At 40.4% G+C, this 141,483-nt stretch overlaps 2 protein-coding genes across 9 annotated transcripts; one reads left to right on the forward strand and one right to left on the reverse strand.

The window, feature by feature from the left end:
• Nucleotides 1-24,866: 24,866 nt before the first annotated feature.
• Nucleotides 24,867-71,591, forward strand: HEATR1 (HEAT repeat containing 1). Of its 3 annotated transcripts, XM_027596763.1 has the most exons (45): nucleotides 24,867-24,964; nucleotides 25,268-25,441; nucleotides 26,002-26,218; nucleotides 28,172-28,313; nucleotides 29,192-29,293; nucleotides 29,725-29,865; nucleotides 30,638-30,849; nucleotides 31,002-31,135; nucleotides 32,531-32,633; nucleotides 33,551-33,661; nucleotides 34,113-34,230; nucleotides 35,304-35,411; nucleotides 37,825-37,920; nucleotides 38,361-38,449; nucleotides 39,312-39,523; nucleotides 40,175-40,296; nucleotides 40,879-41,070; nucleotides 42,949-43,132; nucleotides 43,277-43,413; nucleotides 44,119-44,311; nucleotides 48,287-48,456; nucleotides 48,879-49,037; nucleotides 50,508-50,750; nucleotides 51,021-51,152; nucleotides 51,946-52,049; nucleotides 52,201-52,344; nucleotides 52,963-53,081; nucleotides 53,178-53,299; nucleotides 54,869-54,997; nucleotides 56,780-57,010; nucleotides 57,743-57,869; nucleotides 59,332-59,492; nucleotides 62,391-62,437; nucleotides 62,537-62,660; nucleotides 63,270-63,410; nucleotides 63,914-64,203; nucleotides 64,895-65,045; nucleotides 65,984-66,142; nucleotides 66,307-66,441; nucleotides 66,589-66,693; nucleotides 66,783-66,951; nucleotides 67,454-67,608; nucleotides 68,157-68,315; nucleotides 70,200-70,308; nucleotides 71,284-71,591. In XM_027596763.1, the coding sequence occupies exons 2-45, from the start codon at nucleotides 25,300-25,302 to the stop codon at nucleotides 71,370-71,372; spliced, it is 6,429 nt and encodes a 2,142-aa protein (XP_027452564.1). In that variant the 5' UTR covers nucleotides 24,867-24,964; nucleotides 25,268-25,299; the 3' UTR covers nucleotides 71,373-71,591. The 3 variants fall into 3 exon arrangements, with proteins under 3 accessions (XP_027452564.1, XP_027452566.1, XP_027452565.1); XM_027596765.1 differs by lacking the exon at nucleotides 56,780-57,010; XM_027596764.1 differs by lacking the exon at nucleotides 40,879-41,070.
• Nucleotides 71,592-72,517: 926 nt separating this feature from the next.
• LGALS8 (galectin 8) lies at nucleotides 72,518-114,733 on the reverse strand. Of its 6 annotated transcripts, none has more exons than XM_027596771.2 (11): nucleotides 114,713-114,733; nucleotides 91,895-92,042; nucleotides 83,015-83,103; nucleotides 81,867-82,077; nucleotides 80,270-80,389; nucleotides 79,543-79,599; nucleotides 78,775-78,801; nucleotides 78,526-78,648; nucleotides 77,986-78,074; nucleotides 77,045-77,210; nucleotides 72,518-74,253 (listed from the first exon to the last, which is right to left on the reverse strand). In XM_027596771.2, exons 2-11 carry the CDS (start codon nucleotides 91,934-91,936, stop codon nucleotides 74,104-74,106), a joined length of 1,074 nt encoding a protein of 357 aa, XP_027452572.1. In that variant the 5' UTR covers nucleotides 91,937-92,042; nucleotides 114,713-114,733; the 3' UTR covers nucleotides 72,518-74,103. The 6 variants fall into 6 exon arrangements, with proteins under 6 accessions (XP_027452572.1, XP_027452571.1, XP_027452568.1 ...); XM_027596770.2 differs by lacking the exon at nucleotides 114,713-114,733 and adding an exon at nucleotides 109,245-109,384; XM_027596767.2 differs by lacking the exon at nucleotides 114,713-114,733 and adding an exon at nucleotides 108,804-108,999.
• Between the last annotated feature and the right edge of the window lie 26,750 nt (nucleotides 114,734-141,483).

A 141,483-nucleotide genomic window follows, 5' to 3' on the forward strand; every position in this document is an offset into this window, starting at 1 on the left:
TACTTTAAGAATCTTTTGGGTGTGACTGGGTGGCTCAGCCAGTTGAGCATCTGACTCTTGATTTCAATTCAAGTCATGATCTCAGGGTTGTGAGATCGGGCCCTTGTGTGGGGCTCTGCACTCAGCGGGGAGTCTGCTTGAGGATTCTCTCCCTCTCTCTCTCTTCCACTCCCCCTGCTTGTGCTCTCTCTCTAAATAAACAAATAATATTTTTAAAAAATTTTAAAAAAGAATCTTTTATTCGTCTGGACATGCTGGAAATAAGAAATATTTTCACCTCCTAACTCATCAATTCCTGTATCAGAAATATATCTCCTAACTTGTGCTTGAAACTGAACCATTCCTTCTTTAGCTCATCTCTCTCTTTCCTCTCTTTATCACCAACACTTAAAATAAGTCTTTGGCACTTTCCACATTCCACTGGAAAATCTCTTTGGCAAGCTTGACAAATACATTAGGTACATGTTTTAGCTTAGTACATTCTGCCCCTCTGCAGCACACACTGCCCTTTCTCCAGCTTCCAGGGTGGTTACATCATTGCTCTTCCAGCCTCTATTGTGGTCTCCTGACCAACCCTGTGGTCCCACCTGTCTGACCCCATAGCCAACAGCACGCATGTTAGGTTTTTTTGTTATAGTGGCACCCCATTTTCAGGTACCCATTTCTGTATCAGTTACCTGTTAATACATAACAAAACAGTCCCAAACCTAATGATTCAAAACAACTATTGTTTATTATTTCTCACAATTCGGTGGGTTGAATGAGCAATTCTGCTCTCCAAATTGTTGGCCAAATCTCATTTATGTGTCTGCATTCAGCTGGTGGTCTCACTTTCCTGGAGAGAAGACTTCTTTCATATGTCTGGGGCCTTGCACTGACCATTCTCCTTCACGTGGCCTCCCTCTCCATGTGACATTTCATCCCCCAGGGCCTTTCCACGTGGCCTCTCTTTCCAGCAGAATAGTCTGGATTGCCTTACCTGTATGGCTGCTGGGTTCCAAGAAAGTCAAGTGCAAACGACCAGGCACAACCTCACTGCACTTTGACTCTATTGGTCAAAGGAAGTCCCAGAACCAACACTGATTCAAGGAGAAGAAAAACAGATGGAGAAGCATGCACAGATGGAAGAAATTATTAGTAGCCATATTTATAGGAAAAACTCCCCCATCAGGTCCAACCTACCCCCTCTGCAGCCCTCCTATTCCCTCCCCCGAGGCCTTGTGGAATTCTGAGCATCTCTGGTAAGGACTCAGGAACTCCTCTGAGTTCCTTTTGATGCACATTTCAGCTCTGACTTTGACCCCTGGTTTGCATTCATGGGTTTCTACATTGTTCCTAATGCCCAAAGATTGAACTCTGTCACAGGTATGGTAACTAAATCTCTTTATTGCTCTTGTTGAGGTAAAAATGACTATTATTATGAGTAGCTAATATGTATGAAACCCGTTCTTTGTACCAAGCAAACGCTGAGAGCTTTACATTATTTCTGACTTGCAAATGAAGAAACTGAGATCCAGGAGGGTTAGTTAGGTGGCCCAAGGTGGTGAATGGCATGGCAAGGACTAGAGCCTAGGTTGTTTGGATTAAAAGCTGACACAGTCAGTTAAGTGTCTGACTCTTGATTTTGGCCCAAGATCATGATCTCAGGGTCTTTTATTTTTTAATTTTTATTGTTATGTTAATCACCATATATTACATCATTTGTTTTGGTGTAGTGTTCCATGATTCATTGTTTGTTCATAACACCCAGTGCTCCATGCAGAATGTGCCCTCTTTAATACCCATCACCAGGCTAAGCCATCCCCCTACCCTCCTCGCCTCTAGAAACCTCAGTTTGTTTTTCAGAGTCCATCATCTCTCCTGGTTCGTCCATGATCTCAGGGTCTTGAGATCGAGTCCTGAATTGGGCTCTGTGCTGAGTGCGGAGTCTGCTTGAGATTCTCTCTCTCCCTCTCCTTCTGCCCATAACCCCCACCACACACACTCTCTCTCTCTCAAATAAATAAATCTTAAAAAAAAAAAAAGCTGTCTGCGTAATTCCAAAGCTCTACTTCTCTCTTCCTGGGTTGTGGCACCGTAACTCTTGTCAATTCCCCTCATGCAAATTACGTTCTAATTCCTCACCCCCTGCCCAGAGTTGGGGCCCTGCTATGTGCCAAGATGTTTCCTAATGCTGACTCTGTGTTTTCTTTCTTTTAAAAAAATTAAATACGTATTCTATTGAAATCTATCATACATACAGAAAAGTATAGTGTATAGCCGGAAGGCTTTTTTTTTTTTTTACAAAACATACTTACTAACTAAACCGAAAAATAAAACATTACCACTACCCCAGAAACCCTCATGGCCCCTCCCAGTTACTAGGTCTGCTCCACAAAGATAACTATTACTATTATTTCCTTTATTATAGATTAGTTTGGGCTATTTTTTAACTTTACATAAATAGAATTATATGTATTCTTTTTATCTGGCTTCTTATTGCTTGACATACATAAGAGAATCAGTCATGTTACTGTGTGTAACAGTGATTTATTTTCATTTCTTTTTTTTCAAGATTTATTTGAGAGAGAGAGCATGAGCAGGAGGGGCAGGGGGAGAGGGAGAATCTTAAGCAGACTCCATGTTGAGCGTGGAGCCTGATGTGGGACTTGATCCCACGACCCTGAGATCATGACATGAGCCAACACCAAGAGTCGGGTGCATAACCCAAGCACCCCTTTATTTTTGTTTCTTAATGGTGTCCTATTGTATGACTATTCCACAATGTATGTGTCCCTTCTTCAGTTGATAAACTTCTGGATTGTTTCTAGTTTAAGCTATTACAAATAATGTTGCTGCAAACATTCTTGGACAAGCCTTTTGGGCATACACAGCTGTTGAGCTTATAACCTAGAGGTCTGCAATAATGAAACAACAATTTTACAAAGCATTTGTACCAATTTTCCCTTCCATCAGCAGTGGAAGAAAATTTCGATTGTTCCACATTGTTACCAACACCTGGTATAGCCAGTCCTTTTAGTGTTAGCCCTACTGGCAGTGTGTAGTAAAATCTCATTGCAGCCTTAATTTGACTGCATGTAATTGAGGCTGGGAACGTACTTATATGTTTATTAAACATTCAGATGTTGTCTTTTTTGAAGTGATTATTAAAGTCTTTTGCCCATTTTTCTATCGGGTTGTCTTTCTTTTCCATTTGAAACAGTTCCTTAAATATTCATTTCCTTAAATATTAAACACTTGTCAGATAGACATATTGCAAATGTTTTCTCTATTCTTTGGTTTACTTTTGCACGTACTTAATTGTGTCTTTCACTAAACTTGTTTTTTAAGTATCACAATATTTCCTCTGGGCCCTTTCTAATTCTACCTGAAGCCCATGCCCTTGCCTTCAGGACAATGTTTCCTGTTGGCTGCACTGAATACTCTCAGAGTTCAGTGCACCTGTTTCTGTCCTTCCAGAGCATGCTCCATCCCAGTAGGCAGATCTGTTTCCAAGTTCTGGCACTTTCCAGTCTTCTCAGACTCCCTGCAGTTAACTAGCTGTGCCCAAATCATGTTCTGAAGAAGAGTTCAGGATGTCCAAATAATTGACTTAAACATGAACTTTAGAACCCATGACTCTGTGTATTGGGGAAGTCTAGATATTCTATTTCCTTCTGTCTTAGTCACCAAGGATCAAGTACCATTTCTAGCCAAAGGGAATTAGAACATTAAAACCATGGTTGTTGGTCACCCTAGATACCTCTGCAATTTAGTGCCAGGCACCTAATCTGTGAGAGAAATTATACTTTGAGAAAATGAAATTCTTAAGCCAAATTGAGAAATTCGACAAATAATCATTGAGTGCCTGATATGTGTCAATCACTGTTCCAAACACTACAGAAATAACAAAAAAAAAAAACGACAACAAAAAACCAGACACCAATCCATGCACACATGGCACTTATGTTTTAGATGGAGAAATGGGTAGCAAACAAGCTAAGTAAGACATCTAGCGTGTTAAATAATTAATACTAAAGAAAGCAGGAAAGAGTGTCATGACAGTGGTAGTGGGTTGATAGTTTTAGACAGGATTTCTAGGTAAGGGCTCACCAAAAAGGTGACGTTTGAGCAAAGACCAGAAAAAGAAGGAGATCCAAGGTGATACCTGGGGGGAAGAACATTTATGACAGAGGAAACAGCAAGTGCAAAGATCCTGAGGTCGAAGTATATCTTTTGTGTAAGAAAAACAGTGAGTAGCAAAGAGGCAAGAATGGCTGGAGGTGAGAGAGAAAAGCAGAGAGAAGTAGGAGAAGAGATCAAATAGGTTTAAGATGGGTAGACTTTGTAGGTCATTGACCTACAATATGACATAGGGCTATACTAATTTGGGATAGTGATGCTCAGATGTCAAGCTCACTATGTGTTTAGATAGTGAAGATGGTTTTAATTTGAGAGTTGTGAAGGACAGCATAATGCAACCCTGAGGGAAAAGAAAGAACAGCCATGGGAAGCGAAGGGCTGAAGGCCATACCACAGGACCAGGGGCTTCGCTGGTAGGGATTGGAGAGCACTGAGATCCTGAGTCCACAGAGACAAGAAGATTCAGAGAAAGGCCAGTACGCGGGAGGCTGTTGACAAACCAAGACACAGAGGTTCAGCTGAGCCTGGCTGACTTCTAGCAGGGAATTTAAAAATGAGAAAAAAGACTGAGATCACACTGAGAGATCTTGCTGGTACACAGCTCATTACTCAGGAGTCAACTTCTCTCCAGTGTCTGCTTGCTTTGGGGTCATTCTCTAGTACTTTAAGTTATTGTTTTTCATAGTTTGTGAAGATTTTATTAATTTAATCTGTAAAAACTTATCTATCCTAACTACTAAGTACTAGAAGTGAGACATCTTTATTATTTTTCTTTTAATTCGTGATGTTATCTGTCATCTTCAGCAACTCCATTTTGCTAGACACGTTTTGTTAGTTCTGACTTATATTCCTCTTTTTGGCTAGTCTTTCTTTCTTTCTTTTTTTCTTTCTTTCTTTCTTTCTTTCTGTCTTTCTTTCTTTCTTTCTTTCTTTCTCTCTCTCTTTCTTTCTTTCTTTCTTTCTCTCTTTCTGAGAGAGTACACAAGTGGGGAGGAAGGGGCAGAGGGAGAGAGAATCTTAAACAGACTCCATGCTGAATGTGGAACCCAACCTGGTGCTCGATCCCAGAAGCCTGTGATTATGACCCGAGCCCAAACCAAGAGGCAGACACTTAACTGACTGAGCCACCCAGGTGCCCCTGGCTAGTAGTTCTTAAATAAGATGTATTTTTCTTTGTTTGCTCATTGGAACTCTGATTGGATGTTGAATTGCCAAAGTTGTTAGCTATCCTTCATGTAATAAAAGTTGAGCTGTCTCTACTCCTGTGGGTTGGCAATGTGAAGCGGGCAGGTGAACGGTGTTGCAGATCACAGTCTTTCTGTTCTCGCTTTCTTACTTTCACAGGCTCAGGATCATTGAAGACTCAGGGCATCATTGATACGTACCAAGATTACTGCAAACTTAGTGGTTCAAAACAAAATACGTTAAACACCTCACACTTCCCGTGGATCAGGACTCTAGGCAGAGCCAGCCTGGATCATCTACTTCAGCATCTTATTAACCTGCAATTAAGGTGTCAGCTGGGGCGGTGGGTGGGCACTCATCTAAAGTTCAACTGGGGAAGTATCTGCATCCAAGCTCATTGAGTTGTTGGCAACATTCAGTTCTTGGTGGGCTGTTGGACTGAGGGCCTCAGTTTCTTTCTAGCTGTCAGCTAGAGACTGCCCTCATTTCCTTGCCATCTGGATCTTCCCCAAAATCCCTTGTTTCCTCAAAGCCAGCAAGAAAGAGTGTCTTCTGTCAAGACTGATGTTACAATTGTATGCAATGTAATGACACACAGTTTTTCACCTTTGCCGTGTTGCGTGGGTAACACTCAAGTCCCAGCCCTCACCCACATCAAAAGGAAGAGATTTGGATAAAGGCACAAGTGCTAATACAGAGGCTGTGGGGCCACTTTACAGTCTGTCTGCCATAAGTTTCTTTGTGACATGTTGGCTCCAGGAACACTAAACCCACTCATGCATTCAAAGTCAACCTACCATAGGGGGGTGCATTCATTTTGGCAGGACATGTTCTATCCAGGAGCCTCTCCTTCATGCTTTACACAGGAGTTCCTGATGTTATTCACCTCCATGCTCTTCCCTGGCACCCAAAGACAGCTAAACCTCACATAGGGAAAAAGTTCCTCTTCTCCTCACTGTTGCTGCAACTCTCTGGTCCAGGTGAGGTATAGATAGTAAAGTCACAGATGAGCCTCTCTTTGGTGGCACGTACTCAGAATCCCTTCCTGCATGTTTTTTTTTAACACATGGAATGTTTCCCACAGCCTAAATGTTTGGAAAGTACTTAAATATATTGTGATACCCTTAAATTATGGTACCCTCAAATTATGTAGCTATTAACGGAGATTTTAGCATGGAAAAATATTCCAGGGGTTGGTGAAGACAGCTTAAAACACAGTAGATATTTCAAAAATGATTCCTTTTAAATATATGCATGTATGTGTGTATAAATGTTACAAGTGATTCTCTCTAGGCGGATAGGATAATGGGTGATTTTATATGTCTTCCTTTAACTTAGCTGTATAAAAAAATATAACAAAATGTATTGCTTTTGTAATAAAGGGCCAAGTTTAGAAGTTTTTTGCTTTTTGTATCTTAAGTATAATCTGTCTGAGATGAAGGACCTGGGTTCTTTATCTCTGTATTTCTAGCTCCTAGCATAACTCCCTTGGACATATAAGGATCTTAATGGATTTTTAAAAAGATTTTATTTATTTATTTGAGGGGGGAGGGGCAAAGAGAGAGGGAGCAGACTTCCCGCTGAGCAGGGAGCCCAATGTGGGGCTCCATCCTAGGACCCTGAGATCGTGACCTGAGCTGAAGTCAGCCGCTTAACTGACTGAGCCACCCAGGCGTCCCAGGCTCTTAATGTTTTCTAAACAAATACATGGATTTCAGAAGATTTAAAACTAACACCAAGATATTCTATGGGAATGTGAAACAATACTAATTTATGTGCATTGTTACAAATAAGACAAAAACAAAATCTCCCAAACCTGTGCTCTGTTTCTTCTAAGGAACCAACTCCACTCACCTTCCCCCAGTGAATCAACTATTCTAGGAGGTAAAGGTGGCAGACGGCATGGCTCTTGGTAAAGGATGGTTTAGACAAGTGAAATTCACAGATAATAAAATATTTCTTGTTTTATTCTATAGTTTGGACTGTCTTCCCTGTTATGACTTTGGAAAAGAATACTAATACGTAGAAAAATCGATGGAGTTGCTATTACGCTTCCTGCTTTGGACCACCACTAGTGTCCCTGGCAATGAGTACTCAACTGGTTTTGAACTTCGGGATGGAGGAGGAGGAAGAATAATGAACCGAATACATAGCACTTGAAATAGTGGGAATTTACTGTACGTAACCCCTTGGTATTTTGTTTGCTTCACCCAGAATAAACTGTTAGTAACCAGGAGTGATTGGGCAAGGGATTTTTTTCCTGAGAATACTAAATGGTAGCATATCACAATATGTTTATAAATGGTTATGTCTGCATTGCCTTTTAATGCTTACGTTGTTTTTAAGGCTAGGGAGGGAAATGTAATTTGAATCCTGTTTTCTGGAGGAGAATATCGGAGCACTGAAAGAGTCTGAAGGAATGGTACGAGGTGATTGGGAAAGTCAGGCCCATCAAATAATAGAAATTGATGTTTTTGATCAATCTATCTGTATTAAGTATGGCTGAGCTACTTTCGCCCCTCTTCACCGGTTTCCTGATTCCTAAAAAAAAATAAAACAACAAATAACAGGGTAGTTGGTCTTTTCATTTTCCCTCCATAATTCCAATATTTCATGATGGTTAGCTCAGTTTCCCCCTTTTAGCCTACTCTTTGCCCAGAAAATGCTTTCAGGTACACTCAGGTGAGCAACAAAGACATCCATCAACGCCACGACGCTAACAAGACTTCACTGGCATATTTCATCTTGTTGGGTTTTCCTTTATACTTGTAGGTTCAGCCTCAATCCTGTCTAGGTTCAGACAACTGCTGCATTTTCCTCCATGTGTCATTTTTTTTTAAAGATTTATTTATTCATTTGAGAGAGCGAGAATGAGAGAGAGAGAGAGTACATGAGAGGGGGAGAGGGTCAGAGGGAGAAGCAGGCTTCTCGCTGAGCAGGGAGCCCGATGCGGAACTCAATCCCGGGACTCCGGGATCATGACCCGAGCCGAAGGCAGTCGCTTAACCAACTGAGCCACCCAGGCGCTCTCCATGTGTCATTTTAACAACAACAAAAAACCTGGAGAGCCTGCCATGTGCTGGACACTATGCTAAATCCTTGCTGAAGGATGGGATCAAAAAAGAAAAGCAAACCAATTGCCCAGTTTCGGCTGCTCCTGTCCTGTGCCCAGATGAGTGTTTTCATTTCTCTCTCATTCTGCAGCATACCTTCTCCCATCAAGTCCCTGCTTGGAAGTCCCCTGCCCTTGTACCTGCTGTATCAAAATCTGAGATCTGCCCCGGCAAATCGGCGGCCAGCTTACTTCCCTCCTTTCTCTCTTTTCTTGCTCTTTGGTTTCCTTTCTCGCTTTATCAAAGTTCATTTTTTCTTCAACAAGGTCAAAATTCAATTTGACTTCTCCACCAGCAAGCGTACTCACAAATTAATCTGAGGTTCCATTGCTCTCTCCAAGGAGTGCCTAGAATTGGCTATTATTCCCAGGAAAAGATGTTCGGTAAGTACTGTTTCAGGTTATACTGGCTTCCAAGTCTTCTTTAAAAAATTTTTTTTCCTGTGGTCAAAAGTAAGCATTCTTTGGACGAAATGAGAGAACACAAGGAGGTATAGAGAAGACAAGGAAAATCAGAGGCTCATCATCCAGAGCAAATGTTAATGTCTGCATACATTTTTTAAAGATTTCATTCTATGCATACGTGACTGCATATAAAACATATATGTTTACTGAATGGGTATAATTTGAGATACACATTTGTTGTACCTCTTTTTATTTAGCATAGTGTTGTGACATTTTCTGACATAATTAAATATTCTTTTAAACATAATATTTTTAAAGCCTACCCTGAATTACTTTCAGATGTTTCCTTTTATTTATTACTTGAGAAAAAGATCAACCCAATAATTATGGGCATTCCCAGAGTGTGGGAATAGTTTAGAAAGCTATCCTAAGGAAACCTAATACATATATATGGGGATATATACACCAATGTGCTTGTTGCAAGATTTTTAGATGGTTAAAAATTGGAGTCAGTCTAAATGTCCATCATAATGGGAATTGTTAAATAATTTAGGTTATCTCAGTACCAGGAAATAATGAGGCTACAGTTGGAAAGAATGTCCATGATATACCGTATGGTGGAAAAAGGGAATTATAGAACAATATATAGAGTTTGATCCCAATTTTATTAAAATATGTACGTTTATTGGGGCATCTGGGTGGCGCAGTTGGTTGAGCCTCCGACTCTTGGTTTCGGCTCAGGTCATGATCTCAGGGTTGTGGGATCAAACTCTTACAGGGCTCTGCACTCAGTGGGGAGTCTGCTTAAGATTCTCTCTCCTTCTCCCTCTGCCCCTCCTACTTGTGCTCTCTCTCTAAAATAAGTAAATAAACCTTTAATATATATATATATATTTACTTACATGCTTATAGAGGAGTGTATTGAGATTTATTTAAATGCTTATAGGGAAATGTGTAGAGATGGTACACACCATCTATAGTTTAAATTTTTGAATCCCTAAAATTAAACTTAAGCATGTGGGAAAAGCAAATATTGCTGTTGATTTTAAGGTAAACAAAAATTTCATGTATTTTATTTGATGTAACAGAGACAGTGGTGTTATGCTTCACGGATATCAAAATGCCGCTAAATATAACAATGCATAAAATTTGAGTAAAACTGCTGAAGATATTCTAAGAACAGATGAGGAAACATGAGAGTAAATTCCTCTGTACTTTGGGAAGAGACTTGTGTGCTCTGTTGGAAAGTCTGTGTCTTCTGGGAAACTATGGAATAATATCCAAGTTAGTTTCAGACCTGTCTTTGTGGATTAGTGACTAGGGAAATGGTCAGGATTGGTCATGTAAGTGAAGCATAGTAACTATAAATAAATATTTCTATTATGATTACCATGGTCTATACAGAGAAAAAAAGTCTTGAGGAGGATATATTGTTGATCAAGAGGCTCAGAAACTTTTTTGCCTGATAGAAGCAGGAAATCATATGTTTTATTTACTTCCCTGAGAAATAGGAAATCTGACTCGATCTGCAGGAAGTCAGGCATCCTGGTAAAGGTCTCTCAAGGTCTTCCTTAGTAGAAAAAACACCCAACCGGGATTTAAAAACCTGGAATCTGATCCTATCTTTTTTGACTAGCCATTTGAGTGATTTGAAAAATGTTACTTCACTTCTCTGAGGCTCAGATTTTTCTTCCCTCACTAAAAGAATGGTAAAAATAATGCATGCACATTATAAAAATTTTAAGCAATATTTAAGTATATAAAGTAAAAATTATTTTGTCTCACTTTCCAAATCTACTCCATGGTGGAACAGCTGTTAAAAATTTGGTGTACATCACACTGCACATTCCTCTATAAGCGCTTTAAATAAATAAATATATTTTAATAAAAATAGGATCAAACTCTATATATTGTCCTAACTTGCTCTTCCCACTAAACAGTGTATCATGGACACTCTTTCCAACTGTAGCCTTATATTTCATGATACAGAGATATTCTTATTTATTTAAAGATTCCCAATATGACCGACCCCAATTTTTAACCATCTAAAAAATCCTACAACAAGCACATTGGTACATATATCTCCATGTATATGTATCAAGTTTCTTTAGGATAGCTTTCTAAAAATGGAACTGCTGAGGTACACATATTTCAAATTTGTGTAGGGAGTACCAAACTACCCTCCAAAAACATACCACTTGATCTTTCCCCCAATAGAGTATGAGAATACTCCTTCTGCACACTTTTATCAACACTGAATATCATAATCTTTTTATATTTTGCCAGTCCAATCAGTGAACATGGAATCTTACTGAAACTTTCACAATCTTTTTATATTTTGCCAGTCTGATCAGTGACATAGGATCTTATTGAAACTTTCTTAATCTACAATATAGAGTTGGATTGCATGATCTCTAAGGACACTTGGGTTCTAAAATGCTACATGTGGAAAACATAATTACTTTGCCTAAAGACATACATGTGAGGCATCATAATGGATTTTCCTGATCCATCAGCAAATCTATAATGCACAGTCCTGAGAGTTTCTGCTGAGAATTCCAGAAGAGGTAGGACACCCAGTAAGAGTTAGGGGACCCACCATCAATCTCATCTGAAGAGAAGGAAGACTAATGTTGTTATTTTCAACAATTTTAACTAAAAGGGAAGAACCATAGTACCAAAAACAAACAACAACAACGAAAAAAACAAAGCAAAGCAAAACAAAACAAAACAAAAACCAAACTCAGAACAAAAGGTTAAAAATATATAAACCTTCCTTCAGTATTGCATGTAACAAAGCAAGGACTAAAGCTCAGTATTTAAAATATAGCATTTGGTAGGGCACCTGGGTGGCTCAGTTGGTTAAGTGTCTGCCTTTGGCTCAGGTCATGATCTCCGGGTCCTGGGATCAAGCCCCCCACATTGGGCTTTCTGCTCAACGGGGAGTCTGCTTCTCCCTCTCCGTCTGACCCCCCGCTCATGATTTCTTTCTCTCTCTTTCTCTCAAAATAAATAAATAAATCTATAAAATATAGCATTTGGCAGGGACTCAGTAACTACTGATAATAACTCCACTGATGAAACAATCTCAGTTCATGTCTTCTTTCTGACTAAATCTATTTAAATATGTAGATTGTATGCTAACGCTAACACAACTTTCAGTTAGCCCTAGGGGAAAAAAAGACTATGACAGAGCACTGGAAAATCTACCAGGGGAAGGTTAGTTTGATTGATGTGACCTTCTGGCTTCAGCATCCAGTTGTTCCATTAAGAGCTACAGTGTCTTTTCTGTAGCAGTTTGGAAACAATCTCCTAGAGTTAGAGTGCTAGTGAGTTTCCCCCAAGCTCCTACTGTGAGTAAAGGTTAAGTGTCTTAATTACCATTAGTTTTTGTTTGTTTGTTTGATGATTTCCTTTCCGGGAGCTCTTTTTATTTCATAAACTCCTTGTGCAGTTTTAAATCTTTCAGCTTTTAAAATTCCAGTCAATTATACTCCAAGAATGGAGGAAATAATTTCTCAATGGCATCTGTAGGGACATTTATTAAAATGTCAACATAACCACAGGACTGAACTATGGCATGACCTCCTACTGGTCTCTGCAGCCAGCCTTCACCCCTTTGACCCAAACTTCAGTGGAGGCCAGAGTCACCACCTACAACTTCCCTGCCTTTTAGGGGATTTGGCTTAGAACGTCTCCCATATCTGACCTTGATCCTTGGACCCCACCTCCTTCCTTGCCTTTTTCCTTCTAGCACAGCCCACATTCCACGTAGACTGACGGTTGCCCGAACACTTGGCTTCATATCTGTGCTTTTTCATGGGTGGCCCCACTGCCCGGAATGACTTGTCCCCCAGCATGTCATCCCTTTGTTTGTCTCTATTCGACCTTTCAAGACACAGCTCAATTGTCACCTTCTCTGAGAAAAAGAACTCTCCAGGGAAAGCTGACCCCTTTGTGCCCTCAATCTCTGGTCTCCTGCCTGTTAAACGGAATGACAGAGGTTATTTTTAAAAGGCTGTCTTCTATATTAGGAGTCTGCCCATGCTTCTTTCTGGCTAAATCCAGGCCCTATGAATTGGTCATCTTTCCAGCATTGATCAAAGGGTGGGACATACTGTAGAGATATAGTAATGTTAATGGAATTGACTTGAACTGAATGACATAGTGGCAAATCTGATATTACTTGGAAACTCATTTTATTGGTGATCTTGGCATAAGTTCCAACAAAGCATTGTCAAAGAAGGGACACACATACTGTAGAGATATATCTATAGATATATTATATCTATAATCACAAATTAGGCAAACTATTAATGATTCCCACCTCTGTCACAGAGATCCCAAGGTCCTTATTATTGGAAGGTGGTATGAGAAAGATTTCATTCTGTTATTTTTTATAGTCTTCTTTGTACTTCCTGTGCAATAGCCATGGCTCCCTAAAGATTCTGAGACCTTCTAAAATGTTTGAAAGCACATTCAATGAAGAGACAAGACTAACAATATGTGTGAAGTATAATAGGACTCACTTTGCTAGTGTTCATTTAATTAATTTTTTAAAGGTATAACATCATCTTTCCAACCTTCAAAATGTTCAAATAATTTTGACCTGACCAATTTTGGAGCTTTTAATGAAATACATTTCCCCTTTACCTGTCTAACAATTCAAAGTAAGTGCCTTATCTATAAATATATCATCCTTTAATTCTAAGATTCTTTAATGTCTATAATTATATTTAAAGCCTAAAATTGTTATAATTACATTGACTTTTACAGAAAAATCCTCTGAGATACATAATGAAAAATTTCCCAATGTCTGCATAAGAATATTAAATAGAGTGAATTCATTTCATTACTCCTTCTGCTGTAGAAACCCAATTCCTTGAACTGAATGCCTTCTTTAAAGTATGTTCTGTGTTCCCAGGCTAAAGAAAAGACTTTAAAGCAGCATAACCCCAAATACTCACTGGTGTTTAAGTAGTTGTTAATATATTATCTCTAATAAGCTATACAAAGTTATTTATGGAGAAAAATGGTGACTATACTTATTAAGGTTTAAATATTAGAAGCTGATTTAAAATGGAAAATATCGTGTAAAAATGGTATGCATAGATAAATCAGAAAAATATCTTTGATTATTTTTGTTTAACTACCAAAGTATAGTTTTCAAAAGTTTATATTTAAAATACATACTTATATTAACTGAATTTACATTTTATTATATATAACTGTACTTTTAAAAATCCACCATCTCACACAATAAAGTGGTAACAGTCTGTTTATGGCTGTGGAATGTTGGATTGTTAACAGGCATCCAGAAATGGAATTACTCAGTTAATGAGTATGAACATATTTTGAGTTCCTGATGCATATTTCCAAATTACTTCTGAAAGGGTGACACCACTTTACAGTATCATTGGTAATGCATGAAAATATGAATTAAAATCTGCTTCTTCGAGAAATAAACAATGTTACTTTTATAAAAATTTGCCAGTTTAACAGGTATGAGGTGTATTATTCTAATCTACATTTGTTTACTTTCTCACAAAGTTGAATATTTTCCCATTTAACAGTTAGATTTTGTGTGTGTGAATTTTCCAAATTTAACGGTTAGATTTTGTGTGTGCGAATCATTTGGTTATGTTTTCCAGCTATCTATCTGTTGAAATCTTAGTGTTTTTCTCATTATTATTATGAGCTGTGTGTTATAATATAATATAATATTAACCTTTTATCTCCTATATTTGTTATAGAAGAATATCTTCTATATTCGTCTACATTTGTTTTTTCATTCTGTTGCTTGTCTTTTAAGTTTGTTTATGCATTATTTTAAAAAAGCATCAGGGGCACCTGGGTGGCTCACTCAGCTAAGCGCCTGACTCTTGATTCGGCTCAGGTCATGATCTCAGGGTCATGGGATGGAGCCCCGCATCGGGCTCTGCACTCAGCAGGGAGTCTGCTTCTCTCCCTCCCCCTCCCCCTCTAGTCCTCTGCGTACTCTCTCTCTCTCAAATAAAAAAAAAAATCTTTAAAATAATCTTTAAAAAAAGCATCAGATATTTGAATTTGTAGTATATCTGCTGATCTTTCCCTCAGTAACTGTTTTCTGAAGCATCTGGGAAGTTCTCTCTCACATGATCCCCCAAGTTGATAAATATAGAATTCCATTCCTTTCTGTTTCTTCTACTATTTAAGTTTTTATATAACATTTTCAGCATTTTGATTATGATAAGACTTGGTGTCATTTTCTTCCTGTTTCTTGTGTAGGATTCATCATTTGTCATTGAATTTAGAAAATGTCCGGCCATTATCTCTTCAAATATTTTTTGTGTCTGCCCCTGCCTTTGGGGATTCCAACTGCAAATACATCCATCCACTTAAGGTTGTCTCATAATTTACTGGTGCTTTGTTCATTTCAAAAACAATTCTCTGTGGATGTTTTGTTTTAGGTAGTTTCTATTGCAGTGCTTTTGAGTTCACTAATCTTTTCTTCTGTGACATCTACTTTGCCATTCCTCCCATTCAATGTATTTTTCATCTTACCCATCACAGTTTTCTTGTCTTGTAGCTTGATGAGGGTCTTTTTAAACATATCCTATGTCTCTATCAACGTTTTGAACATACAGAATATAGTTAAACAATTGATTATTGTCTTTGTCTGCTAATTCCAATGTCTGTGTTAGTTCTGGGTCTGTTTCAATTGATGTTTCTTCACTATTTTCTTCCTTTTTTGTGGGTCTCATTATTTTTTTATTCAATGCCAAATATTGTGAAAATTCCCTTGTTGGGTGCTGGATATTTTTGTATTCTTTTAGACTTTGTTGAGTTTTGCTCTGGAATGTAGCTAGGTTACTTGCCAATAGTTCTGTCTTTCACGTCTTGCTGTTGAGATGTGTTGGGTGGCACTGGGCAGTGCTTACATCCAACCAGTTTCTCCAATTACGCCACTTCTGAGGCAAGACTCTTCTGTGAACTCTCCCCAGTTGCAAAGTTTTCATCTCACTGGTAGGAACGGGCTGTATTCTCGATGCTGTGTGATTATGTCCACTCTTCCCTCTAATCCCTTCAGATGACTCTTTCTTCAGCTTTAGTAAGCTCTGACCAGTACTGAAGGGGGAATCCCTGCAGATCTCCACACCTCTCTCTCTCTCTTTGAGGGTTTCTCTTCTTCAGTATTCTGTCCTGCAAACTTTAGCCACCTTGCTCTCCCTGGACTCAGCTCCACATCTTCAACTCAGAGAGTCCCCTGTGCTCGCCCTGGGTTTCCTCTCCTCAGGTTATGACCAGGAGACTCTCCCATGGCTAGTACACTGGGGCAACCACAGGGCTCACCTCTTTTTTTTCATGTCTCTCTGGGATCACTGGTAACTTAGTTGCCCAATGCACAGTGTTTTGAAAACCATTGTTTCTTATATTTTGTCCATGTTTTGGTTGCTTCCAGTGAGAGTGTTAATATGGTCCCTGATTACTCCATTCTGTTCAGAACTATGATTTCTTTATGATTCTGGAATTCATTCTTGTGTATGGATTGAGGTGAATATCTGTTTTGATTTTTTTTACTCCACCCAAATTACCTACCCCAACATCAACTAGTGAATATTTTCTTCCCTGATTGTCTTTGATATTTACTTTGTACTATATATTGGGGTACATTTCTGAATTAGCTCTTTGGTACTGCAGATGTATTAGTCATTTTTGCCCCAGAACTATACTCTTTTACCTGGAGCTGCTTTGTCATATATTTTTAATACCTGATAATGCTAATCTACCTTATTATATTTTTCCATTAAATTTCCCTCTGAGAATTTTTAAAATGTATTCTGTTATACTTATTCTTTTATATCCATTTAGGAAACGTTTTGTCAAATTTTTAAAACCATTCTGGGATTTTTCTTAAGACTGAATTAAATATGTAAATTAACTTGGAGATGACACATAGACATTTTATATAATATTTGTCTTCCTATCTGGGAACATAATATAGCTATCAATCTTCGCTCCTCAGTCAAATCATTTTTTTAATTTTCCATAAGTTTTTATTGTTTCTTCACAAAGATCTTATATATTTTTCTCTCAGGTACTTTGTGTGTGTGTGTTGCTATTGGAAATTGGCCTTTATTTTGTTGGTTTGTCTTCTTACAATTACAGATGAAATGCTCTGGACATCACATGTATGTATATGTGTGTCTGTGTATTTATACTCTCAACTATTTAGTTTCCTATATTCCATACTATATCCAGTTCTTTCTAGAACTGAATCCTTGGATTTTCTAGGTATATGATCATGTTGTTGGGAAAGAATGCTATTTTCATCTCTTTATTTGCAATACTTAAATAACCCATGGTAAACTAAACTGGTTTACTGGGTCTTGAAACTAGTAACAGCATAGAGTTATAGCACAAAAAATATTAGTCTGGCTCCTAGACAGAACTGGAAATAAACTGAAATCTTCAGAGAAGTCTTTTAAGAATACCAAAGGGAGACTCTCTGCTTCTCCCCATTGGACAAATAGCTGCATATTCTGGTGCAGTGCCAGTCACTTCCTGAGACACAATGGTAAAGTTTGGAGGAAATGGATTTGGCCGTAGTGAGCACCATGTCGTCAGGGCTGCTTTTTATTCTGGCAAAGTGGATATTGTCACCATCAATGACCCCTTCAGTGATCTCAACTACATGGTCTGCATGTTCTAGTGTAATTCCACCCATGGCAAGTTCAATGGCACAGTCAAGGCTGAGAACGGGAAAATTGTCATTAGCGGAAAGCCCAACTCCACCTTCCAGGAGCGAGATCCTGCCAACATCAAATGGGGTGATGCTGGTGTTGAGCGTGTTGTGTAGTCCACTGTGGTTTTCAACACCATGGAGAAGGCTGGGGCTCACTTGAAGGGTGGGGCCAACAAGGTCATCATCTCTGCGCCTTCTGCTGATGCCCCCACGTTTGTGATGGGCATGAACCATGAGAAGTATGACAACTCCCTCAAGGTTGTCAGCTATGTCTCCTGCACCACCAACTGCTTGGCCCTATGTTCAAGGTCATCCATGACAATGTTGGCATCATGGATGGACTTGTGACCACAGTCCATGCCATCACTGCCACCCAGAAGACCATGGTGGCCCCTCTGGGAAGTTCGAGGGGTTGCCCAGAGCATTATCCCTGTTTCTACTGACACCAAGCCTGTAGGCGAGGTCATTCCGAAGCTGAATGGAGAGCTCACTGGCATGGCCTCTGTGTCTCCACCTCAACCTGTCAGTGGTGGATCTGACCTGCTTCCTGGAGAAAGCTGCCATGTACAGTGATATCAACCAGGCATCAGAGAGTCCCCTTGGGGGGCACACTGGGCTCCACTGAGGACCAGGTTGTCTCCTGTGACTTCAACATGTGACCCCTACTCTTCTACATTCAGTGCTGGGGCTGGCATTGTTCTCAACAACCACTAGGTCAAGCTCGTTTCCCAGTATGACAATTAATTTGGCTACAGCAACCGGGTGGTGGATCTTCTAGTCCACATGGCCTCCAAGGAGTAATAGCCCCCTGGACCACCAGCCCCAGTGAAAGCAAGAGGAGGAGAGAGGCCTTCTGCTGCTGGGGAGACCTCACCCCCACTCATCCCCTAACACGCTGAGAATCTCCCAACCTCTACTACACAGTTTCCATCCCAGACCCCCTGAAGAAGGGGAGAGACTCGGAGAGCCCTACCTTGTCATGTACCATCAATAGGGTATACTGTACCCAGACCAAAAAAACAAAACAAAACAAAACAAAAAACCAAAAGGAGAATACAAATGTAACACCAAGAAAACTTTAAAAAATTTCTCTCTTTACTTCCTATCTAATGCCATCTAACACATGGAGCTGCTCTTTTCTTCCATTTATCACCCCAGCTCTTCTCTACCCCAAGTTCTTCAAAGCCAGCTCACAGAGAGCTGAATCCTTCTCCTCCACACCAACCATCTAAACTTTCCTGGATTTTCTGATAACTCTTTGTCATTATGTTTCTGTTAATTTCCCCTTGCTGGCTTTCCCAATTCTGCACTTCACCATGACCCCATTCAACACAAAAATCTCCCCAGTAGCAAACATTCAATGGAAATTAACTTAGAATGAGGTGGGGACGGGGAAGGGGATTCAGGACACCCACACCTACAGTTATGTGTGTTTATTAAACAGATGACCAAATAATTCTCATTAGCTAAGAAAATCTAAACACTTTCAAGCCCTGTGGGTCTCTAAATGTTTAAAGGTCTTCCTTTTATTGCTTTTTATAATATATCGAAAAATCATATGAATTAATTTTTATATAATTGTACACAATTTTCAAATTTCAAAAGTTTGAAACCTGCTGCTCCACACTTTACCCGGGGATGCGGCTTAATGCCCTCTGCGGGGGTCAGGAAAATGCTTCAGTGCCATCTGCTGGTTCCTAGAGCTATATCAGGCACTTAACTCTAATTGCTTGCCAAATTTTCTTTTTTTTCAATTCCCTGCTCCCCACGACTGCATTTCAAAATAACCAGAAAGATAATTGCCATTCCTGGTGACAGGACCACTGTGTTCAAATTCATAATAATGTAAATGACTCTGACTAGGACATAATATGAAGAACAAACGTTTAACTTCTCAGTTCATTGAACTAATCATGTATTTGTTGCCACTTGACTAAGGTGTAGGTTTCACATGCTGAATTGACATTGCTCATTACATACATCTTATTTCATTTCTCACCAGTGGATATATTTTCAGATAGATAGTGTCCCATCAGTTGTGATATATGATGCAAATAATGTACAAACAAAAATTTTGGAAGTATCTGAGTAATTTACTTTTATTTCAGTTAGAATATTTCTAAGTCATTCCTGTAACAATACTTTCATTCACTTATATTCTGATATACATTTCTTGAACAGGAAAGAGATACAGACAGATACAGTTTACACATATATACATTCATTCACTCATTTGTTCCGCCAATAAATATTTGTTGTCAACCACATCTCAGGCATGTTACTTCACCCCAGGATTTAGTAGTAAGCATGAGAAAGCCCTGATTTCAACACCACCCTTGGACCGGGTTAAGGTCTGCACCCTACATTTCACAAATGCATAAAAAATTTGTTTAAAAATGTGGGAGGCTGTCCCTCAAAATCCGCTTTTTAGCACTGCTGTAGCATAACCTGTGAGCCTGAACATCCAGTCTCTGATTTGTGTTAAGCATCAGGGAAACGGGTCTGTTGTCCTGTGTCCTCAACTAAAAGAAAACTCTGTTTGAATGCACTGAAGGTTTATGAGTTGTACTGCTTCCCGACACTGTGTCAGAGCATAAAGAAGATTTGTATGTAAAAGGGCTTAGGTAAGAAAAAAAAACAAAGTAATTAACTTGTCACATTCTTCCTTTCAGATTGCATGAACATAATAGATTTCTGCATAATGAAGTGTTATTTCTAAGTAGTTCCGAACGTACTTTCTTGTTTCCTTTTGTTTTCCAATTTGAGTCTGGATGTACTCATGAACCAGCAAAGTATTCTCAACAATTGGATATGGCAGCTGATGACTGTTTACAGTATTAAACAATTCATATGACTCTTAAATTTGAAAATAGGTAGGTAGAGATGTAACACCAGTGAAGGGTAATACTGATTCTATACACTGGCAACTAGATGGACATTGAATGACAAACTTGTGAATAATTTATTTTTTATGAAAAAAATTATTTATTTATTTATTTGAGAGAGAGAGAGAGAGAGAGAGAGAGAGCATGAGCAGGGGAAGGGACAGAGGGAGAGAGAAAGGGACAAGTAGACTCCCTACTGAGCAGGGAGCCCAAGGTGGGGCTCCATCCCAGGACCCTGAGATCAGCTCCTGAGCTGAAGTCGGGCACTTAACTGACTGAGCCACCCAGGTGCCACTTGTGAAAATATTTAGTAAGGTAATAATATTTATGAAAAAATTAACAACTTCAGCTTTATTTAATTTTATTTAAAATTTTGTCATTAATTATAATCTATTTTGTCTTCTTAAAAGAGAGATAACTGTTGGGGTGCCTGGGTGGCTCAGGTGATTAAGCATCTGCCTTTGGCTCAGGTCATGATCCCAGGGTCCCGGGATCGAGCCCCTTGTTGGGGCTCCTCAACCAGGAGCCTGCTTCTACCTCTATGTCTGCCACTCCCTCTGCTTGTGCTCTCCCTCATGTGCGCTCTCCCTCTCAAATAAATAAATAAAATCTTAAAAAAAAAAGATAGCTGTTGAAAACAAGTGAAAAATAAAACGTACTGACTTTTTACTTAATTTATATTTTTATGAAAATATATTCATTTTGCATACTTTGAATATAATTAAATTTTATTTTTAAATCTTTTTGATAATTTTTGTCAATAGAACAAAATTTATGAAAATCTGGGTGAAACAACATGATTGGTAATTTTGCTGAAATGAAGGCAAAATTTTATGGCATAAATATAGAGGGAATGAATTAGCTCTATATGTCTTTATTACTCAACCAAAATCATCAGCCAATCAACATTACACCCACATAGGTACAATAATTAAGTACTGTCATCTTTTATATTTTGCCATCTTTCATTCATAAAACACAAAAACATTTTTGTCATTATAAATGTTTACTTGTCAAAAATGGAGGTTATAATAGTTAACAGTAGAGGAGGAGGAGTTAACAGTGTGTTAGGTTGACTTAAAACTTTTAAATATCTAGGGGATGCCTGGGTGGCTCAGTCAGTTGAGTGTCTGCCTTTGGCTCAGGTCATGATCCCAAGGTCCTGGGATCTGGCCGCAGGCTGGGCTTCTTACTCAGCAGGGGAGTCAGCTTCTCCCTCTTCCTCTGTCTGCAGCTCCCCCTGCTTGTGCTCTCTCTGTCAAATAAATAAAATCGTTTTAAAAAAATAAATATTTAGACCAACGGTAGGTGAGTCTCTATTTGCACACTGCTCAGCTGCCATGATCTTAGGGGCAGGCTTCATGTCAGCCTATGTGAAGACAGTATTCAAGAGAGGGGACACAAGAAATAAGTAGGCAAGCAAATCAGATTGCTCCAGGTAGTCAAAAATGTTGTGAAGAAAATACAAGCTTGGTGTATTTAATGGATAGAAAGATGCTCTGTTGTGACCGGAGTGGAGTAAATGTCAGGATCAGTCCTATCTGGGGTGATCTCCGTTTTGTCAAAACTTCTCATTCTGGTCTCTGCCTAAATGTTCCCTCCTCAGAGAGTCCTTTTCCAACCACTCAAACTAATGATGCCTTTTCTTGGTCACCCCTATCATATGGCTCTGTAGCAGTGTCATTAGAGTACTTATCACATTACTTGATGCTTTTCTGGTTTATCTATTTGCTTACTGTTCATTTCTTCCTGGTGGACTGTAGGTTCCGTAAGAGTAGAAAGCCCAGCTGTCCTGTTCACCACTATATGCCTAGCCTGGTTTAAAGTACACATGGAATGAACCAAAGTATCAATACTGAGGATTAAAAGGGGTAGGGTGAAGGAGGGAGAATATCCTTTAAAAAACAACTTACTCGTTCAAATCACTCTTAGAAACTGTGGGGTGGAGGTTGAGTCCTTGCCTTGAGTAGTTATTGAATTGAGGAACAGAATTCATCACTCTACTGTAATGGCATCTCGCATCAGATGAAAGAGCACCTGGTTAAAAGGCCATCTCTGAAAACCATGTTTATCCTTGCATCAAGAAAAATGCATCAGCTATAGCTAAAGTTATGGATTTAATGAATGTAAAGTAGCAAAAGCCATGAAAAGGATTTTTAGACAACTGATATTTTAAATTCAAATAACAACTGAGAAAGTAAGTTTGCTCTGGTTCTCAACTGAATAATCAAACCAGGAGATAGGCATATAACAGTAAAATCAAGGAGGAGATAATCAGAAAACAATTAGGAATATATCCAAAGAATTCTTTTAAAATGGAGAAGAAGATATAATTCGAGATCATGGTATATTTTTTAAATAAACCCTTTTTAAAATACATATATGTATTTATTTATGAATCTCTGACTCATTTTCTTTCCTAGTTTACTTCCAAAATAAAACTCAACATGGCACTGTATACCATTGGAACTGACATGGAAAGGCATAAAAGATTTCAAAACAGAGCAAGCAAGCCTAGCTAAGCCTAGCTCTTTTAAATAGGCTGGAGAGGCTGTAAAGGAGGAAAAATTTATGCATATCCTCATTGGAGGAACCATGAACTTTTTGCCAGCTGCAAGGCCTCAGCCTGGATTTAATTCCTTCATCATCAGGACACCTGAATCTTTCAAATTCTTCACTTTGAAAGGAGGCAACTTGAATTAACAAGTTTCAATCCTTCATTTATCTACTAACCCAACCAATCCCAATTAACAGACTTTCAATTCCTATTTTGCTTAGAAGACCTAAATGAGAACTGCACTCATGACCTTTCACCTTTACATCTCTGTCCCCTCCTTGTCTTCCGCGGAGCACAATTCAAGTTCCTATCTGAATCTGTCTCCCGAATAGCCATTCTCATTGCCCAAATAAATACCTGTTTGCTCGAAATCTCAGTGAATTCTTTCTTGGTTGACAAAGTTGAACCAAACTCCTGTAGCACTTTTTATTTTCATTTTTAAAAGCTTTAAAAAAATATATTCAGGATTTTTTAAGTGAAAAAGCAAACTTGTCTTGTGGATCAAATGGTACCGATTTTTCATTTCTTACTACTTTAACTTCTCCCTAAGCTGATTGCTTTTGTAAAGGCAAAATTCCCTTTGACACATTAGGACAAAACAATTTCTTTAAGAGATCCGTTTGTGTGGGTAAAGTAGATACCACCAGAACTTAAAAAATCCTGTTATTCTCGTAAGGCAATTAACACCACATGAAAAAGGAGATTAATAACTATCTGTAGGAATAACTGAAGAGATTTTTGGGTTGTTCTGAATGCTGTTAAACAAGAACAAAAGACTGTGTTAATAAAAAGCGGAGGATATGCATTGAGTACAGAAGCAGAGAGCCTTCAGATTTGTAACTGTTTCCAACAATCTTCAGGGAAGAGGGTTATTGAAAGACTAACACCCTGGTACCGAAAAGTTCCATCTTTTGAGAGAAATGAATGCATCCAGAAAAGGTATAGGATATCCATTCACTCCTGCACCCTGTATAGCTTCTTGGAGAGACGCTCCCAATTATAGCACATACCACACTGCTTTGGAAACAGACGGTGGTATATCCATCTGGAAGACTCTTCAGCAACATTAATCTTTAATGATGCCAAGACCCAGCTGTTGCCTGGGGCCTGGAGTGGGAGTGGGTATCACAGCACACGGGCAAGAGGGAACTTTTAGGGGTGATGGAAACTGTGTCTTGACTGGGGAGATGTTACATCTCCATCTGTTAAAACTCGTAGAACTGTTGAACTGAGGTGGTTAATTCGGTTTGTAAGTTGTATCTCAACAGGGTTAACTTTAAAAGAAGAAAATATTCAGTATGTGCTCTCCAGAAATGCAAAAGTGGTGACAAGAAGGTCCCCAAGCTCCAGGGCAGTGGTACCCAGGATTTACAGAGCGGCTCACACTGCGCGATCAGCAGCTCATCTTATGAAATCCTCCGCCTTTCCCCACTTTATAAAGAAGGTAACAAACTCAGAGAGATGAAATAATTCGGTGGAGCTCACACAGCGCAGGGGCGCTAGCGCCGGGCTTTGAGCCCAGCCAACGTGATTTCACAGCTCACATTTTTTTAACCCCTGGCGAATCTGCTGCTACGTAGTAAAAGCCTGGATAAATGTATGTCTAATAAATGGTTCCAGTTACAGATCCTTAATGCTCACAAAAGACTCGCCCTGAGACTGAACCGTTCAGGCGCAAACCGCACGGTGCGGACGGGTAGCCCCCAGCGGAGGAGCCCAACGGAACACAGAACCAGAGCCTGAGCCGGAAGTCTGGCACGGCGAAGGGGTGGGGCTTCGATGCAGGGAGGTGGAGTCATCTCATCGCGTTTCTGACAAGCTTGTACCTCTTCCCTTGCCGTAGTGCCTGAAACCGGAAGCTCTCCTGAAGCGTGCTATGAATTTCCGGGCGAGAGCCGGCGGCTTGGGTAGCATGTGGGAACTGCTGTGAAGACCTGTTACTCTTGTACGCGCCTCCCGAGGTCAAGTTCCCGGTGAGCAGGAGCTGTAGGGGAGTAGACGATATACGAAGGGAGGGTGAGGTGTCCGCGGGTTTTCGAGTGTCGCGGAGTCAGGACTGAAGAAAGCCGTGGTGCGCGGCCCCAGGAGCTTTACTTAGTTAACGCTGTTGCTGTGGTGTCGGCACCCTGGAGTCCGTGAGTCACGGAGCAGCCGGTTGTGTGTCCGGGACGGCGCCGAGTGCGAGGGAAGTTGCTTACATGTGAGGCATTAGGGGCTTGTAGTTAAGTCACTTGGTAGTTTCCTGGAGGCTTCTCACAGTGGTTTTGTTTTCCTAGCCTGTGTTTTTAGGAATCTGCCGGCGTGAGCGATGACGTCCTTAGCCCAGCAACTCCAACGACTCGCCCTCCCTCAGAGTGACCGCAGTTTGTTATCGAGAGATGAAGTTGCTTCTTTGTTGTTTGACCCCAAGGAAGCGGCCACCATCGACAGGGACACGGCCTTTGCCATTGGTGAGCCATCCGTTAACTAAGAAAAGCTCTGAGGCGTTTGTTTTGTGGATGTTGGTGTATCGTCTTCTCTTCTGACCCTCCCTCTTTCTTAGCAGTTTCTAACTTGTTGACTTACGTTGTTCAGGGATAGAGAGTAACAAATAATCATGTGCTAGATGCTTGAAACGTACGTAGGTAGCGGTATCTGAATTTCACAGATGAAGAAACAGGGTTAGGGAGGTTAACGAATGGGTAGAGCGAAGAACAGCTCAAAAAAGGCTGGAGGCAGTGACTGCGATGCAGGAGGAGTCCTCCTAATCCCTAGGAGGACTGGCCTAGTTACTGAAAGGGTGTTTGTTTGTTTTTAAAGGAATGGCGTCTGCCCAGCAGAACTTTATGTTCCAGTGAGGGAGATAGGACTTATTTTTTATGTTGAAAACTAGAAATCTGTATTTGGGACTGTATTACGATTATACCTAATAAAAGAATACAGAGATTTGGGGGGTAAGTAAACCTATATAAAAGAGGGGTGAGATGAGTTTGCTTGCAAAGAATTGTTAAATCAGCTGGCCTTTTCCTAGGATGCACTGGCCTGGAAGAGCTGCTGGGGATCGACCCTTCCTTTGAGCAGTTTGAAGCACCGTTGTTCAGCCAGCTAGCAAAAACATTGGAGCGCAGCGTTCAGACCAAAGCAGTGAACAAGCAGCTGGATGAAAACATTTCATTATTCCTTATTCACTTGTCTCCTTACTTCCTACTGAAGCCAGCACAGAAGTGCCTGGAGTGGTTGATTCACAGGTAGCAAATAAAATTACAGAAATAATTATGGGCTAATAGCTTTGATCTTTAAAAAAATAAGTAATGAGAGCACTTAAACCAATTTAAAGCTGAGAAATTAGGTATATTAAGAGATTAACACCATGTCTTTTGGGTGAGATAAGCATGCCCCCCTGTTAAATTCACTTTTGTTGATAGTGAGAACTAGAACTCCTAGAGATCTTGAGTTTATAGGCCAACTTCAGGGGCGCCTGGGTGGCTTAGTCGGTTGAGCGTCTGCCTTCAGCTCGGGTCATGATCCCAGGGTCCTGGGATTGAGCCCCAAATCAGGCTCCCTGTTCCACGGGTAGCCTGCTTCTCTCTCTCCCTCTGCCTGCCACTCTGCCTGCTTGTGCTCTCTCTCTTTGAAAAAAAGGCCAACCTCATTAGTTCTAAGGAGCTCATTACTTTGCCGTTACAAAAAAAAAAAAAAAAAAATTGTTACTACATATATGGAGCAAAGGGTATTCTTAAACTTCTTTCTTGCCGAAATAACAAAACCAATGCTTTGGGAAGAGGCAAATCGTATCCTCTAAAATACTGTAACTTAAGAAAAACAATAATAGCTAATGTGTATTGAACATTTTTGTGCCAGCTTCTGTGGTAAGCACTTTGCATGCACTCAGTGCTTACAGCATTCCTATGGGAAGATAGTTGTATTCTCCCCATTTTACAGTATACAAAATTGAGGCATAGTTAAGTTACCTGAGTCACACAAGTAGTAAGCTGAGGTACAAGATGGTTTCCAAGGTTTGCTCTTTTATCCTCTTTGGAAATTGTGTTAGTAAGTATACTTGTATACTCAGTTTATATTCTCACTTAATTGCCATCACATCACAGCTTACACAGTTTTGTTTATTCTGCCATGTGTTAATATGTTTCAAAAGTAGAAAGACCTACATGTCATTAATTAGAGACATGGGGATAAAGTGATTCCCTTCTGGAACCAAGTGAGTCGTTGAGAAAACATAAATTTAACTTGGGTCTTCTGAGTATCAGAACATTAGACTCATCAGACGAAAAAAAAAAACACAATAAGTCTGTAATAGTTCCCTTTTTCTTCTAGCTTTTAACCCCCCCACTCCCCCCCATAGATGATTAGTGTAAGGAGTACTTTTTGTGTTCATGTAATTTTAAATTCAATACAAGATGAGTAGGCCGCCCTTGGTTATTGTTTTAAAATAAAGGTGTATGCAAAGTTTGAGGTGTGTTGTGTTGCCTGAGGTAGAGGGAAGCTTCATGGAGAAAGTAGCATCTTGGCTAGTAAGTTTAGAGTTTAGACATGAGGGATCACTCCACTGTGAGAATTAGGAAAAGCATTTCGAAAAAGGAGATATTTGAGCTAGGTCTTCAGAGCTAGAAAGGATTTAATGTATCTGATGTAATTAATGAACCTCTTATGGTAGAGGAGCCAACACAAAGTTTTGTGAAGTTCAGGGACAAATTATAAATGGTTGTAATTTAACAGTTTTTTTAATTCAAAGAAGGTAATGTGACTTTCTTTTTCATTAGTCTTCTGGTTTTAGAATTCTGATAATTAGGGAAGCTGAGGAAGCTGTGCAAGGTGAACTTTAGAGCATGGAGAGGAGCTGAGCTTTGCTGCCTAGTTGACCGGTTGCTTTTCTGTTGGTTTGACTGCAGTGATCATACAGTTTAATTAACTTAATAATAGGTTTAAAAAAAAAAAGCTGAATGTGAATGGTGTGTGAATTTTGATATTGAATATTAAAAAATATTACTGCCTAAGAGTTGACCAAATCTTGCAAGATAGAGACGTATATTTAATGCTCTTTATCTTGCTTATAATTATGTGCTTGTTTTCACTGATACTTATTCTGAGTAGTTTTAGCTCATTGACATACAGTTTGGACATGTAAGGAAATATGTGCTCGTAGGTTTTGTGTCAGTTTGAATTGTTTGCTTTTCTCCCCCCAGGTTCCATATCCATCTTTATAATCAAGATAGCCTCATTGCTTGTGTTCTACCGTACCATGAGACAAGAATATTTGTACGGGTTATACAGCTCCTAAAAATTAATAATCCAAAACACAAATGGTTTTGGTTGTCACCAGTTAAGGTATGATTGTTGAATGACACGTATTTTACTGAATATTGAGCATGGCAGTTCAGGTTAGTAGGAGGACAAATGGGGACAAGAGTAGACTAATAGACTGTAGGACCATGGAAAGAGTTAACTTTATGCATGATGATAGTGAGGTCAGTGATCAGAATTAGTAAAAAGAAAGGAAGTACAGTTTAAGAGTTTGAGTGTAAAGCACTTTAAAGGGTGTTTAAGAAGAGAAAGCCAAGCATGATAAAGCTTATCAAATTACTCCCTCTGCTAATAACATCAAGATCATTTTTTTTCCCTACTCTACACACAGACACTGATGCTCTCTAGACACACTTGTTTCAGGTATGCAAACCCCCACTGACCTGTTGAAGTTCATTTCGGATTCTCCTTTTGTTGATTTATTCAGTATTCATTTCGGATTCTCCTTTTGTTGATTTATTCAGTATTTATTGAGCACCCAGTACATGCCATGCATGATGGTAAATGGTGAGAATAGCAGTATAAATTTTCTCTTCCTCGTCTATTTCTATTACTAGTGTTATTGTAAAGCAGAGACAGCCTATCACATTGGCTGAAAAACCCAATCTGACTATTAGAGTTATTAAGAATCTGGACAATCCAGATTTAGGTAAATACATAATCGAAATGCAAAACATGATAAGTAGGCAGTATTCACTGAGTGCCTGCACCTTGCTGCTGATCTCTTGGATTTCTAAACTTTGCACAGTTTTATATTTTAATCTCCTATCTACCACAAGCTATATGTATTTTGTATTTATGAACTGCACCAGTATGAAACTGTTACTGTGGAAGGTACTTTAAAAAATAATAATCGTTGATGGATGTCCATAATGATAGTTGGTTCTTTCTGTCTATGACAGCAACATGGAGTGCCCTTAGCTAGGGGAACTTTGATTACCCACTGCTACAAAGATCTCGGATTCATGGATTTCATTTGTAGTCTGGTGACAAAATCTGTGAAGGTGAGTAATACCGTGCTTCTTGACTGTATAATTCCATTAAAAGATTGCTTGCTTGGAATGAAGAAAGCCTGCTGAGGCATTTCCTAATTACTATACTTTGAAGAAGTTCCTTTTAAGTGACCTACTGTTCCGGAGCATGAGCAGTTTGATCAGTCTTTCATCACCAAAGGTGTTTTCCTACAAAGATGAATTATTCTGTTTCTTGCCAAATCCTGTTTTTAGTGACTGTTTAAATAAAGAGATGATCGAAAAATGTCAGGATTGTTCATTCTTGTCATACTTAATTGAACCGTTGCGTTCGTGTATTTAATGTTGTATATGGTAAAAATGAACATGTCAGCCTGAAGTAGTTGAGGAGAGCTATAAATATTCTTATACTTTTATCTAATTGGGCTTTCACTTTTATATGTGCTTTGTGTTTTTTGTTCTAGGTTTTTGCTGAGTACCCTGGGAGTTCAGCTCAGTTGAGGGTGCTTTTAACATTTTATGCTTCTACCATGGTGTCTGCTCTGGTGACTGCTGAGGACAAATTGGATAATATAGTTGCCAAGCTGTTTCCATACATCCACAAGGTTGGTCCTGCTCATACGTAAAGTAGATTATTTTATACTTGAAGGAATTTCCTGGTTTTTAAAAAATTTCACTTAGACATAAATATTTTAAAATTGAAGACCTATTTCAGATGGTTGGGAAGATTTAATTTTCTGGTAAAAAAAAAAAATATGACTTCTTTTGTCTTAAAAACTTAACCAAGTGGGATCTTAATTAGGGTTCCTTAAGAATTAATGTTGGCTATTTGGCCCTGCCGCTGTCTTCCAGATCTGTTTTCTTAGCAGTCATGTTGACTCACCGGAAAAGGAAGGGATTAGAAAATCTCAAGGCATAGGCTCTTTTATTCTTTTTACAGTGACTTGCGCTTCTAAGTGTTTCTTCTTCCCAAGTGCCTTGTTGCCTGTCACCCTTCCAGATTCCTCATGGATTTACTGCTTTCACTTCTGGTGTCCCAAAATTATTATCTTTAATCAGACACTGTTTTGTTTCTGAAGTCTCCTTTACACTGGTGGGTGTTTGCCTTTAGAAAAAGAGCCTGTTGGCCACTGTTAGCATAAATAGTGGATATTTGAGTTGGGAGACCTTCTTAGATCCCTCCTCTCGTCCAGGACACTTATCTCTGTGTGCTCAGGAAAAGAGGTCAATTTCTGAGGAGTGATTGACTCTCAGTGTGTGTTAGGTAGTGTTAATCTCTAATTTATGGCATTTTCAATTTGAAAGGTAAAGTGACACTTTAAGTAGAATTCAGTGGTATAGTTTATCATTTTTCCTTATATCTTAAAAAATATTTAGGGATTGAAATCATCTTTACCAGATTACAGAGCTGCAACGTATATGATAATATGTCAGATATCTGTGAAAGTGACAATGGAAGATACCTTCGTTAATTCGTTGGCTTCACAGATCATCAAAACGCTGACCAAAATTCCCTCTTTGATCAAGGATGGATTAGGTTGCTTGATAGTGCTCATGCAGAGACAGAAGCCAGAGAGCCTTGGGAAAAAGTATGTACAATTGAATTGAGAAATGATAGTAATTAAAGGAGAATGAAGTTATTTTGAATAATTCTTTTCAAAGATAAATTTTATACTTTTTTTTTTTAATTGCCATATATTAATGTGACTTTTAAAGTTAACATGTACTTATTTCTTCAAAGACCATTTCCTCACTTGTGTAATGTTCCTGATCTTATTACAATACTTCATGGGATTTCTGAAATTTATGACATCAGTCCTCTTCTGCGTTACATGCTTCCTCATCTGGTTGTCTCCATTGTTAATCATGTTACAGGTATGTGGATTTACATTTTATGTTGAGAAACTTAGTGTCTAAGATCTGATTCTCTTAAAATAGGAATCACCCTCTCCTTAATATCTTTAAGATATTTAAAGTTTCTGCTATATAATTGTTTTTGTGTAACTTATGTGAAAAACATTTGGGGTGGGGAGTAGGTTGGTTGAAGGGAGATCCTTGTTCAATGAACAATATACTCAGAATCCTGGTTTTTTTTTTTTTTTTTTAACGTGTGTTCCTAAACAATCTCTACGTGAAAAAGATTATGGAATTATTTTAAAATGATTAATATATGTTGCCAAGTAAAACTTTCCCTTCTCATTTGGATATTTCATGAACTTCAGTGACTCGTTTATAATAAATATTCAGTTGCCAAAAAAGTTTTTCTCCTTTGAGTCATTGACCATAGACCAAGAAAATCTCATACATAAAGATCTAAATTTTTAAAAAGCCATAAAAAAGGTAATTAAAAGTGATTATTCCCATTATATGCTTTTTATCCTTCAATAAATACAGAAAGACAAGAAGAAATGCTTGGTCCTATTGCCACTTAGGCTAAGAAAGATATACTAAGGAAGACATCTCTAAATTATGTCAGTCTATTGAAAATTAGGTTTGCTTAACCAGATCTTGGTTGACATATGTGTTTGAGAAACATGACTAGCATGTATAAAAGTGTATTTTTCATATTTTGTTGGTGATGAGTAATGTGGTCCCAGTCTTTGAAGGCAGGGTCAGCATCTGATTCATAACACATCCATCATCAATCTGGAATAGAAGATGACAGCTCTTGGTTCAGGAAGGCATATCGAGATGATGGTTGAGCCTGTTTTGAGAGCTAGTTTATTAAGACCTAGGCTTGGGTCCCAACTTCAGCCACTTCTAATATGACCTGGAATGACTATTTTTTGGACTTCTGTTTTAATAAGAGAGGCATGAAAAACTTGTTAAAAATAAAGAGAATTTCAGGTAAAGCATAAGTGAGGGTAATGTATACAAAAATGTTTAAAAATATATAGGGGCACCTGGGTGGCTCAGTCTTTAAGCGTCTGCCTTTGGCTCAGGTCATGGTCCCAGGGTCCTGGGATCGAGCCCCGCATCGGGCTCCTGCTCAGCGGGAAGCCTGCTTCTCTCCCTCTCCCACTCCCCCTGCTTGTGTTCCCTCTCTCGCTGTGTCTCTCTCTGTCAAATAAATAAAAAGTCTTTAAAAAATATATATATATAAATGGATAAATAGGTAAAATACACTTTTATAAACAGGTAAAAAGCTGGTTATGGATGGATATGGTTTAAAGTTACTCCTATAGAAGGGTCTTCTGCTGTAAATAAATTTAATAATGTAAGTGCAAAAAACTTTTCCCAATCAATTTTAATTTATGTTATATCCTAAAGGAGAAGAAACTGAAGGGATAGATGGTCAAATCTATAGGAGACATTTAGAAGCCATACTTACAAATATATCACTGAAGGACAACTTAGACCGTTTTTTGGCTAGGTAAGGTTATTATTTCTGACATGCTTTTGGTTTATATTTTTGTGGTTTTGTATACTTTTTAGAATTGGCTAGCAGTTTTCCAGTATGTCTGTATGATGTACTTGATTTGTCAGTATCATTTCACTAATTATAAGTACTTAGTGCAATAATTGTGGCAATAGAAGGAAAAAGTAATTTCTCTTTAGTGCTTATGTATGATCATGGAAAGTTAATAGTTAAGTTAAATTTGGGTTATAGCTACATGTAACTAGTGGCTGTTTCCTATTAATAAATGATCAAAATGCCTGAAACAATACCTCACAGTTGGCATTTAGTAAATATCAACTAGAAACTTAATACTGAGGGTTGGTGTGAAATAAAGGTTATTTCTTCCTTTTCTATAAAGATAGTTCAGTTTCCCATTTTCTTTTTTTACTTAAAGGGCAACTTGATACAAGTGCAAAGAATGTAGGCATTGCAGTCAGACATGGGCTTGAATCCTGCCTCTCTCATTTCCAGGAGTGTAGAGTAGTAAATTCTGAAGGTCAGACTGCCTGGATCTGGTTTTGCTGTTGGGTGACATTGGCCTGTCTGCTGGTGTGTGTGATTCATGCCCCTCGCTCACAGAGTTGGCTTGTGAATTAGAATATACGCAGGAGGTACTGTGGAGAGTGCAGGTCCCGGGATCAAACTGGGGTTGAAAACCTGCTCTACCTCTTAACGGCCCAGTAGGGCTCGCTAAGTGTTGGCTCTGGTGGTTCTCCTTTGATCTCAGGCAAATTACAAGAATTCTTAGCCCCAGTTTTTGTATATGTAAAGTAAGAATGACTTCTACCTTGTGGAAGTGTGGCAGATAATATTTCTAAAGCAGCTAGAACATAATGGGTACTCAGTAAATAGTAGCTCTCATGTCTGGTGATACTTGTATTGTTTTGCAGCCTTCTTTTTGAAGAGTACACTTCATATAGTTCACAGGAAGAAATCGATCCTAATAAAGTATCTTTGCTTAATGAACAGTTTCTTCCACTTATCAGACTTCTAGAAAGCAAGTAAGTTGTGTGTTTTTGCCCTTCTCTAATGTGTGCCTCTTGATTTATAAAAAGATTCACAGGTCACGTCATAATAAAGTGAATGAATTGTAAAGAGGCTGTCCTTCCCCCCTGCCGCCTTGAGGAAGACAGGTGGGGGATTTAGGTGTATTTGAAATATGACTTTCATATAGGGAATAGTGGCTGTGTGGAGACTGTAGAGAGTATAATTTTTTTTATAGGGAGACATTGTTGCAGTAGTCAAAGTAACAAACTTGATTGCTTCTCGGCCTTTTGGCTAAGATCAAGTGCATAGTAACAAACTTGATTAACATCATTTGGTTTTATGTATACCATTTATTAAAATTGTAAGTCTCAGTAATTGTTTAAGTTTTATGGTTTTTTTATATGTGTATGGTACGTGTGGTCAGTAACTTCACTAAGAATAATTAACTCACTAATTTCTTCCTAGATATCCCAGAACATTAGATGTTGTACTAGAGGAACGCCTAAAAGAAATTACAGATCTAAAAAAACAAGAACTTTTTCATCAGTTTATCTCTCTTTCTACAAGTGGAGGAAAGTATCAGGTAAGTTTTCCTTCAGAGAAATTACTACAATTACGGGTATATTTGTGTGGCTCTTTGAAGAGGTCTGGAAGGAAATTTGCTACATCACGCCTTTCTGTGGAAAGTTTAATGGACAGATGAGATTTGATACAGTTTACCTAGTTCCCTGAAGTAAGGCTGTGAGGCAGGGGTTGAATCATTGGAAAAGGGCACAGTAATTTAACTGAATGGGATATGTATTTCAGGAAGAGTATTGTTTGGAAATGTTAACAAATGGTCATTAGCAATCACTAAAAGGTGGCTTCACTTAGTTTCCAGCGTGTCCTTATTTTTCTCCCATATCTGCACTTTCCAGTGCAGTACCCACTAGCTACATGTGGCTATTTAAGTCACTGATGAGAAAGAGTAGGTGGATTTTAATTTCATGAGCATGTTAGAACTTAGAAATTTCCTGGTGATTCACCCTAAATCTTTCTACTAGAAGTGAGACACTTAAGCAGTTCTTACAAATAACCTTGAAGATAAATATTATGAAGAGAAATGTGATTGTTTTGGTTTTGCTCTTCCATAATTAGACTTTCATCTTTAATGGCGTTTCATTTCCAAATCTGAGAATGGTAGACAGATTTCCTTCTTAGTCTGATTACTAAGTGAAGTAACTTGTCATAAATTTGACTGTCGTTGTTGTAGCATTTAGACGAATTGCTTTTTGTCTTCAGTGACCAATTTTTTTAATTTATATTTTCATTTAGGTGCTAATAAAATGATTTATTTTAGGTACTTCTCAGTCTGGAGTCAGATCTACATAAAGAATGCAAAGTTACTTCATAGAATTGCTTCACTAAATAAACCTACCCATAGCCATGAGGGTACTCAAAATCACAACATTAATAATACACATTTTGTTCATCTGTTGTAACTCATACGATGTTCTAGAGACAAAGATTTTACTTTACTTCTTGGTGTCTGAAATTAGATGATTGTTATCAACTATGTTGGGTATTTTGGGATGGTTTTCTCTAGTTCTTAATTTTGATCAGATGCTGCTCAGATTTAATGGTGAAATCGTTTGGTGATTGTGATGAATCCTGTAGTTTTTAGCAGATTCTGATACCTCCTTGATGCTCAGTCTGAATCATCCACTTGCTCCTGTGAGACTTCTGGCCATTAATCATCTGAAAAATATCATGAAAACATCAGAGGTTTGTGTCAAATAGCTTCATTTGTGGTATTTTTATCCTTATTGTGAACAGTATGATTCTAGAGTAAGAAATTGAAGTTACCAACTACAATTGATACTGTGTAATTACAGACATAAGATGAATAAAGCAGATGAGAGTGCACTGGATGAAGATTTAGGACCATACACATGCCAGCAGCCAACACTTTAACCTTTGTGTGCTGTAATAAGAACTATCTTCACATGTTTCCATGTTGCAGATTATTAAAGTGTTTTCAGACTAGAATTTCTAGATCCTTTACAGAGGCTCACAAATTATCTGAGAATGTTTTAGTTTTGAAATTTGACTTTGATAGTCTCAAGGTCAGCATGAGTGTATTTGGGGACATGGGAATGAGAGGTTTTGGAACACCGTTCCATGATCTCAGTACCTGCAGTTGTATTTGTGTTTCACATTGTGGTGGCTGCAAGTAGTAAGTACAAAGGCTGACTTAATTTGTAAATAATGTCTTTATACCAAAATGGTATTTTACAGAGACTTTGTAATGATTGAAATGAAGCAGTATTTTTCAGACGTAAGCCATTCAAACAGTACCTTCACGATTTTTTGCTGTGTTTGCTTACTGCTGATACCATGTTCTAAAAATTTTTCTCCCGCTTTTAAATGGACTTTTTTTTTTTTTTACATAGCCATCAAATCACGGGTTTGAAGAACTAATTGGTATAGATATTTTACTGTAGTTACTATAATTGAAATGGGAGTGTTCATCTGTGTGATATCTGAAATCCTCTTGTATATGTACTACTATTTGCATATTTAGAAAATTTCTGGAATAAAGAAAAGTGGTCCTAGAGTTGTTTCCCCATGGCACATAGTAATATAAACATGCTGAACTCGAACTTGTGTCATGGTTGGTAGAACCAGATTCACATCACAAGTAGAATTTAATTTCAGCTAATCATAATTACCATAGTAAATTCATTTCAATTTGAGTTTTATTGGTTTTGTAGGGTTTTTAAATATTGGACTTAAAAATTTTTGTTTTGTATTTTTAATATTTTTATATTTTTGAGTCACTTAATTTTTAAAATGATCTGTAAATAATAAAAACATTAGGATCTGTGAGAATATTTCTTTAAAAATGGTTGATGTAGTACTCAGATTTATAATCTCTTGCTTGATTTGATTCATTTCTGATCTGGCATAAGTTATGTTTCACAAACTGCTGATAGTGTGTGTTACTGATTTTTTTTTTTTTTGATAATTAAACTATTGAATACTGGTCTTTGTTGTGATGGGAAGATTCCAGTGTCTAGAATGAAAAAGGGATTCCTGGAAGCTCCTAATACTCCTGAAGCTGTTTTCAGCCTTCTTTTACTCTTAATCCCTTCCTCCCCTGTCTTTTTCTGGATCTGGTTAGTTTTTCAATAAAGGGCACTGTATATATATCCACCTTTTAGGTTTAAGTATTGTAACTGCAGTTACTGTCTTTCTCTGCGTGTTTTGCTTTCACTTTCCCTTCTCCATCAGTGATAGAACATAGATTCTATTCTAAAATTTCTGATTGGGATATTTGGCTACTTGTTAGCTCTAGAGAAAATTTTGGCGACGTTTGATACAGCAGACTTGGACTTCAGTTTTGTAAATTCTAGGGATTTTGGTTTTATCTCCCAACAGAGTGCCCTGGTACTTTTTTGTAGCATTATTTATATTTTTTTCCACCACCTACAGGTAGGGATATATTTAGGTTGGCTTGTAGTCTTACTTTTCCATTACTTTGAGTGATTGTATGCTTTATTTTCTTTTGTTGATGAAGAAAAATAGGATCTCTTTTTGACAGACTGGCAGCTGGCTTCTCAGCCGATGTACTTGTAAAAATCTTGATAATGATGGCTAACTTTTAACAGTATTTACAATGTGTAAGGCCTTGTTCTAAGCACTGACATGTATTACTTCATTTTGTGGCAGTCCTCTCAGATAGGTACTATTATTAGCTCTATTTTAGGGATGAGAATAGTGAGACCTGGAAAGGTTAAGGAACTTGTTGCAGGTCACACAGCTGGTCAGTGGTGGAGCTAAGATTTAAACCTAGACGTTCTGGTTCTTCAGTCTATGTACTCTCAATACCCGGGCTCTTATTTAACAAGTCAAACTTCTTAATGCAAAGATTAAGTTCAGATTATACATATTTTATGGTATTTTGAATAGAAACTGGGAAAAGTTTGTACCAAATAATTACTCATCTAAAAAGGCCCTTTATATCTAGTTCAGTGCAAGTATGCTTGGAGTGTTTGAATTTGTGTTCAGGCCAGAGCCTGTATTTCTTGACTGATAATCTGGAGTGCTTTTCATAAAACTAAGCTTTCTTTCTAGTGTAAACTCTTAGGAGGTTTTGGCAACAACCAAATTTATATATTTTTTTTCTCTTGCTTAGGAGAGTGTCGATGAGTCTTTCATAAAAGAAGCTGTTTTGACCCGGTTAGGTGATGATAGCATAGATGTTGTTTTGTCAGCTATAAACGCTTTTAAGGTGAGTGAATTTGTTGTCTGTTGAAATACACAATTTGTAAATATTTTCTTGCCCTTCCCAGGTGATTCTCTGCTCTAGGCAGGAACATATTTGGAAATTATTCCTTCATTGGAAATTTGTTCTCTTGAGAGCATAGACTTAAGCCCGGTTAAGGAAAGCTCATGGGAAAAATTAGACTGCACAGCTTTATGTATATGGAAGTTTTTCAAAAGGGAGAAGCACTTTGTGAATTTTTATCAATAGTAAATACCTTGGGATCATGGAAAATTGTCTCATAAATGCCACTTTGGAGAAATTACTCTCATAAAGCTTTGAAATTATATGAGGGCTGTTGGGAGATAAATTCTTTATAATTCATTATTTTTTAAAGTTCATTTAACAAGCACCATATATATCTGAAGCAAGTGAAAATTTACTTACGTATGTTTCTTCCCCTGTAGATTTTCAAACAACACTTTAGTTCGGAAGTAACGGTTTCAAATCTTCTCAACCTCTTTCGAAGAGCAGAACTTTCAAAAAATAGAGAATGGTATATATTCATTTCTCCTCATACTATCTTGAATTGACAATTCTATATCAGTTTCAGTTTTTTTTTTTCTTTACATTTTTGCATCTTATAATTTCGTTACATAGCCCTTTGGTCATGGTAGTGGAATGGTTCATAGTGTAACTCTTGCATTATAAAAAGAATTAGGGTTTGTGGGGGTTCATTATACTATTCTCTGTGTTTGAAATTTTTCTTTAGTGGAGGGAGTATGTAATGGGTGACATAAAACTGAAATCTGGAAAGTAGGATGGGAAGTAGTTTTAATTTTCTGCTTTATATAATTCTATTTAATTATTTTTACAAGGATAGTATATTACTTTATAATTAAAAGTAACCATATTAAAATAAGCTCAGAGGCACATGGTCCCCTTCTGAATTGTTTGATGAGCTCTAGTTGTTTCATTTTTGGCATCTAAGCTTTTTGCATGGGGAAAAAAAATGACTTAAGCTCTTTGGGGGAGGAGAGCATGTCTTAGAGATTTTTGTATCTGTCATATTTAGTTCTTAGCACATACTGTGTGTTCAGATGCTTCTTTAACTTATGAGTGAATCCCCGATTTCTGGTGGAGTTGAGATACATTGTGAGATACATGTTTTATGTTAAAATTAACCTAATGATTTCTCAAAAAAAAAAAAAGGATTTGAGAGAATTAGCAGTTTAATTACTGTTCCAAATAGCTCCCTTATTAGCATGGATTTTGAGTGATTGTCTAGGTATCTCTGAATAACATGTTTGGTGAGGAGATCAGGATAGTGTCAGTTGAGTGGGAACAATTAATAATTTTTTGCTGTATTTAATTTAAGTTTCTAATGGGTCTCTCAACCAAATGTGTTTGTGTCTCAGGTACAAGGTACTTGAGGTAGCAGCAGACATATTAATTAAGGAAGAGATACTGAGTGAAAATGATCAGTTGTCAAATCAGGTGGTGGTACATTTGCTGCCTTTTATGATTATTGTCAATGATGATATGGAATCTGCTGATATGAAAATTGCTATATATTTGTCGAAATCAGGAATTTGCTCTCTGCACCCTATATTAAGAGGCTGGAAAGAAGGTAAGAAATCCGGTTGCCTTTGAGGAAAAAAAAAACTTTAAAAAGAAGATAAGTACATTTAAAAGGTGGCTCTGATCATTATTTGAAATCATGTTTGCTATGATCTGTGTCAGCAAGATTTTTAAAAATTTTTGCCAAGGTCAAAAACCTACAGTTGACTCTTGAACAACACAGGTTTGAACCGCACGGATTCACAAGTGCAGGTATTTTTTGATAAATACAATAAATACATTTTCTCTTCTTTATGGTTATTTAAATAGTACTTTTTTCCCCTTTAGATTACATGATTATAAGAATACAGTATATGACACATATAACATATAAAAGATGTGTTAACTGTTTATGTCATGTTGAGGCTTCTGGTCAATAGTAGGCTATTAGTAATTAAGTTTTTGAGGAGTCAGAAGTTATATTCAGATTTTCGACTGTTGGGGAGGGGCATTGGCAACCCTATTCCCCATGTTTTTGGACAGTCAACTACAATGAAAAGGATGCTGACCCACAGATTCAGAATTGGATAAAAGGAAAAATAGAGAGCAAACCTTCATAGGAAAACTGTGAAACTTTTGCCTAAATTTCTTACTTTACAGAATTCTTTAGGTGAGTATTGGTGATATGTGTCCTCTGTGTTCATTTTTTTTTTTTTAACAGCTCTTGAAAATGTGATTAAAAACACAGAGTCAGGAAAACTAATTGGTGTAGCAAATCAGAAGATAATTGCGTTATTGTCTGACAACATAAGTTCAGGGGATCCTTCTTCAATGTTAAAGATGGTACGTATGCTGTCAAAGACCACCCCTGGGCTTGTTGTAATTTTATTAGATTCTCAGTGTTTGCTTTACTAGATTTTTTAAAATAATTTTGCATTTTTTGACTACTTTGTTATGCTACTTTGTTATGCTTTAAACATGTATAGTGTTACATAGTATATTCTGCAGATTGTTTAAAATCTTTCACATTTTATATAACTTTTGTGGTTTTACATTGGACTAGTAAGAATAGTGTATACTTCTTCGCTTTTCTGTTTCCTGTCATTTAGAATATAAAGTCATATTTTTTGTTAAAATAGCATAATATCTAAAAGGATTTTTTTTTTGCGTTAGTAAATAAACCTTTGTCAAGGTATTAGGTGTATAATTCTAAAGCATTTATCCAGTTGCCAGATGCAATTACGTTCATTATAATTCTGAAATTATTTTATTATTACTTAGAAATCAGTGCTTACTACTTTTTAAAGGCTTTATATTTGTCATCCCACTTTAAATGTAAAACACATAATAGGTAGGTCTGAGGTAGAAAACATAGTTTTATTCAAACTAAGAGCTATCAGTAATGGAGTATGTTTATTTTTCAAGGTGGAGGATTTAATAAGCATTGGGGAAAAGGAGTGCTTTAGCCTGAAGCAGAAAGTGACTTTTCACGTGATCATGGCTGTGCTTGTTTCTTGCTGTTCATCTTTAAAAGAAACTCACTTTCCATTGGCGATAAGAGTCTTCACTTTGTTGCAAAAAAAAATAAAGAAGCTTGAAAGTATCATTACTGCAGTGGTAAGGAGTGCAAAGTCTCTGGAACATTGCATAAAGTGGCAGCCAGGCTTGTTAATCACAGCAACACTGAAAATTGGGGGCTGAAATGCTAAATCTTTGGGTACTAGGGGTGAAATGTGAAGCAGCTTTGGGTAGCAATAGGTAGTGAATTAGAAAATTTAATTGAATTATAGAATTTCAGGGTTGTGATGTGTGGTACCTGATAGTTGACTCTACCCTGTATTATCTTTATTGAGTAATTATCTGAGTTATATTTAACTACCCTTTGTGATGAAGAATTCACTAGGCTTGTTAGTGCTTGAACAAAATATTACTTCATTCTGTTGTTTAAAAAGAATTGATTTTCTTTTTAAAGATTTTATTTATTTGAGAGAGAGTATGCTCGAGGGGAGGTGTAGAGGGAGAGGGAAAGAATCTCAAGCAGACTCCCCGCAGAGCACAGAGCCCTGTGTGGTATGGTCGCATGATCCTGAGGTCATGACCTGAGCCTAAACCAAGAGTCGGACATTTAACTGAGCCACCCAGGTGCCCCAAGAATTGATCTTTTGTATTATTTTAATAACTACATCAGATTTGGATCTCACCAGCTTACTGTTGTCTTTGACAGTATTGGCTAAGGAACATGTTTCAACTGTTTGTATTTTTACCTAGTATCGCATCCTGAGGTAATAAGATTATTTCTTTTAACATCTTTAATAGTATTTTGTTTTTATCTGTCCTCCAACGTTCAGAGGGCTCCTCATTTTAGGATTTGCTGAACGAATTACATCTTTCTTACATTTACATATACCCTCAGGATTTTACAAGTTCTAGCCGTAGTCATTGTTACCTAAAATTATGTAAACTTTAAAAGCATGAATCTTCGGAGCTTCTGAGTGGCTCAGTTGGTCAAGCATCCAGCTCTTGGTTTTGTCTCAGGTAATGATCTCAGGTCATGGGGTAGAGCCCCACCTTGGGTTTTGCGCTCAGTGTGGAGTTTGCTTTAGATTCTTTCACCCTCCCTTCCGTTCACATGTGCTCTCTTTCTCTGTTGCTCTCAAATAAATAAATAAAAATCTTAGAAAAAAATACAAAAGAGTAAATCTTCATATTTTAAAAAGTAGCCCAGATAAGCCCTTCTTAATTTCTTTGTAGAATGTGATAACCTGAATGGTGTTTGCCCTTGGTGTTAAAAGTGTGAACAAATGGAGTGTTTTATATATGTGCAGATAATATGCTGTTTTATATTTAGTACCCTTTCTGGGAGTCCTGAGTCTCTTTCCAGCTGCAGCAGCACACTGAGCCAATGAAATCCCTCACTAGAGACATTTTCTCAAAAGTCTGGCTTTGCGTTATTTTCCTTCTAAATTACTACTTTGCACTCTCCTGTACAGAGTCTCGTTTATCATTTTTCTTCATGTTTTCTCATGCTGCTTTTTAGTATCTGCGGTATAATTTTAAACACCCTCACATTTTGCTACTTGTTTAGAACTATTTCCAAGTTTGGAGATTTTACCGTGCACCTTCTTCAGATTAGAAGTGTGTGACATGAGAAAGGTCCTTTAAGGGTCTCCTGGAGCTCCAACTCCTTTCTGGGTAGAAATGTGCCACTAGATAAACACAATTTATATGGATAACATTTGTTTTTAGATATGTTTCAAGAAAATATAGATAAAATGAAGCTGTGGATAATTTATTTGTATCCTTCTTTTGTAAATAGTGATGGTTGAACCTCTCTACAAATTTGGTTAAAGCTAATAATCCTCTCCTCACTTAAATGCACAGAGAGACAAAATTTTTGCATATTACCCAATCATTTATCCATTGCAGGTCCTCTGGGTATAACCCATGTTCAGAACGCCTTCATATTTATGCTCTTTGTTTCCTTTACCATTTCAGGAAATCCCCTCAGAATGGCATTTTGAGCTGATGCTGGACAGAGAGATACCAGTGGAACTGTGGGCACATTACATAGAGCAGCTCAACACGGCCCGGCGTTTTGCTGTGGAGGACTCTGTTTTACTCATATTTTCACTGAAAAATTTTATTCATGCACTAAAGGCTCCTAAATCTTTTCCTAAAGGTAGGACAAAGTGTGACTTTTGAATGTGATACTCTAGAAAACTGAATTATTATCTCCACAACTATTCTGTCTTGAGTGAAAACTCCCACCAGTGTGTTCACATAAGTTTATTCATTGTTTCTCTTTCTCTTCATGTCCATGTAGATGATATATGGTGGAATCCCGAACAGCTGAAAGAAGACAGCAGAGCCTTTCTGCGCTTGCTTATTGGACTCTTTGAGATGATACTCCATGGTGCTGATGCCATTCATTTTAGGGTTCTGATGAAACTTTTCATAAAGGTACTAGGCTCATCTTTTTCAGGTGTACTCTTCCCTTTCAGAAGATAGAGCAGAGCATTTTAGTTATGGCAGTTTTTAATGAAAATGAAAGTAGATTTTTAAACAGTGAAGCATATGTGGTAATGTACACAGGCCGTATGAAGTAGCGGTATCCTCATGACACCAGTCAGTAGGCCAGAGACTAATATTGCCCCATGCCTACTAGTGTGTTAGGCCTATGATGTATTTACTAATCACAATTCCATTACCAAGGAGAAACTGCTGTTCAGGGGGGTGAGTTAGCATATGCAACTCAAGTTAAGAAATTTCAGTGACCTCCGTATTGCCAGGCCAGCGGTCAAGTCTGTTCTTGTCTCACTGACCCCTCAGCAGCATTTGGCACCGTTGGTGACGCTTACTCCATCTTGGAATTCTTTCTTAACGAGGCTTCCCCAGCATCACGTGTCTTGGTTTTCTGCTTATTTTGTTTCTCGTGTTGTTATTGTTCAGTGTGTTCAAATGCAAAGTTACAGCGAGTCCTTTGGATTCATTTACATACTTCTCATTGGTTAAAATGAGTATGGAAAATTTTAAGTCGTGGGACAAGGCAAATCATTGCAACAAAGTATTTGTTTTCTGCAATTGTATACTAGTGAAAAGAGGCTTTGAAACCAACTAAATGTGAGTAAAAATTAAACTTCACTGTTGTTTGTTTATTTAATGTAGGTGCATCTAGAAGATATTTTTCAGTTATTCAAGTTCTTTTCTGTTTTATGGACATACGGGTCTAGCCTTTCAAATCCACTTAACTGCACTGTAAAAACAGCACTGCAGACTCAAGCTCTTTATGTAGGTTGTGAGATGCTCTCTGCTCAGAAGGCACAGAATAAACATCAGCTGGCATCTGTATCTTCTCCAGGTATCGTGAGTAGCCTGTTACGTTCTGTCATGGCCAACTTGAATGCTTTCTCTACATGTAGTTTATGTAGGTTGTAGTTGGGAGAATGTCTTCTTAATTTTTTTTTTTTAAATAGTGCGTGCACTCTCTCTGCTCTCTGTGTATGTGTGGTTTATGTGTATGCATGTAAATTGTATATATGTATATATAAATTACTTTTGTTTTTAGATTTTACTTATTTGAGAGAGAGGGCGCATGCACCAGCAGGTGGGGAGGGGCAGAGGGAGAGGGAGAAGCAGACTCCCCGCTGAGCAGGGAGCCAGATGTGGGGCTTGATCCCAGGACCCTGAGACACCTAACTGAGCTACCCAGAGGCCCCTCTCTAAACTACTTCTAATCACCAAAATAGATAGTAGAAATGGCAGATGATTAATCATGGGTTGTTAATATCCAACTATTGATGTTCTGTGTGTCAGCAGTACAGGGTTATATGGAGAAGCCAGACCATTTAATGTAGTTCTGTATTCATCTAACTATTTGTAAAGTGGGTCTCCACTCAGACAACCTTTTTGGATTTGTCTCTTTTATCAGGTATAAGTCATCTTCAGGTTGGGCACTCACTAATACAACAACCCAAAATTATATTTTTTGATAAAGTGAAATTAGCAAATTTTGCAAAAGATGCAGAATTTCATGAAGTTGAACATGATATTGAAAACTACCTTACAAACTACTGACAAATTAGAGAATCTGGTAGAATTAGACCCTGTGGTGATTAAAGATGAGAGAACTGATAAGGATGATGGATATGATTGATACTTCAAACTGGAATATTTTAATGTCAAAGGAATAAGAGTGACCCTTAGGAAATTTGAAGGTGTTCTAGATTTTTTTTTTAATTCTAAAATTGCTTTTTATAAATGTTCTGTGAAAGTAAAGTGAATGATCATATGCTCTTCCCAAAACAGTTTCTCAATGTTTATCTTTCATTAGCTCTGTGAAAGAGCACGTAATTGTAACCAAAATTTTGTTAAACACAAGGTAACATACATACATAGATTTCATGTTTTACTTACAAAATAAAATCCCATGAATATAATTATTTCTTTACTACTTACTATAAAATTGCAGTCTGTGTTTTTAGGTAACTTATTTTAAGGTTTTTTCAGTTTTCCCCTTTGGATGAGAAGACCCTCCTGTACATTTTTTAAACTTTAATTCTTTAATAAAAGTATTACTATAAGTATTACAAGTATTTTATAGTAATACTTTCTATAAAAATTTATTTTAAAATGTCTGCAGACTATTCCATTGAATGGAAATAGCATGATTTATTAAAATGGTTATTTTCTGTTAAATTTGGGAATTTTCATAAAGATATGATTATTTAGAGGTCATAACTATTTTGATTTTCTAAGTTTGAAATGTCTGTTATCTTTTGGTATCAAAGGTAGTGGTTCCTGAGGAATGTATGTCTCCAGGACCAAAAAACTTAACTTTTCCCCAGTTTTGCTGCAAGATAGGCTCCCTGCCTCCCCCTGCTGCCTTGTCATCTGTCACCTCCCTTCTTCCTAAAGTACTTTTGCATTTATACTGCTTAGAAATGTCACAGTACTCCACTGAAAACAGGAGAGATGCACCTTTTTCTACTGGGAAGCTCAAGGACTGCGCACTAGAGTCCCAGGGGGCCTAAAGTGGAAGGTCATTTAGCCATTGCATCTGTCCTCCGTGCTCTCTTCTTTGAGTATGCAGTGAGCTTCTATGCATACCTTCCTTGTCTGTGAGGAGTCCAGGAAATGCTGGCTGGTACTTCTTTTAATCTGTTTACAAAAAACGTTATGCCTTTCAAAAGAAAAAGGTATTGCCATATTAATATAGCATGGTGTTATATGAATTAAGTCTTTATCAGGGGCTTGGGAATCTAACCACCATTTATTACTTTCTGTGCAGATACTTACTCCAGCTCAGTCTTACGTAGAGGAAATTTTGTTAGATGAATAAACATTTAACCTCATTTGTAGAAAGATGTAGACTGCCTTTGGTTTTTTAATATCTGATCAGTATAGTAAATTTATATATTTAAAACCAAAGCTCAGTTTTTTTTTCAATTTTTATGTAAAATATGCTATTTAAAATATAAATAAAATGAGTTGGGAGAATGAAGTCACATAGTTTTAAATGGAAGAATATTCCTAAGAGCTGATTGTTTAAATAAGGTAGTTTTTGCTTACCTTGAGTTCTAGTACGTTACTTGAACAAAGTACTTAGTACTTTGAATTTGTTTTTGAGTTATACAGGGAATTTTAGCAAATAATATCTTGGCCTGAAGCTGCCCTTTGTGTGAATTCAGTTTTACAGGTGTTTTTTTCTGACTTTATGAGTTAGCATTACAGAGACCAGGAAAGATTTCCAGTTTTCAGTTTACCTTCTCAGAAAAGTTCAAAAATTTGTTGAGCTCTTAGCATTCCAGAAGTGGAATATATGGAATGGATCATTATGAGCAAAATAAAAGTCACCACAACTTGTCTCAGTAGATAGCACAGAATAAAGCTTAAATAACTAATTACCATAAAAAGAATTTAGGTATCTTTTTATCCCAAAGACATCTTTTCAAAAAACCCCAACCTAGTTGATCTTATGGATGCATTCTACCAGATTTTTGAAGCAGGTTTTTCAGTGCTGTTGAACTGAGCAGGGCATAGAATGAAGAAAAGCTTCCAGATGCTTTGTTTAAAATAAGCATAACATTGAAAATTGACAGTGCTTCCAGACAAAAACAAAACAATAGTCCAAGTTGCTTTGAATAATAGTGCAAAGTTTCTAAATATTTGCAAACTGAGTCCAGCATATTTTTGAAAAGCAAGCATTTACCCAAAAAGAGTTCATTCCAACAATACAAAATTGGTTCAAAATAACAAACTCTTAATACAGTTAGCCATATCATTGTTAAAGGAGAAAGTCCATATCATTTTCTAAAGAACTGGAAAGGCATTAGAGAATAATCAGTCATTACTTCTAATTAAGTGACAGCAAAATAAGAGTGATGTAATAAAAATACTTCTCAAATCAAAAGCTAGCATTTTCACTGCAAAGTTGGGGAAGCGAAAGTGTTCCTGTTAAATTCATCCATCACTGTTACTGGACTTGGTTCTAGAAGTAGTAGTTGGCAGAAGTAGTTGTTTCAGATACTGACAGAACGTATAAATGATAAAGCTGTAGAATTCTTAGGTGGATTATTAAATGGGACATCTGGCTAGCCATTTGGAAACATATAAAAAGTTTGACTCCAGCCTTATTCCTTAGACAAAAATTTCATGTGAACTAAAGATTACACATTAAAAAAAACACACGCACATACAACTTGGCTCTAGCATTAGAAGAGACATGTAGTACATGGGGCCTCTCTCTAAATATGGAGATAGACGCTTGAACAACTCAGTGTGGGGAGGGCCTCTCTAAGCAACATGCAAAACTAGAAGAAAAATTAGACTAATCTCTCCATTAGAAACTCAGACATCTGTTAAAGACAAAATATTTGCAAAGCCTGATGCACAATGGGTAGTTTACTCTGCATACTTACAAGGATGTATGTACAGAGGTGTTTGTTGTAGCAGTTGTAATGCTGAAAGACAAAGAGCAACTGAACTTCACCAGTAAGATACTGGTTTAAAAAATACAGAAAATACAATGGAGAACCATACAGTTTTAAAAGAATGATTTAATTTAGACACACACACTTACGTGGAAAACACTTCAAAATAAATTGAGATGTGATCGTTTCTTGGCGTCTGTGAGTGTACATCGTGTGCCCTGCTCTCATTTGTGTGTTTTCAAAAGGATGTACTAGCATATATCTAACATTTTGCTAGAATAGTAAATAGTGGTCTTCGGGGAGAATTTCAGTGAGGAGGAAAACTTCGACATACCCTTTGGTACTATAAGTTTTGTACTGTATCAGTTTTTTAAATTGCTAAATTTTTTTCTCTTTGGTTTTAGTGGTGATATCTCTACTCGTTAATCTGGGAAACCCCATAAAAGAAGTACGAAGGGCCTCCATTCTTTGTCTCCAGGCCCTCAGTGGAGTGGTGTCTCAGTTCCGTCTGGTAATAGATCATTTGGTTCCTAAAACAGAGGAGATCACCTCAGATGTCACCTATGTTGCTCAGGTAAACTCATCAGCAAAGATTGATCGTGTGCACATGCCTTTGTATACCTGTGAACAGTTTCGTCCTTTCTTGACATTTTGCTTTCTAGGGATTTTGATCGACTTAAGTCACTGAATTTAGAAACTGGTGTCAATATCTGCACAACTTTCTCCTCCCATTTTTTAAAAGATAGCAATACAGTGTTTCAGTTCTGCTTTGCTTTCTTTGGCTAAAAGGTCAGTATTTGGCTTTTGATAGTAAGCTAACTTAGACATATTGATACCATTTCCTGTTAAGGTTTCAAGGGGAAATGAAAAATGATTATCAGTATTACGTGATTTGGAAAAGCATCTTTCATAATTAGTACATTTAGCCCATTTAGCCTTTGTAGTTCCGTAACCCTTTTTATCCTTTTTTTTTTTTTTTTTTTTTTGGTGTCCTAGGATTTAGCTACTTTATTTGAGGAACTACAGAGAGAAAAGAAACTGAAATCTCATCAGAAGTTATCTGAAACTTTGAAAAACCTACTTAATTGTGTATATAGCTGCCCATCTTACATTGCAAAAGATTTGGTGAAAGTACTTCAGGAAGTCAACAATGAGGTATGTGCAATTCAGGTGGCTTATACGTTCCATGTAATGTTACTAAACACTATTGTATCGGCTCATGAATGAGGAAAACATTGCAGGAGTTACAAATATGCACTCAGAAGTGAAAATTTTCTTTCTAATTTGGGAGGGGAGAAGTGATGAGATGTAGAAACAGAGGACACAAAAAGCAAGTATTGGTGGGTTTTTTTTCCCCATTTTAAAATTGTGTGTTATCCCTATTTAATCATTTACTTGATTTGAAGTGAATTAAAAAAAAAACGGGGAAAAACACTGAAGATGCACTGCTGAGAAAACTGTGTCTTCTGGTGGAAATCCTCCACAAGGTAATACATTTGGACATAAGAGTGTGAACATTCCAGAATCCTTTGTTCATTCATAAAATGTGTGTGGTTGAACATTTTTATAGGGGAAAACCCATAACTTTCATTATTTTGTCAGGGAGGCCTGTGATACAAAGGAGGTTGTGAAGCACTTGTTTATGTGACGTCATGTGTGATCAGCAGACTATTCCAAAAGAGTCTGGATGCTTCACCAGTCTTGGACTGACTACCACCTGGAGAACTAAAGCAGGGGTACAGTGGAGTGAAAACCACATAATTAGATTTTTCTGGTGGCAGCAAACAGTTGGCATTTATCAGCTTTGTGTCATCCCTTGTAATTTAAACTAGGAATCGACCGTCTTGTTCTGTGAAGGACCAAATAGTAAATGTTTGAGGCACTGTGGGCTCCACAGTATTTCTTCTTGTAGGTGCTCGGCTCTGCCATTGTATTGTGAAAGCTGGAGCCAGTTATGTAAACAAATGAACTTGGCTTTATTTCAATAACTAAAATTTACAAAAACGGGTAGTCCTCTGGATTTGGCCCACAAGCCATAATGTGCTGGCATTTGATTTAGTTATTAAAGACCTCACATACGTAATTTGGAAGTTCTGTTTGAGGAAAATACAGTGTTTTAGAGAAAGCTAAAATTTATTTTTGTGGTCTAAAACTTTAGTTTGTATTGTTGTCAAAAAGTCTTGGGACACCCACAAATTACTCCTCAACTCTGAAAGGCTTAGAGCTTTTGACCATTATAAACTGAACTATCAGAGGGGACCTGAATGCTTAATTGGATTAAATAGCCTTCCTCTTGTCCAAGGGATCTTTTTTTTTTTTTTAAAGATTTTATTTATTTATTCATGAGAGACAGAGGGAGAGAGAGAGAGAGGGAGAAGCAGTTCCCAAGAAGCAGGGAGCCCGATGCGGGACTCGATCCCAGGACACTGGGATCGTAACCTGAGCTGAAGGCAGACGCTTAACCACTGAGCCACCCAGGCGCCCCAAGCGATCATCTTTAATTGGGTTTTTTCCTCCAGGCTAAGCTCCCAGTCTTGCAACATCCTATCTTTGGGTGTCTTTGTAAAGCAGGCAAAAATATGTCAGTATAGATAACTGTTTGCTAATAAATTTCCCAAACTTTAGATGGTGCTTTCTCAGCTGTTGCCTATGGCTGAACAACTGTTAGAAAAGATCCAGAAGGAACCGACAGCTGTCCTGAAAGATGAGGCCATTATTTTACATCTCACTCTGGGAAAATATAATGAATATTCAGCTTCCCTTTTACGTAAGGACCCAAAGAGTCTAGATATATTTATAAAAGCTGTGCATACAACAAAGGAACTTTACTCAGGAATGCCAACCATTCAGATAACAGCTCTTGAAAAGGTCAGTGACTTTTTTCAGAAACTAAAGTATGTTCAAGCTCTTAAAATTTTGGAATGTTTTACTTGGAAAAGCTAAAGTGGACTGGGCATGTTTTAAAAGGAATATGATCTGTTTGGCCTGTTTTTGCAAAATTGAGTGATAAACATGTGATAAAACTATTTTGGCTGACAAAATGGGAACAACATTACATCGTAAGAAAGAACAGTATAAAGGTTGTTTTTGGAATTTACCATTTGTTGAGCTCAATTGCCTTTTTTCTACCTCCTCTAGATTACAAAGCCATTTTTTGCAGCTATATCAGATGAAAAAGTTCAGCAGAAGCTTTTGCGCATGTTGTTTGATTTATTGGTGAATTGTAAAAATTCACATTGTGCTCAGATTGTTGGCAGTGTTTTTAAAGGGGTAAGTTGCAAACTTTCTATAATTTATTAACGTTTGTTCTCTTCCAAGTGACACCATGTTTAACCACCCTCTGATATCCAGGGCCCTTAGGTCAGATGTTAGCACAAATAAGAATCATGGACAAGTAGCTCATAGAGAAGTGCATAATCAAAATTATAAGTCTTCACCACTATTTTTATTTTGTGAAATATTTATTGTTTTAACCAGGTCGGGTATGTGTGTTAGTTTGGATCTTACTCAGATGGGGTCTACCTGTTCCATGCAAGGATGTTCAACTGGGTACAGGTTATACTTAATTTAAATAGTTGTTTGATGACGCATCTATAATGGAATTGAGCATCTGCTTGTTGGCTTATGTATATTAAAACATAGCTGTACATCAGAACAACCACTTAGTTACTTTGTTGTTAAAAAACACAGAAAACAACTTCACAAAAATAGGTGATAGTATGGGGAAGTCCTAGTACCCAGATTCAGCAACTCTCGGAATTTTAACATATTTTCTTAGATTTCTAAGATGCAGATTTCTAAGTGAAACAAATTAAGGTGCAGAGCAGTGTGTATACTACACTCCTGTTTGTGTGTTGTTTTCATCTTTATACAGCTGTTAGGATATGGAAAAGAATATATAGTCAGTGGCATTTGCCTTTGGGGATTGGTTTGGGCTCTAGAGTCCTAGGAAAATGTGAAAGTGGACATGGACATTTTCACTGTTACTTTTTAAGTCAATATTTATTTCTCTTATTTTATCCCATGGAAGTGTATCATCAGTCATTCTTCCTTCATATTTCAGATTTCTGTTAATGCTGAACAAGTCAGAATAGAACTGGAGCCACCAGACAAAACGAAGTCTTTGGGCACAATTCAGCAAACAAGAAGACAAAAAATGCAGCAGAAGTAAGAGCTAGGAGTGCAGTGAGAACATGCCGTTCATTCCCCAGGCCCCATTATGATTTTTTGATACCCATCAATTTGGCATAAATGGGTATGGTAATTTTTGCTTTGCACTGATAATATTTGCATTTCCAATATTTTCTCTGTTTCCCAGAAAATCACAAGATCTAGAATCTGTTCAGGAAGTTGGAGGTTCTTACTGGCAAAGAGTAACCCTCATCCTAGAATTACTGCAACACAAAAAGAAACTCAAAAATCCTCAGATACTGATACCAACTCTATTTAATCTTCTGTCAAGGTACTGACACTTGCCTTTGCCTTTGATCTATGAGAGGAAAGGATTCTAATTCATGCATATGTTAACATTCTTTTTTAAACATAGTCTTTTCTTGCTTAACTAGTCTGTAAAATAAAGCAAGTTAAGTACAGTAGTTGAAAGATCAAAAGAAAGGTGTTAGGTACCCATTGTCCGTGCCCCAAACGGATCTTCCTCCTGTGTTGTATAGTGAATGGCCATTCTCCCCCACCCCCACCTTATAGCCTGCTTCTTAACTTTCAGCACCATGTCCTTGGGGCGTCCTTACTTTAAAAGATAAAGTGTGAAACTCGCATTGTTTTTTAGGTGTGAATTACCCGATTTTGTCTGAAAAGCAATGTAATTCTTAAGGTTGTCCTCTTAAGATTTCAAATAGGTTGATGGAAAGTGCAACAGAGAGGAGAGAGAAAATTTGACAGTAAGCACCTGCCCGTATGAGAAAAAAAATCAATTAGAATCTTGATCTTTTTTATAGACTATGTTTAATGTTAATATTTTAGTTATTCCTAATTAAATGTGTTCTGGACAGTGGTCGTTAATGCATCACTGAAATTGTGTAACTTTCATTTCCCATTATGTCTTTTCCGGGGGGTCCTGAAGGAGTTTAGAACCTCTGCCACCAGAGCAGGGAAATATGGAATACACCAAACAATTAATTCTTAGTTGTTTGCTCAACATCTGCCAAAAACTCTCTCCAGATGGTGGCAAAATACCAAAGGGTATGTATTTTGTTGGAAGGAAAGGGTGGAAGGATTATTTGCTTTGCTTGTGAATGTACCTACCACTTAGAGGTTTTTTTTTTCTCATCACTATAGATGTTCTAGACGAGGAGAAGTTCAATGTGGAATTGATCGTACAGTGCATCCGTGTTTCAGAGATGCCACAGACCCATCACCATGCCCTTTTACTTTTGGGTACTGTTGCTGGAATATTTCCTGTAAGTATTAATGATTTGAGACTTCAGCAAATATTTTGGTATTTTCTTTCTTCACTGGAAATGCATAGGTGCTCACTGGTCTGAATTCAGTGGACTTTGGGTCTTAATGGTGGGACTCTCAGTCCTGTCTCTTAATAGCTGAGGCAATGTAAGCTGGTTGATCTTGCTAAACTTCGGGTCCTCTTTTTGTAAAGTAGCAATAACAGTAACCTTTTTCATAGGAGTATTGGGAGGATGTGACTGAGTACTTTATGGTTTGCACTCAGCACAGAGCCTGGCACCGTGTAACTGATAAGTGGTAGTGTTAGTGTTACTTGAAAAAAAATTACCATCCCATTATCCTCGGACAGCCTTCATCCAGTGAGTTGAGAAAAAGTAATTTGATTATAAACTATCTCAGTTAGAGAAATGTTCCTTAGAAGTACATCTTTTGAAGATTGAAATTTTTTTCCTGTTGGGGATTTAGGTCATAGGTTCTTAACCTGGGGTTCTCTGTAAGCTTTAGCAGATCTTTCAATATACTAACATCATGTGCTAGATTTTATGCATGTAGGATTTTTTTCCTTGGAAGAAGGGAGTCAGTAGCCCTCAGAGGAGTTGATAATCTAGAAACAATTAAGAATCATTGATATTTTTTCTTTGCTTTTATTGAAATATAGTTCATACACCTTATAATTCATCCATTTAAATATGTGTCCTATTCACTGGTTTCAGTATGTTCACAAAGTTGTATAAACATCCACCATTATCTACTTCCAGAACATTTTCATCACCCCCAAAAGAAGCCCCATACTTAGCAGTCACTCCTCATTCCCTCTGTCACTCCAGTTTCCGCCCCTGGCAACCATTGATCTACTTTCTCTCTATAGATTTACCTATTCTGGACATTTCCTATAAATGGAATCCTATTATATGTGCCCTTTTTAATGCTTGACTTTCACTTAACACAGTGTTTTCAAGGTTCATCTGTGTTGAAGCTTGAATCGGTATTCCTTTTTATGGCCCAATAAAATTCCATTTTATGTATATACCAGATTTTGCTTATTTGTTTGTCATTTGATGGACATTTGTTTCTACTTTCTGGCTGTTGTGAATTATGCTGCTGTGGACATTTGTATATGAGGTTTTGTATGAACATGTTTTCACTTCTCCCTGGTGTATACCTAGGAGTGGAATCGCGGAGTCAGAAGTTAACTTTAATTTTCTTAGAAACGGCCAGACTGTTTTCCAAAGCATCTATATAATTTTGTACCCACCAGCAGTATATGAGAATTCTAATTTCTCCAAATCCTCACTGCTAGTTGATTCTTTTTTTTTTTTTTTCCTTTGAGTTGTCCTAGTGTGTGTGACGTTTCTTATGATTTGGATTTTGCATTTACCTAAATGCCTAATATTGAGCATCTTTTCATGTGCTCATTGACCATTTCTTTATCTTTGGAGAAATGTCTTTTGAAATTCTTTCCCCATTTTTAAACAGGGTTATTTCTTCTTTTATTGCTGGGTTATAATGAGTCATTGATATTTGGTGTGCTTAAAATGGAAAATGCTGAAAGATGTGTTTTCTTTCAGGATAAAGTTCTACACAACATCATGTCTATTTTTACATTTATGGGAGCCAGCGTCATGCGTCTAGATGATACTTACAGTTTTCAAGTTATTAATAAGACAGTGAAGATGGTTATTCCAGCACTTATTCAGGTAAGCTGTCTTTATACAATCAGTAGTTCTTTGTTTTTTTAAGTACGCTCCATACCCAACTTGGAGCCCAGCACAGGGCTTGAGCTCACAACCCTGAGATCAAGACCTGAGCTGAAATCAAGAGTCGGACGCTTAACCAACTGAGCCACCCAGACACGCCAGTATTTTTTTTTAATCTTAAAATTTTTACGTAGTTTGAAAGTAGAAGTAAGTGACGTTAAAAGCCTTTCTGAAATGCTCAGGTATTTGTGCTTTTTAAATTTCGGAATAGTAAAGCTAGGAATTAGTCTTAGTAACAGTGTCCTTCCCAAAAATACGAATAAATACGCGTAGCTGGTTCTGTGCTAAAAGGGTATAACTGTACATGTATCTTAATGTTACTCTGACAAAGTGAATTTAAATTTGCTGTATATTTCGGGACATTGCCGTTGGATAATACCCTTACGCAGGTTGATGAAGATAGAACAGTTTAGAGCTACAGTGGCAAATTTGTTAATATGCAGTTCAACAAACATTTTCCAGATGTTCTCTAAGAGCCATGTACTTAGAGATGATTGAGTCTCTGCCAGTAAGGATATACCATTTGAAACTAAAAAGCAGGGCGCCTGGGTGGCTCAGTTGGTTAAGCGACTGCCTTCGGCTCAGGTCATGATCCCGGAGTCCCGGGATCGAGTCCCACATCGGGCTCCCTGCTCAGTAAGGGAGCCTGCTTCTCCCTCTGACCCTCCCCCCTCTCATGTACTCTCTCTCTCTCTCATTCTCTCTCTCTCTCTCAAATAAATAAATAAATCTTTGAAACTAAAAAGCAGCTTTTAAAGATGAAAGAGCTTGGTCATCTGCTTAAATTTTCTGTTTACCCCCACCTGTTGTTAATGTCTTCCTCCCATTCTTGACCATTCCAGGGATGACCATATTCAGCACCATCTCCTTTTAATCTTGGTATTAGGTTGGTATTCTCCGTGTTCAACAAGACAGCAAGTTATGGGACACAGATATTAAAAGAAAAATAACTACGCATCCATATCATATATTGCCAGTTGAATAGGTCAGTGCTAGAAGAGTTCAGAATAAAGGACAGCAGCTATGGGCCAGGAAGACCACAGAGTTTTATAAGAAATAGAATTTGAACTGATTTGAATGAAGGACAGGATTTGCTTAATGAAATGGCAAGGTCCAGGAATGTGTACAGTGTGTGTGAAGAATGTACTGTAGATTGATTTGTGGAGTGTAGAGTATTGAGACAGGGAGAAGTAGAGGGCGTTGGTTCATTCATTCTTTCATTCAGCAACCATATTTGGAGTATCAGTTCCAGAGTTAAGTGGTTTGAATGTTACTCTGAAAGCCAACAGGGAGTTGTTGGCCTTTTTTGTGCTTTGCTTAGGTAGATTACGCCCATTCTTCTCCTGGCAGAACACAAATCCTGCTTGATGTGTGCAGGCGCCCAGTTGGCCTGAGAGCAGACTTGTTATATGGGCCACATACTTGGCATCTGTCATTCAGGACAGCCTGTTGCTATCTTTCCCCACGTGAACCTTGTTCATACAGATGACAGGTCTTCTTTGGGGCCGGGCTCACCTCCAACACCTTGTATTCCCCTTGGGGCCATATAGTGCCTGGGACGTAATCTATACTCACTGAATATTTATTAATAGGTCCTTGATTATTCACATTCTTTTGATGACTTTATTGGGGCACATCTGAAGGCCTTTCCATGTCTACCTGAAAGCTTCCTTGTGAAGGGTTATTTGCTCCTACTTACTGTCCCTGCTTGCTCTTCTGCAGTCCGATGGTGGAGACTCTGTAGAAGTCACAAGAAATGTGGAAGGAGTCGTGGTGAAAATCATTAACGTGTTTGTGGACGCTCTGCCGCATGTTCCAGAGCACAGGCGCCTGCCCATCCTTGTTCAGCTTGTCAATACATTAGGTGCAGAGAGATTCCTCTGGGTTCTCCTCCTCCTGCTTTTTGAACAGTATGTCACTAAAACAGTGCTGGTGGCTGCCTATGGAGAAAAGGTCAGAGTATAGGGTGGGGTGACTAGAAGGAAATGTTGATGTTTCACACACACTTCGTGATATTTCCCAGTTTATGTGTGGGGCCAGTGATGCTTATGTCTGTTATTTAACAGTACTTGCTCAAAATTGTTTTTAAAGATGTTTTTGACATTCTTTACAATTGCTTTCAGAGCCTGTGGCACTCCAAATACCCGCAGTAGCAACAGATCATTTGCTGTGGGTGATTTGACTTTCCTGTGAACTGGTCTGTAGTGCCATGTTGGGTGGTTCTTTTTTAAGCCCAACAGAGTACAGCTGTAAAGTAATTAAACTGTGTCTCTTGAAAATGGTTTTGAAGACATTTCATGGGGAAAGGGAGGAGTGTCAGGATCATCAAAATTATTACAACGCTGGTGATTGTTTTAAAGAGCCCTGTTTACATAGATGAGGGCAGAGCTTCTAGGTCAAGGACTGCTTTTAAATGACTTTTTTAGACATAGGATCTGGGAATAGATCTAGACCTACCCTAGGTAAAGGAGCACATTCAGTTCTGCTAGAAATCACAATGCATAAGTGTCCTACATAAGTAGGACACTTAGTAACTCATTCATCTGCTGATACACACGACTATAAGGAACGGTATGTAATGCCTTTGCACGCTAAGAAATATTTTTAAAATATTTCCCTAACGTGTACTTACTAACATAAATTTGATAGGTATAGTTTTATTACTTATTTCTCTTCTCTATACAGGATGCTATTTTAGAGGCAGACACTGAATTTTGGATTTCAGTCTGTTGTGAATTCAGTGTCCAACATCAGATACAAAGCTTGATGAATATTCTTCAGTACTTAATAAAGCTGCCAGAGGAAAAAGAAGGTAAGCATAATCAGGTGTTAATTACTGTTTAATCTGAAAGATCAAGAGAAGCAGAGGACCGTGCAGGTTATCATCCTTAGAACACATAGTACATCTTTAGAAGGGTTTTTTTGCAAGTAACTTAATAATTTTTAATTTAAGTTGTGTGTGTGTGTGTGTGTGTGTGTGTGTGTGTGTGTGTCTTCTCAAATCCTTAGGGAAAATAGAAAGTAGGACTTCTACTCGCCTCTCCTCACACACACATTGGCTTTTATACTTCTGTGCTTTTGTGTGGATGTATTGGCTGTGGAGTGTTAACAGGTGTACAGGATGCATTATGGTAAAATGACAGCAAGTTAGGAGGAACTTATTAGCTATCTCTTGTCTTTCCATTAAAATATTTGTGAAGACAGAGGAAGAGAAAAAACAACACAACTTTGGTAACTAAATATTAAAACGTTAGGGACGCCTGGGTGGCTCAGTCGGTTAAGCGGCTGCCTTCGGCTCATGTCATGATCCCAGGGTCCTGGGATCAAGCCCCACGTCTGGCTCTTTGCTCAGCGGGGAGCCTGCTTCTTCCTCTCCCTCTGCCTGCCTTGCTCCCTGCTGTGCTCTCTCTCTCTCTTACTCTCTGTCAGATAAATAAATAAAAGCTTTAAAAATAAATAAGTAAATATTAAAATTTTACTGTATATGTGAGTCTTGAAAAAAATTCCACTAATCGCAGCACCAATGAGACTGATTTAAGAAAGGGTTTGATGTGTTCTTAGTTCTCTGCCCTTTGAAACAGTAGCAAGGGGCATTGGACAGAAGATACCAAGGACTCCATGGGGACTATTTTCTGTATGGCTAGCTGTTTTGGCCAGGCAGTGGCTTGTCTGATCCTACAGTCTGCTTAGGTCTGGCAGGGACAGACCAGCCTGGAGAGCTGTATGTAGTGACGTGTTTATGGAGGAAGTCCTCAGTTTGAGTCACTCTCTAGGGCAGTGTTTTTTAAATGACCTGCTGTGGACTCCCAATTACTGCACCCTCAAACCCTTTTATATTAGTAAATTTGGATATGGGATTCTACAAAGTTTTAGGAGACACATCTGTGAACTCTTAGAATTAAACATTGAAGGCTAGAGAGGATCCTCCTTCAGTCTTATTGCGGGCCACCAAGTAAATACCTCTGAGGCTTCAGGATTGGGAAGGGAGGCCACGTTTGAAGACATCTTCTAGTGTTTTTGTCTTTCATTTGCTTATCTCAGTTGCCCTGAGTATTTTTGTTGGTTTGTTTGTTTTTGTCTTACACACACTCTTCTTGGGGCTTTTGGATATTTTGTTGATAAATACACATCTTTCACTAATTCAGAAGAGGAAAAACTGGGTGTGACAGATTCACAAATTCCACTCAGAAAATTATATCCCATGTACCATGTCTATATCTTTATAAAGATTCCACATGAAGATGAGTGAGGTCACTTGTCTTGTTCTTTTTCAGAAGCTGTTCCCAAAGCAGTATCAACTAAAAGCGAATCAAAAGAAGAAATGCTACAGGTTTTTAATATAGACACTCACACTAGCAAGCAGCTGCGGCATTTTAAATTCTTGTCAGTGTCCTTCATGTCTCAGCTCCTGGCTTCCAGCCATTTTATCAGAAAGGTGATGTGTTCTTTAAATGTATTTATGACAAAAAAAATTTCTTTTTCTGAAGGAACTATCTTTTAAACTAGTAAAACAAAATATAAAACATGAGGCATTCCTTTAAAGATAATAGAAAAAAACAGTAGAATTTACCATAAACTGGAGTGATCTGTTAAGGTTGTACACATATAAACCTGCCCACTCTGTATTTGCATTCTCCAGTGGCATACCTCATTTTACTGTGCTTCACAGGTGGTGTGTATTTTTTACAAATTGTAGACTTGTGGCATCACACAAGTCTTCCAGCACCATTTTTCCAACAGCAGTTGATCACTTCATGTCTCTATTTCAAACTTCTTCATTATATTTGGTATGATGATCTGTGATAAATGATTATGACTTGCTGAAAGCTCAGGTGATGGTTAGCGTTTTTTAGCAATAAGATATTTTTAAGGTATGTACATTGTTTTTTAGATACAACACTATTGCACACATAACAGACTACAGTTAGCGTAAATATAACTTTTATATGCACTGGGAAACCAGAAAATTCATTTGGCTCACTTTATTGTCATACTTTATTGTGCTGGTCTCGACCTGAACCTGCAGTCTCTCCGAGGTATGCCTGTCTACCCAACAGAAATATATGAGCGTATATTTAGCATATGTGCTAAAATACATTGATAAGAATACTCGTAATAGCAATATTTGTGGTAGCCCAGAACTGGCAACAACCCAATGTCTATCAACAGTGGAGCGGATAAAGTGTCCATCATCATAAATGGACATGAATGAATCTCATAAAGGTAATAGTAAAAGAAAGCAGGCAGACACAAAAGAATACACCCTAATTCCAGTCGTATAAAATTCAGAAACAGGCAAAACAAATCTGTGGTTTTAGAAGTAAGGACAGTGTTTACCTTTGGGAAGGAGGGAAAGGGTAGTAATGGGGGTCAAGTAGAGGAAGGATTCTGAAGTGCTTGTAATTATAGGCTCTTTCTTTACCTGCATATGGCAAGCTTTGTATCTGTGATTTATATGCCTTCCTGTTTGTGTGTGAAACTTTAAACACAGAGAGGAAGGAGGAAATACAGAAACGGAGAGAAGGAGGGATTGGGAACATCAGAGTGGTTGAACATTAGAAAGTCTGTGTTCTGTGTCTATTGCGTGAGCAGGTAAACAGGGGAAACCTTACGATAATTGAAGTATTTATAGAGAAATAATTTGATAAATTCAATACTAATTCATGGTTTAAGAAAAATCCTCTCAGCATCCAGCATAGATGGGAACTTCCTTGGCCTAACGGAGATAACAGAAACTGGTTTATATCACACTTCTTAATGAAACAGACATTATAAAGTCTGGAACAAGGATGTCCTGTCCTGTCCCGTTGCTGTTTCTATTCAGTGGAAGAATGAAGTGTAAGAATCCGAAAAGACAGTCACCACATTCCTAGAACTAATAATTAGGTTTGCAGGCTTGCTCGACAGGGCTCAGTACGGACACTACTCTGGATCTGCTTGCCAAGGGCAGCGGTGGTGCAAGAGTAGTCGGAGGGCTCGCTGTGACTGACGTCCGTCTGGGTGCACACCCATGCAGACGTGAGAAAGCTGTTAATGTGGCCGCGGCTTCACAGAGTAGTTGGGGAAAGAGAACTGTCCAATAGCTAGAGCCAGCATGGTTTGTTTTCCATTTGGGGAAAGACTGATCTCACACTATATACAAAAGAGAATTTAGGTAGATTAAAAATTGACTTCAGTGTGAAAAGGAACGTTCAGAAGAAAATTGAGAACGCTGTGACCAGAGGATGGAGAAGAATTTCTTTAAAAGTTCAGTTCAACAAAAAGCCACTATAAACAAAATGAAAAGAAAGCCACAGACATAAAGTTCATAAATTCACTTCCCATTAGAACATCTGGCGGAGAAGATGAATTCACTAAAAAGGAATCACAGATAGCCAATTAATATAGAACAAAATAACCTTCCTAGTAGGAAGGAAATTGCAGATTAAATGGGATGCCACTATGATGTCCATCAAATTGGCAAAAATTTGAAAGCTCTTACTACCAAGAAGTGGCAAGGCTGTGGGGCACAGTTATTTGTGTCCACAGTGATGGGTGATGTCTCCGGACAGCGACTCCAGAAAGCACTCGGCAGTCTCCGGTCCGGTTGGAGATGAGCATCTCCGCTGTTCTAGCCATTCCCTTTCTTGGGTATAGGCTCTACAGGAATGTGCTTGCTTGTTCAAGGAGATATACAAAAATGTCTTCTGATGTTCTTACTGACAGAAAAAATGGACATAAATGAAACATCCACGGTAAATGGAGGGGGATGAGCAGATGTGCCATCTTGTGTCCTGTGGTGTATGCGAGGAGCACTGTGTGCAGTTAAATGAGCACTAGGACAGCATGAGTCCCCGTAGTCAGATCTCAGAACTCCCATATTCCCAGAAAAGCACGTTGCTAACTGCTGTGTACTCTGACTACATTTAATGGCAAGTTCAAGTTTGTGGGGCTGGGGGTACTGGGAGAAGGGAAGAGGGAGCAGTACACAGGAGACTATACCTGTATCTGTAATGTTGAATGTCTTAGAATTAGGTAAGAGCTAAGGAAAGCATTTCATAAAATTAGTGGGTAAATGAGTATAGAGGACTGTGTTTTTCTGAATTTTTGTGGTGCTTTACAAATGTCACAATTATCTATAGAGTATCCTTAATATGAATGGAATAGTTAAAGGAAGGGGAACCAGAGTTATTACTGTGGTGGGGATTATCTGAACCTGATTAAATTGTAATGTCAGAAAACAGCCCCTGGAAAGTTTGACTTGAGTAGTCTTAGATGAGTTTCACTGCACCTACTCAAATGATGTTATTACTAACTTCCATACTGTTCTAATGATGTTTTCTTTAAAAATTAGGTGATTGAAAGTGGTGGTCCTCAGGTTTTAAAAGGCCTTGAACAGAGGTATGTTACTTTTTCTTTTTTAACTTGGAAATAATTTCTAGCTTTCTCTCAAAAAGCCGGAAGAATAGTGCACAAAATTCTGAGTCTCCTTTGCTTTAGGTTGCTGGAGACCGTTCTTGGTTACATTAATGCTGTCGCACAGTCCATGGAGAAAAATGCAGACAGACTAACTGTGAAATTTTGGCGGGCACTGCTGAGCAAAGCTTACGACATGTTAGATAAGGTAGGTTTTCATTTCTCCCCATCTGCTGTGTTTTGTTGGCTGTTTTTATGTCATTGTGAAACTGTCGACATATAAGGTTTTACTTTAAGAATAAACTTAGCAATAGACTTTTCTTAATTTAATGCAGCTCACGTTTTTCTTAGAAAAGTTATCTCTTGATAGCTAGAAAGAAATTCATCTGAAAAAAGGATTGTTTTTCTACCAGTTATGAGAACTGTGTCTCAATAAATATTCTTTGAATATTCAGTCATCTAATACTATATTATATTCCACTTTTACTGAAGTGGAATAGGAGAAAAATACCTTTTTAGGTAGAGTATGTGGGGTATTAGAAATATCACTGGCCTTGACATGAGGATCACTGTTCAAAATCAAACTACAAGACTTTGAGCAGTTCACTTACTCTTAGTATCAGATTTTTTGGTTTTCTTCTTTTTTAAATAAACGTGGTTAGTAATGCCTCCCTGAAAGGTTAGTGTAAGAAATAAGAAAAAGGACCTGTAAGTGCCTGGAACCTAGAAGCTCTGCAGTGAACAGAAGTCTGTCTTAATCTGAGTGGATCTTCCTTTTTTAAAAAATTTTTTTGTTCATTGTGAAACTGCTGTGCAGGTCAATGCCTTGCTGCCCACAGAGACATTCATTGCTGTGATCAGGGGGCTGCTGGATAACCCGCTGCCCTCTGTCCGCCGGAAAGCATTGGATCTTTTGAACAGTAAGCTACAGCAGAATACATCCTGGAAAAAGAAAATTGTAAGTGAAGACTGACGCCGGACCCATTTACTGTTATTTGCTTTATCAGAGAGCTGCATTTAACTCCCTTAAGTTTGTCCAGCAGTATAATTTAAGTATATCATTATCTGAATGTAATGCTGTGTGAGGTGTGTTTCTAAAATGTGATGTTAATTCTAATAGGCATTGTGATAAGAATTCTTAGAATGGAATTTCAGCCTAATGGAATTCTTGGTAATACAGACCAGACGTTGTGGTTTAGCATACTTTGGCATAATTCTAATCCTCTTTTACTCCAGATCAGTAGGGTGCTTTATATAAATACGTCCAAAATTGGTCATAAGCACATTCACTGGCTCAGTGGTAAAGCAGATGGACAAACAATTGCTTGTGTAGAATTGTGTGGCATTGGACCTCTTGGTCTGATTTCCATTTAGGCAGTCTCAAACAGTAAAAGTGGAAAAATGGACTAGTATTTTACTTTGCAGCTTAAATTATATGAAAATTTTGGCTGACCTCTTCAGGTTTATCGTTTCCTCAAACTGGTTCCAGTCCTTTTGGCCATTGTGCAGCATAAAAAAAAGACAGTAGAAGAACAAGCAATAAACAGACAGACAGCGTTGTATACCCTGAAGCTTTTGTGCAAGAATTTTGGTGCAGAAAATCCAGAGCATTTTGTCCCAGTGCTGAACACTGCAGTGAAACTGATTGCACCGGAAACAAAAGAAGAGAAGAATGTCTTGGGAAGTGCTCTGCTGTGTGTGGCCGAGGTGGCCTCCACCCTGGAAGCACTGGCCATCCCCCAGCTTCCCAGGTATGCTGACTGGGACCTGGGACGGGAACTGTCACGTCGGGCGTCTGGTACACGTTGAAAAATAGTACCTTCGCAACTTTTTTGCCTCTAAGTAAAAGTTTCATAAGATTAGATTTGTTAAAGATGTGATCTTTTCTTCAAGCTAAAACCCACAATATTATTTTCCTTTATGATGTTTATTGTCCCCGTTTTCATTCCCCTTTGGCCTGCTATAACTAACAAGTGTGGTGGGTGAAGCCCCTCTAAGAGGGGCCCATCTGTTTGGGTGAAAGCTGTGTCGTGCTGCCCACATTTGGAAGTTGTATGCTCCTGACTTTGTCCTTAGCCTTGGTATTTACTAGCTGCGCAGCCCTGGGCAGGTTACTTAGTCTGTTAGAACTTTGCCATCTCTAAAACCAAGATAGCACCTACCGCACGAGAGTCTGGTGGGGCCATGCATGTAAGGTTTCTCACACAATGCCTGACACATAGCAAATGTTAAATTGAGAGACCCTGTTATTTTTAAAAATGACTGCGTAACCATGGGTACTGGGAGATTTCTTGCTCTTAGTCTTGTAACTATGTAGACACCATTTTATAGGCTGTGCCGTGAAGTGATGTGGTGGGCACAGTTGTTTGGATTTTTTCATGACTTCTACTCCATTCTGTTTCTTCTTAAAGTTACTTTACAACTCTTGTTTTTTAATTCTAGCCTGATGCCATCATTGCTGACAACAATGAAAAACACCAGCGAGCTGGTCTCCGGTGAGGTCTACCTGCTCAGTGCTTTGGCAGCCCTGCAGAAGGTTGTGGAGACCCTCCCACACTTCATTAGCCCTTACCTAGAAGGGGTCCTGTCACAGGTGAGCCACAGTGACCTCAACATGTTGTCTGGGGTGGCACGGGGGAGGGGAAATTACAAATCTAACGATTTTATTCTTTAAGTTTTTAATTTCTGTTTGGCAGGAAGGTTCTTATTTCTGAAAAGCTGTATTGCCTTTTAGTAAAAACGTGTGCCCTTTTTCTCTCCCATTGTCCCACCTGCTTGATCATGACATGGATACAGTTATTGCTTTCTTATAAGGCTCATCTCTTTTGATTCTGCAGAATGTGTTTTATTGCCTTTCTTCTGCCTCCTCCTGTCCCCCATGAGGTTTTTGGCGTTGGGCTGGTAGAGCTGCCTTTTATTACTTCTTGCAGAAACTAGTGTGCCCTATTTCTAACATGAGGGTTTTTTAATCCTAAGGTGTCTTTCAAAGCAGAATTCCTCTATTCCAGTTCAGTGGATACTTGGCAGATAGACAGTGGGCAAGTGGCATTTCTACCTGAAAATGCCCTAGAATGATCCTCGTTCTGTTGTCATTTGCCATTTATGAGATTAGGAGCCTTAACTGCCATGATGAAAATTATTTAGCTGATTCATACACTCTATAGCCAAGACTTAAAAGTAGACTTCTTACAGAAAGGGACAACTACATCTGAGGAGCTTTCTAGAATTTTTTAGTAAGGAAGAACTTGACTCTTCTCATGGTCTCTGCATTCCTGTCTTAAAAAAAAAAAAGTCGGGAGTGCTCTGTGTCCTTCTGCCATTTACCTACATCCCTGACTTCCACTTGGGAAAGAGGCATCTGTTCATTTTTCTCTACAGATGTTCAAGGCTGGCTTTAAAAGGAATTCTTGTAGAACTGAAGTGCACTGAGCTTTTTGCAACCACTAGCATCTGAATTGAGTTCTGTAAGTGTGCAGACATTGTCAGTGAGTTCCCATACTGGCTTTGAGCACTTTTTTTATATTCCTCTAGGTGGTTCATTTAGAGACGATCACTAGTGAAATGGGTTCTGCCTCACAAGCTAATGTCCGCGTCACATCCCTTAAAAAGACAGTGGCTACCACGCTCTCACCCCGAGTCTTACTGCCAGCAATCAACAGAACATACAAGCCAATTGAGAAGAACTGGAAGGTTAGTTCATACTGGGTATTAGACTTTGGAGAAGGGAAATATGGTACTGAAATTTTTACGTTTTCACTTAAAGAAGAGGGTGGTTATTTAATTCCTCGGTGAATGCATTAACTAACTCTGAGAATATTAAAAATTGGCACATCTCTTTACTGTGTTACCGGTAGAACCACATGGGTCCATTTATGAGCATCCTGCAAGAGCACATTGGGGTCATGAAGAAGGAAGAGCTCACCTCCCATCAGCCTCAGCTAACCATATTTTTCTTGGAAGCCCTGGACTTCCGAGCACAGCACTCTGAAGTAAGCTTATTTCCACTTCCCCAAATCCTAAAGTGATCTGCCTGTTTAAGAGCCAGAGAAAAATCTAGCTATGTAACCTGTTTTACTTGCAAAAGTTAGAGCCAGATGTTAGTAATCTGGCTAATAGGTCAGCTCTTCTGTTTTCAGAATGATCTGGAGGAAATTGGAAAAACAGAAAATTATATCATTGACTGTCTAGTAGCCATGGTTGTAAAACTTTCTGAAGTCACGTTCAGGCCCCTGTTCTTCAAGGTAAGCTTTTTTCTTCCACGTGTCCTTTGTACTCAGATAAAATGGTACAAGATAAATAGAAGAAACTAATACTACTTTATCTTTTTAAGCTGTTTGATTGGGCTAAAACAGAGGATGCCCCAAAGGACAGACTGTTGACATTTTACAACTTGGCGGATTGCATTGCTGAAAAGCTGAAAGGGCTTTTTACTCTGTTTGCCGGGCACTTGGTGAAGCCTTTTGCTGACACCTTGAACCAGGTGAACATCTCCAAAACAGGTTGGTAGCTGACCCCAGTTCAGTTGACACCTCTGCTCTGTGTACCTTACACACGGCGCAGTAAGTATAGGGAAGCATAAGGAAGGTGAAGTTTTTACTTCATGGTCAGTCGACAGGCATTGAAGTAGTCGTTCCAGGGTCATAAAAACATGTTAGGATCAATTGACTCCCTTGGGAGAAAGAATAAAGTACATGGGCGTTAACTGTAAGTTATTGAAAGTAACTGTAAAACGTTCACGTTGGTGTATTCCGTACTGCTGATAAGTAACCCGCTGGACAGCTGCTAACTGAGCTGGCCAAACTAAGTGATCTTGACTGAGAATCTTCTCTAAGGAGTCACATATCTGAGAGCCATTCATATTGTGCCTTCATCCTGATTGGGTTCTGTATCATTTTAGAAATACCCTTCTGTTTGTGGTGTTAATAGTGATTTGAATTTAAACGTTGGAGATTAAATTGTGAAAATTGTTTTTTTTTCCCTTTTACTCTCCCCTATCTACAGATGAAGCGTTTTTTGACTCTGACAGGGACCCTGAAAAGTGTTGCTTGCTCTTACAGTTTATTTTGAACTGTTTATATAAAATCTTCCTTTTTGATACTCAGCATTTTATCAGTAAAGAGAGAGCCGAGGCCTTGATGATGCCCTTGGTGGACCAGGTAACCAAATAGAACCATCTTTTTTTTTTGACAAACGATGAGGAAGCCGCCATCCCTGTTAAAGTGTTACTAGATTTTATATCTACTAAAAATTACAGCTGCTGGGTTTTCTTCTCCAGGCTTTTTTTTTTTAATGAAATTTCTATTTCAAAATTGATTTTTCATTTTGAATGGAAAGAACTCTTCATAGTGGTGTGTACTAAGTTTTACTTTTGAATTTTTCAAATGAAAGGCATGATATAAGGTATCATGGTTAGATTTTTAATTTTCTAAAGTTGGATTTATCGAGAATATTTTAGGACTTGTCTGCTCTCTGGAAGAACTCCTCTCAGCTGTTCTGCTGGAGGGAAAGGGGTGATGCTAAGGGCTAGAAGAGTCTGAGCTCCAAAACCGTGGTAAATTTGTTCTAGAGAGAGAGTACTAGAATTACACCTGGTTTTTGAGCCTGCTGCCATCATGAAAGAGAGTAAAAAATTATTTATACATTGGGTATTTTTTCAAACAAAAAGGAGACTCGTTGCTCAAAGTCCTTGTCTCTCTCTTTATAGCTAGAAAACAGGCTGGGAGGGGACGCACGCTTCCAGGAGCGGGTGACGAAGCACCTGATCCCCTGCATCGCGCAATTTTCAGTGGCCATGGCAGATGACTCTCTTTGGAAACCACTTAACTACCAGATTCTGCTCAAGACAAGAGACTCCTCACCCAAGGTAGGAGCTGTGGTTGACCAGCACCGAAGCTACGTGTATTCATCATACAACCCAAACAGCCTTAAAGCGGTCAAGGATATAGGACCCTGGTAAATTAGCAGGACACGCTGCTTATCTTCTAGAACTAGAGGTTGCTTGTGAGGCAGAAGTTTGAGCCTGAGAAATTTTTGGTTTTTACTTAAAGGGTATTTATAAATAATAGAAGTCCTCTCCCACCCCCACGTGTTAGACACAAGTACTAACATTTTCTAAATAGTTTAAATTTTGAAAAAACCTGAAGTAATTCCTCGTGTTTCTTAAGCTGCCTTTAAATGTCCTTGTGTTCCCAGAGACAGACTTTCAGTTTGCCCGCAGAACATTCCTTTGAGTTAGAGCAGTGATATTACCTCCGTTGTATTTATCAGGCTTAGGATTTTGTGGAATAACAAAAGGTAAGCACCTCACTGACCTGCACAAGGATGAATGGAAATTAAATTCCATGCCTGAGTGTCAAGTGTTTTCAAACTGGTTGGCAGTGCATCACCATTTCTCTAATTATCATACAAGAGCCTCAGTGAATAAAACAGACCAAAGCAGAATTTTACTGAAAGGTTTCGTACTTGAAATTTGTAATATTTATTAGAACAAAGAGAACAATGAGGCTATTTTCATGAACCCCCAAATTTTAAATTGCAGGTTCTTACAAAGTTGCATTAAATTTATTTGAATGTTTTGTTTTGATAGTATAATATCAGTAAAGTCTGGTTTGAACATAGGTAGTTAAAGACGCTTTTTAAATTAATTTTGCTGCATCCAAATATTTTTTAAATGATCCAAAACTAGAAGGAGGACTAGTACAACTTTGATTTCAAAATGAATCACTGGGGCGCCTGGGTGGCTCAGTCCATTAAGCATCTGCCTTCAGCTCAGGTCACGATCTTGGGGTCCTGAGATCGAGCCCCCCGCATCGGGCTCCCTGCTCAGCGGGGAAGCTGCTTCTCTCTCTCCTTCCTCTTCTGCCCTTCCCCCCCCGCCCCCAGCTTGTGCTCTTCCTCTCTTGCTATCTCAAATAAATAAATTCTTTTAAAAACAAAAAATAGTGGATCACTAACAGTGCCCGACGACTGCTTGCATTACTTGTCATAGACCAGTCATGTGAGAGACACCCAAACTTTTTTTAAGTTCCTAGACTAGAACATCATAATACATTGTTTTTTAATTCTGTGCTGAGCATGAGACCGGAGCCAGCGCCCATCCCCTCCCATGACTGTAGTGGTGACACCGGGTTCTGAGTGAGAGGCCCTGCCTGAGGTGACCAGGGATGCTTTTCAGCCAGGCCAGCCTCATCTCTGACAGCTAGGCGAGCCAATTTGGAATGACACTCTTGAGTTTGTGTGTAGCATTTTATTTTTAAAGGAAAATGTGGGGGCGCCTGGGTGGTACAGTCGATTAAGCTTCTGACTTGGTTTCGGCTCAGGTCCTGATCTCAGGGTGGTGAGACTGAATCCCACATTGGGCACCATGGTCCAGCACGGAGTCTACTTAAGATTCTCTCTCTCTCTCCCCCTTTCCCCCAACTTTCCACCACCTGTGTGCGCATGCGTGTTCTCTCTCAAAAAAGAAAATGTTATTAAAAACATACTCACATTAAGCCCTGCAGTACTGGAAGACACTTATAAAACACTGGTTTGTAGAAGGTTGCTCATACTATAAACGGAGCCCAAATTGTTAAATTGGTATTCTGAGATGAAAGCTGACTGGACACAAGGGGAGTAAACTCATGTGAAGGAACGTTTAGTGTAAAAAGTCAGAGGCTGTCTCAGGTTAGTCATAAGATATAAATGTGGCAATACTTTTTGGGGTTTTTTTAAAAATCCTCATTCTTTACCTCTTTATCCCTTTCAGGTCCGCTTTGCTGCTCTGATTACCGTGTTAGCACTGGCTGAGAAACTAAAGGAGAATTATATTGTCTTGCTGCCAGAGTCCATTCCTTTCTTAGCTGAATTGATGGAAGGTAATTCCTAAACTACTAAGAAATAATTTCAGTAAAATTCTGTGAAAATGTGCCCAGTGGTAATGGAAATGTGGATAGAATGTGATGAGCCCTTGGCTCCCATCCTCCGCCTGCACCGCATCTCCTGCTGCAGACACAGGAGGCTGAGCTCCTGTTTTGAGTAGGGTGGGGAGTGCGCTAGGGGGCTGCCCCAGGATCATAAGAAACTTTGCTCACGGTGTAATCTTCACTACCTTTACTTTTGTGTTTATGATGGTAAAAACATACTACAATATGGTTTTTCATCAACCTTGGACATTTAGATCATTGACTATTTTGGTCCCCAGACATAGGGTTATTGTAGTAGAGTGTCTAGTGCCATTAAGGTTGCAGTAGGTTAGCTGCCTGTAAATAATGACCAGCATTTACTCCGTGCTCTGCATGGAGGATCTCATTTAATCCTCACGATGGGCTGTATGCCATTATCCCTGTTTTCATAAAGGAAGAAACTAGAGGCTTGACGAGGATGAGTTTGATGATGTGAGTGTGATAGGTAGAAGTGGGGTTTGAATCCAGCCCTGAGCAGTTGTGGACGTACCGCACACGTGCCACCACGCAGACCAAGGGAAAACGGCTCAAGTCTTATTAGGACAGACAGAGCCAAGTAGACAAATGGCTTTTTCATATTAATGGTTCACTACTTTTCTAAAAGTACATTCACCTCTGTTTCTTATGTCCTGGACAAGGGGCATCACTAGGAATTCAGAATTTTCACTACTGCACCACTATTTTGGGGGCTCTGTCTTACTCAGCTTCCAGGTCTGAGACCAAGAAGGGGGGGGTATGCTGAGGAGGAGGAGAGGGGATGCTCTCTGCTGCACTGATGTTTCATTTCCCTCTTTTGACTGAACAATGGCCAGAGAATGCAAGACCTGAAGTATTAGACGAACGATAATTGAAGCAGGAGATTGTTCAGTTTTTATTTTTGTTTTTTAGATGAATGTGAAGAAGTGGAACATCAGTGTCAAAAGACTATTCAGCAACTGGAAGCTATACTGGGAGAGCCGCTCCAGAGCTACTTCTAAAACTTTGGGGTTTTGGTGTTTCTTACTCTGTTCAGAGGTCAGATTTATTTTTCATATTTTTATTTTTGGGTGTTTGGTACCATATTACTTTTGGTACCCTGACACCTATGCGGACTCCTTTACAAAATCCCCCCCTGGTTTGTGATCCCATAGAAACCTCTCCAGCTACCTGTACAGAATTGCAGCAAGAGTAAATGATACCTGGGATTTGTATACAGACTGCTGTGTTTGTTTAAACATTTGCTGAAGTCTTTTCTGATTGAAGTTACTGATATTACGGACGTATTTAATTTGGGCACTCAAAGGTGAAAGTACCTTATTTAAGACTGTAAAACCTTAACTCTCTTCCAGAAAGGGATGTCTTATGTACATGGTATCCATGTCAGAGATTTCACTCAAGGTAGCTCTTCAAGAAAAGGACATTACTCAGCAGCAGCACTTTGGACTGTAAAGCGATTTGGAATACTTTTCATTTTGGGTAGATGACACTTCAGCCTTAATTTTTGTGTGTGTGGCCACAGAGGGAATTGGTTCTGGAATGCATTTCCCATTTAGGACTACAATTGTCTTTACCCTTCAGTCTTTGGGGGGACCAAGGCAGTGGGCTGTGTAGGCAGAGGCCACAAATAGAAAAGGCCCAGGAATACTAGGTGGCATGGCTCCTCCAGGATTAGAAGTGATCACATTTCCACTGATGGTAATCCAAGAATTACTTGTACGAGAAAGTATCAGATTTGTTTCAAAGCTTTGAGGTTTTCTAATCTCTGATGTCACGTGAAGTAAAGGCTTTAAAAAAATTAAAATCTGCCTTTAAGGCATTTTATTTACTTAGACCTTTAAAAAAATTTTAAAGCATCTAAGACTGCACGTAGAATGTTTAGTTTGAAAGCCTTTGTTCTAATAAAGAAATTTAGTGCAGAATTGTGATGAAGCAAAAGGCTAAATTGCAGCTTTGGAGAGATACCACTTGCTAGGAATGTGTACTCCCATCTAAGAAATCTCTTGATAAGATTAGTAAATGTTAACAGCTTCTTCTTAAAACACATTAATATTTTGGGTTTTTTTTCCTGTCAAAATCTCATGTCTTTTTTAGTAATACTTGATGTTTACGCTTTTGTTACACATGAAGGTATGTTTAGGTATTAGAGGAAACAATGTATGTGTGCTTTTATTTTTCTCTGAGTAAGCCCTCTGATGTTCTTTAGAAAGGGGGGAAAAAAAAAACCCTGGAGATTCCTTCTACAACTTTCCCAGTTGAAAGTCAGGACCCCCCCTCCTCCACCTCCCATGAGCTTGGCAAGATGCAACATAATAAATTAACATGAATAGAAAAGAATTAAGTGCCAGAAGCTTCTACACTGAGTACTTCTAAAAAATCAGATTGCTAGTCTTATTTGTACCCATATACCAAAAAGACTAACCAAAAATCTGTAATGAAAATATTTGTAAATGCTGGCAGCATATTCAGCCCAGCACTTTAACAGATAAAATGATCAAACTGATTCAGCTTTTTTTTTTTTTTTTACCTCCCCACTCCCAAGCCTTGGAAATTTCTTGTAACAAGATCTGACCTGTAAGAATTGTACAAAGAACTTCTGCCAACTCACTTCAAAGAATAATAGAAAAAATTACAGAAATGCAACAATTTAACCTGCTGATACAGGTTTGATTTTAATCACTTAAAGTAGAACAGTGTTTTGATCTCCGTCGCTGATGATGAGGGACTAATCTTTAGAAGAGCAGAGAGGCAAGGTTGGTTTGGATGAGGCCAAGAACAGACTGTTACACCACTTCTCTCTGCTCCATTGGTCTCAGTGTAGTTTACCCTCTGATTGATAGTGCCTATTTTATGAAGTCATGAAACCTCATCTTGACGTTGTTTCGTTGAAGGCTTCTACTTTAAACTTTCTACTGGAGTATGTGTAGACTTCGGACTCACCCTGAATTCAGGTACTCTAAGCATTTACTGGTACAGACATCAGGGGCCTGACATCAAGTTAATTTTAATACCATTGGTTTTGTTTTGCTGTGTTTGTTTTTTGCCTTAATCTTTGTGCTGTGTTCAGATTTCGCAGTGTTAAATTACTTGGAAATGCTTACAGCTAGTACAGCTGGGTATTTATCGTGCTAAAGGAAACTGCCAGATGTAAGGCAACATCAGTCCTTTCCATTATGGGATATGATTGAACTTTGGGTATGAAAGTGATCGATGGAGAAGTAGTGTTTTGTAAATTAGTTCATGGAGGTGACTTCACAGCTGAGTAATTATCTCTGGTTACTTTATGTGATTAATGCCTGTAGAAAAATCAGTGGCATGATATGAGAGCAAAGAAGATTCTGAGCTCAAGAGAACAGGGAACAGAGTGGCACTGTGCTCCACTGTATACTTCTATCCACAGCTCCTAGCACAGGGCTGACAGAGAATAAGTGCTCCATGTACATTAGCTTCTGTATCAACCGATACTTGTTGAATGTGAAGCAGAGGCCAGAGTGGGAGAGAGAACAGGAAGGCCTGAATAATGACTTTTTAAGTTACCTGTTGCCTCAAATGTCCTTATTCTGTGCTAGACAAAGCCACAATGCGTGGCAAGGACTGAGAACACCTAGGAGGACTTCATGTTATGCAAGCTCATTTTAACAATATATATACACAAATATAATAGATGCATTTTAACAAGGCCAGGGTTACATAAGCCATTCTGTATTTCAGTTTTTGTAGCAAGCATATCAGCTACCAGCTCCTTACTTCCAGTAAGTGAATATCTCCATCAATTTCCAGCGTGTCAATATCGCTAAGCTCTTTAAACCTGTGTTTGTACTCCAGGCTGTGTACACCATTTACCGCAACCTTGAATTCTCTAGCATCACAATAAATTATCATCTGGAAGGAAAGTACACACAACATTAGTGGCTCCTCTTGGTTTAACATTTTTTGTTTTTTGCACATTAACAGAATATCAAAACATAAACCCACTGGGTTTGCTTTATACACAGAGGCGTTCTCCCAGCTTGCTGCTGTTAACTTCTAAGACTCTAAAGTTTATCTGGTAGTAGCACCTTCTGCCTTGTCCCACTCAGGGAAGTGATTCTGAGTATGCTTGGAGCCTCACACTGTCCCCAGGGCCTGAGGCCTCCGTGCCCTCCACACGTTACCTACGCTGTGCCCTTTCCTGCCCGTCGCTCCCAGCAAAGTTGCGCCCCCCGCCCACGTTTGGGAACTGTAATGACGTCAAAAACTGCTGCCAGATTGACACAGAGGAGCGGATTCCAGCTTATGGGTTGAAAACCAAGGGACTTTTCTGCCTTAAACTCTAGGGTCTTAGACAAATCACACAATCAAAAACGTCAGAAGTTTAGGGCACTCTCTAGGACTGCACAGCTGCGTGGTGACCCTGACTTCCATCCCAGCTCAGCACATCTTGGTCTCCATCTGTTTCCCAAAAGCTCAGGATTCTGTGAATCCACAGAGGAATGAGCATTCTGGCAAAGATTCAATTCAGATTCATGACTGGTGTGAGCCTTTCAGAGTTGTCTTTGCCTAAAACTCAAAACAGCGAAAACCAAAAGAAACTACAATCACTTTTACACCAGAAACTCCTCCTTCTGGTAACACATTCCCGATGCCAGTCAGCCACGATTCTGCCAGTTGTTCTCCACTCACACTCAAAGGACCGGTTTGGTGAACCTGCACTGTGTTCTCCCTTCTGTCTCTTCTCTCTGTCAAGGCTTCAGAAGAACAGAAAGGAGCAGCCCAACCCTGCTGCTAACCCGGCTCCATCCCCAGGGACCAGGCTGAGGCAAAATCCAAATCTGCCAAGAAGCAAAGACTGTATTTATTCTTTTGCTCTGACTAGTGAAAGTGGCTGTGAGGGGAAATTCCATGGATAAAAGAGGTGACAGAATCAAAGGCTTTAGAGCCATGTAGAGAATTGGGGAAAATATCCATAACCTGGGATTCTGTCATGCTCACAACAGTGGTGGGAATCCCAGTTTCAACCAGGTGGAAGGGACCCTTGGTGAGGTACCTTTAACGAAATCTCAAGAGAACACAAAATACAGCCTCATGCCCAGAAGGGGCAATAGAGGGGCACAGTGGGAAGAGTCCATCGGTCCCCCGCATCGTACCAGAGCAAGCGCGGCACCACTGCTTTACAGATGGAAGGGAACCGTCTGCGGCCCGGGGAACATACTACCGCCGAACAAGTACAAAACGGGCAAAAGGCCCACAATCTATAAGAAAACACGGAACAACAAAATCCCTCACAACCATCTGATGTTCTAGAACAGCTCATAACAACCTGATTTGATGATAAAAGAAATTACAAAACTGAAAGATATTTTTTAAAAGACTGTGGCAGCTGAATAAATGAATCTGAAACAATAAGGAACAGAAGATACTGGTTAAAATCAAGCTAATGGCATAATGGAATAGTCCCAGAATCTCAATGAAAGCATATTAAAAAGGCAGGAGTTTGAAGCAGTTAGAGAAAAACCAGTCACTACAGAAAATTAAAAACAGTGGTCCAACATGAGGGTAATTACTGTTCCTGAGGTAGAAAACTAACAAAAGGAAAAAATGATTATTTAAAAGAATTCTTGTCCTTTTCCATCTTAATACAGAACCAAACTTGGGGTCGGTTCAAAGAACAAGTTATGTCACTGGTTTCCTGTCACCAGCCCCAAGGATCCACTTCCTTCTGGAGCAGTCACCTCTGTCTCCTGCCAGTGAGCCCCCAGTCAGACTCCTGCCAAGCCAAGAAACCCCTGTGCTGCACTCCCCACCTCAAATCATCCCCTCAATCTGGAAAACCCACCTTTAACTTCACCCTCCTACATCCTTCTGAATTCCAAACCAATCTCCACACCTTCCAGGGCACCTCCTACGATTAGGGCACATTTGTTACTCCACATACCGGGAACTTACGAATACACATGAATGTCCGATTGCCTGACGTTCCTGCCTTTAACAGCTAGTTTTGATGAGTCCTTAAAGAACTCAACTTAATGGTCCAGAGCACGTGACAGTTTGGAGAACGTAGAAGCATGACTTAAATCAGTGACCCTGAGTGACCACATAAGGCAGTGCTTCACCTAAGCTGGTGAGTGAACCTAGCCAACCACCCAGCATCCACGTCAAGACTACTGTGTGCTCAGCATGCAGAAACACATTTTGGGAAAGGTTGTGTGACCATAATATTCACACATTTGGGGGACTCAGGACCATATGTCTTAGTAAGGGTCTAAACATCTCTCCCCTTGAATAATATACAAACAGGACTAACCTGGAAGAAAGGACTGCCACCTACAGCTATATATAACCAAGACGGCAGGTGGCAGAGCAAACAACTTTATGGTTCCTGTGTCCTTATGTTCACTCAGGTAATATCCTAAACCTGTTTCCCTGTCCTGAGGCAAGGTTCCGGTTAAAATTCCTATGAACTAATACGGGGCCACGCAGTAATAATTCCAAGCCAACCAGGTGGTATTCTACTGGCTGCGCCGCTTACACCGACCAAAGTACTGTCTTTTGAACGCCCCTTTCATAATGCAGACCCTCTCCAAATAAAAGCCACGTGCAATTTCCACGTATTAAGCTAGGACTTGATTTAAAAAGACCATTTATCCTACCCTCCTCTCAGGATTCTTTGTCGTGTCCCATAAGAAAGTCTTACCTCAAAGTACATCCCAGGACTAAATGGGAAACAGGTAATATTTCTCTCTTCTTCTCCCCAGGACTCATGAAGAAAAGAATTTCTTACAAATGCTTTAATATTCAGCCGTGGGTTCAAGTGAAGAGCAATATCCTTTGATTTTCCTGATACTAGGTTAACATTAAAGCTTTTGAGAGAATAAAAAAACACAAAATCAAGTTGAAGACGGCAGTGCAGTTTCTGCAATTTTAACAATCAGAACTGAGCTCTCATCACAACTACACAAAACACGTGCACACAGATACAGGAATGCAGATGGTGAAATTTTAAATTCGGAGTTAGCATTCCACTGATGTAAATATGCTCTTTGCAAAATAAAAATCTAAAAAACTTGAACATCAGAGTTGAGACCTCGGATCTGGGTGGGAAGCAACCGAAGGGTTAGAGCAAGTAACCTAAATGCTTGCTTCAGGCTGCAGGAGGATACGGTCCTCTCAAGTACCATTCTCTTTTAATATTTACAACTGTTCTTGAAAGTGACTGCTTTCTAGGAAATAGCTAACTTCAAGCTTTCAGAAGTCTGAACGTCTCTAGAAAAGGTTCTTAAGCAGAAATTCTACAAGTCACATGACGTGAGGGGCCCTAACGCGAGTCACCTGACCTGCCGGCTGCCCTGGAGTTCTACAAGGCACAGGTGGGCTTCCCGGACAAAAAACGCCACCCTCTCGTCTGGCCACAAAAAGCCTAGCTCAAAACACTGGCCTTTAGTCCTGATTCTGCCACCAGCTAGTTGTTAGCAGTCTTGTTGGCAGCCTGACCTCCTGTGGCTTTGACAGTCTCACCTTCTCAGTGAGGATCAGGACCCTACTCCTCTCCCAGGTCACAAGACTGGTAGGGCTATAAGGCAGTAAGAGACGTGCGGGCAAAGTACTCACACTAGTCCTGGTCACAGTGATACTGACCCTTTGGCAGTTTTATTCACTTCTCCTTTAATGAAGACGGTTCGTCCAGGGCCCATGGAGGAGTTCAACCTCGCAGTGAATGGCAGAGTCTGAGGAGAAACCACAGTCAGCACTAGGAAGCCTGCAGAAAGTGACCTCATGGGAAAACTGTCCAAAGACACGGGGCAATGTTTAAAGCCTTGCCCCTGTGAGCCCCAGCGGTCAGCACCACCTGGCTCACAGCGAACACTCAAGGAAAGCGTTTCGGAGGAGGACATGAATGCACGGGAAGTGGGGCCTGAGTGAAACACACTCCGAGAAACTCGCCTACACTTGGGGTCTGCAGCCGTGCTCCACATTCTGCCTGAGGGGAAGCAGCCCCGGGGGGGAGCATTACAGAAAAACAGCCCAGAGCCTCGATGCCCAGCTGACTCTCCGGGGTCAGCACAGAAAGGCAGAGTGGCTGCTTTGGGCTTCTACTGAGGGTAGAAGTTACACATTACCAGCTAATTGAAACTTAATTGGTTATACAGAATTAAGAAAATTTTTGGCTCTTCAAACCTTTGACAAACAGCTGGTAGGTAGTATTTTGGCGCAAGTCAAAGTGTGATTGGCAGTCGAACCTTTGCTCTTGGTGTAGACAGTTCTGGGTACGGTTTTAGAAATGTCTCCTCTATTACTAGGCTGTTGGGGAAAGAGTTCTGCAGTAAGGTAGGGAAGGAATGAAGCTATCTTCTAAGGTTTAAACTATTCATGTCCTGGGTGATTTTATAAAACATTCCATGTTATAACCTAGGCAAAAATACTTACAAAATGTGGTGTGTCGGACTTCAGTACCTATTGGAAGAGAAAGTCAAAGTGAAGACATTTGAAAGGGGAAAATTACATTTTATAACATGAGCAGTCAGATCTTACTGGTTATAACGGCCAGAGCCTGCGCTTCCTGACGGGGTGGTGCGGACTTGTGATGGGCTACTCAGGCTGGGGATACAGTCTCATGGTCCTGGTCACCTGAAGCCGGTATCCTCCAGCATAAATTAATTTTTCGTAAGACTACACGTGAACTTAAGACATGTTTTACTTGTTCTTTCCAAGGTGCTCCCAAAATGCTGAGATACTATATTCCATCTATTAGGTCACATGTTCCGAGACCATTAAGGCATCACTTTCTCCATTAATAACAGAGACTCAGTGTTTAGACTGTACTTCTTCCTACTGGGGAGAAGATGTATGTGGAAGTTCATGTGTCAAGGCACCGTGTTCAGTATTTACAAATACCGTGTGCCAGTTCTCTTCAACAGTTAAAGAGAGGGGTTTGTTTGTTTTTTTACATAAGAATGGTGGGTAGTGGGGAGATACACTGAGAGCTCGAGCATCTGCAAAACATACAGTGACTGGGACAGAAGGAAATGCCTTAATTTTCAAATGCTTACTTCCAGCCTATTAATAATTAATTAAAAATATTTTTTCACATTAAAAACATTATTTTAAAAAACTCAGCTTGCCTGCCACTTGATTTACATGGAAACTAAAAGAACATTTTTAAACTGGTAGTTCATAAAAAGATTTAATATTTACATTTTCTTTACTTATCTCTGTCAGTTCCAGAATAGATGCTTGGGTACTTCTGAAATCCTGAAGATAAGATTAATTTTTAACATCCATCAGAATTCTAAATACAATCTCCCTGACACATCAAAAAGAAAGAATTATAAATAATACTAAACATGAAAGCATGCTTGAAAATTATAATCCAAAAATGTACTTCACATTAGGGTCCTTTCCCCTATCAGACTGGCAAGCGTTATAGAGACTAAGAACGAGCATCGAGAAGAATGTGAGCAAGCGGGCATGGCTGCGGAGACTTCACCGCTGGAAGTCTTTTTGGAGAGTGAGCTCACCAGCCCTCCAACTAGTATCAGTTGTAACTTAAAATGCACATACCCTTTGACTCAGACTTTCTACTTCAAGAATTGATTTTCGAGAAATCCTCCCCTGTACTCCTATGTCAAGGAATTAGCCCCTGTTAAAAAGGGTTTTTGTTTTGTTTTGTAATAACTGTTTTGGGTTTTGTTTTTGTTGTCGTCGTTAAAACCATTCTAGATTTGAGCTCCTATAGACATTAAAGCCCTGGCCAATACACAGCACGCTACCAGTCTGAAAGATTTACTTCCAAAAAATTAATACACTAATGATGGAAACATTTACAGTATTTTTATCTTAACAGAAGACGTTAAAGATATTTCCTACCGTTTCATCAGAAGACATCACTGAAGAAGACCCCAGGCCATGGAAGGGTACTCACCGAGCTGAAGCTATAACCAACTGAGTGGACATTCACTTTGCCATAAATGCCCAGAGTGTCTATTTTCCCTGGGCTAATCCTGTGGGCATAGAGCAGTGTATGTTTCCCATTTACAGCCACCTAAATGGAAACAGAAGACAGCCCAGCACCCCCAGAAAAACAAAACAAAAAAACAATTAATACATTTAGTAATGTATCCAAATTTAAACCAAATTTAAATAGTGGTTACTTGGGTTTAATTTCGTATCTTTGCCCACAGGTCTGCACATTACATGTCTGACCAAACTGAAAAGCATCCATAATACTAGCAGTGTTTCTTAACTTCCTTTGAGAAACCACCATAGACGCCCCGCCCCGCTGACATTATGCGTTCATGAGTATGTGTGCATTTGCATGTGTGTCCCTGTGCATATACATGAGTCCCCCGATTCCCTAGGCCTGTGAACACCCCGGTTGGCGATCTGCCCTGCAAGCTTGCCACCCCACCCGCTGTCCTTGAGGACCACACTCTAAGGAAGACCACCCTGCACATGGCAGGTGTTCAGTAAATATCCGTTGAATCTGCTGAACGAAGGGACATGGGCAAGCTACCCAGTTCAGCTGCAATTCCTAGTGTAAGCAGGAAAAGGCTCTCCCTCAAAGAACGGGCTGCTGTTGTGAGGAGACCATGAAGTCACTCCTGAGAGTCAGGCAGCACACGGCCTGCCGGCAGGAGTCCACTCCACATGGCTCCCTGACCCTCCCTCCCGGGTAGGGGATGTCGGGAAAACACAGGCGATGCAAACCGGTCTCCGACCTCAAGGAGCTTAAAATCCCACTGGCCGGTAAAATCCACAGGAAAAGGCACCACAGAACAGGACCGAGCGTTTTAAAGAATGCTACAGATACAGGTGCTCAGAGCGCCAGGGAGGGGAGGGACGAACGGAGCTCGGGAGATTCAGGGCAAGTGTGTTGGTGGGAGCGCATCCCAGAGGACAGAAAGGACCCGCGCCGGAGACGGGAAGTCTTCACTCTAAGCCGAGCGGATCTCTAGTCTGGGAGGCTCGGGGCTCCTCGGGGCTTGAGGGCAAGTGCGCCCCGAGCCTCTGGGGCCACCTGCTAACCTCACACGTCTGCACTAGTACGTGCAGGGTGTTTACCGCTTGAAGTCAGCAGTGGGATTTACCACACGTAGGACTTCTAGGACCTCCTCTGCATCTAAAATCTCATGCTCCTGAAGAACTTGTGGCAGGACTTAACTCTGACTCCGTATCCAGCTGTTAGTTCCGGATGCCCCCACACTTTGGGCCACGGTGACCACAGCTGACTATCCCATATTTACACGATGCTGTGCCAATTCAGATCTAAGCTCAGCCACGCTAGAAACAGGATCTAGTAAGAAGGTTTGGCTGCCCTCGACCCATATTCTGGATGAAACAGCAGGGCAGACAGAGGTCGTGCCCCACCTCCCATTTAGGTACCGCCCCCCGACCCCTACTTTTGAGCAAAACGATAAAGCCACTCTTTTTCTCTGAACTGAAACAATAGCGGGGTGCAGAGCTGCCCTGGGCGCTTATGGCCATTCATGAGGATTCCACCTACATTCTCTAAAACCTACCTGGAATTTGTCTTTCAACACCATCATCACAATTTCAAAAGATTTTTCTTTTTTGAAAGGCACGTCGTAGGTGATCTCTTCCCATCCCCATTTTTCATTTTTCAGAGTATTGCACACGATGCAGTTGGACCACTTGAAACGCGGGTTGAAATGAAAGGCTACGTCAGCGCGCGGCTTCACGCTGCTCCCACACTGCAGATCCACCTGGAACCTGCGAGAGCAAGGATCGAGGGGCCGCGTGGGCACTTGGAAGGAGGCTGCAGGGGAAGGCCCAGCAAGCACGAAACTCCAGCCTCAGTGACCCATGACTGATCCTCTGTTCCTTCACCCACGTGGCCTGAATACCTTCTTACAGAATCTTCCTTTCCTTCTTCAGTGCAGAGCCCTGAGCTGTGGCTGGGGCCCCATCCGTGCAGAATAAGAGCCAGAATTTTCCAGCCTCCCTGGCAGGCAGGCATCCTGGAGAGACTGCCGAGGTGGAAGTGTTCAGGGAAGGCTCCTGAATGGCCCGAAGTCAGCCAGCATCTGCCTTCTTTTGTCCACCCCCCTCCCCTGCCCACTCCTCCCAAACCCCACAGGCACCCACCCAGACACCCAAAACATGGTGTGAGGGCTGGATTTCTAGCTGCCACGAGCCCTGAGGAAGAGGACCTCACCCTAGGGATAGCAGAACTGTGAGCCGGGAGAGGCCTGCTTCTCTAGGTTCTATGGAGTTGCCTGGAAACGTGTGGGATGTCTTCTTCAGACTTGACTTCCACCGCTGTTATCCGGGCATCAGCCACACACAGCTGGCCCAGCTCGAAGTCAGACAGCCTCGCCCACAGTTTGTACCCAAAGCAAGCGTCACACAACTTGCCCGGGACGGATCTTAAGCGATGCTGTGGGAATGTTATGCTGTAACTAGACCTTGTCCCTGAGGTCTGACCACAATTCCCATCATGAACCAGATCTCTAATCCTTTATATTCAAACCACTCACTGTAATTAAACACCGAAGTGACCTTTATTTCGGTCATTTACTCCCGTCTCCTTGGTACCTGCGCCGGGGCTGCTGATGAAAGCAAAACCAGGCCTCAAAGTACCAAAACGGTCTCCCCACAAAAAGACAGTTCAGTCGTGTTCCTGTTTCATCTAACATGATGGCTTTACCTGTCCGAATCACAGGGCACATGCCCACGTATTACAATCAACGTTCCAGGCTCCAGCTCCCCAGGAATGGTCCCAACATAGGGGATTACCTAGGAAAAAATAATTTTAACAAGTGGATGTTTACATAAAACAGACTACATTTCGAAAGGCTACATGTAAATCTGCTCGGAATCTAGCATTTTTCCAAGTCACTATTCAAACAGGATAGTGACAGTGTCTAAAACCTCTTTGAGTTCTTTACAGAGAGACACAGCTGAAAGTTCATAGACTTTTTTATTTGGCTGGGGATTTTGTGAAATAAAACGTCTACTTAATAGGATAATTCTGATAATAGAAAAAAAAACTTGCTGGAAGTCCTGTCCCCCTCCCCCTCCCTTTCCCCTAAAGTTCCACTGATGATCCCAACACGGGACCGAGACCATGCAAGGCCCCAAGCCTGTGTTGAGGGAGGCAGTGACACTCGCTCACTGCCTGCGGAGGGGGCTCCGAACACAGCCCCTCCTCCACACCTGGGATCCGAGTGTCTCATCTTCCCTGCCAGGCTTCCAGACCACAGCCCAGGCCTCCAGACCCTTGCCGGGAATCAGAACCGCATGATCTCAGGGGTGATTCTGGGTGCCTGTGGTCTCTCAAGAGACAGGACCCACCTGGCCTGGCCTGGTCCAGTCTGCAGCGTTAGGTTCCAACACAGTATCCAGGTCTCAGCCTGCCCCCCTCATCACCTGGAACCCAGCCTTTCTGTCCGGGGCTGGACACACTATCAGATCTTGTCACTTTCCCGGAGGTGACTCCACCATCCTCCCCACCCCCTGGCTGCACCTCCTGCATCACAACCATTGCCCCTTCCACTCGGGGGCATCTGAGCAAGCCAGGCGGGCCAGATGCCATCATGCTTTACACCAAGCTCACCCCAGTTAGGACATAAATGCTAAAATCTATCCAAGGTAGCTCTGATTGTCAAGAAATAAGACCTAAAATGAGAGGGCATATAAAAGTAGTTGTAGATTGGCCATTCCTAAGCTGAAAATCTTAGCACAAGCACCATCTCCTCCATGGAGCCTTTTTCAGACCCCGTGGGCTAAGGGACACTGCGCCTCTCCAAGGACCCCTCATAGCACGAGACACGGCCTAGATCGTAAACTGCGCAGGGCAGGCCTAGGTCGGCACCTTTACACGCCCCCAGCTGAGGTCAGGAGCCGGTCAGTGGTTGCACGGTGAAGGAGTGAGTTCTCACCAGCCCAGAAACTGGGTTCTAGCAAACCGCACATACCCAGACCAGCAGCAGCTGAGTAGCGGCTCAACAACACGTCTTGCTGCCTTAACCAGTGAGCCAAGCCATGACCGAGAATAGCAGAAAAGGACGGAAGCCCGCTGTTACCTGGTGTCACCTCGTGTCACCTGGTGTCAGGACAGCTGCTGAGAGCAAGGTGGGTGGGAGGAGCAGAGCCCATCCCACCAGAAAACACCACGTCAGAGTGGCGACAGCCCCATGCCAAAGCAGCTGGGTGTTGGGTGGAGAGGATATGGAAGGAATTACGCGTCCACACGGATCTTCTGGGCCACAGCCGATTCCAGGAAGAGCCAGCAGGACCCTCCGCCGGGGAAATCTCTTAATCGACTGAATAGTCTTTGTAACTTCAAATTTTATATACATTCCAATTATATTTATGCGGAATATTTAATGATGCAAAAATGTTAGGGATAAAAATATTAGTGAGAAAAGAGCCTGCAGAACTAGACACAGTATGATCTTACCTAAGTTAATGATAAACATTAAAAAAAGAAAACACTGTAATGAAATAAACCAAAAATGTTAATAATAGTTTTCTTGAGGAATGGGATCTTAATTCTCTTCATGTATTTTTATATTTTCCAGCTCTCTACAATAAGCATTTATATTTTCACAACCACAAGTTTTTATTATATATTTAACTTTAGGGTTGGAAAGAGCTTTCTGAGACCCAATAATCTACCCGTCACTGCCAATAAGTTCTTCACAATGGTTAATAAGTCATTCCAGTCTGAGAAACAACAGTGCTGAACACTTTTGCCATTTGATCTTTTAGTTGTCTGGATTAACACTTCCTACTTAGGAAAGTTCCCTCCATGGCATCAGTCATACTCAAGTGATTTGGATCATGTGAGTGACACGAAATGCCCTGTAGCTTTTTTTTTTTTTTTAAGATTTTATTTATTTATTTGACAGAGACACAGCGAGAGCAGGAACACAAGCAGGGGCAGAGGCAGAGGGAGAAGCAGGCTTCCCACCGAGCAGGAAGCCCGATGCGGGGCTCGATCCCAGGACCCTGGGATCATGACCTGAGCCACCCAGGCGCCCCCTGCAGCCCACTCCTTGAACTCATGACTATTTGCTCCCGTGAAAAGGGAGGAGGACGCCGTTTTGTAGGTGAATGTCAAGCTTTGAAGTTTCACGAATAATTTATGTAAAAAAAATTAAAGCACAGTTCTGATCACACTGGGGACAACACTATAAGCTTAAGCCATACTTGGGTTTAGCGTTACCTGCCGGAACATCCTAGCTGACTCACACTGCTCTGCCTGCTTTAGGATTACTTCTGCAATGTCCCCTACCCACAAAGGTCTCTCCTCCGTGGACTCTGCAGCTAAAAGTATGCGCGTCCTGTCCGGGAGGAGCCTGTAAAGCAGCTGGGAAGAAGTCCGATCCCCGTGGAAATGGGATACTCGGGCTGTTCAGAATCACAATCTTCTTCCATATCTAGAAGATCCTCACTCAGCCTCATCTTGACCACAGGGAAGGGGAAGGGCATAGGACGAAACTCGGCCACTCGGGCCCCCCAGACCTTCCAGACAGGAAGTGAGAACCAGCAACAAGAAGCCGGGATCCCTGAGTGGTGGCTCTGCCGGCAGGCAGCAGCTGTCCCCGGGGTGGGAGGCAGGGCTGGCCCGGGTGGGGTTGCCGGTGCACAGGGACCCTTTTGGTGGGAAGAGTCGTACAGCACGGCTCTGGGTGTCGTCTGTGATTCTGTAGTTGCCAAGTGTGGTTCTTCAGTCCTGCTAGAGAGTCTGAGAACTACTGAGTATCACTGAATAAATCCCTCTTCTGCTTAGACTGGCCTCTGGACTTCCAACGACAGACCATAAGTTCAACATCTTCAAATACAGGGCACCAGGTCGGTGCTTCAGAAGAATGTATAGAATTCCAAGTTGCCCAAAGAACGTTGATAAGGAGCGTGGTGTGAGCTGGGCGGTTGGGAGGGGCAAGACCGTTCTGATAGAGATGTCCGTTTACAAAAGCAGAGAGGCAGGAAAAGCCGAAAAAGATCCGGCAGACAGTGAGCAGGAAGGGGGCAGTTCAAGACGGCGGGGGAGAGTGTACAATGAGATCCTGAAGGCGGGGCTTGGGGGCCACGGTCCAGCGGGGTACAGAACGCTGGAGCGCAGCGGATTCGCTGGGAGCCGGACACAAGGACACAAGCCAGGCGATGGGGGTAGGCCCTGGGGGACGCGGGGAGGAAGACAGACACAGGACCGCTTCAAAGGAAACGATCTATAGGGGCCACCGTCTAAAATGGTGAAACCGGGGAGGAAACGGATTTCAGGAGGAAGAGGAGTTTAGTTTTGAACACGTCTTGTGTGACGGGTTGGGAGAACATACACCGAAAGGAGTGGGGGATCCAGGGCCACACGGTCAGTGAGTGCTCCCAGTCAGAGCAGAGAGGATTATTAAAGGGATCGAGGCAGATAAGCTGAGAGAAAGGACAAGGCAGGGGCAAAGGTTTGGAAAATGGTTTGGAAAATGCGGGAGTACGCAGGAGAGAGTTCACAAAGCAGATGGGACTGCTAGCCCTGCAAGGCCCCCTGACGAGGCTGGCCCTTGGCTGGGGTCTAGGAACTTGGATCTGGGGAGAGCACCCACCACCCAGACGGCCAGGGGTGGTCTCCTGTACCTAAACTGTGCAAGCCATGTAGCGTATGCTAAAGCCCGCCTTCCTCTCGGGAGTCCGGCACGGCGGTACGTGTTAGCGCAGTCCACGTGCCCAGCTCCCGAGCGAATCCCCAGGCAGGGACTCTTGGGAGCTTCCCTGGGGGGGCTGCGTTTCGCACGCACTGTCACAGCTTGCCGCTGGGGGATTTCAGTACATCCTGGGGGAGACCACCGGGGGACGACCCGCGGAACCTGGCACCTGGATTCCCCTGAACTTTGCCCCCTTCTGCCTTTCCCTTAGTGACGTTGCTCTGTATCGTTTCACTGTAATAAACCACGGCCGTGAGGAGGACTATGTGCCAGTGAATCATCACACCTGGGTGTGTGTGTGTTGGGGACCTCGATTCGGGGGGGTGGGGAGAGAAGGATCGGTCAGCTGGACACCCCCAGGAGGTCAGTCTCAATATGGCAAGACTGTCAAAATCCTTAACATGGAAAAATAAGGAAGATTTAAAAAAAGATAATGAAGTGGGTATCATGCTCTTTGACCCAGTGATTCCTTTTATAGACTGACCCTATAAAATTCGGGCACACATGCATAAGGATGCGCATACCAGGCTGTACCCCAGGGCGCTGGGTCCCATCACAAAAGGAAACAGTCCTTTCATGGGAACTGGCTGAATAAGTGACGGTATCTCCATCCGAGGGACCAGTCACGCGGCCCTGATGATAAGCAAGGAAATCCCAAGTGTGCTGAGAGCTCCAAAACGTGTTCAGTGGGGAGAGCAGCACCCTGGGCAGTGTCTATGCAGGCACCGTTGGAGATACCGTGGGGTGGGCTTCCGGGCCACTTCCATAAAGTGAAGACAGCAAAAAAGCTGTTCAGATACACTCCGGGGTTTCCCAGAGCATAAAGATGTTTACATGACACGGAAGTCTATTAAGTGCGCAATGGCATTATACCTAAAAGAAAAAAAGGTACTTTCCTTAATTGAAAAATATTGCTACAAAATGCCAACCATTGTCTGAGCTTTCAGCAGGTTGTAATCCCCGATCACTGTAACTGATTTAATAATGAAAACGTGTGAAATGTTCCAAGGATTTCCAAATTGTGACACAGACTTGAAGAGAGCAAATGCTGTTGGGAAAATGGTGCTGACGGACTTGCTTGTCGAGGGAAGCACCATAAAACGAGGTCTGTAGTGTGGTACACACGTGTGGTACACACGTGTGAAGAAACAGGACCAATAACACACAGCACACACACTCTTGGCTATTCATGTGTATTCTTGGGAAGGGTTTACAGAAACTGGTAAATAGGGTTGCCTTCAGGGAGGGGAACCGAGCACCAGGGCAGAAGGAAAATTTATGGGTTCGTGTAACCCTTAAATACGGTTTTAATTTTTAAAAATGATTTACACATACTATGTTTAGATTTTTAAAATAATAATAAAAAAGGCAAAGCCACTGGGTTTGACATAAGTGAAATTAAGTTTGGAACACAGATTATCTTCCAACGATCTGGGGCTTGGCGGCGTGGGAGGAGGCAAAGTTAAACCGCAGAAAGACACGGAAAGGAATGGAAGCCCGCAAAAGGGAAGCTGATTCAGGGAGGAAGACGTAACTGTAGATACGAACTCCGGAGTCTTGAAGCAAGGGCATCTGAGAGCCTCAGAGAAAAGGCCAGAACTGCTCACATGCTGTGTACGTACGCAACAGGTCGAGCGGTGATCAGTAAAGACACAAGATGACGAGAAGGACATGACTAGTAAAGACAAAAAGGAAATTAAGAAAGAGTAACACAAAACAAAACAAAACATCAGAGGGCAGAGCTGTGGTGAGCAAACCAAGACAGCAGAACGGACGCGTTCTCAGGACGGCGGCGAGCAAGGCGAGAGAGAACAGGAAGACACGAGGCCAGACGGGACCTCGGAGGTTAAGAAAGATTTTACTGTCTTGTGCTTTAAGATTAAGTGGTAAGGCGGAAAGGGGGGTCCTCAGAATACTAAGGAGAAAGGGATGAAGGTGGAAGTGAGGTTCCCAAGGAGACTGGAGGATGTTCTGGCGCCAGGTGGAATGAATGTTAACAACCAATTTGATTCATTGCTAAGTAACTGCTTAACCAGCTAACACTCAGTCACATGTTAAGAACTGTATAAACAACAGTCAGTGAAATAAATCAGGTATGAAAAAGCACACAGGACAGTTACAGAGTGTACTTTATTTTTTTCCAAGAAGACTTAATATGGATAGAATTTGCTGCCAGTGTGGATGGAAACTTTCGAAACATTAAGGAATAAAAATTAAAAGGCGGTAGTTCTGTGTCTTCATAATGCTTCATAAAGCTTACAGTAAAAAGCCAGTAAACACATGCGTGTCCACACTGCTTAAGCTCTTCTCCATTTGCAGCTAGCTGCCCTTTCAGTGTTCAAAACACAATGGGGAAAAAACAGAGGCCGCAAATAACTTAGATATTTTAGGTATTAAATTAGATATTAAATTAGATACTAAATTAGATATTAAATCGATTAGGATATTGTATAAGCTAGACTTAAAAAGAACTATTTTCTTGCGTTAGTTATTTTGTTAGTGATCAGTTCAAAAAACTGAAGAAGAGCTTAGCAGTGTGAGCACTTGGTGCTATGAATATTTATTTAAGAAGTTAAATTTAAAGACGGAGCACAATGTCATGTTTTTAAAAGATTTATTTATTTTAGGGAGAGAGAGATTGAGAGACAGAAGGGGGGCAGAGGGAAAGAGAGTATCCCAGGCAGACTCCCCGCTGAGCACGGAGCCCGGCTCAGGCCTCGATCTCATGACCCTGAGATCACAACCTGAGCCAAAATCAAGGGTAGGACACTTAACCGACTGAGCCACCCAGGCACCCCAGCAAAATGTCGTTTTTGCTATGCGGTTCAATCTTGCTACCTCTACCCTTTTCTGCTTGTGAAAACGGACTATAAAACTGAAAAACTGAAAAGAAAAAAAAAAGGCTATTTGCCAGAAATATTTACTTTGGAAGAAGATGTCACCATAAATTATCCTCAGAACAGCAGTGAGGCCACGTGGGCGCCCTGGCTGCATTCCTGCCCTACAGCACCACTACGTCTCCTGGCCCTTCGGCAGGAAATGAACATCAGTGCACTCTTGTTTTGACCCTGTAGCTGAATGTGCTAATCCCAGAAATTACAGGAATCATCAGCATGATGCACAGCAATTTTAATCTAAAAAAATCACTTTCTAAATCACATTCAGGTAAGGCACCTTTGTGCACGAAGGGCAGAACTGAGGAGGGTCACCTGACCATCCCTTCCGCCTCCTGGCAGGAGCCGGGGCTGTACTTCAGACACCCTTGTGGAGAGCCTTCTTTTTTTTAATCTTTGCAGAAAGTCCATCTACAACCTTGAGATGTTGTTGCTGTTGTTTTTTAAGTAGGCTCTACACCCAGCATGGAATCCAATGTGGGGCTTCAACTCATGATCCTGAGATCAATACCTGAGCTGAGATCAAGAATCGGACACTTAACTGACTGAGCCACCTGGGCGTCCCCAACCTTGAGATCTTTTTAACTGTAAGGTATAGAAAATCATTTTGAATGTCCCACTGACTTCAAACTCAATCTTCCTTTTTATTTTTTTTTAAAGATTTTATTTATTTATTTGAGAGAGAGAGAGAATGAGAGATAGAAAGCATGAGAGGGAAGAGGGTCAGAGGGAGAAGCAGACTCCCTGCTGAGCAGGAAGCCTGATGTGGGACTCGATCCTGGGACTCCAGGATCATGACGTGAGCCGAAGGCAGTCGCTTAACCAACTGAGCCACCCAGGCGCCCTCAATCTTCCTTTTTAAAGGAAGCCTACTATTGAAGGCTATTTCTTCTAAAATGGAATTTGCTGGGGCTCCTGGGTGGTTCAGTTGTTGAGCAACTGCCTTCGGCTCAGGTCATGATCCCAGGGTCCTGGGATCGAGCCCCGCATCGGGCTCCCTGCTCAGCGGGAAGCCTGCTTCTCCCTCTCCCACTCCCCCTGCTTATGCTCCCTCTCTCGCTGTCTCTGTCAATTAAATAAATAAAATCTTTTAAAATAACTAACTAAATAAAATGGAATCTGCTTGATGTGGTGGTTGTCCCTCACTCTGCATAATGCCATCAAAACCTGGATGAAAAAGAGTTACAACTAGAAAGTAAGTAACAAAAAAGGGACCACGAACACAAATGAAACTGGCTTAGGGCCCTACTTCAAGGACTTGCACCCTCTCTCTCTTGCCCACGAGTCTCTTGGGGTGGGGGGCGAGCGGTTACAAAAAAAAAACAGCAACTCTACCTCAGACCTAAATTCAGGATTCAGCTTCGGATATGTGGAAACCAGACGTTTCTGAAGATTCTTATCACCACATCAAACTAAAACAAGTTCATTACTTCCCAGGACGTACACTGAAAGTTCCAGCAATTGCAGTCATTGGGGCTTTTGGACCAAGAGACCCTAATTCTTCTCTTTTTCCATCTTGCCCCTAGCTTTTGACCTTTTCCCCACTCAAGTATGAAGCAGTACTTGAAAGCGGGAAAAGCTGAGGGGAAAACACACATTTACTTCTCATGAACAGGGTCTAATCAAGAAAGCAAATTAAAAAATTTTAGAGCAACAAATCCATTTTCCTTTGAAAATTATGTCTTGTGATTATCTTCCCAGCACCGCCAAAGTTGGCTTCCCCCCACCGTACCCCCACGTTCTCCACTCAGAACTCATTCTCACCACCCTGTATTGTCACTGTGACTTCGTCCTCCACTAGACTGAGCTCCAAGGGCTGTACCTGTTTTTCCGTCAGCAACCACCACAGTCCCTATCACAGGATGGGTACTTTCCATACGTTTACTGATTTTAATCATCTCTCCTCCCCAGCAATGGATAATGACTATCCAATTGGATTTGCTTTAAATCCTGCCACAGATAAAAAGTGATTTTATAGAAGTCAGTTACCGGGTTATAGATGATATTCTGCAGGTTTGTTAAGGACAACATCACTCTTTTCCACCTTGTCGTTGACTGAGGCCTCTCTTCTACGTATGATGTAGATTTTAAGCAAGTTTCATTTAAAGGTTCCCAGATTGAAACTGATGCTCTTGCCCTGTGTAAAATTAAAACAGAGGGAAAGAAAAATTAGCATGCATCATTTTTCTTCATAACTGTTTCTAACTTAAATTACAAATTATTTTACTTATATTTACCAAATAATAGGATGCTATTACAATCAAAGATCTGACCCCAATTATTTCTTTTTTTAATTTATTTTATTATGTTAATCACCATACATTACATCATTAGTTTTGGATGTAGTGTTCCATGATTCATTGTTTGTGTATAACACCCAGTGCTCCACGCAGAACGTGCCCTCTTTAATACCCATCACCAGGCTAACCCATCCCCCCACCCCCCCTCCCCTCTAGAACCCTCAGTTTGTTTCTCAGAGTCCATAGTCTCTCATGGTTCGTCTCCCCCTCCAACTGCCCCCCCCCTTCATTTTTCCCTTCCTACTTTTTTTTTAAACATATATTGTATTATCTGTTTCAGAGGTACAGATCTGTGATTCAACAGTCTTGCACACTTCACAGCGCTCACCATAGCACATACCCTCCCCAATGTCTATCACCCAGCCACCCCATCCCTCCCACCCCCCACCACTCCAGCAACCCTCAGTTTGTTTCCTGAGATTAAGAATTCCTCATATCAGTGAAGTCATATGATACATGTCTTTCTCTGATTGACTTATTTCACTCAGCATAACACCCTCCGGTTCCATCCACGTTGTTGCAAATGGCAAGATTTCGGTTTTTCTACGACTGCATGATATTCCATTGTATATACATTGTATATATATATACCACAGCTTCTTTATCCATTTATCTGTCGATGGACATCTTGGCTCTTTCCACAGTTTGGCTATTGTGGACATTGCTGCTATAAACATCGGGGTGCATGTACCCCTTCAGATCACTACATTTGTATCTTTGGGGTAAATACCCAGTAGTGCAATTGCTGTGACCCCAAATCTTTCATTGTGTACTTGTACACTAGATAATTTTAGATTATCAGTGCAGGAAATAGTGACAAAGTATACATTAGTAGAGAAGAGGGTTCAAAATGGCCACAAAGGAAGATTCAGAGCTCACCTCCTCCCACGGACACAACAAATCTACAACTACATACGGAATTCCTCCTTTTAAAGGGGGACCTAGAAACTGGATGAACAGAACCTCCACAACAAGACACAGCACTGAGACAGACAGAAGGGTCAGAAATACAGTCTCACTAATGGAAAACCATACCCAGGCATGGTCTTGCGCAGTCCAGACAGATCTCAAAGGTATGGAAATTTTTCCAGAGTGAGCGATTCAAGCTCACATCAGGCCTTATATCCTGCACAGATGAGACAGTCCCCAAAACAGCTGGCTTTCAGAACCACCAGGGAATCACCCATAAAACTATAGAACCGTAGGGAAAGGAAAACCCATTCTTAAAGGGCCCGCGTGCAGACTCACTCAACCCAGAAACCAGCACAAACATACCAGACGAAAAGCACAGGGACTACAGGTGGAGGAGACCTCCTATTAAACTTGGAGCATCTGCTCAGAGAAGCAGGGGACTGCTGGGTCTCTCTCTGGAGACGCAGACACTGGCGGCAACTGTTTTTGCTGACTCATTCCATCATGCTGATCTGCCCTCCAGACTGCTAATGCCAGGGGTTGCACACTGCTGAGAGCCCCACACGGCCTTGTGCCTCTGCGTGGCCTTGCAGACAACCAGACAACCTGAAGCAGCTGTGGCTGGCGTGACAGCCAGCTGGGCCGGAGGACAGCCCTTCCCACCAGCACACCTGTAGTCCAAGCGCTGCCACAACAGGAGGGCGCATGTACCCCATGCAGGGGAGAGCCCTGCAGCAACAGTCTATGGTGGCCAAGGGGGGTTGTGTTTCTGTGCCCCAAGGGACTTCTACCTAAAGCCGCTCCTTCAAGACCAGGAGACAGCAAACTACCTAATACAGAGAAACACACACACAGAGTTAGGCAAAATGAGGAGATGGAAAAATATGTTCCAAACAAAAGAACAACAACAAAGAATAAACAACAACAACAAAAACAGAAAGAAAAACAAACAGAAAAGGACAAGACAAAACTTCAGAAAAAGAACAAATAAGCAATCTACCCAATAAACAATTCAAAGTAATGGTCAAAAAGACACTTCCTGACCTAGGGAGAAGAAATGAGTGAACACATTGAGAACTTCAACAAACAGAAAATATAAGAAAGTACCAATCACAGTCGAAGAATACAATAACAGAAATGAAAAATACACTAGAGGGAATAAACAGCAGATTAGATACAGAAAAATGGATCAGAGGTCTGGAAGACAGGGTAGTGACATCCAAAATGAACAGCAAAAAAAAAAAAAAAAAAAAAGAATTTTAAGTACAAGATAGTTTAGGGGGCTCTAGGAAAACATAAGGTGTACTAACATTCACATTATAGGGGTCCCAGAAAAAGGAGAGAGAGAGAAGGAGGCAAAAAACTTTTTAAAGAAATAATAGCTGAAAAATTCCCAAACCTGTGGAAGGGAACAGACATCCAGGTCCAAGAAGCACAGACAGTCCCCCCGCAAAATGAACCCAGATAAGTCCACGTGAAGTCATGTTACAATTAAAGGTTAAAATAAAGTGAGAATCTTAAAAGCAGCAAGAGAAAAAAAAAAAAAGGAACCCCCATGAGATTATCAGCTGATTTTTTAGGCCAGAAGGGAGAAACACAATATATTTAAAATGCTGAAAGGAAAAAACTCACAACCAAGAATACTTTACCCAGCAAGGTCATCATTCAGAATTGAAGGAGAGGTAAAGAGTTTCCCAGAAAAGCAAAAGCTAAGGGATTTACTTCCTCACCACTAAACTGGTTTTACAAGAAATATTAAAGGACTTCTTTAAGCAGAAAGCACCATAAGTAGAAATAAGACATGTATTTTAAAAATCTCACTGGTAAAAGCAAACACATACTACAGGTAGTGGATCAACAGAGAAATGTAGGATGAAGGTTAAAAGAAAAAGTAGTAAAATCAACTCTATCTACAATAATTAGTCAAGGGACGCACAAAATAAAAGGATGTAAGACATGATGTTAAAAAAACACAGAACGAGAGTAAAGATGTAGTGCTTTTACAACATGCTCCAACGTATGCAACCACCAACTTAAAACAGACTGCTATATACATAGGTTATATATAAACCTTGTGGTAACCACAAACTAAAAGCCTATAATAGGTAAACACATAAAAGAGAAAGGAATCCAAACATCACATGAAAGTCATAAAATCACAAGAGAATTACAAAATTAACCAGAAAACCATTAACAAAATGGCAGTACATACATACTTATCAATAATTACTTTAATGTAAATGGACTAAATGCTCATTAAAAGACTTAGGATGGCTGAGTGGATTTCAAAAAACACAACAAAAAAAATCCCAAAACGACAAGGTGGAGGATTGCTGGGAAGATGGTGGAGTAGGAGGACCCTCAGCCCACCTTTTTGCATAGATACAATTAGATAATACCCATAATCAGTGTAAAAAAGCAGAAAACTCGAAGGCAGAACAAACTCCACAACTAAATGTAGAGAAAAGACCACATATAAGAGGGTAAGAAGGGTGGAAACACAGTGAGGAACTAAACCAACTATGAACCTGTCCACGGGAGGGAAGAACCCGCAGGCACGGAGAAGGCAAACGGACTATCACACTGAGAAGATCGCACGGGGAAGATGAATTCCCTTAACATTTGGCTTTGAAAGCCAGAGGGGCTGAATTTTGTGAGTTTATACAACCAGTGGGACTTAAAGCCTGGAATTCTAAAAATCAGTGGGCCCAACTGTGGAAGAGCCCAGAGGACGAGAAGAAGCTCAGTCCTCACCCTTAAAGAAAGAGCTCAACAAACAGCCTAGAGAGATACAGAATAGAAGCAACAATTTGAAAAATGCCTGGGGTCCATGGGAGGGAGATTTATTTACTTATCTCAGAGTATGTCCTGAAGGGGCAGGATCACTGGGGTACTCCTCCAGGAATAAAGAAACTGGCCAGCACCATTTCCCACCCCTACCTTCCCCACAGCATAAACACACAGCCCACCTGCGGGAACCAGTGCTGTGTTGACTTTCACTACCTAACTTGCTTCCATCGCTCCCCACTCCCTGGGCTTAAGGAATGTGCCCCTTTTAGCCAGGCGTGCTTCAGTTCACTTCAGGACCTCTCCTGTAGAAAACCAGCAGTGTGCAAACCTTGCTAACACTGTTGCCCCACTGCAACACCCCTAGCCCTCATGTTGCAGATCTACACCCTCCAATACACTCTTGGATGGAGCCCATTCAAATCCGGGCCACAAGCCTGGCAGTGTGCAAGTAGCCCTGACGGGGGCCAGCACGACTCCAAATGACTACTGCCCCAGGGCAAGGGGAATATAACCACACACAGCAGTCTGACTGCTGACCCAGCAGAGCACTGGAGGCAGACATCTACTCTGACGGCACGTGCCACCCACCAACTAAAGCTTCGCAGGGAACAACACAGACAGAGCACCCTGAAGTTCAGAGCTACTACAGCTCTGGCAAATGCCTGGTCTGACTCAACCCAAGCCCACGGCAGCCCAAGACTGGTCCACTAACACCACAAGGACCAAACATTGCCCACAAGAGACAAAGAGAGCCATTGAGGATGAGTGGACTGAAGTCAAAAGTGGCTCAGCCACCACAGGACCACAGCAGTGTGCATGCAACACACATAGTAGACACCCCTGAAGCACCAGTTTCCAGTGAACAGGGGACACTGCACTGCAGAACACTACAGGAACTCCTCCTCATAAAGCTACAACTTTCAAGAACAGGAGACATAAGTGACTTTCCTATCACGGAGAAACAGACCCAGAGAGTTAGACAAAATGAGGAGACAGAGGAATATGTCCCAAATGAAGGAAAAGGACAAAACCACAGCAAGAGACCTAAGCAAAATGGGGATGGACTTGAGAAAAAAGTGGAGGATATCAGTGAGACCCTAAACAGAGATAAAGAAGAACCAGTCAAAGATGGACAACACAACAAATGAAATAAAAAATACACTAATGGAAAAAACAGCAGGGTACCAAAGCAGAAGAATGAATCAGTGACCTGGAGGACAGAGTAATGAAAAGTAATCAAGCTGACCAGTTGAGAGAAAAAAATAAAACAATGCTTAATGAGAACAGATTCGGGGAACTCAGTGACTCCATCAAGCATAACATTTGCATTACAGAAATCTTAGAAGGAGAAGAGACAAAATACGGGGCAGAAAATTTTTTTGAAGAAATAGCTGAAATCTTCCCAACGAAATCTTCTGGGCAACGAAACAGACATCCAGATCTAGAAGACACAGAGATTCCCCCAAGAAAATCAACCAAAGTGGTCCACGCCACGACACGTCGTAATTAAAATGGCACAAAAGTAGTGATAATGAGAGCATTTTAAAAGCAGCAAGAGAGAGCGAACTCCACGAGTCTACCAGCTGATTTTGCAGCAAAAACCATGCAGGCCAGAAGGGAGTAGCATGATATACTCAAAGCGCTGAAAGGAAAAAATCTGCAGCCAATGATACTCTATCAAGCAAGGCTATCATTCAGAATAGAAGGAGAGGTAAGAGTTTCCTAGATAAACAAAAGCTAGAAGAGTTCATGACCACTAAACCAACCCTGCCAGAAATGTTAAAAGGGACTATTTGAATGGAAAGGAAAAGCCATGAGTAAGAGCAACAAGTAGGAAGCACAAAAGCAGTAAAAATAAGTATACCTGTAAAAATCACTCAGGCCATGCATAAAAGAATGTAAAGTATGATACCATATACCTAAAAATGTGGGGAGAGAGAAGTGAAGAATAGGCTTAAACTTAAGCAATCATCAACTTAATGCAGACTCCTTTATATGTAAAATGTCACATACAAACCTATTAGTAACCACAAATCAAAAACCAGTAACAGATATGAAAAAATAAGAGAGAAAGAAATCCAAGTAAATCACTAAAGAAAGCACACTTACCAGCAGAGAAGGGAGCAATGGAAGAATGGAATACAGAAGAACTCTTAAAGACAACCACAAAATAAGTAGCAAAATGGCAATAAATACATACCTGTCAGTAACTACTTGGAATATAAATGGACTAAATGCTCTAATTAAAAGACACAGGGTGAGGGGTGCCTGGGTGGCTCAGTTGGTTGAGTGTCCGACTCTTGGTTTCAGTTTGGGTCGTGATCTCAGGGTCCTGGGATGAAGCCCGGCATCAGGCTCCACTCAGCATAGAGTCTGCTTGTCCCTCTCCCTTCCCCTCTGCTCCTCCCCGTGCTTGCACATGCTCATGCTTTCTCTCTCTCTCATAAATAAATGAATAAAATCTTTAAATCTTCAAAAAAAATCTAAGATCTTTAAAAAATAATACATTAAAACAAATTTAAAAAATAAAAGACATAGAGTGACAGAGTGGATTAAAAATAAAACAAATCAAACAAACAAACAAACAAAAAAACACGACCAGGGGTGCCTGGGTGGCTCAGTTGATTAAGCAGCTGACTTTGGATCGGGTCATGATCTTGGGGTACCGGGATTAAGCCCACGTCTGACTCCCTCTCCCTTTGCTTGTGCTTGCTCTCTCAGATAAATAAATAAAATCTTTAAACACACACACACCCACCCACCCATACACACACACACACACACACACACACACACACACACACACACACACAAGACCCATCTATATGCTGCCTACAAAAGACTCATCGCAGAACTGTAGACACATGCAGGCTCAAAGTGGGGAAATGGAGAAACATCTATCATGTAAATGGATGTCAAAAGAAAACCATTGGCCAATATAGACTTTAACACAAAGACTGTAACAAGAGTCAAAGAAGGATACTATATAATCATAGAGGGAACAATCCAACAAGAAAATATAACAATCATAAATATTTATGCACTGAACATGGGAGCACCCAATACATAAATGGTTAATAACAAAGGAACTAATCAACAGTAATACAATAATAGTAGGGGACTTTAACACCCCACTAATATCAATGGACAGATCATCCACACAGAAAAACAAGAAGGAAACAGTGGCTTTGAATGACACACTGGACCAAATGGATTTAACAGACATAATCAGAACCTTCCATCCTGAAACAGCAGAATATACATTCTTTTCAAGAGTACACAGAACATTCTCCACAACAGATCATATATTAGGCCGCAAAACAAGTATCTATGAATTCAAAAATATCAAAATCACACCATGCTATGAAACTTTAGAAATCAACCACAAGAAAAAATGTGGTAAGAGCCAAATACATGGAGATTAAATAACATGCTACTAAACAATGAATGGGTCAACCAAAAAATCAAAGAGGAAATAAAAAAATACATGGAGATAAATGAAAATGAAAACACAACAGTCCAAAATCTTTGGGATGGGGCAAAAGCAGTTCTAAGAGGGAAGTTCACAGCAATACAGGCTTACCTCAAGAAGAAAAATAAAAAACTAAACAATCTAACCTTACCTCAAGGAATTAGAAAAACAAACAAACAAACAAAACCAGCAGAAGGAAGCAATAAATATTACAGTAGAAATCAATATAGAAACTAAAAGAAAAAAAGATCGGTGAAACCAGAAGCTCTTTCTTGGAAAAGATCAACAAAATTGATAAACCTTTATCCAGGCTCATCAAATAAATAAATAAATAATAGGACTAAAAAAATCAGAAATGAAAGAGGAGAAAGAACTGACACCACAGAAATACAAAAAATTATTAAGAGATTATGAAAAATTATATGCCAACAAATTGGACAACCTAAAAGAAATGGCTTAATCCTAGAAACATATAACCTACCAAAATTGAAGCAGGAAGAAACAGAAAATTTGAATAGACTGATTACTAGCGATAAAATTTAATCAGAAATAAAAAAACACCCAACAAACAAAAATCCAGGACCAGATGGCTTTGCAAGCAAATTCTACCAAACATTTAAAGAAGAGTTAATACCTATTCTCAAACTACTCCAAAAAATAGAAAAGGAAGGAAAACACTTCCAAATTCATTCTATGAGGCTTGCATTATCCTGATATCAACACCAGATAAATATACCACAAAAAGAGAGAACTACAGGCCAATATCGCTGATGAACATAGATGCAAAAATCCTCAACAGAGTATTAGCAAATCGAACCCAACAATACATTAAAAATATCATTCACCCCTGTCAAGTGGAACTTATTCTTGGATGCAAGAGTGGTTCAATATTCCCAAATCAATAAATGTGATACACCACATCAACAAGAGAAAGGATAGGAACCATATAATCATTTTAATAGAGGCAGAAAAAGTATCTGACAAAGTACAACATCTATTCATGATTAAAAACCCTCAACAAAGTAGGGTTAGAGGGAACATATCTCAACATAATAAAGGCCATATATGAAAAACTCACAGCTAATATCATCCTAAATGGGAGAAACTGAGAACTTTCCCCCTAAGGTCAGGAATAAGACAAGAATGTCCACTCTCACCACTTTTATTCAACAAGTACTAGAAGTACTAGCCACAACAATCAGACAAGAAAAAAGAATAACAGGGATCCAAATTTGTTAGGAAGAAGTAAAACTGTCACTATTGCAGATGACATGATACTCTATATAGAAAACCCTAAAGACCCCACCAAAAAAACTACTAGAACTGATAAAGCAATTCAGTAAAGTCACAGGATACAAAAACAATGTACAGAAATCCACTGCATTTCAATATACTGATAATGAAGCAGCAAAAAGAGAAATTAAGAAAACTCCTATTTACAACTGCACCCAAAATAGTAAAATACCTAGGATTAAACTTAACCAAGGAGGTGAAAAACTTGTACTCTGAAAACTATAAAACACTGATGAAAAACATTGAAGATGACAAAAACAAATGGAAAAACATTCCATGTTCATAGATTACAAGAACGAATATTGTTAAAATGTCCATACTACCCAAAGCAATCTACACATTTAATGCAATCCCTATCAAAATACCAACAGCATTTTTTTTTCACAGAACTGCAACAAATAATCCTAAACTTTGTAAGAAACCATAAATTACCCCAAATAGCCAAAGCAAACTTGAAAAAGAAAAAACAAAGCTAGAGGTATCACAATTCCAGATTTCAAGTTATATTACAAAGCTGTAGTAATTAAAACAGTATGATACAAAAATAGACACATAGATCAATGGAACAGAATAGAAAGCAAAGAAATAAACCCACAATGTTATGGTCAATTAATCTGACAAACGAGGGAATATGCAATGGGAAAAAGAATATGCAATAAGAAAAAGACATTTTCTTCAATAAATGGTGTCTGGAAAACTGGACAGCTACATGCAAAAGAATAAAACTGGACCACTTTCTGACACCATTTATTCTGACAAACTCAAAATGGATTAAGTACCTAAATGTGAGACCTGAGACCATAAAAATCCTTTAAGAGAACATAGGTGATAATTTCTCTGACATAAGCCATAACAACATCTTTGTATATATGCTTCCTGAGGCAAGGGAAATAAAAGCAAAAATAAACTATTGAGACTACATCAAAATAAAAAGCTCCTGCACAGCAAAGGAAACGACCAACAAAACTAAAAGACCACCTACTGAATGGGAGAAGATATCTGCAAATGACATATCTGATAAAGGGTTAGTATCCAAAACTTACAAAACTCAACACCAAAAAAACCCACAAATAATCCAATTTAAAAATAGGCAGAAGACATGAACAGACATTTTTCCAAAGAAGACATACAGATGGCCAACAGACACATGAAGAGATGCTCAACATCACTCATCATCAAGGAAATGCAAATCAAAACCACAGTGAGATATGGCTAAATCAAAAACACAAGAAACAACAAATGCTGGCGAGTATGTGGAGAAAAAGGAACCCTCGTGTACTGGTGGTGGAAATGCAAACTGGTGCGCCATTGTAGAAGAGAGTATGGAAGTTTCTCAAAAAATAAAAAATAGAACTATCCTATATTCCAGTATTCACAGTACTGGATAATTACCCAAAGAATACAAAAACAATTTGAAAAGATATATGCACCCCTATGTTCACTGCAGCATTATTTACAATAGCCAAATTATGGAAGCAACCCAAGTATCCATCAACAGATGAATGGATAAAGAAGATGTAGCATATATATACACAATGGAATATTATTCAGCAATAAAAAAGAATGAAATCCTGCCATCTGCAACAACATAATGGATCTAGAGAGCATAATGCTAAGTGAAATAAGTCAAAGAAAAATACCATATGATTTCACTCATATGTGGAATTTAAGAAACAAACAAAAGAAAAAGTAAGAGACAAACCAAAAAACAGACTCTTAACTATAGAGAACAAACAGATGGTTACCAGAGGGGAGGGGGTGAGGCAGGAGTGAAAGAAGGGAAGGGAATTAAGAGTACACTTATCTTGATAAACACTGAGTAATATAGGGAATTGTACTGTACACCTGAAATTAATGTACCACTGTATGTTAACTACACTAAAATTAAAGTAATTTTTTTAAATAAATAAAGAAGCAAGACCCATCCACATACTGCCTACAGGAGACTCACTTCAGATCTAAAGACACACACCAACTAAAAGTGAAAGGATGGAAAAATATATTCCACACAAACAGGAAAGAAAAGAAAGCTGGTGTAGCAATACTAATATTAGACAAAATAGATTTTAAAACAAAGACTGTAAAAAGAGACAAGGGCATTACATAATGATAAATCAACCCAACAAGAAGATATAACACTTGTAAATATTCACCCAACATAGGAGCACCTAAATATATAAAGCAAATATTAACAAACACAAATGGAGAAATTAACAGCAATAAAGTAATAGTGGGGAACTTTAACATCCCACTTTACATCACTGGATAGATCATCAACCAGAAAATTAACACTGGCCTTAGAAGATACATTAGACCAGGTGGACTGAATAGATATATACAAAACATCCAATCCAAAAAGAGCAGATACAAATTCTTCTCAAGTACACATGGAAATTCTCTAGGAAAGATCACACATTAGGCCACAAAATAAGTATCAATAAATTTAAGAAGACTGAAATCATATCAAGCAACTTTTCCAACCACAATGGAAAGAGACTAGAAATCAATTCCAAGAAGAAAAAAATAACCCCACAAACATGTGGAGACTAAAGAACATGCTACTAAATAACCAATGGATCAATGAAAAAATCGAAGAGGAAATAAAAAAATACCTTTAGACAAATGAGAACACAACATTCTAAGATATATGGGATGTAGCAAAAGCAGTTCTAAGAGGTAAGTTCATAGCCTACCTCAAGAAAAAAGAAAAGGGTGCCTGGGTGGCTCAGTTGGTCGGGCAACTGCCTTCAGCTCAGGTCATGATCCCGGAGTCCCGGGATCAAGTCCCGCATCAGGCTCCCTGCTCAGCAGGGAGTCTGCTTCTCCCTCTGACCCTACCCCCTCTTGTGCTCTCTCTCTCTCCCTCAAATAAATAAAATCTTTAAAAAAAAAAAAAGAAAAAGAAAAAACAATCTAACCTTACACTTCAAGAAAATAGAAAAAAAAAGAACAAACTGCAAAAGTAGTAAAAGGAAGGCAATAATAATATCAGAGCAGAAATAAATGAAGACAAAAAATAGTAAAGTTCAATGAAATGGGTTCTTTGAAAAGAAACAATATTGATAAACCTTTAACCAGACTCATCAAGAAAAAGACAGGGCCCAATAAATAAAATCAGAAATGAAAGAGGAGAAATTACAACTGATACCACAAAAATACAAGGGTCATAAGAGATTACTACAAATGATTATATGCCTACAAATTGGACAACCTAGAGGAAATAGATAAATTCTTAGAAACATACAATCTTCCAAGACTGAGTCAGGAAAAAAGCAATTACTTTTCGAAGAAGCCAATTACTAGTGATGAAACTGAATCAGTAATCAAAAAATTCCTAACAAACAAAAGTCCAGGACTAGAAAGCTTCACAGGTGAATTCTACCAAATATTTCAAGAATTGTTAATATCTATTCTTCTCAAACTACTCCAAAAAACTGAAGGAATGCTTCTACTCCAAACTCATTCTACAAGGCCAACATTACCGTGATGCCAAAACCATACAAAAACACTACCAAAAAAATCACAGGCCAATATCCCTGATGAACACAGATGTAAAAATCCTCAACTAAATTTTAACAAACCGAATTCGGCAATACATTAAAAGGATCATACACATGATCAAGTGGGATTTATTCTGGGAATTCAAGGTTCTTTCAATATCTGCAAATCATTTAATGTGATGTACCACAGGGCGCCTGGGTGGCTCAGTTGGTTAAGCGACTGCCTTCAGCTCAGGTCATGATCCTGGAGTCCCGGGATCGAGTCCCACATCGGGCTCCCTGCTCAGCGGGGAGTCTGCTTCTCCCTCTGACTCTCCCCCCTCTCATGCTATCTCATTCTCTCTCTCAAATAAATAAATAAAATCTTTAAAAAAAAATGTGATGAACCACATACAAAACAAAGGATGAAAATCGTAAGACCATCTCAATAGATGCAGAAAAAGCATTTGCTTAAATTCAACATTCACTTTTGATAAAGACTCTCAACAAAGTGAGTAAAGAGGGAATATACCACAACATAATAGAGGCCACGTATATGACAAACCCACAGCTAACACCATACTCAATGGTGAAAGGCTAAAAGCTTTTCCTCTCAGATGAGGAACAAGTCTGCCCACTTATGCCATTTGTATTCAACACAGTATGGGAAGTCCTAGTCACAACCATTAGGAAAGAAAAAGAAATAAAAGGCATCCAAATTGGACAGGAAGAAGTAAAACTGTTGCTATTTGCAGCTGACATACTATGTATAAAAAAAACCTAAAGCCTCCATCAAAAAACTATTAGAATAAGTGAATTCAGTGAAGTTGCGGGATACAAAATCAATATACAGTAGTCAGTTGCATTTCTATACACTAATAATGAACTCTCAGAAACGGAAACTAACAATCCCGTTTACTATTACATCAAGAAGAATAAAGTACCGAGGAATAAATTTAATAAAGGAGGTGAAAGACCTGTAATCTCAAAACTGTAAGACATTGATGAAAGAAACTGAAGATGACACAAATAAATAAAGATATACCATGTTCACAGACTGGAAGAATTAATATTGTCAAAACGTCCATACTACCCAAAGCAATCTATAGATGGAATGCAATCCCTATCAAAATACCAATGGCATTTTTCACATAACTAGAACAAATAATCCTAAAATCTGTATAGAACCACAAACAAACAAAAACAAAAAACAAATAGCCAAAGCAATCTTGACAAAGAATAACAAAGCTGGAGGTAATCATGCTCCCAGATCTCAAAGTACACTACAAACTAATCAAAAACAGACAAATAGATCAATAGAACACAACAGAGAGCCCAGAAGTAAATCCAGGTTACATGGTCAATTAATTTACAACAAAGGAGGCAAGAATGGGGAAAAGATAGTCTCTTTAATAAGTGATGTTGAGAAACCTGGACAGCTACATGAAAAATGAAACTGGGCTACTTTCTTATACCATATACAAAAATAAACTTAAAACGGATTAAAAACTTAAATATAAGACCTGAAACCATAAAACTCTTAAAACATAGGCAGTAAGTTATGTCTTTGACGTAGGTATTAACGGTAGTGTTTTTGGATCTGTCTCCTTAGGCAAGGACAACAAAAGCAAACATTAACAAATGGGCCGGGACACCTGGGTGGCTCAGTCGTTAAGCGTCTGCCTTCAGCTCAGGTCATGATCCTATAGGGTCCCGGGATGGAGCCCTGCATCTGGCTCCTGCTTGGCGGGAAGCCTGCTTCTCCCTCTCCCACTCCCCCTGCCTATGTTCCCTCTCTCGCTGTGTCTCTCTCTGTCTCTCTCTGTCAAATAAATAAATAAAATCTTAAAACAAAACAAAACAAAAAAAACAAATGGGCCTACAACAAAATAAAAAGCTTTTGCACAGTGAAGGAAGCCATCAACAAAACGAAAAGGAAACCTACTGAATGGGAGAAGATATTTGCAAATTATACCCCAATAAGGGGTTAACATCCAAAATACATAAAAAACTCATACAACTCAATATCAAACAATACTATTAAAAAATGAGAACACCTGAATAGACTTTTTTCCAAAGAAAACATACAAGAGAAGCAACAGGCACATGAAAAGATGCTCAACATCACTAATCACCAGGGAAATGCAAATCAAACCCACAATGAGAGGTCACCTCACACCTGTCAGAATGGCTAAAATCAAAAAGACAAGAAATTACAAGTGTTGGCAAGGGATGTGGAGAAAAGGGAACTCTCGTGCACTGTTGGTGGGAATGTAAATTGATGCAGCCACTGTGGGAAACAGTATGAAGGTTCCTCAAAAAGTTAAAAATAGAAATATCATACAATCCAGCAATTCCACTTCTTGGTATTTGCCGAAGAAAATGAAAAAAAAAAAAAGAACTAAATGGAAAAGACATATATAATCCTATGTTCATTGCAGCATTATTTACAATAGCTAAGATATGGAAGCAACCTAATGTCCATCATAGTTGAATTCATAAAGAAGATGTGGTTTATACATATATAATGGAATATGACTCAGACATAAGAATGAAATCTTGCCATTTGGGACAAATATGGATGGATCTAGAGGGTGTTATGCTAAGTGAAATAAGTAACAAAACAGAAACAGACTCATAGGTACAGAGGGTTGCCAGAGGGAACAGGGGTGGGAGGGATGGAGGAAACAGATGAAGGAAATGAAGAGGTACAATCTTCCCGTTATAAAGTAAATAAGAAAAGGGATGTAACAGGGAATCATAGTCAATAATATTGTAACAATCTTGTATGGTGATGTCACCAGCCAGACCCCAAGACCTGACCTTTACTACCCACCTCCTTGTACCCCCCAACCTTGGTCCTGCATTTTTCCTTAAGCTCTTCTTTCCAGCTTGTCTTAACTCAGGCAAAAGACCCTGAGGGCATAACATCCCATTAATGAAACAGAAACTACCACTCAAGCAAAACTAACTGCCCAGAGGAAGAGCTCTGGTGGTCCTAAACCCCTGACTCGGGCTTGTACAGATGGACCATGGAGTGACCTCCGGAATAACCAACAATTACCTTTACCTCATTATAATACTAATGTAATACCAAGGAGGAACACAAACCTCATTTACAGAACAACCCATTCACCCTTCCTGGGGGAGTCCCAGCTTTGAAAGTTATTCCCCAGGATCTCCTTATTTGATGCAAATAAAGCTTCCTTGGTGGGACAACTCACCTGGGTGTAGTTTCTGTGACTCACCAAGGAGCAAACTCCTGTTGGTTCTGTTACAGTAACAGATGTTTACTACATATAGTCAATAATACTGTAACAACTTTGTGGTGATAGATGTTAATTAGATTTATTGTGATCACTTCATAAATAATGTATATAAACTTCATATAAATACTGACTCAATGTTACACCTGAAACTAATACAATATTATATGTTAATTATTCTTCAATAAAAAAGAAGACACAAGTTTATCAGATCACGCGGGGCAACTTAACAGCAGGAGGAAAGAAGACGTTAATTGTGCTAAGCAAAATCAGCACTAACTGTCCTTTATGTTTACCACCCAAATCCTGAAGTTGCTCAAACAGAAATAAAACCGAATAATAAATTTAGAACAATACATTCACAGAAAATCTCTAACTTGGAATTTACTACTAAAAATAAAATAACAGCAAATAGTCCGGTACAACTACCAAAGATATTCATTTAACTCTTCTCATCTGTGAAGTGAGAATAAGAGTAACATTCACCTCACAGGTTTGTTCTGATTAAATGAATTAATAAAACAACGGAATAGTAAGTGCTTTATAAATTTTTGTTCTTATTTTAATAGAAGGCATTGCTCTTCCTCCTCCAAATTAAACAAGTCAAAAAGAAAAACAATCCAGGGGCGCCTGGGTGACGCAGTCGGTTAAGCCTCTGACTTTGGCTGGGGTCCTGATCTGGGCTCCTAGCTCAGCGGGAAGTCGGCTTGTCCCTCTCCCTCTGTCGCTCCCCCGGCTCACGCTCACGCGCTCTCTCTCTCTCAAATAAATAAAATCTGAGAAAAGAAAATGATATAGTTTCCCTTGTGGCTTAAAAAAAAAAAAAAAAAAAAAACTATGGCGGGGGGGTGTGCTGTGCATCAGCTGCAGGTTTAAAAGATAAAAGTACTCATCTAGTAGAAGTACCCATTAAATTGCTCCAGGGAAGCCTTAAAAGTCGTCAAACAGAGCTAAAAGGGAAACGAAAGTGAAGCTTCCTACATTTACTTCCGCCAATTCTGTCATTATACCGCACAGCAGATACGCAGTAACCACATCTACGAGTTTCTATTAAGAAAAACAAAATCCTGCATTCCTCTTGGTTTACCATCTAGATGTAACCCCAACCTGTCATTAATTTAGACATTAGTCAAGACCTCAAAACTCTTCCTCCTGCTCCGTAAAATTCAGGAAGGGCGAATACGAGCAAAAAGAAAGGATAGCGAGATGCCATAGCCACATTCATAGTTTACATGGTGACCAGAGAGTAACCCAGTTTAAACCATAGGCTTGCGTGAAACCAGTCATTCCCAAAGTACCCACAGGGACGGGTCCTGCTGTTGATTCGCTTCACAAAAAGCCATCGTCACGTTTTACGCACGGCCAAAGCCCACTGAGGTGACCTACGCTTCCGAACTTTTTAACACTGCAGTCAAATGACTCGGCATCTTGAACGAACGTGTTTTCAGAGAGTGCCGGAGAGCAGAGGAGGTCTGTCACTCAAAGTACAGACCCTGTCCTCCCGCGGGGGCAGGCGGCGCTCGGCCTGGGGCTGGCAGCCCGGGGAGGGGAGGGTCTGCGGCCGGGCAGCCCCCGCTGCCCGCGGCCGCCGCCGGGAGGGCCGGGCGGAAAGGGCCACAGCTCCCGCTGCGACTCCCTCCCGGGAGCTTCCTGCCACCCCGCCCCACGCGGCCGCGGAGAGGACCTGTGGAACCGGTACACCGAGGCGTCCCACCCACCAAACTCCGACATGGAGACAGCGACGTCCGCGGCCCCTCCTCGCCCGGCGCGCCCCCCGCCGCGGCCGCTCCCCGCCCTTCCCCGCGAACCGCCCGCAGGCCGACTCACCCCGGGACAGGCGTCGCAGGCGCCGGGCGCACCGGGTGCTCTCTCCGCCGCAGCGCGCCCTCCGGGAGCCCGGGATGCGTGGGCGACTACGGAAAGCCGGAAGAGTCAGCCCGCCTCCGTTTCCCGGTTCGCGGCCCCCCCCCCCGAGGGCGTGGCCGGCGGCCCCGCCTCTGGGTGCGGGGCGTGCTCGGGGCACTGCGGGCTTCTGGCCCGGCCGGCTGCCGGTCGTCCCCGCGGTGGACCTTCGGCACAGCGTCCGGGGATTGGACCGCGACCGGCTTACTGCGGGACGGACGGAGGGGATGCACGGCAGAGGGTGTTTTAAAGAATTCCTGAGCGTGTCCGCCTGCTTCTGCCCGGTCGTCGGGGTGGGAGTGCGCGGAAATGGGCTGGAAAGGAGAAAACTGATGCTCTCTCCGCCCCACGTGTTTCCGCCCGCGCAGGGGTCCCGGCCTCTGCCTCGGGTCAGAGTCCAGATGGTGCTGTGAGCGATAACCCGACTTGGAGACGCCCCTTTTGGCCAGTACACAGCCTGGGTGTCAGAGGAATGCTAGGGAAGTGGGTTCTTTACAGCGGCACTGCGCCCAGTCCGAAGCACCGCGTCTGGCTACTCTAACTTGGACTTGCAGCCGCTGAGGCTGACTCGCCAAGTCCTTTACGCACTGGTTTTCTAAGATACGCGCCTCCCTAGGGGAAAAAAAAAATGCCAGCATAATGGGACACAGTTACGAGCAGACTTAGATAATCAGTGAATAACTGATTTCTCAGCTCAGTTTTCACTATTCTTGCTTCACCCACACTCGCCGCTAGTTTGCTGTAAAAACAGAGAAATGTAAATAAGGTTATGTAAGCTACCCAAAACGGTTGGCTGCTCGCGGTTTTCTGTTCGGCACCGCAAAGATCTCATGTTCCTACGTGTCTCTACTTGATTTTTATCCACGTTCGTTTTGAAAGACCTGTTTTTGGTGTCGCCACTTTGGGCTTTCTTCTCGGTGGCTTCGGCTTTTATTATTTTTTGTAATTGAAGAATTCATTACAAATCCCATACCAGTGAACTCACGTTCCGATTTACTGTTACTTTTCTCTCTTTCTCCTATTCATTTTCCAAGTTTGATTCACTCTTCAGGAGCCAATGTAAATAGCTGCATTTAACCCATGACGTGCACTACCTTGGATTTGTACTTATCCTTCTGTGCGTTGTGTTTTATCCAACTCGATTTTGAATCGAAAAAAGGAACTTGTCTTATATGCTCCCCACGCTCAGTGTGATGCTTCTCATGAAGTAGGCACTAAATGTTAGGTTGAAATAATAGGTTATTGATGAGGTGAGGAGCAATCAAATGTCTACACAGTTTTGCCTGGGTTTCGTACCTCTCCTTTGCAAAATAAGTTGAAATCAATACACAGCAGTTCTCTATTTCTTTGTTAAGTGGTATCTAGGTGCAAATGTGGCAAAGTAAAACAGCCTGAAATCCAGTGTTGGTGAACTAATTCTGGATTAAAGTGTCCACAAAGCCAGAGAACCTGTTCTTAGAAATAACCCATTCATTAGTCCCTGTTTTGTTCAATGAGCTCAGTATGTTTTTATATCATTTAAAATCTACAAATATATGCTGAATGCCCACCGAGACAAGGTACAGTGATAAGGAATATAAGTATACTAAAAGGTTTTTGTAGTATTTGCCTCATGGGACCCTTCTAGATGGAGAGAAGAGACCAAAACAAAACAAAACAAAACAAAAAAATGGAAATCCCATATCTCCTTCTTGGATTATTGCAAGAGCCTCCTAATTGGTCCCCCTGCTTTTTGCTCTTGCTCTCCTACAATCTGATGTCAACACAGCAACCAGAAAGATCAGGACAAAATATAATTCAAACAATGTCACTACTCTGCTAAAATCTTCCACTAGCTGTTGTTCATTCTTTGGGTAGATACTGGAGTCCTCACATGATCTGCCTACCACCCACACACACTCTCCCTTCTTTTCCTACTACATTCTTCCAGCAAGCACACTGGCCTTCTTGGTATTCCTAGGGCCTGTTTGGCACACTCCCCCCCCCCCCCACAGAACCTTTGCATTTGACAACCTTTTCCTCATTAAAGCCTACTCAAATACCAATTTTCAGTGAGCACTCTCCTGACCACCATATTTAAAATCTCAAACACCCTCCCAAAACACACACAAAATCCCTATCACTTTTCCTTGCTTTATTTTTCTCTAGCACCTATCATATTCTAATATGCTATATAATTTACCTTTTTACTTTATGTGACTTCACCCACCAAATGATAAGCTTCATGAGGACAGGGAGTTTTCACTACTCTTGCTTCAATGGGGTTTACATTCCAGTGGGGGACACAGAGAGTGAGGAGTTTCAGAGAAGAATAAAAAAGGGTAATGTAATTGGGAGCCGTTGGGTGACTGCTTTAATTGGGCGCCGGGGAAATCCTTTGCAAAGAGGTGATGTTTAAACTGCTGGTGAATGAAAGAGGCAGCCAAGTGAAGATCTTGGGTAGGAGCATTCTAGGCAGAGGGAATAGTAATGGAAGATCCCTCTGGTTCTTGAGAAATGCATTTTAACGTGTTCAGGAATAGAGAGGTCACAAGCATGGCTGACACATAGTAAAGGAGACAATGATGTGAGATGAAATCATAGAATTTGATGAGGTCACCTACGAGAGTAGATAGATGGAGAATTTGACCTAGGACCGAGCCCTGGGGAGGTTAAGTCAAGAAAAGTCAATGGAAGAGACTGAGAAGAGGCAGCCATGGAGACCTGCTGGGAGTGGTGTTCTGGAAGCCAAAGAAAGAAAGGTTCTTGGTTTTGTTTTGTTTTGTTTTTTTAAAGATCTTATTTATTTGACAGAGGGAGAGAGAGAGAGAGCACAAGTAGGCAGAGTGGCAGGCAGAGGGAGAGGGAGAAGCAGACTCCCCGCTGAGCAGGGAGCCGGATGCGGCACTCCATCCCAGGACTCTGGGATCATGACCTGAGCCGAAGGCAGCCACTTAACTGACTGAGCCCCCCAGGTGCCCCGAAAGAAAGTGTTTGAAGAGAGAACAAGCCAGTTGGTGCCACATGCTGCTGAGAACATAGAAGTGACCCATGGATTTAGCAACAGGGAGGTCATCAGTGATTCACTCTGAAGTGGGCTGAGAAATGTGAGGCGAAGTGGCAGAAATCAGGACTATCTATATTTTAAGAAGTTTAGCTGTGAAGAACAGAGCAACTGTTGTAGCTAAGGAAGCAGTGGGATAAAAAGAAGATTTTGATTTTGTTTTGTTTCTGTTTTTGTTTGTTTTAAAAAGAGAGGATACTGGGGTGCCTGGGTGGCTCAGTCGGTTAGGCAACCCACTCTTGATTTCGGTTCAGGTCATGATCTCAGGGTCATGGGGTCTAGCTCCCAAGCAATCAGCGTGGAGTCTGCTTGTCCCTCTCCCACCCCCTGACCCTCCCTCCCACTCTCCCACCCAACTTTACCCCCTACCCTACCCTACCCTTCCACCCCCCATCTCATGCACATGTGCTCTCTCTCGTTCTCAAATAAATAAATTAATTATATCTTTAAAAAAAGAAGATACTACAGTGGTGCCTTGTAGACTTTCAACAAGTAATCCACAGTAACAACTACATTTACATTGTGAATTGTTGCATACATATTTAAAATTATGAAAACAAAAACTTTGCAAAACAATACTCTTGCATTCTAATTTTTCATTTAAAAAAAATGCTGCTTATAACCCACTGAATTGTTTGCAAGACCCATTAGTGGGTTGTAAACTGAGCCTTGAAAAACATTTTCAGGGGTGTATTGGAGCTGGCTCACACTGGCTTGCGAGAGCCAATTTTGCACATCTCTTCCACGTTGGTATCTTGAAATTCGCCAGGAATGGAAGTTTTTACACCACAGGCATAGACAACCACTGCAACCTAAGGCTTTCCCCCATTCACCCCAGTCTCCAAAGCTGGATATTAAACATTTGCCACCACATTACTGACCGTAATTCTACGCATGATCCAGTAGAACAGAGAACTCTAATGATGTAGGAGAAAGGGGATGGTTACAAGAGTGGTTCTTTAGATGATTTTGCCCCAAAAACACCATAATATACTTTCAGAAATCAGTTCAAAACAGTAACGTAGATGTCACAAAATTATCTGCAGACAGTTGCCTTAGACTTCCAAAGCTGAAGGGACCATCGCTAGTTGGAATCAATTTCTTTTCATCGCTACTGTCCTCTTTCCTCACCCAACAAGACACGTATGTATGGTAAGCGTGGCTGCCAATTTAGAAATAGTATGATATAAAAATTGTGTCTTCTAAGCAAAATGTGAACTAACGTAAATTGCCCCAATTTTGAAAAAAGTAGTAAAAAATGATTTCGGATTTATGCATTGAAACTCTGTATGCTCTTGCTACTTGGTAGGATTACCACCTTACAAAGAAATACCTGCCATAGTTTGTTAATGATGTGAATTGTGTTGTTTAAAGGTAGGAAGCACTTCTGGTGGCGATTTTGCTTGTTATTGTGTTGCTGTGCTTTTGTTATTATAATTAAAAATTTTTTACCTCCGGGTGCCTGGGTGGCTCAGTTGGTTAAGCGACTGCCTTCAGCTCAGGTCATGATCCTGGAGTCCCGGGATCGAGTCCCACATCGGGCTCCCTGCTCGGCAGGGAGTCTGCTTTTCCCTCTGACCCTCCCCCCTCTCATGTGCTCTCTATCTCTCATTCTCTCTCTCTCAAATAAATAAATAAAATCTTAAAAAAAATTTTTTTTTTTTTACCTCCAAGCATTGATTGGATGGTGGTGCCAGGGCTGGGAAAATAGGCCTCAAATCAATAATTTTGGAATACAAGTTAGGTGTGCTAAAACACTGTAAAGAACTTTAAATAACTCCTTTGACAGATCATGCTGTGCATTTAGAAGTCAAAACTCTGGAACCTTTAGCAAGAATAATGATATATAAAAAAGCAATATTAAAAAATCTGCCACAATAGTTATAGATTTATGAGCTCTGAGAACATACACCTGCTTTCCATTTAGTCCTGTGAGAAAATTAGTCTTGAATTATGCAGATTTTAAATGATGCTGTCTTCGGGAGTGCATTATTTTAATTATTATTTTTTTAAGTAATCTCTATACCCAATGTGGGGCTCGAACTCCTGACCCCAAGATCAAGAGTTGTGTGCTCTACCAACTGAGCCAGTCAGGTACCGTAGGAGTGCATTCTTCACGAAACCGCAGCACTTACATGTCTTACGCATAGGTCTAGTTCCCAGGAAAATTACATGGTTGGTGTCATCGACCTCTTCTTTCTGTCCCTCCTCTGTGAATGGACTCATTTCTTCTTTGAATACTCTTGCTTTGAACTAATCTCTCCCACACCCCCATACTAGCACCACCCATGAGCACTCAGCCCTTTTTTCCAACCTCCAGACCCCCTGTGTTCAGATTCATCAGGCTTACCTCTTATGTTCTACAGGATCATGTCCCTTATCCAGTCTTTTCAGGTGTGAGAAACAAGCTTCTAGAACTATGGTTTTGTCATAAAATAAAAGAACCTTGAAGATGTGAAAGATCTTCAGAGGGGTGTAAATTAAACCAATTCATCCCAATGGCTCAAAGAATGAGATGTTGTCCTATTTTTCAAATACTTTTTTTTTTTTAAAAGATTTTTATTTATTTACTTGAGAGACAAAGAGACAGTGAGAGAGGGAACACGAGCAGGGGGGTTGGGAGAGGGAGAAGCAGGCTTCCCGCTGAGAAGGGAGCCCGATGCGGGGCTCCATGCAGGGCTCGATGCGGGCTGGGATCAGGACCCGAGCCGAAGGCAGACGCCTAACGACTGACCCACCCAGGCTCCTTGAAAGGGTTGGCCAACTATGGTGCGTAAAGGAAAGAATACCGTATTGTTATTTTACATGAGACTGTATCTGAAATTATGTAAATGTTTAAAGTGGAAACACAATAGAATACTTAAATTCATATGTATATTATACTAGGTAACATTTTAGGCACTAGGGATACAATGGGTAAAAAATACAGCTTTCCTGGAGCTTACACTTAGTGGGAATTAGACAGTAAGTAATTATGCATGGGTATTTTAAAATGCAAAGGAATGATGTCAGTAACTAATACTCATTGTGATCTTTGTTCCTGCAAAGTAGCTGAGATTCTTAATGCCATTAAAAGGGCTCCCTCAGCTTTGCACACAGTGGCAGTATATCTGAGGCGCAGTTACCGCTAATTGAAAAGGCCTCCCTCGGCAACCCAATCTGAATATTTAACCAGTCCTTCTTGTGCATAGCCAATCCTCTTCTAGCTTGTATTTACACAGCTCGTTATAAAATAAAGTAACAAGGGAAACCTCAGGGGAAGAATTTCTGAGGCAGGTTAGAGCAAGCCAGAACCCCAGATGGTTTTTTCCAACTAGAAAAATGTGATTGAGGCCACGTACTAAAACCCCTTTTTATTTTGGAAATGTAAAAACATACACATCAGTTGAGAGATGACATGATGAATTTTCCATTTCCTCATTGTCCAGCTCCAGCAATTATCAACATGGCCTATGTTGTCTCATCTGCACTGCTCCCACTCCTTCCCTGCCACTGGCTCATTTTGGGGAAGCAAATCTTCAGATTTCATTTAATCTTTAAAAACTGGTAGTTACACTGAAAGGTTTCCTAAGACCCAGGTTGACATTTTTGGCCAGAAGATTTCATAAGCAATCTGTACTTCCAATTGCAAGTCATCAGGAGGCACTCAATGTCTGGTTTTTCTTTTTATGCTATCAAGACTGGCCAGTGATTTCAGATGATGTTAGCCTGATTCATCCATTACAAAGTTCTCATCAGTTTTTGATCAAGTGGTTTTAGCAGCTACCTACTGATGGTCATTGCCTCGATCCATTATTTCACTAGGAAAGAAAAATAATGATATATCAATTCCATCATTCCTCCTGCATTTATGCGTTGGAATTCTTGTATAAGGAAATACGGTTCAGTGATCCCAAGGTGAAGTTTATACCAGAAAGGCAAAGTAAGCACTGGGTTCTTTCCCTTTATGTAGAGATTTTCATAATAGTAAGTCAATTCCCTAGCCTCCACAAAAGGTAATCAATAAATTGTTTTTTTAGAGGTCATTATGAATTGATGAATATTAATATACTTGCTGTGTTCTTAATTTTTTTCCTGATACTTAAATCATCCCATAATTTATCCTATAATCATACGGGATATGCATAATTATCCCATTATCCCCTCAGAGGGAACCCCTTTGAGTTGGCTTCTGGGTTCTTTTGACACAACCTGGTAATCTTAGGATAGTTTCCTCGCTTTGTGGTATGACAAGATGTCCCAAGCTACCATTGTTATTTCCTGCCAAACCTGGACTTAGCAGTTTCTCCAAGAAAACTTTTAGTGGGAAATGGTATATATAGACCACAATTTTGACTAGGGATGCTTATGGCCACTGGGTTGGTTTCTAGACTTCCTCAGTAGATGAAGCCAAGAAAAATGTTTATTTAAAAATATATGTATATAAATATATTTAATATAACATATATTAAATACATAAATCTATTTTAAATCATATATTTAAATAATTATATAAACATATACTTAAAATATATATTTAATGAAAAATATATAAAAGATAAATATATCTGACTTTATACTGATTTCATTCAATTTAGGATTACAATGTTTTTATTTAGCTTTTTTATTTTATATTTATACCTCATTTTTTAAAATAAAAATCTTGATTAAAAAATAAAATAAAAATCTTGGTTTCTAATAACAGTAACATAATTACTTATCTGCTTCAATCTATTATATATAATAGTTTGGGGATAGAAAGTTAAATATTGTTGTAACAATATGATTGCAAAACAAAATGAAGGTTTATTTGCAGTTACTTTCTGTCTTTAAGGTATATCTCACAAGCAATATATAATAACATTTCTGTGTTTTAAAATAATTTGATAGTACTACCTAAAATGATCTACCAATTCACTGCAATTCTTATCAAAATTCCAACAGTGCTTTCTGCAGAAATAAAAAAAAAAAATCCTAAAATTCATCCAGATTCTCAAGGGACTCTGAAAAAGAAAAAAAAAAGAACAAAGTTGGAGGTGTCACACTCCATGATTTCAAAACATATTACAAAGCTAGTAAGCAAATGGTGTAGTGCTGGCAAAAAGGACAGATATATAGACCAATAGAACAGAAATAGAGAGCCCTTAAATAAACCCTTATGTATATGGTCAAGGGTGCCAAGACCACTCAGTAGGGAAAGATAGCCTCTTCAACAAATGATGTTGGGAAAATTAGATATTCACATGCAAAACTGGACCTTTACCTTACACCTTATACAAAAATTAACTCAAAATGGATTAAAGACTTTAACAGAAAACCTAAAACGATACAATTCCTAGAAGAAAACAGAAGGGGGAAACTTCATGACATTGGATTTTGGCAATGATTTTTTGGCTATGACAGCAATAGCACAGAGAGCAAATTAAGAAATAGATAAATAGGCCTATAACAAACTTAAAAATTCTGTGCATAAAAGGTCACAATCAAGAGAGTGAAAAGGCAACCCATAAAAGGAGGAAAAATACTTTCAAATCATATATCTGATAAGGGGCTAACATCCAGAATACATATATAAGATCTCCTACAACTCAACAGCAAAAAACAACCCAAATCAAAAATGTTCAAAGAATTTGAACAGACATTTGTCCAAAGATGATACATGAATGACCAACAAGTTCACCATCACTAATCATTAAAGAAGTACAAATCAAAACCACAATGAGATACCACCTCACAGTCCTTAGGACAGCTACTGCAAAAGAAAGGGGGTGGGGGGAGAGAAAGAAAGAAAAACTGATAAGTGTTGCCAAAGATGTGGACAAATTGGAATCCTTATGCACTATTAATGGGACTGTAAAATGATGTAGCCTCTATGAAAAACAGTATGGCAGTTCCTTAAAAAATTAAAAATAGAATTATCATTTGATCCAGCAATCCCAATTCAGGTTATATATCCATAAGAACTGAAAGCATGATCTCAAAGAGATATTTGTACACCTGTGTTCATAACAGCATTATTCACAATATCCAGGAAATGGAAGCAACCCAAATGTCCTTTGATCAATGAATGGATAAACAAAATATGGCATATATAGTGGAATATTATTCAGCCTTAAAAAGGAAGGAGATCCTGTTGTATGAGACAACATAGATGAATCTTGAGGACGTTATGCTAAATGAAATAATCCAGTCACAAAAAGACAACTACTTACATGAGGCATCTAATGAAGTCAAATTCATAGAAACAGAAAGTGGAATGGTAGTTTCCAGGGGCTGGGATGAGAAAATGGGGAGTTGTTTAGTGGGTATAGGATTTCAGTTTTGTAAGATGAAATAGTTCTGGAGATTTGTTGTACAACAGTGTGAATATACTTAACACTACTGAACTGTGTGCTTAAAATGGTCAAGATGGTAACTTTTATGTTGCGTTAAGGACAGCTTAAAAAATAATAATTTGAAATAATTTATCTCTGTGTGAATAAGGCACCAACTCAGTATACCACTAGATTCATTGGTTTCATTTTGCTTTCAATTTTGGGGGCTTGCTTTTAGTTTAGTTCATTTTGGTTTAATTTTGGATTATAATCTTATGAAATATTTACATGGTCCCAACGCCAGATTTACAAACAAATTTACAAATAAGACACATTCGTGGAATCCTAGTTTCCATTCCTGTCCTCTCCAACCTACTCCCCCCCCCCTTTACACATAACACATGTAGATAGTTTTTATATTCACACTTCCACTGTAGAAAAAAGACAGCACACTATGCATAGTTTGTACTTCGCTTTTTACTTCACCCTAGCCTGACGATCACTCCATAAATAGTATACAGAGATATTCTGTGTTTCTTTTTCAGCTGCATATTATACTATTGAGTGGATGTACCTGTGATATTGTGATTTATAGTAAGAAATATATATTTGGGGGGTGCCTGGGTGGCTCAGTTGGTTGAGCATCCGACTCTTCATTTCGGCTCAGGTCATGATCTCAGGGTCTTGAGATAGAGCCCCATATCGGGCTCCGCGCTGGGCATGGACCCTGCTTAAGATTCTCTCCCTCCCTCTGCCCCTTCCCCCGCCTCACACCCGTGCACGTGCTCTCTCTTTCTCTCTCTCTCTAAAAGATAAAATAAAATAAATACAGTTTAAAAGAAATATACATTTGGTCTTTGTCCCCTTTTCTGACACAGAGCTCCTAGGAATTTCAAGTGATGAGAGCTGTAAAGGTGCCTTTTTTTATGTTAACGAGGTGACTTTTGGACCACACCTAAGGATGGAAGCTGGCGGCCAGTGGAGCCAACCATGTGATTAGAGAGTTGGAACTTTCAGTCCCACCCCAACCTCTGGGGAGGGAGGAGCTGGAGATTGAGTTCAATCATCAACGGCCAGTGATTTAATCAACCGTGCCTATCTAATGAAGCCTCGGTAAAAATCCTAAAGCACGGGGTTAGGGAGCTTCCGGTTTGCTGAACAACTGGAGATTTAGAAAGAATGACACACTCGGAGGAGACATGGGAGTTATGTACCTTTCTCCATACCTTGTCCCGAGCATCTCCTCCATCTGCTGTTCCTGAGTTCTATCTCTGTTTATAATAAACTAGTAAGCTGGTGAGTATAATGTTTCTCCGAGCTGTGAGCTACTGCAGCAAACTGAATGCAAGGAGGTGTCCTAAGAACCCTCTAATCTACAGTGGGTCCTTCAGAAGCACAAGTGCAACTGGCATTTGTGGGAGGGGGGTCTTGTAGGACTGAACCCTTAAGGAATCTGATGCTATCTCTGGGTAGATATGTCAAAATTGGGTTGAATTGTAGGACCCTCAGCTGGTGTGGGAGAATTGCTTGTTGGTGTGGGAAAATGCCCCCTTTCCCCCAACACACATGCACATTGGAATGGGATGCAGAATCCTTTAGAAGCATGGTTTGTTCAACCTGTGGACATTTGGATTGTTTCTCATCTTTCACTATCATATATAATGCTTCAGGGTATAGCCTATGCACATCTTTTTGTATATTTGCACACTGTCTCTCTGGGATTGATTCCTAGAAGTGGGATTTTTGTGTCAAAAGCTAAGCTCTATGTAATTTTGCTAGATGTGAGCTAAAGTACTTTTTGAGAATTCATTCAAATCCTTAGGGGAAGGATTCCTACTCCACCTTAGGGGAAGGTCCAGGCTACTCTGATGGGAAAGGGATGTTGGAGGTGAGGCCTGAGAGGTTCTAGTGGAGAACCTGTCACCTGAGATGCCAGGGGAACTAAATCCAAACTAGTGATCAGGACCAGGAACGACATGGAAAGCCAAAGTCAAGAAGCCAGGAAGGAAAGCTAGGAAATTCCAAATACGGGCCAGGAGGAAATATGGAAGCTTCCATCCAGGAAGAGAAGTGTGGGAAGAATCAATGCAAATGGGTTTGGAGCAAAATGGTAAAGGTCCAAGGTAATTAACCCAGAACAGTGCTGCTCTTCTATGTTCTCTTGTTGGCTGGCTGACAAGAAGTCATTGCATGTGTTTGTATGAGGGCAACTAGCTGAATTAAGACATGGTAGCTGAAATGCAGTCTATACTTTACATGCCAAACTGGCATGATGCTGCATCTCCAGAGGCAGAGGGATGAGGGTGGGGGGAAAACCACCTTTTTCTAATTTGCACAAAGGTGCCATATGGCCTAATCATACCTTGCTCAGGTTGGCTGGGTTTAAGGGTTATGCAGAATGGGCAACAATCATCCAAAACCTCCTTCCACCTTAGTGGTTATATTCACTTTTTTCTCTATAATTTAGCTATATTTTAAGTTCTAATATTGTACTCTAAAACTACCTGTAGGAGGAAGATGAGGCTAAATTTTATGGTCTTTTGCATTTGAGCCATAGTAAGGAGTTGTTTATTTTAATAAAATGTTTTTTTTTTTTTTTAAGATTTTATTTGAGAGAGAGAGAGCAGAGCACAAGATAGAGAGCACGAGCAGGGGTGAGGGGCAGAGGGATAAGCAGACTCCCCACTGAGCAGGGAGCCTGATGCGGGGCTCGATCCCAGGACCCCGAGATCATGACCTGAGCTGGAGGCAGATGCTTAACTGACTGAGCCACCCAGGTGCCCCTAAAATGGTTTATTTTAATAATATATATATTTTTTTAATGAAAATGGCCTTTAGGTAAGACTGTGACTGCCAACTGGTAAAACCGATGTTATGTGAGGTGAGGCATGTTTGATACTTTTGTTAATTTGGAGATGGGAGAGTCAGGAAAACAGCAAACCATGCATCACCTGGAGATGATATGGAGCTTTATTTATGAGCTTTGAGCTTTGTAGTTGAGAAAGATAGGGAACTCGGTGCTGGCTTGACCATATACTTGTTTAGATAAGTGGTCTGTAAACATTTCTGGTCACATAACCTCTAATAGAATTTTGAAAAACTATGTAACCTTTCCTCTAACATGGTACTGGAAGTCCTTGCTAATGCAATAAGACAAGACAAGAGAAGAAAAAAGAAAAAAAAGGTGTATATATTGGGAAAGCAGACATAAAACTGTCTTTGTTCACAGATGACATGATCATCTGTGTGGAAAATCCGAAAGGATCAACCAAAAACACTCCTGGAACTAATAAGCGATTATTGGAAGATTGCAGGATACAAGGTTAATGTACAACATTCAATTGCTTTCCTATATACGAACAATGAATAAGTGGAGTTTTAAATTAAAAACATAATACCATTTATATTAGCACCCCCAAAAATGAAATGCCCAGGTATAAATCTAACAAAATACATATGAGATAAACTATAAAACTCTGATGAATGAAATCAAAGAAGAACTAAGTAAAGGGAGAGACATTCAATGTTCATGGATAAGAAGACTAGATATGATCAAGATGTAGAGTCAATGTAACCTCAGTCAAAATCCTAACAAGTTATTGTATAGATATCGACAGATTGATTCTAAAGTTCGTATGGAGAAGCAAAAGACCCAGAATAGCCAACACAATATTGAAGGAGATGAACAAAGTTGGAGGACTGACACCACCAGACTTCAAGACTTACTAGAAAGCTACAGTAATCAAGTGTGGTAATGGTGAAAGAACAGGCAAATAGATCAAAGGAAAAGAATAAAGAGCCCAGAAGTAGACGCACATAAATAAAGCTAACTAGTCTTTGACAAAGGAGCAAATGCAAAAAAATGGAGCAAATATAGTTTTTTGAACACATAGTACTGGAACAACTGAACATTCGCATACGAAAAAATAAATCTAGACACAGATCTTACATCTTTCACAAAAATTAACTCAAACTGGATCATAGGCCTAAATATAAAATGCGAAACTCTAAAACTCCTCAAAAATAACAAAGGAGAAAACCTAGATGATCTTGGGTATGGTGATGCCTTTTTAGATACAGTACCAAAGACGTGACCCATGAAAAAAATAATTGACAAGTTGGATTTATTAAAAATAAAAACTTCTGGAGGTGAAAGACAATGTCAAGAGAATGAGAGGACGAGGCACAGACTGGAAGAAAATACTTTCAAAGGACACCTCTGATAAAGGATTGTCATCCAAAAGATACAAAGAACTCTTTAAAACTCAACAATAAAAACACAACCCAATTAAAAAGTGGGCCAAAGACCTTAACAGACACCTCACTAAAAAAGACAGACCGATGGCAAATAAGCCTGTGAAAAGATGCCTCACATCACATGTCATTCGGGAAATGCAAATTAAAACTACAATGAAATAACATTACATACCTATTAGAATTGCCAAAGTCCAGAACACCAAAATTCTAGTGAGGATGTGGAGCAGTGGAAACTCTCATACATTGCTAGTGGGAATGCAAACAGTACAGCATCTTTGGAGGACAGTTTGGCAGCTTCTTACAAAGCTGAACATCCTCTTACCATATGATCCAGCAATCACATTCCTTGGTGTTTACCCAAAGGAATTGAGAGCTTATGTTCACACAAAAACCTGCATACAGATGTTTACAGCAGCTTTATTCATAATTGCCGAAACTTGGAAGCAACCAACATGTCCTTCAGTAGGTGATGGATAAATAGACTGTGTTACATCCAGAAAAATCAGTGCTAAAAACAAATGAGCTATCAGGTTATGAAAAGACATGGAGAAAATTTAATAGTACATTTTTAAGCGAAAGAAGGCTGAGAAAGTTACATACTGTATGATTCCAACTATATGACATTCCGGAAAACACAAAACTATGGTGACAATAAAATGATAAGTGGTTGCTAGAGGTCAAGGATAGGTGGGGAGTGGAGGTGGTGGGGGAGAGATGAACCGGCAGAGCATAGAAGATGTTTAGAGCAGTGAAAATACTCTGTTTAATATTACAGTGATGGATATATGTCATTACACATTTGTCCAAACCCACTGAATATACAACACTAAGAATGAACCCTTAGGTAAACTATGGATTCTGGGTGATTATGATGTGTCAATGTTCCTTAGCAAAAAAAGTACCATTCTGGTGAGTGATATTGGAATGGGGGAGGCTGTGTGTGTGGGGGGGGAGCAGGAGGTATGAGAAATCTCTGTACCTACCTCTCAATTTTGTTGTAAACCTAAAACTGCTCTTAAAAAAATGAGGTTCTTAAAAAATAGTAAACTATGTAAGCTCTCACGCTTTTTACATGGATGTTTGGTTTAATTGGTTGGAAGGAATATAATTTCTAGCATATTGCAAATATTGACTTTTTAAAAGATTTTATTAGTTTATTTATTTATTTATCGAGAGAGAGAGAGAGAGAGAGCGAATGCACCAGCAGGAGGAGGGACAGAAGGAGAGAGAATCCCAAGCAGACTCCACGCTGAGCGCAGATCCTGAAGCGGGGCTCAATCCCACAACCCTGAAATCATGATCTGAGCTGAAACCAAGAGCCAGAGGCTCAATTGACTGAGATCCCCAGGTGCCCCTTTATTTATTTATTTTTTAAGCAGGCTCCACACCCAGGGAGGAGCCCAAGGTGGGGCTTGAACTCACGACCCTGAGATCAGGACCCGAGCTGAGATCAAGAGTCGGACGCTTAACCAGCTAAGCCACCCAGGTGCCCCGAAAATATTGACGTTTTAAATAAATTTGTTTTATTACTCTTTTAAATGTATTAAGTAGAATATAAATACCAAAGTGACTTGACATCCACCATCATCCAGTTAAGGAATCATGACCAAGCTTTTCTTGTACGTTTTTTTTACATTGTTCTTTTCTCTCACGAAATCATGCCAACTCCATTTCCCCCATAGAATTTCATCTGTGTATAATACATTTTTAATGCTTCAAAGCCTTTTATTGCCTATCCATCATATGTCTCTGCAAAAAAATGTTTCTATAAACTGGTATTTCTTCAATCTTATGATCATAAGGCTCGAGCTATTAAATTTTCTTCTACATTGAGCTTTTACAAGTCATCTTATTGTTATCATTTCCTGTACATGATTGATCACATGACACAAATTTTATTACTTTGTAAATAAAAAAAACATAAAGTTTTATCGAAGATGATTATTTTGATGAGCCTGATAGGGGTTTCAGAATTTATGAAAGGAGGTTTGCAGGCATCAATTTGAATTATTCTTTTCCTTGACAAGGTGGATTTTTTTTTTCTTATCCCTCAGGGCAACGCACCACCATATCAAACTATAGGAAGACTGGAAAGCTTTGGTAAAGTGGCAGAAGGGCAATCGTGAAATGGGAAGCAGGAAAAGAGCCAGCTTGATGCCCCAGAGCAGGTACTTTCTCAGGCAGATCAATGTCAAGAAAGGGTACAATTACAGATTGATGATCCCTGGCCAAGGACCCCAGACCAAGTCCTCATCTATGCCCAGAGGTGCACATAGCCCAACTGGAGTTGGTATTTACTCTTATGCTCCTGTTACTGGCAGGAAACCTATCACTGATCATTAAAATAAGGGATGAAGGTATTTGTTGCATGTTTGCAACATACGTTTATCATACCAGTTATCCCACTGGTATGATAATGGCCTGTTTCCTTGTCTGTCTTCATTCCTGGACTTGTTGGACCCTTCAGTTCGGGGGACTGTCAGTCATCAATTGTATATAGCAGAGGATCCAACCATAGTAAGTGATCAGAACATGTTTGTTGACTGACTTAATGTGATTTCTCCTATTAGGTAACATAATTCCTCCTGTGCAACATTAAAACTAGAAACAGAAATCATCTAAAAGTGAAAGCAATTAGTTCAAATCTGGCACTCCAGAAAAATAGCTCTTTCTTGAGCTGGTTCATTTTAGAGACAGACCCTTGGAGGAAGAGCCAAAGAAAAATGGGCTAAACCATTGTTTTTATTTGCACTGTTGCCCACATGGGCCATCACCAAGCTCTGGTTGAATGTTTACTTGGGCCTAAGATCCACCATTTCCACAGAGAGCTCAATGAAGACCAAAAGAAAGAAAAGCTTAGTGAGCAAAGGAAGACTTCTGTATAAAAAATGTTTGAAGGGTGCCTGAGTGGCTCAGTTGTTAAGCGTCTGCCTTCGGCTCAGGTCATGATCCCAGGGTCCTGGGATCAAGCCCCGCATCGGGCTCCCAGCTTGGTGGGAAGCCTGCTTCTCCCTCTCCCTCTCCCTCTCCCACTCCCCCTGCTTTTGTTCCCTCTCTTGCTCTCTCGCTCTGTCAAATAAATAAATAAATAAATAAATAAATAAATAAATAAATAAATCTTAAAAAAAAGTTTGAGAGTTAATATACTCAGGAATGTTGAATTAAGTATATTTTATTGAATTGAAACCTGTTATAGTTCCTGCAGCTATAAAATCAGTCTCCTGATGAATTCCAGAAACACTTCCAGTTCTAAAATTATGTGTATGAGTAATTTCATGCATACCATATGCATACCATAGTGGCAAATTTTCACTAGACTACCACATTTTCACCAGCTTTTTTTTTTTTAAAGTAGGCTTCGCCCCCAGTATGGGGCTTGAACTTACAACCCTGAGATCACCGAGTCACATGCTCTACTGACTAAGCCAGCCAGGCACCCCACCAGCTCCTCTTTTTATTCAAACATTATTTTCACAGCGATATAACTAATAGTAGTGCATCAAAAGCAGATAAATATTTTCAAGTAGTTGAAATGGTTACTTCATCACAAGCTTGTTTCTCTTTGGCTCGGTCTAGTTTCTTTTAGATCTTTTTATTCCTGTGTGTGTCTAATTTTTTCCCCTGGTTATAAATCCAAAATCTGCACAAGAAAATAAGCTCTGACTCACTGGAGTTTTAACAAATTTGGCAGATCGTGCAGAACGTGTACGTGACAGTAAAAAGTTGCAGACATTGACCTCTGTGTTGTGCAAGGGCTTCTGGGAGCCGACTCTGGACATTTAAATCTGCATGATTAGGGAAGAAATCATCTGGGTTTGACAACCACAAACACTCAGGAACCCTGTGCTCCTCACGTTACCTGCAGATCATCACCCTTTTAATCTGTGCAAGAACTCCCTTGAAAACCTATTAATATCGATGTGGAAAACTGTTGGAGGCCCAGGTTGGATACTGACCTACTGGTTGGGGAAATGTGTGTGGGACACTTGACGGTAGGGCTTTTAGGAGAAGGAGTCATGAAAATAATGACCCAGGTAATTTGGCACAGGAGCTGGAATTTGAGACAATCAGCTCTCTTGCTGCTTATTATTCTTCCTTATCTATCATTTAATAGCCAACCAACGTTATTAACACACCCATTGTGTAGGCACTGGGGACAGAGATCTCTACTAAGAGCTACATTCACCACTCAGAATCAGAGCTATTCAAAGTGTGAATATTTTCAAAACTCGGTGTGCCATGAGGTTGGGTCATGAGAGCCATACCTCATAGCACAGAGAATGGACCCTAACATAGCATCTTTAAGAAGAGGTTCTGGCCATAGGCGATCAGGAAGCTGGTCTGTGTCTAGGAACAGAGCCCTTTGCTTGTATAGGACCCCATGTGAAGTTGTAAAGACAATTCAACCTTTAGCACTTCGGGTGGTTAGTGTGTTTGTTAAACTTCAGCAGCTACTCTTAAGGGTCAGCTCATTCTAGATTCTGCATATGAAAGAGCACCTCTTCAGAGAGCCAGCCCAACACCCCTGGAGAGTTTTTCATGAATGAAACCCCAAGATTTGGGAAGCAGAACTGTGCATGAACCAGTTCAGGCATTTAAAGCTGGATTCATTTAGAAACTAAATATTTTGAAAGAAGTGAAGACAATCTAATTACAAATCTAATATAATCCCAAATGCCCAGATGCCTTCTTTCTATAACTTTCCCCCATCTCTCAGGGACGAGCTATAAGAAGAAGAGAAATAGAGTGATTTTATCATAAAACCTGACGGTGGGGTGGGCTGCAGGCCAGGATTGACTCCTGCCAGCAGGATGAAGGGGCACGGTGAAGTAGACTGAGAACACCAAAGCCCCTCACTGGACATTTAAAGAGGGTACTTAGCCAGTTCTTGGGACCTGGGATGAGGGAACGGTGTCCTGTGTTGTTTTAGCTCAGTGAGCACCAGATTTACTGTTCGGGAGTTTTCCTCTGCTAACACCTGTTAAAAAAAAAAAAAAAAAAAAAGAATCCCAGCTCCCCTGCCACCTTCCCAGGCCTCACGCCATACACTGGCAGGCTTCCTTCTAGAATGCCACTCCATGGTGAAGTCCTATGTTGCTGTAAAAGACAGATTAAACCCAACTAATACTTCAAATCTATGTGCCATTTCAACTTCCTTTGGGCATGCGTATCTTTTAAAGTTAAGACACATTTGTTTGAGATCTTAGCTCTTTGGAAATCATCCGTATCTGGAGGTGTTTAGGGGAAAATTGTAATTTCAGATTTTTTAAGATTCTTTTGTTTTTTTCATGTTGGATAAATGGTTTTATTTCCTTGCTTTTTATTTATTTATTTTTTAATTCAAATTAATAAGCCATCTCTCTGCTAGAATTACAAAGCTGCATGGCTCATAAAATTCATCAAGGAATTCAATTAATTCTCTATCCCAGCAGATACATATTCAAACCAATCTGTTAGGGGAATATCATGTCCAAATAGTGAAGATGAATTCTGACTGGTTTCAAATTCTGGGCTTTGCCAGCAAAGCACCCTGCCAAACAATACAAGCAATGCAGCAAGCCTAGCAGAATGACCAGCTCCATCCTACACGCTAGTGTACATGAAGCTCCAAGGCATCCCCGAAAAGGCACCCGACTTCTCTCCCACCTTCATTGATCTCTGCCAACCTTGAAATGCAACGTTTTCTTTCATCAAAGGCACATTCAGCGCCTGGCCTGAGGATCTTGCTTTTTCACATCTGCTCGTTAATGCACACACTTCCTAGAGAATTTGGTTGGGGGCCACGGATGCAAAGACATTTAATCATAATTGTACATTTAATTGGATATACAGTTCTTGTTCTGCCCACGAGGCCCGAGAGAGCCTTTAGACATTTTTAATCTGGGGTAAGTTTCTTGTTTCATTCAAGTCGAAAGTCCAAGGGCTACTTTCTCTTGTAAGTGAGTTTTTGTAGTTACTGCTTTGTTTTTAATGAAATCATTTTTACTGTACATTTTTAGTACAAAGTCAGTAGGCTCTTACAGAAACAACGTATAAACAACAAGAACACTAATGTGTCACATACCCAGGGCAACCACGAAGAATGAATACCTTCATATGCCAATAAAGATGCTGTGTTTTCTGCAACATCATCTTTTTTGTGTGTAAAATTCTACGAATTAATCCAATTTACAGAGTTGTGGTCTTTTTTTTTTTTTATTCATCTTTTAAAATAATGTAGGTCTGGGGCTCCTGGGTGACTCAGTCGGTTGGGTGTCTGACTCTTGATTTCTGCTCAGGTCATGATCTCAAGGTTGCAGAACGGAGCCCTGTGTCGGGCTCCATACTCAGAGTGGAGTTGGCTTGGGATTCTTTCTCTCCCTTTCCCTCTGCCACCCCCCCTTCGGGGTCACATGCATACACGTGCTCTCTCTAAATAAATAAATATATAAAATCTTAAAAAGTAAATAAAATAATCTAAGTCTTATAAATATTTAATCACCTTTTCTTATGTGTAATGTAGGACTACTGTGGTTTGAGAAAAATCAGGTAATCATGGCAGTACTTAAGTGTCCCTAAAAGCAATTCCAGACGTCCTCCACGAAATTACTACACCCCTAGTTACTAGAGATGTGTGTGAAAAGCATGTGGTTTGTTCTTTGAAACTTCTATGCTTCAACCGATAATTTGTAAATGCATTGATAATGCAGTTCACATAATTTTTTTGAAGCAACTCCTCTCTTCAAAACAACTGTATGAAATCAAGTCGCTGTTTAAGAACTTTTAATGTTATTGGCCAGACAACAAAAATTTCCTACCATCCTTTTGGGCCACTGTAGCTCCTGAAGGCCCCCTTCACTCCAAATGTCTTCTTCCCTACATGGCTGTCGTGCTTGGTGATTCTGTTGTTCCCGCTCTGGGTTTATTGCTAAGTGCTGCTGGCCCTTCAGGAACTCTCTGTATTAGGGGGAAACCCCAATCAAAGCAAATCATTTCTTTGACCTGAAGATTCTGCCGTAGGACAGTCTGGCCAACGTGATCTCAGGAAATAAGGGATTCATGGATGCTAATGGACGTGTGTCTGCGAATTCAGTGTGCCTTCTCTCTGGTAAGCCAGGCTCCACTCTTCACTTCCTTTTTCTTCTTCAAAGCCCCAGAGGCTGAACTTTTTTTTTGCTTTGCTTTCCTAAATCTGCTGCCATCTACATGGCCACCAACAATCCTTTCAGACAGTAGAAGGGCATGCAACTGGTCCAGGGCTCCACCCAGCTTTCCTGTCCCTCCTTCCCTCCCTCCCTCTTTTCCTTCTTTTTTTCCCTCCCTCCTAGATTTTCCTGGATTAACTCTAGGGAAACAGACAGAGCTGTTGAAAAACAACAAGAGGAGCGAAATTATAGACACTCCAGGGGTCTTCTGACTTCCTCATGGTCGTCATTTCTGAATGTGTGTGTTTCTTCACCTCCTGTCCTTAGGTTGTCATGAAAGCAGAGATGAGTGGTACAGTGCAGAGCCTCTGGGACCAGACTCACGTGTCGGGATCTGGATTCCACCACCCACATGACCTGAAGCAAGTGACTTAACCATTCTGCGCTTTAGATTTCTCATCCATAACATGGAGATAAGAGGAGTACTTACCTCATAGGGATGTGAGGGCTTAATGAGTTAATATATGTAATATATATAGAAATAAGTCATAAGTACCATGTAAGTACATTAGCTGTTTTTACTTTTAAAATTCTGGAAATCCCACATCGCTTTTGGTTTGGTGATGACTTTTGCCATATTTAAGTGCCATAATTCTTGTATCTCAGAGGTACCCCAAAATTTCTCTCATAGTAACAGAAAATAAGAACAGGTTATACTTTCACTGAACTTCTATCATATCTTAACTAGGTCTTTCTTGCAAAATAAGATAGTTTAAGAGAGCCACACCAATGGTGGTGGCAGGAAGTGGAAATGTTTTCTGACTCAAATTCTACAACGTAGGCAGCCACTATCCTTGCCAGTTACAGGGATTTAGGAGAGGTGTACAGACCAGAACCAAGAACGGGCACTAGATTCTCCAAGGAAAAGCAGGGTCTTACACTTTAAATACTCTTGGCATTTGGCCCTTCTTGGTGTTCTGAATAAGTATTTCTTCATCCTTGTGCCAGTCATTCTGTTTTGTGACATGGAGAATGAAAAAAAATACAACTTCACATATGTGCCTCTTAGAATTAGTTTATTATCTAACAATTTGATCAATAGGGCACCCTTTTTTTAAAAAAATTATTTGTTTATTTATGGGAGAGAGAGAGTACAAGCAGGGGGGAGAGGCAGGCAGAGGGAGAAGCGGGTTCCCCGCTGAGCAAGAAGCCCAATGCGGGACTCGATCCCAGGACCCCGGGACCATGACCTGAGCTGAAGGCAGATGCTTAAATGACTGAGCCACCCAGGCATCCCAATAGGGCACCCTCAAAAGCATAATTGAAACAGTGATATAGAGCTGCAATTTGGGTTTCCTGACTTGGCCAGAGTTAAGAAGAGTGTTCCTGCTTTCATTCAAGGTTATAAAGTCCTCCTTTTGGGTTTCCTGACTTGGCCAGAGTTAAGAAGAGTGTTCCTGCTTTCATTCAAGGTTATAAAGTCCTCCTTTTCTGACCAACATGTTTTTCTCGTACACAGTTGGAGGTATAGCTTTTTAAAAAAAATAAATAAATAAAGCTGCTCTAAACATGTGTGTTCAGGCTTCTGTGTGGACCTTTGGGTAAGTACCAAGGAGTGTGATTGCTGGATCATATGGTAAGAGTATGTTTAGTTTTATAAGAAACTTCCATACTGTCTTCCAAAATGTTTGAATTGTTTTGTATTCCCTCCAGCAATGAAGGAGAGTTCCCATAGCTCCACATCCTTGCCAGCATTTGGTGGCGTCAGTGTTCTGGATTTTGGCCATTCTGAGAGGTGTGTAGTGGTCTCTTGTTTCCATTTGCAATTCCCTGATGACATATGATGTGGAGCATCTTTTTATGGGCTTCTTTGCCATCCGTATATCTTCTTTCCTTTTTATTGAGGTATAATTGACATATAACATATGACATATAACATTATATTAGTTTCCGGCGTACAACATAATGATTCAATATATGTATACATTGTGAAATGATCACTACAATAAGTCGAGTGAACATCCATCACCATACATAGATACAAAAATTTTTTTTTTGTGATGAGAACTTTTAAGATTAACTCTCTTAGCCACTTTCAGATATACAAGACGGTATTGTTAACTATAGTCACCTTCCTGTATATGACATCCCCGTGACTTATTTATCTTATGACTATTAGTTTGTACCTTTTGGCTCCCTTCACCCATTTTGCCGAATTCCCCACCCCATCCCACCCCCCGCCTCAGGCAACCACATATCTGTTTTTCTATATCTGCGAGCTTGGTTTTGTTTGTTTTTAGATTCCACATATAAGTAAGATCATATGGTATTTGTCTTTCTCTGTCTGGCTTATTTCACTTAGTACCATGTCCTCAAGGTCCGTCCATGTGGACCTAGCTTTAATGATTTCCCAGGTGATTCTCCACCCTAAGCCCTCAATCATTTTTTAAAAATGTATTAAACTTATTTCTAAAAATGTATTAGAGGGTTGATATTTTCTAAAAGTATTCTAGGTTCAGTCAAATATATTGACATGCTGTGATGGGTTAATTTTATGTGTCAACTTGACTGGGTTACATGGTGCTCAGACATTTGTCAAACATTATTCCAAGCATGTCTGTAATAGTGTTTTTGGATGAGATTAACAGTTGAATTGGTAAACCCAGTAAGCAGATTGCCCTCCCCAATGTGGGTGAGCCTCATCCAGTCAGTTGAAGACCTGAATAAAACAAAGAGTCTGAGCCGCCCACAAGTAAAAGGGATCTCCAACTGACCGATGGCCTTGAGTGAGGACTCATCTTCTCCTGCCTTTACATTTAAACTGAAGCACCGCTCTTCTTGAGCCCACCAGCTTTCAGGCTGGAACTTAACATGACCAGCTTTCCCGGGTTTCTCGCTTTTCGATGCACACTGCACATCTTGGGATATGTCAGCCTCCATAGTCGCATGAAACAATCCCTTAGAATAAATCTCCTTATGTATGTATATACACACCCTATTGGTTCTGCTTCTCTGAAGAACCCTAATACACCTGCGTTTTGGAAATTGCCTCTTTGTTAACTATGATGGGGGAAAACGTAGCCAGGTAGGCCAGAAGCTGCTAGATCTAGCACTTAGTGGGAGAGGGACATACCTGAGATGGGGCAGCAATGTTGGGGTGGGCTGGCCCCTCCCTGGGCACATGGTCAGAAGGGCAAGGCCATGTCTACCCAGTTCCTCAGGGCCTGGCATGGTGCTCACGCAAAAGCATTATTTGTGAAATGAATGAAGCTTTCAGCAACCTTCTAGTGAATGCCCTCCTCCATTTGAAAGCTTTCTAATTAAATATTTAAATGTTAACTTGAAGCAAAATATTTTCATAGTCACCCTGCTTGTTAAGAGCTGAGTTGTCTTTGCCAAGAATGGATAAAACAATGCCCTTTTTTTCTGAGTGGTATATAAAAGGATTTTGGTTTCCCTGAATAGAAGTAAAAATAGATCCATCAAGGACCTGTACAGAATATTACTGCTGAGCTACCATATTTCTTCAAGACAAACATATATCATGTCCCTGGAAAAGGAGAAAACAGTCTCCTTCACTGATGGGGACAGGTATTTGATTTGGCTGGGGGCGGGAGGGTAGGGGAGTGCAAGGGAAGCAAACAAAGGAATTTAAGCAGGATAGTAATCTGACTTGGGGTGGTAAGGCATAAAGGGAAACTGGTTGCGGGTCAGGGAGACCAGTTGTGATGACAGCAATAGGGCTAGACAAGAGTAGATGAAGCCATGGGCTGGTCTGGGTGGTAGGGACGGAGGCAGGGCCAACGGGACTGGTGATCGCTGGGATGTGGTCATGAAGGAGGGCAACACCAAGCTTGACTTCCCAGTTCTTCACTGGAGTAAGTGGGCACTCTCTTCTCTGAGATAGGTAATTTAGGGGGAAGAGCAGATATTAAGCAGGAAATGATGTCTGCCATTTTGGATGTATTCTATTTGAGGCACTTGGGACTTGTTCAATGGACAGTTGCATTCTGTACAGGAGGCACAGGAGGTGGTCAGGGCTAAGAAACAGGATCATGGGTTACTAGCATAGAGGTTGTAATCAAAGCCAGAGAGATTGAGTAAAACATGAGAAGGGTAGGGAAGGAAAAATGCAACACTGAGGGCCACCAACATTTAGGGAGACAGCGAGGAAGACGAGGCCACAAAGGAGATGAGAAGGAAGAAATCAGAGAAGTAGAAAGAACCAGGAGAGAATGGAGTCTCAGAAGCCAAGGGAGGGACAAAAGAAAGAAAGAAAGAAAAATTTTCCCCAGCTTCTCACGTCTACCTGCAGACATGAGGCCCTCGGCACCCGCTGACTTCTCTCCAACCAGAAATGCTTCCCTGGGAGTCCTTGGTGGCATTGCATCTGTGTTTCTCTCCCACGGGATTCTCCGGATAAGGCATTTCTCCCCTGGGCATGGTGGGCCTTCTCCAGCCACATGGCTGTGGCTCTGCAGTAGCTGGGGGTCAAAGGCACTGTTGCTTCCCACTCTACTATTCATGGTCCTGTTCTGCCATGGCCATGGCACCCTAGGCAGTCAAGGTGCCAAAACTTCAGGGGAATTTGTGACAGAGTGAGGGGGCATGGTTCCCTCCCCTTTGAGTCACGGTTTTTCAGAGGCATGTTATTTGTTGGACGGATCTCCAGGTTTGGGGCATCCACTGGTGGAAGATTTTAGAAATAGTATGCTGGAAACCCCTACTTCCTTCCAATGAGTATGTGTTGGTACCTTAGGAGTTTGTTATAGACTTGGTTCCTTTCCTCAGCTTGTGCTCTCTCCTGGGAGGTCCCTGCAAATATGACTTTGGTGGAAGACCTGTCTAATTACCCCCACGTGTCCAGATCCCCCTAGTGGTAGCCACGACTGGAGTTCCAGCTCAGCAGCTCCTTCGATCCCGCGCAACCATTCTCTGTTGGATCTGTGATGCCACTTTGTCAGCAGATTTGAACCTCACCAATGGACACTAGAGGCCATGCATGGAGCAAGACGAGCTCCTGTCTATATAAGGATATAGACTGGTGTGGATAAGTGGATGCCTCAGTAGTTAGAAGGTCAATCTTCACCTCTGCCAGATACTTTCACTGGAGTCAGACTTCAGCAAGTCACAGAATCCAATGGGAAATGAAGAGTTCTAGACCAAAAGAGCAGACAAATTCTTCTAAGAGGCTAGGCTGTGAGAGAAAGGAGAAAGATGGGATGGTAGGAAGCTATAGACAACAGTGAAGTTGAACTTGGGGGCCTTTTTTTTTTTTTTTAATACGGTGGGAGAAGTTTGGATGGAAGGCAAATACCATAATTTATTTTTTGTCTTCAGTTTATACTCCCTTCTGTTTTTGTGGTCCAGTTGGTTCTCTTACATTATTTATTGAGTCTATTACCAAACATACGATGATTTTTCTGTAACTTGTGCAAATCCAACAGCGACAGCCCCGATCACTTGGGCCTCTTCGGTGTTTTGTCCTATTCTGTCCTGGGAGAGGGAGGGGCCGAGGTGCCATCAGGATAAGGTCCTTGGATGCATGGTGGCATTTGGAGCACGGTCCCTCACTACACAGACCCTCGGAGGAACAGGATCTTCAGCCCTGGGCATGTGGAGAGGAGAGCAGTGGAGGGCAGGGCTCCAGGGTGCTTCCTGTCACCTTTCTGTCACTAAGGAGATGGACGACACATGGCCTGGTTTCGGGGTCACAGAGCAGAGCCTCTACTGGCTGTCAAGACCAGCTCCCTGTTTTGCTTATTTTGTTTTTACTTTTATATTTCATTTTATTATTTTACAAAGAAAATTTGGAATATAGTTGACACAGCATGTTACATTCATTTTAGGTGTGCAAACAGCTTCTTGCTCGCCTCCCCCGCTTCCTGCCTTCTCCCTGCTCCGCCCCCCCCCCCCCCCCCCAGCTGCAGGCTCCCGTCTCTCAGCTGGGAGCTGGTCTTTCTGTCTCACTTTCTCCTGTGGGGACAGTGGTGATTTTTTAAGCTCTTTTTCTCCTCCACTTGGGGTACAATTTACCGAACATGAAATTCACCATATTAACCATTTTAAAGTGCCCCATTCAGTGGCTTTTAGAATATTCACAAAGTTGTGGGCCGGTCTCCACTATGTAAATTCCACATTTTTGCTTTGACCTTTTAAGCCCACGGGAAGGAGGGAACGGGTGAACCTCATCAAAATTAATGAGAGTTCCAGTGTCCAGAGGCATTCACGGTTTGGAGAGTGAATCCCCTTGTTTCGTATTTTCTATTTATAACCTTTTTTTTCCTCCTCGCAGGCCATGTAAAGACAGACTGCTTTATTTAGTGTCTTTCATTTATTTATTCACTAATTCCATTTCATTTTGTTCAGCGTATTTAGAATCTCTTCTAGGCCAGTTAATACTGATGACCCAGAGGTGAATAAGGGAACAAGGTCCCTGTCCCCGAGGAGCTTGCTACCTAGCAGGATGACACTGCAGTCAAGTAGTCACTTTTGTGGTTCGTGCTGTGGAGTAAATGACAGGAAGATAACCAAATCTGGGAGTCAGGCGCAGTTTCTCTGAGCTAATGGTGTTGAGGGTGAGGCCTGGTGCTGAGTAAGATCCACTGGGAAGAATGGTGTATCCAGGTGTGAGTGCAGCTGTGTGTGGACAGGGCGGAGGAAGCTGCATGGGGTGAAGACATGGGCAGGATAAAGAATGACAACTTTGGGCAACTAGGATCCAGTGAGGCTGAAGCACCAGGAGCTGTGGGAGAATGGAACAAGATGGCGCCGGGTGGCAGGGGGGGCAGTCTCACAGGACTTTATCTCGAAAATGAGAATCCATAGAAGAGGTTAACATGGTGACGATAGGATCCATCAACTATGTGGAGACTGGCTGGGAGGCCCTTACAGGGTGAGGAAGGGTGGCTGTTTGGGTTAGGATAACAGTCATGAAGGTGGGGAGGAAGAAGGAAGAGATTTAAGCGAAATTTAGGAGGTGGAATTGGCAGGAAAGGCGAGGAAGATCTCCATGATGACTTAAGCAACAGGGTGAGTGGTGAGATAGGGAACTCTGGTGAGAAACAGTTTGGAAGGAAGGGTCACAGTTTCACTTTAGGACAGGTTGACTTTGAGGTACCTGAGGATGCATCCATGTGGAAAGTCCAAGGCAATTAGTTTGTGGTGTCTGGCAGCTCGGAGGACATGCCATGGCCAGAAACAGAAAGGTAGAAGAGGCAGAAAGTAACCATAAAATCATCCTTCATGTACAGAGTATCGGAAGCATTTGGTTGGATTGTTTACCTGTCTTTCTTCCTACCTCAGTGATTCTCAATTTTGTTCTGCCCATTCCTGGACCACACGTGCATGGCTCGTCCCAGGAACGTCTCTCATCGTGTACAGAGATTCTTCCCTTTCTATAGGCTCCTTGAGAGCGGGAAGGTGTTCCTTACCTTTGCATCCCCAGGGTCCAGGACACATTTTAGAAACTCACTAGTTTTCTGATTGACAACTGACCAACAGATCACATGAATCAATGATTGCGTTGGAATCCATATAAAAGCACCAAGGAGAGATAATGGTTGACATCAGTCTCGAATGTTGTAGTACCCATTGTTAGAGTTAAAATAATCTTTAGTTGTTTATAAGAAAAATACAAAATCAAACAGGAGATCAAAATGAGGACAGCTTAAAAAGTACACCATTACGATATATAAATAGAGTATCACAAAAATTCAGTCATTTAAAAGCATTGTCTTTATCAGCTGAAAAAATGTCCTCTGGGAAGCTTCAGAGGGCATGTCTCAAAGGAAAATGGGTCATTGGCTGTCATATAACATGGAAGATCGTGGCTCAGCTTGGGAAGTCAAGAGAAGCTACCCCCCCCCTTTTTTTTTTACATTTCCAGAAGGGTTAGTAAACTCAACCATTTCATCTCAAGTTACACTGTTGACTGATCATTTCAGTTCAATCTGTGGAGTTGGTTTCTACGAGGCATCCTCAGCAAAGCACAGCCCCAGGAGGAAAGAGAACAGGCTCTCGTCTGCTGTGGGCTTTGAGTGTCGAGCACCCCAGCTGTGGCACCCCCTCACCCCAAGGCTCCAGTGGGTCCAGCACATGGTTTAGCTTCTCGACACACTCAGGAAGCAAGACTTGCCCTCATCCATTTATACCCAAGTGCACAGTCTTCAGAGGTGAGTCTGAATTCCCAAGCAGGAAATCATGCAACAAATTAGGGTGAACGTTTCTCATCACTTCTTTGGGCGAACATAGTTATGTATGTTTCAGTTACAAGGGCAGGAAAAGGTTTTAACATTATTAGGCCCAAAGTGTCATTAAATATGAAAAATGATCCAACAAATTGTTCCTGCATGTGTAAGTGAACAAAGAAAGCAGATGTTAGTCCGTAGCTAGGAGGGAGAGGGCCATGGGCACAGTGAGGAAATGTGACTCAGAAATAAGTGAACAGCTCTAAGGTAAGCAACACAAAGCAGAAACATGGACCCCAAGGAGAGGAAAAGTATAGAACAGGAAGGGCAGGAGTAGAGAATGTTATAAGGAGGATGTGGTCTTGGTTCAAAACTAAATGAAGTACCTATTGCTTTAAAAAAGAAAGTGAGGGGCGCCTGAGTGGCTCAGTCATTGAGCGTCTGCCTTCGGCTCAGGTCATGGTCCCAGGGTCCTGGGATCGAGCCCCGCATCGGGCTCCCTGCTCCGCGGGAAGCCTGCTTCTCCCTCTCCCCCTCCCCCTGCTTGTGTTCCCTCTCTCGCTGTGTCTCTCTCCGTCAAATAAATAAATAAAATCTTAAATAAATAGAAAAGAAAGGGAAAGAAAATCTGCTAGGCTTTAGTTGTGAGTGTCGTATTTAAAAGAGCGTATTTTTATACTATAACTTATAGAGGAAGAAGAAAGCTAGTGCTCGTGGTTGGCGTCTGCTGTAATTCAGGCAGAGCAATCCCTTTGCCTTTTACACGAAAGCCGCTGTTGCTCAGCCACTTCCCTGAATATGAAAGAGCGTCACTAAGTCAAAAGGGAGAAACACCAAACATCCACAAATAGCTAACTCTAGAACTACATGGAGGGAAAGCCTTACTGACTTAATTCCCAGAGCATGGACCTGTTCGTAGAGCAGACTGGTCACGCAACTGACCTGGATGAAGGGGCTCCTGGACCCTCATCTCAGTTATGCCGGCCTCATTCTGCTTCTCAATTTGGAAAATAACTGGGCTCTTCCCGTCTTTTATCGGGGCTACACGTAAGGGTTCTACAACACCACCTATAATGAATACAAGGTTGGCTCTGGGCTGGTCTTAGGACGGCAGCCAAACCAGAAAGGATGTGTGTGCTGATTTTATGCTCCAGCAGAGGGCAGTACCACATAAAAATTACTCTCAAGGAGACCCTGACCTGTACCATCTTTTGTCTATTACGGCAAATTTTCTATGTTGTTGAATGATTGTTCAACCACCAAAATGGGTGCCTTGTCCACACGGGGTATCTAGAAATATCAGTGGGCAATCCTGGCAAACAACTGAAGCCCTAACCATTTTAAACCTTACAAGTGAAGGAAAGCATGGCTTGTTTGAGTCTCTCTGGCGAGTCTTCCTCAGTGTGTGTCTTGCGTGTGTGTGGTGTTTATTGCAGCTTTCTTCCCCTTTCTCATATTTGCAAGCAAATACATTGGGTTCATAACATAAAGCGTCACTGTGTAACACTGCAGTATGCGAGTGTTATTTGAAAGACTATATCCTGGAATGGAGCTGAAGTGATTTCATCTTTCTAAGAGCAAAAGGACCTCATCATAAGCTGTTTCATTCACAGCATGGTCAATTTAACCAAGATCCCTAGGAACACATAATGAGAAAAACTCCTATGTATTAATGAACTTACATTTTAACAGTTATTTCATCAATTAATCATTAAGTGATTTCCTTCCTTTCCACTCCCACTTTTGTGAAGTCTCAGCATATTTACGCTGCTACGGTATTTGTGCTAAAGATTTATTTATTGTAGAGAAAGAAAGAGAACGACTCGGGGGAGGGGCAGAGGGAAAGAATCTTCAAGCAGACTCCTGCTGAGCTTGGAGCCCCACGGGGCTTGATCCCACGACCCAGGAGATCATGAACTGAGTCGAAATCAAGAGTGAAATCAAGAGTCCAACACTTAACCGGCTGAGCCACCCAGGTGCCCCGCTGTTATTTATTTGCTGAAAATCAACTTAAAAAGTATTTGGGGTTATTATGCAATTGTGTTCTGGTTCTATTTCCGTTGAGGATTACTCTTTGATATGCCTGAATGCAACAGAGACAAAAGTCACCCTACATTTAATCTAGAGTCCGAATGAACTTGTATTTAAAAAAACTTTTGGCTAAATTTCTCTCTGCTAATATACTTCTAATAATTGAAACTTTTCATAAGGTAAATGCTAATTGATAAGAGATGTCAGTAGGTGCAAATAATGGTAGAATCAAATTCAAACAGTATGGTCATGTCAGCTCCCCCATTTAAAAAAACCCCGCCTACCCTGGCACTTCCCCCACACAATTATAAATGGGAATTTTAAGCTTTCATAGCCAGGATAGGAAATCATTAGCAATGAGGACTTTGGAAGCAATGATGCCAAATGGGGAGATGAGGGGTGGGACTCTGTGGTCATGTGCGTTTCCTGGATTCCTGAAGTTGACAGTAAAGGAGCCCACTCCGCTCCACCCGTACCCGAATCCCCTGAATTCTGTCTTCACGTTTTTGATCTACCTCAAAGGTCAGTTCAGCAGACACTTAGGAACAATAGCCATGTTCAAGATACATATGATGGTAAGTTCCATTGAAAGTCCATTTTGAAGACGAACCATGAGAGACAATGGACTCTGAGAAACAAACTGAGGGTTCTAGAGGGGAGGGGGGTGGGGGGATGGGTTAGCCCGGTGATGGGTATTAAAGAGGGCACGTTCTGCGTGGAGCACTGGGTGTTATGCACAAACAATGAATCATGGAACACTACATCCAAAACTAATGATGTAATGTATGGTGACTAATATAATTTTTTTTAAAAAGTCTGTTTTGAGATCGAAAGTTTCTGTCCCACAGAAGCAGTGCCTCCAGGGACCCGTGTTCCCAAACCAGCTTACAAAAAACGTTTAATTCAGGAATTTGTGAAATCTAGAACTGACAGTTCCAAAGAACCTAATCCCCACGTATAACTGTGTTTCCGTGGGAAAATTTTTCACGGTATTTCCCAGATTTAACGTCTGGGATATTAGGACCTTAAACATTTTTTAAAATTTGCAGCTGTGGCCCTACGGGATGGAAATTTAGAAGCGCCCCCCTGCCCCCCCCACTACTGTTCCAAGCCACTGAGGGGGGTCTGTGGAACAGCGGGCTGGGAAGCCGGGGCGGGGGGTGTACCAGGGAAGTTGGTGAGGCAGCAGAGGAGGGGAGGGAGAGCAGGGTAGTGGGGTGGTATTAT

This window comes from Zalophus californianus, chromosome 15, assembly GCF_009762305.2.
Source record: "Zalophus californianus isolate mZalCal1 chromosome 15, mZalCal1.pri.v2, whole genome shotgun sequence".
Lineage (NCBI taxonomy): Eukaryota > Metazoa > Chordata > Mammalia > Carnivora > Otariidae > Zalophus > Zalophus californianus.

What these genes read in the sequence shown, in the direction of transcription:
- HEATR1 (XM_027596763.1), top strand. Translation starts at nt 25,300, where the DNA reads ATGACGTCCTTAGCCCAGCAACTCCAACGACTCGCCCTCCCTCAGAGT. An exon ending in ATATCATGAAAACATCAGAG is followed by an intron (nt 35,412 to 37,824) that starts GTTTGTGTCAAA and finishes TCTCTTGCTTAG; the next exon opens with GAGAGTGTCGATGAGTCTTT. An exon ending in GGTGAACATCTCCAAAACAG is followed by an intron (nt 66,952 to 67,453) that starts GTTGGTAGCTGA and finishes CCCTATCTACAG; the next exon opens with ATGAAGCGTTTTTTGACTCT.
- LGALS8 (XM_027596767.2), bottom strand. Translation starts at nt 108,844, where the DNA reads ATGCCGAGTCATTTGACTGCAGTGTTAAAAAGTTCGGAAGC. An exon ending in GTGCCCTGTGATTCGGACAG is followed by an intron (nt 82,078 to 83,014) that starts GTAAAGCCATCA and finishes TTGCTCTCGCAG; the next exon opens with GTTCCAGGTGGATCTGCAGT. An exon ending in GTGAATAAAACTGCCAAAGG is followed by an intron (nt 77,211 to 77,985) that starts GTCAGTATCACT and finishes TTCTCTCAAAAG; the next exon opens with CTTTAATGTTAACCTAGTAT.